Genomic DNA, 144,179 nt, shown 5'->3' on the forward strand with positions numbered 1-144,179 from the left:
AACTGAGGTAAAACAACTCAGAGGAAGGAAGGTGTGAACTCGGTTTCCAAGTTAGGTGGGCCGACCATGGGGACATTGTCCACGGGGACATTGGCCTCAGCACAGATGGGCTTTGATGAGGCAGAATATCGTGGATGGCAGCTAGTGTTCTAGAATGAACTGACCCACTTCATGACAGCTGAAAAGGAGAGAGGGAGAGTGGGAAAGAGAGGCTGGGTTGGGGACAAGATTAACCTCCAAGGACCTATTTCTTCAGCTAGTGAGTCCAAATAAACCTCTTGTCTTTATAACTAGAACGTGGATTTATTGCAGTCACATGAAGCTTACACACTATAATAAGATGTTAACACTTTTGAAAAGCTCATCATGGACCACATACAGAGCCAACCCATGACTCACAATTTTCAACACCATCCCCACCAACCTAACTAATTTACCATAAAAACCAGGCTTCTCAATTAGCATGTAATTAATACATTAGTAACTTGCCCACTTGTTTTCTCAATGGCCTGGTCAGTGGTTGCTTGTATTTTAAGTAAAATTCCTCTTGTAAAGAGGATGTGAATTTTATACCAGTACTAATTCTTACTAAAAATATTTTTTTGAGTAATTATCTCTGATAATTCCAGCATGAGCTTGCTTTTTTAGGATAAAGTCAACCATTTCAGAATATTTCCCCAGGGACTTGTGCAACAGACATCAATTTTCTATTTAGACAGAAAAAAAGATGTTTGTTGGAATCTTCTGAGGCATACCGAATTCTGCCTTCACTATGACAGTGCCGAAAAGTAGATATCCGAATAATGTCAGACTCTGATGTCATCAATTCTGCGTTTATGCCTTATTTGAAATATTACTGGCAATTTTAAAGCTAATTGCCATGTATACATTTGATGCAGCCTCCCTTTCCACCCCAATGCTTCATGGGCTTACCCTTCAATATCATGATGTATATAGTCTTTCTAGTTTCCTAAGACAACAAGCGTGAGGCACCTGATGCCCTGTGGGGTAGGAGAGCTTATAATTGGAAATCAGCACTTGGTAGAGTTGAGTGAAGCTGGGCTTAGGAAAGTCTTGCACAGTTCTTATGCCAACTACATTAGAACAACACAAATAATAGATCTGAGTTGTTGTTGGGTCATATAGCTCCTCTATGCAAAATTTGGAAGTTATCTCTTTCTTTGAGCTGGCATAATTCCTACTGGGCATGCTCCCTACCCCCAGGTAGGGTCTTACCTTGTAACTCTGGCTCGAATTCACTATATAAACCAGGCTGTCCTCAAACTCACAGATATCCTCCTGCCTTAGCCACCTAAGGCCTAGTATTAAAGACGTGGGCCACTGCTCTTGGTTGGGTGTGTTAGCCACGCATGGCTTTGCAATGGTTCCAATAGCATTAAAAATGAAATTCACATATAATAATTGTACTTATGTGTGAGCACATGGTGATATTTTGATGCATAAATACAATGTGCGATGTATCAAACAAATAAGGGTAGTCAGGATATCTTTCTCAATCATGCTTACTGTATGCTGTGAACACTCAAAATCCTCTTTGATTGCTATCTTGAAATATACATTAAATCATGATTAGCTACAATTCCCCTGTAGTAGTGTAAAGCATCAAAATGATTTTTCCTGGCTTAAGTGTGTTTCCATACCTGATCATCTCTTTTAGGGTCCCTCACCCCTTCACTCCCTCCCGACTCTGGCCACTCTTCTACTCTTGGCTTCTATGAGGCCAACTTATTGGACCTCCATGGATGAGTGAAAACTTGTGGGATTTGTCTTTCCATGTCGGAAGTCATTGTAGATTTGTATTTGGTTGTAAAAAAAAAAATCATAGAGAGGTTCCATGTTACCAAGCTCCCTGCAGTGGCAACACCTTGCACAATGACATTGTAATGTCAGAACCAGGACACTGACACCGATGCAGCCAAGGTTCAGAACATTGACCACTGTGAGTTCCTTTAGTTGCCATTTGATAGCCACACCCACCTTTCTCTGCTTTTATTTAGAGTTTAGTACCTGACCTTTAGGAGTGTTCACTGCTGTTGAGGAGAACTGCCTTTAGTAAATTGGTGATCTCTCTCAATATGTGTGTATATATATGTGTGTGTGTGTATACTGTATATACAATATGAATATATGTATATAAATCACACTAATCACCCTATCTGTGTCTACTTATTGACAACTCTGATTTCCATAGCAATTCCTCCAAGTCTAGCCCAACATTAGGCTCACTCGTTCCTTTCCACATCTGTACATCTCTGTTACCTGTTTGGTAAACACTTACCAATAGAGAAGTTGAGGGTCAGTGTGGACAAGGATGACACTCAAAATCTCACAGTTAGTAAATGACAAAGCTTCTGTTCAGCCCTCAACCTGTTTGGCTTCAAAGTGCATTAATTCATCCCATCACTTGGTCCCCATAAGCTTCCCTACGCTCAGACAGTCAAGTCCATGGCCTGCTGGGCACTCTGCAGAACTCTACCCATAAATTAATATCAACAAAGGCTCAAGCCATAAATTTGCTTACATTTCTGAAGTTTTCTAGTCTTTCTCATATAAGGTACTACAAAAGATGATATTTTAAAGTGAGAGACAATGCTTAAATACGTATTTTTTGTTATAACACAATTACTAATTCATTTTAAACTGTGCAAACAGATTTGCCCAGCTCCATATTATTCCAGTCTGACCAACTTCATGGGAGTTTTCACCCAGAGATATGAAATGTTGACAGAACATTTTATTCTAAATGAGTTACTATTAAAGAAAAATTCTTTAAATTTATGACCTTGGAAGTTAAGGATAATTATATTTTATTTCAGATGAAACTTAAATATTGCAGAAAGGTTTCTGTGAAGCTCGTCTTTATAAACTAAATACATTAACTGGTGGTTCTGTTAACTCATCTTTCCTAGTCAGTGTTCTATTGCTGTGAAGAGACACTCTGACCATAGCAATTCTTATAAAAGAAAGTATTTAGTTTGGGGTTGCTTACAGTTTCAGAGGTTTAGTTCATTATCAATATGGCGGGGAGCGTAGCAGCTTGCAGGCAGATGTGGTAGCTGAGAGATCTACATTTAGATTCGCAGGCAGCAGGAAAAGGGAAACTCTGGGCTTGGCACATGGTTCTGAAAACTCAAAGCTCACCCCTCAGTAATACACTTCCTCCAAGGTCACACCTAATTCTTTCAGACAGTGCCATTCCCTGTAACCAAGCATTCAAATCTATGAGCCTGTGGGGGCATTCTTATTCAAACTAACACGTAATCCAATCAGAATCATCTTGGTATTGGAATGAATATATTTAAGGTTGCTTTTTCCCCCCTAAGGATGATATAAGAGTTATTCTCTGAAATATTCCTGGTACTATAAACAGACTTTTCTGTCCCGCCTGGTCCCATAGCCATTCTGTCCCAAAGAAACTATTAGCTCAGGCTTATTATTAACTAACATGATCAGAATATACTGTTTGAAACAATATTACAAAAGTTTTTAAAAATAGTTTTCATTGTTATACTATGAATGGGCACCTCTATTAGTCTATAATATGTTGGTTAAAAAATAAAAAAAAACAGTGGAGTTTCTTCTAGAAACAATGAAAATTTTAGCTTTTTTACAGAATTCCTACTTTTATATCACACAAGAAAGTATTTATTTATTTTTTTAACAAAGTCTTTCTTTTCAATTGTAGGTTTTCTGTTTCAGTTTAGTAGATGCTACAGTCCTTCATCTAACCCAGCCTTAAAGTTTAGAATTATATTTGAATTAATTTACAAAGTCAATTCATGAGATGTCTGATTTTGTTGAGTTCATCTTTTTAGATAAAGCAAAACTTTTCCTAAGCCTTCACAACTATTTTAATTAAGAAAAAAACAGTTCTCCCAAATGTGCACTTACTCATAAGAGTCGCTAGAGAATGATTAGGTGTTGATTGTTATTAGTGAGTTTATCTCTCTCTATATATATATACATATATCACGTATCTTACAACTGAAAGGGTTATTTGAATGCGGGTATGTACCATGAAGTCAATTTATGTGGTTTTTCATACCGTTTGACAGTGAAGATAAGTCATTTTACATACAAATGTGTTAGTGGAAATAAAACACAAATGGATATACTTACAGAATCAGGAGGTTTCAAGTATTTAACAGAGACTGGCAAGAGCTGAGAAGGTGTGTTTCCTTTGTAACTGATGATATGCAGAACACCAGGGCATAGAATTTTTACAGCAGCCATGTGTCTAGGAACGTATAGCTCTAAATGGTTCTAATATCCTTCAGAGGGTTCCCCTTAAGAGGCTCCACACTGGTGAACCCTCCTTGTGAATGTTTCTTATTTGCACCAATGGTTCTAAGTCGATCTGAAAAATGGAATATAAGCATGTTGTAAACTGTCGGGGTGACCATTTCCTGACTGAGTCTTGCCGAGAATTTTTAAGGCCCTGATTTGCTTTTGTGTTTCCAGTTTGACATCAAGTAATACTATTCTAATTATCAGGGGCCAATAAGTAAAGGGGAGAGAGGTTGGTGAGAAGAAAAACAAAATTGAACTAAATAATGACCTGGCCCTGAAATTAGCAAGGCTCCAAGTAGATGGGGTAAGCAGGTGGGCAAATGGAGGCATCCCTGCACACAACGGCACAGTGAAGCCCAGCTCCCCAATACTTGTGGTGTTGCTGTCCATGCACCTCGATGGAAGCCCCTCACCTGTCACGTCAAGCTTATGCGAGCAATTTGAGTGAAAGTTTTTGTCACTTAGCTTGAATTGCATCTTAAAATTTATTGTGGCTTTAAATTTTATGTGTTATAAATCCAAGATAATTTCCCACCTGGTTGCACATTTATACACACTAAAATACCAGAGCAGTAAAAGGTAATTTAAGACAATACTAGATGTCTGTGAGAGTTTTTCCTTTAGATTTATTTACTTTTCCATTTATGAAGGGCTCTGTAAATTTTGGGCCACTTCTTTAGGATCGTCTCTATAGTGCATTCCTTTGAATGCTTTTCGTAGTATAAACTTGGCTTCTTAGATCATGGACACATTAAAGCAACTACACCAGACATTTGGGTTTGTGTGCCCAGCACTCATAAAACCTCTTGGTTTTTAATCCCCCTGTTTTCCTTTATGGAAAGCAGTCTCGGTGACCTGTCAATCACAAACACCTCCACCCCCACCCCAGGTCCTGTCCAAGGGTAAGAGCTGGACAGGCATCCAAATGGTGTCAGTCAGACTCTCATCGGAATGTGAGGCTCGAAGGAGTGACATAAGAACTGAAAATAGTTGACGCTGATTCCTTCCAGTGGCGGCTCAGAGCTCTGCTGGGCAGCTCTTGCTACAGTGTTTTCTGGTTTTGCATGGATTCTATTCTTTTCGAGGCATGCTGACCAACTGTTGCTTTAGGTCTATGAGCCCCTTTTTATCTTTTAGCAAATGTTTTATTTCTTATTATTTTAGCCAGGGTTGATTGATATTGCACACCACTATTGACTGAATCAGAAAGAGAAGACATCTTACAGGAAGGGTTAGTGATGATACTGTGGAACTTTGAGCCAATAAAACAGTTTGGAAAAAGGTCATAAGAACTTAAGAAACTATGTAGCCCTTTGAAGGGCTTCTCATCTCACCAGTCTCCATAACAACATTGAAAGAAGCTTCAGAACCCACAGCCTAAGAATCAAACAGAGTGACTGAATATAACTTTGAACATGAAACATCAGCTCCTGAAATCCCAGTTGCTGTTGCTTTCCTCATAATATTTGGGAGAAAAAGAGTTCAAGTGGCCATTTATGTTATTGGGTTTTGTGTTCTTGGGTTCAGGCAACTTCAGATTGAAAATATTTGGATAAAGAATGACACTGATATTCAACATGTGTAGACTTTTTTCTTGTCATCATTTTTTAAATGATAACAATTATTCACATAAAAATGATTTTGTATTAGGTGACATAGTGATATAGAGACGATTTAATATATCCAGGAAGATGAGTATAGGTGTATCAGTCAGTTTTCTTTCTTTTTTTTAAGATTTATTTATTATGTATACAACATTCTGCCTCAATGTATGCTGACACACCAGAAGAGGGCGGCAGATCTCATTACAGATGGTTGTGACCCACCATGTGGTTGCTGGGAATTGAACTCACGACCTGTTGAAGAACAGCCAGTCCTCTTAACCACTGAGCTATCTCTCCAGCTCCTCAGTTTTCTTTTAGTATAATAAATGCACCATGGGACCTTGAATAGGACATCTGTACAGACATGGACAAGGCTGAGGATGTTGGGGCTACACATGCTCAACTTTCTTGTCAGCAGGGGAACAAACTCCTCCTTCAGAAGACCTCTAAATAAGGACACTTGGCATTTGCCTCGTTGCTGTTGGTACCACTCACCACCTCTACGTAATAGCGAGTCCCTGATGATGGTGCTATTACTCAGCTCTCTGCTCATGATAAGAGCTCAGATGGCTCAGGTATCAGTTGTAATGCCCAGTCTGGGAGGAGAATGCTGATCCTCAGTTTACAAGAAGTCCCTGATCAACGTGGGCAAGAGTCAAGGATGGACAATGACCTTGTTAAGGAACAAGTGGAGATGGAAGGAAAAGTGATCTTGCCAAGTAGAATGTCGTCCTAAGGGAGCAGGTCTATTACGCCTTCCTCCCCACTTTTTAGTGGGTAGTAGAGGAGGAGGAGGAGAACGATGACATTCCATCTACCATTGATCTTTATAATAATGTAAAAGTTCCAAAGTTAGTTTCCCTTCTGGTATTTAGGTGATTCATCCAGTGAGCCCACTTACCAATACCTCCTGTCTCATACAGACCCACACACAACATGAATCACTGATGCAAACTTCCCCCTGTGTTTTTTGTAAGGTTTAACAAATCAAATGATAGTTTCACTGTGAGGTTTTGTTTTTGGTTAATCTTGCCTAAGAACACTTCTTTGATAGTTGTGTTAATAATGTTTATTGTATTTACCGCGTTTCACTCCGGTATTTTTCAGCATTTAGAAAATGATTCTCAGGCCGCTATAACAACACTACCATCTTTAGCTATGCACAAGAGGAAGTCTTGTGTGTTGCCTGCATGGCACCACTGTCTTCTGTCAGCTGACAGGTGGGAAAGCAGGGCCAACAGAGAATGTTCCTCTGGAAGTAGGCATCACTAAGGGCACCCGGATCAAGACGAGTAGGAAACCATCCCAATAAACACATTTTTGATATATTTACCTCTGCCTATCTGTCTGTCTACCTACCTGCCTATTCTTCAGGCTGGCTTTCTTCACCGTTCCTTCAGCTTCTCGTTGGTTTGATGCTTCACTATGGGGGCCTGCATGGTGCGGCATGTCTCTTTTTCTTGGGAAATGTAGGTAAAGAATTCTTTCAGACATGTTTGTCTTTGAATCTAAGCAAATCCCAGGGACATTTTATAGCATTGTGCTTTTCTCCTTAAGCGTAAACACGAAGACTTCTGAAGGCCTCGCAGCCCTCTGCCAGTTCTTTTCGTGGTCTCCCAGTGTGCAGCCATAACCACTCTGGGCTGGTATGCATCTGAGGTCTTTGATGGACCCCAGCCTGTGGTTCTGTGCACTGTGTTTTCTTCCATAATATAGACCATCCTTGGAGTATTGTGATTTATCTTTGTTTTGGTTGGCTGTTCACTGGGTCTGTATAATGTTGCTTTGTTCAAAAGAAGAAAACAATGTATCGTTTTGCCTCATTATCTCTGAACGACTGCCTGAAATGAGAGGTCCTCGGGATTTGAAATGATGAAACTATGTCGGCAGCCACCCGCATGTAAATTACACATGGTGTGGGCCATTACTGGATGTGTAAGAGATGTGTAAGATAATGCCTCTCTGATCCTCACACTTTGGCAGTTCAGAAATAACTCCCACCAAGAAACAGAAGAGTGTCTGCTCCAAGAGCCGTTCCTCAGACAGTGAGCGATTTACCAGCGAAAGGTACCCCAAACATCAGAGTCTAAGGGACTAAGTGTTACAAAACTGTTTTCCTGAGAACTCTTTTTAGTAGATTGTCGAGGCTGACTTGCTTGATAAAATGCTGAGCTTAGGAGATTTGCTTTCTTTGTTGTCAAACGTCTATACACTTGAGACACAAAACAAAAGTTCCTGAGGTTCTTAAAAATGTAATGAGTGGCCGGGCGGTGGTGGCGCACGCCTTTAATCCCAGCACTCCGGAGGCAGAGGCAGGCGGATCTCTATGAGTTCGAGACCAGCCAGGTCTACAAGAGCTAGTGCCAAGACAGGCTCCAAAACCACAGAGAAACCCTGTCTCGAAAAATAAAAAAAAAAAAAAATGTAATGAGTGATAACTCTGTGAGCTGCATATGTTGAAGTGTGATGGCCCACGGAGCCTTGGTTCTTGGCCTATCTGTGTTTGGTGTCAGAGAGTGTCTGTTTAACTATGCAGGTCCCTCTTCATTTGTGAATAGATTGGACTGCTTAATTCTCCCCATTCTAAATTGTGAATAGTGTATTTGGGATTCCTCATATAACCCCTTCGATGACTCCCTTTTGAAAACAAATAGAAAACCCCACTGACTGAGACCTTTGTTGTTTATTTTGGTCTGCCAGGGTCTCAAGTCCAAGGCCTGGTGCCTGCTAGGCAAGCACCCTACCACTGAGCTACACTCCCAGACAATGTTCTTAGCAGTTTTAATAAATATAGAGCCAAGTATTTGTTTTTTTTTTGTAATATAAGTGAAAAGCTCCTTGACAATGGTTTTCCAAACCACAGAAGAAGAACACCCCCTTGAGCAGTAATGAGCAAGGGAGAGCGTTGTTTGGCAGGCAGATGGAGGCGTGAATTGCTCTCCAGTGCGGGAGTGACAGTTGATGCGGGAGAATTCTGTTCTAGTTTCTATTGAATTGACCCTCCTCCTCCAACCCTGTGGACCATTTTCTTAGGTAATTGGCTTTAGAGTTGGACAAGGTCCAGATCCCATCCCTGCCACACACTGCTTGGGTGGTTACAGATAAATTATTCAGGTTGTGGAATGTTTGGCTACAGTATCTCTGGACTGGAGTTGATAGTAACGCTTGTTTCAGAAAGCAACTGTAACAACTGAATGATAATGGATACAGACTATCTCACAGGGCCTTCTGCCTAGTAAAGGAATATCTAAGAAGTAGCAGGGGCTGGAGGTATAGTTCAAGGGTAGAGAGCCTGCCTAGCACAGACAAGTTTCAGTACCAAGAAGTTTTAGGTACTCTGAAGATGCAAATTAGTTCCTTAGAGCTCAGCTTTCTGTTCTGATAATCTTGCAGGATTAGGAAAAAACTCAAGAAAATGTAAAGTCTGTTTGATAAATAAGGGAACTTGAGTGAAAGAAAAGCAAGATCCAATAAAGAGGAAAGCTGAGCTGTTCTGCAAATGGAGAAAACAGATCATGGCGGGGTTTACAAAGGGAGATGGAGTGTCGGCTTACAAAAACGGACATAAACCACTGTCATATTGAGAAAGAACACGGCATTTTTATTCCCTTGAAGCTTTAAACCACAGATACCTTGCTAAGCTCAGGATAGAGTTGTGAGAATCATTTTGCTGGCGTCGACAGAAAGGAGCCAGATGGCTTCATTATCCTCTTGATGATGACGAAGGTTCTTGGCATGGATGGATTTTAGTTGGGCTTCTGGAGCCTCTAGGTGCCCATCTGTGCGCTCTCTTGTATAATCCAGTTTTAGCAAAGAGCCCGGGTAAGTCAGAGACTCCCCTTTATGCTGATCCCTCAGGCCCCTTATGATCTAGTTCCTAACCCCCACCCCCCAGGAAATGTCTGATCACCTAGACCCATTTTCAGCAAGATGACCGTTAGGCCAGTTTAGCCAGACTCTCCTTCTCCTGAGGTACTTCCTGTCTGTCTACACATCCCTACTCTAATCTCTGTCTGGTCTTGCATTCCTGTACCCTCTGCAATGTCTTGCATATAATTTGCCTTTCTCTACTTTAACAAGGGCCAGTGACTATTTCTTCTATATCCACATCTAAATACTAAGGCACTAATTACATTATTTTCTGCTTGGGTATGTGCTATTTTTCTTTCATGCAGGAGTCCAACTCTTCTTTGTAACAGCTCTCAGCTGACACCCCAAGTGTTCCCTAGTGCACGGTCTTGGTGGGATATGGTATCCAGCAATCCCCTGGCAGCCAAGAGGGTCATTTTCTCTCTTCCAGTTGCACGCACATCCCGAGGCAGGCTGTGGCTTGGACTCTGCCCCTGGACATGCTGCTCAGATGCTTTTCTGTGAGGCCACTGACCCACGGGCTGAGCTCTTCCAGCATCTCTCCAGGCTTGCCTTTCCGAGTGTTTGTGGATGGCCTGTTTTCCTCAAGCTCTTGTTACTCTCAGCATCTGAGCCACCGGTGTCCTCCCATTTTCTCAAAGAGAACATAGTGAGTTTGGTTCCTCCCAGAGAAAAATCATTTGAAGTTTATTTTGGGGTCTCTGAGAGCAGAGAAATGAGATGGTGATGAGGAGGGTAGGAAGGGTCTGATCGCGGCTCTCACTGTGGCCTTTGCAGTTAGTCTTGAAGAGAGACGCTGTAGGGACCCATAGCTTGGAGACCCATATTGCTGGAGTTGAACAGCACCAGACATGTCTGCAGTGGCTTCTGTATGTGTTGGGCTGAGGCCTGCTCCTTGGCTTGCCTACTGTTCAGCCTGTGTGACCTCCAGTAGCGTATGTGGGCAGCCTCCTGATTTGAGCAAAGATTCCATTCAGCGAAGACGCAGGTTCTGGCAGTTGATTGTTGCCTGGCAACAGAGATCCGTGGGCCCGGATGACATGGTTGGGAGGGGAAAGTGCCATCCACATGGCCTGAGCTGCTTTGAGGTCCTGGAGAGCCAGAACTATAAGACATATCATAGCAGAAATACAGGCAGGCCCACCAGGTCCGTGACACCACACGGGGACTGCCTCTTGGCATCTCCACATTTTCCCAATGGTTTTGTTCACTTAGGCATCCCTTTTTCTAGGCTCCTGGTTGCGAGTAAGAACAGACCATGTAGCTTGTGTGCTGGCTGCCAGGGCAAAGGACAGGGAAGGTTGTCTCTGATGGATGTACATAGTGGGAAGGGGGCACCGAATCTCTCTGGCGTCGTTCTGAAGCTGGACAAGAAGAGTTTGGACACAGTAGGAGAAGCCTTGACTGTTACAGCAGTCATATTGACAGCTCATTTTTCGCTTACATTTATACTTTACAGCCAGATAAAAGGTCACATGTCCAAGATGGCTCATTCCTCCATCACTAGAAACAAATTATCCATTTCTCCTAAAGGAGGACATCCAAAGCTAAACATTTGTAAACAGTTTCTGGGTCAGTATTTCTTCGTAAGGTCATTATTTCTCTATTTTTTCTAGTGATTCTATTTCATAATTCATGAACTATATCATGAAGTTATCAATGAGAAACCAACCTGATGGAGGAAGGTCACTGGTTAAATAAAAAGAAACTGCTTGGCCCTCATTGGTTAGAAGATAGGTGGGAGGAGTAAACAGAAGAGAACGCTGGGAGGAAGAGGAAGTGAGCTCAGACTCCACAGCTCTCTTCTCGGGAGCAGACGCATCAGAGAGACGCCATGCTTCCAGCTCCTAGGCAGACGCACGCGATGAAGCTCCAACCCAGGATGGACTTAGGCTAGAATCTTCCCAGTAAGCGCACCTAGCTGTGCTACATAGAATATTAGAAATGGGCTAAATTAATAGGTGAGAATTAGCCTAGAAGAGGCTAGATAGAAATGGGCCAAGCAGTGATTAAATGAATACAGTTTGTGTGTTGTTATTTCGGGCATAAGCTAGCCAGGCAGCCGGGGTGCTGGGGATGCAGCCCCGCCGCCCTTATTACTACACCAACCTTAACTACATGTATAGCTCTGTTTATTGTTGCTCTGTTCACAATAACAAGAAATTGGAAATAGCCTCGATGCCCATCAGTGGATGAGTGGGGAGTGAAAATGTGGCATGTTTGTACAATAGAATTTATTAACTAGTAAAGAAAAAAAATTTCAGGAAGACAGAGGGCCTGGACATTATTACAGTGAGCAAGGTGATCCAGACTCAGAAAGACAGAAGCCATGCGCTCCCCCTGACACTTGGCTCTTAGCTCTTACTGTTTATATATACACATGGATGTGGGTGTGAGTAAGGACAGAGGTCAGAACACTTGCAGCTCAGGTGGCTGGTGTGAACTTTTGGCTTACTGAAAAGAAAAAGGGAGGATATAGATAAGATAAAAAGGGAGATTATTGAGTCTATTTTTAAAAAGCAACTATTAGTTTTAAGTGTTTTATATTAGCTTTACTTTTGTATATTGATACAAATTTGAGGTTGATTTTGTTAAAACATGCTGCACATACGTTTCTAATCTTGTTCAAGGTATTGTAACTGTACAGCTCGTTTAGCAATGTAGTGCAAATTCCTAGTCCTTGAAAATTATTATTACCAACTGTTTAGGATAATAAAGAAATATGGGCCAAAAGCTGAGCTATTTCTCTAGTCCCTCCAATATTACTGCTTTTTTTTTAAGTTGGGGTAGAAATAATTTCTTTTAAACAATACAACCACTTATAATTTAAAGGGCATCAAAGTGGGCACACTAATTCTAAGTAGCTAAATGTAGCACAGGCCGGAAAATGCAGCTAAAGTTTGTCTGTTTTGCGAGGGCTGGGACAGCATCAGCCTAGAAATCTGACTTTTGCTTGCTCTAATTTACTGGTGTGGAGAGTTTTTGGCCCAATGCCAGATGCAAATCAAGGGCTCCATAGGTAAGCACTGAGCAACAGAATACGGGCAAAAGTTAGAACAGACACATGACTCTAAGAAGTGGAAAAATGTTGGTGGGACGTTGAGGAGGTTTAATACTCAAATATAAAATAATTTCTGACAGTCTTAAAAGTACATAAATCCTTATAGAAGTCCATTGTGTTTAAAATACCTGTGGTGTTTCCATTTTCTGCAGCAAAACATAACCAGGGCATGGAGGAAAATCAATCTTAAAGAGGGGAAGGTTGGAAAGAAGATACATTTATTAGTTTTTATAGCTTCCAGTTTAATTAACACCCCAGAGGGCCCATGCAGTAATTGCAGTAGCCTTGGCTGTGCGTTCCGGACACCTGCAGGGGTAGAATGTGGGAAATACCATAGCTTTGTTTTCCATTTTCGGTAGAGATGAGGAGAAACTTGGCTTGAGGACCTATACATCCTAAGCTCAGTTTCTCTTTGGGAATTGGGTGGGTGGAGACCTTGGGAAAGAATCAGGAGGTCAATTTTTATATTCGTCTCAGAAACCGGATGAACGTAGCACCTCAGGCTGCAGTAGAGACGGGAAAACGAATGCGAAACGGACGAAGAAGTCATTGCAGAGAGGAAGAGGGATTCTAGGGGAATATTTTCCTTCTTTGTGCCAAGATAGCATCTCACCTCTGTCACAAGACGACCTGGAACTCACTATATAGTTAAGACAAAGAAATGGAAACTTAAAGCCCATGGTGGGGGATGGGGTGGCCAGAAACACCTCAAACTAGGGTTTTCATCTTCCTGCTTCCATCCTAGAGTCCCGTAGTCTCAATTCCAAGGTTTTGGGTCCGAAGAAGAAATCTTTAGCGTAAGTCTAACTGATATTCTCTCTTATATCTACCAACTCTAAGAAATGGCCAGCCAATGCCTCCACTCTTTCTTCCCCATTTCTGGCCTTGCCTGCCAAATCAGAGGCTAGCAAAGATGAACATGTATCTCCACTGCAGAAACTTCCATGTTTCAAAGGAGGGGCTAGCGGGTATTTTGTTTCAGGCTTATTAGAGAGGAAATTGTTTTCCAACAATGAAATCTTTCTCCAGACCCTGCCTTGGCCAGAGGATTTACAGGTTTCCTTAGTCATATGCATCCAACTTTATTATCCCTAGTTATTGATTTTGGAGACACTCTTTCGACTTGATGCTTTAGGGTTATATCTTTTCCTTAATTTTGAGTAATCAATCAATTAATTAATTACTTTTGTGTATGAATATGCCTGTGTGTGTGTCCATTTGTATATGGAGGCCAGAGGGCAATCTCAGGTGTTGTTCCTCAGGTTCCCATTTACCCGCATTTCCTCCAAGTAGCTAACACGATTGGCTAGGAAACCCTCAGGATATCTGCCTGTCTCTGTCTCTCAGTATTGGGATTATCTGTTAGTGCTGTTTCTATGTGGATTCTGGGAATCCAATTCGGATCTTTATCCACTGAGTCATCTCTCCTGGGTTGTATCTTTGATGACTTAGGAGGCGTTCTAGTTTGTTTTTTATTGAAGTGTTAGAAAGCAACTGGGGGAGGAATGAGTTTATTTCATCTTACTGCGTCTAGTCCATCCTGAGAGGGAGTCAGGGCAGGAACCACAGCAGAGGCCATGGTGGAATGTTACCTACTGGCGTGGTTTCCATGGCTTGCTCAGATGCTTTTTTATAGAACCCAGGATTACCTGACCAGGAGTGGCACCATCCACAATGGTCTGGCTCCTCACCCATCAATCATTAATCAAGAAAATGCCCCACAGATTTGCCCACAGGCAATCTTATGCAGCCATTTCCAAGTTGAGGTTCTTCTTTCCAGATAACCTTAACTTGTATAAAGTTGTCAAAAACAAAACACTAACCAGGACAGAAGGTAATTCAAAGATTATCCAGTACAACCCTCACAAAGTTGACTGACATTTGCTTTCCGACACTGCAGGCTGTGCTCTTGTGAATTGTGCATAAAAATGCACGTATTGATTAGGAGCTATAATTGCATTTGCTAAATTCCTAGGATGCAGAGAAAGAGTTAAGTTTCCTCCAGAGAAACCTGGCAGACTGTCTTAGCTTCCCAAGCTGAGTCATGTTGGTTGATTGCACACCTGAAAACAACTTTGCAGCTTTCTTCAGAAACCCACAACTCCAATAGAGACACGAGAACATCAGGAAACTAGAAGCTGAGGAGAACTCTACAAAACACTCGACCAGTATGTCTTGAAACTGTCATGGTCGTCAAAATAAGGAAATGAGACTTGGTGACAGATAAGGGCAGCCTAAGCAGACAGGGGTGCAAAGGCCTTGTGGCACCCTGAACGGGTTCTTAGAACAGCAAAATAATCATTAGGTAGAAAATAAGGAACTCTAAGTAAGGCATGGACTTAGATTAATAATGTTGTATAGATACAGGTTCATTCTTTGGTGAATAGTAATGTCTTCATATAGATCCATTTCTTGTACCATGTGCCAAACCTGTGTAAGATGTTACGGTAGGAGAAATGGTGTGGGTGTTGTAAGAACATTCTGTAATATACTTGTAGCTTCTCTGTAAATATGTGAAGATGCTAGAATAGAGTTTATGAAAAATGAAAGTGACCATTTAAACAGCTGGTTTATAAGAGTCACATTCCAGTAGTGTCCCCCTGATATATTAAGTTGCCACCCTTGAGTCATTGTTGACCAGGACTTTGGTCGCGCTAACACCCTAAGAAGCGAAGCTGAGTGCCACTGAAAACCACCACACGTGACATGCCAGCCATTTCCCCTGAAGGAGGCCTGTGCCACCATTGCTCCTTTGTGCTGTTTTAAGGCTCAGGAAAAACATAATGCTTACTTATCTGACTGACTGATCAGAACACGGATCAATTATCTTGTAGAATGTTCCTCAGTCTCTAGTTTTCTTATGTTCTCACTTGTGATTATGTTGGGGTTGTGGATTTATGAAGAAAGTACAAAGGTACTTTCAGGTGTGTCTTCAATGGATGCGACTGACCTTGGTAAGCTCTGATTGACTCCAAGGGCCCTGATCTTTAAAGCCTGGGTGTGGTGAGTTCAAGGCCAGCTTGGTTTATACAGCTTCACAAGGAGGCCCTATCTCAAAAAAACAAAACACAAAAATCTAAAACTGAACTAACCAGTCAATCAAACAACTCTCATCTATACAAATCCCCACCTTTCTAGTTTTAGAATAGTTCCAAGAGTAATTCAGGGAGCACTTGTATCCAGTTTTCTGAATACTAAAATTTTGTCTGACGGTGGTCCATTTGCTGAAGCTGTGAGGCTGGCTATTAACTCATCCCCGGACTTTACTTGTTTTTCAACAGTTTTCCCACCTTTCTCATCTTGGGACCCAATTCAAGATAATACATTTAGCTTAGCAGGGCTTACAGTTTTCACTTTTCTTGGTTTGTTCCATAGAACAGCTTCTATACCAATAAAACAGTGTCAGACATGGGCGACACAGGGATTTTCAGGTTAAATCTCTTTCACTGAGAAAAGCTTTCAGATACGTGTTGTGGTATGTAAACGGAGGCAGAGTTTCTCTTCTGTCTGACCACTTGGAGGTCAACTCAGAGCCTGCATATGAATTATAAATGCTTGGCTGACAGCTCAGGCTTACTACTAACCAGCTCTTACAACTTAGCTCGTTTCTATTAATCCGTGTGCTGCCCCAGGCCCATGGTCTTTACCTCTATCCCATCTTGTACGTCCCATCCGTTCTCTGTCTGACTGATGACTCCTCCGACTCTGCCCTTCGTCTTCCCACCATTCTCAGTTTGGCTTTCCTCCCTGACTTCCTACTGTCAGCGTTTTATTAAATCAATCACAGCGACAAATCTTCACAGCGTACAAAAGGATTTTCCACAGCAATAGTTCCTGATGTAAACACTCAGATTTAGTAATGACTTTCATAGTATCTTTTTAGTTCCTTTTAAAATAAATAAATAAATAAATAAATAAATAAATAAATGTATGTTCCATATAGTCACAGCAGGGTCAAAATTACTGGGTTGTTTGAAGCCCCTGATGCCCCTTCTCCTTTCCATCGTCACTCTGTCCTGGTGACTTTTCTTTTTTGTGTTTCTCCCTTGTTCACCATTGCTGTTGCCATCACTTTAGTCCATCTAGGAAAATATTATTTCATATTCTGAATATTCTAAAAAGCAAGCTTTTCCTTATGGTCAGGCTCCTTCAGCTATCAACTCACTAGTATCAGGCTGATGTTTAAAAATCATTGGTTTCATCGTTCTACCTTTTTGTTCAGAAATTGTCAGGCTCTGCTCTGTAATTTCAGAGAGAGTCAAGCTCTAAAATACTACCGAGTGCTTTCTCTATTTCCTTTAAGTTCTTTTACACAAACCAACATCTCATGACTTCCCAACAGGAACTTTTTCTCCGAGTTCCATTCTTCAGTGTCCAACTAACACACCACCCCAATACAAAGCTCAATGTTATGCTAATGTTATGCTAAAAACCATATTTGGAGCATGTTTTGTTCCCTAGTTTTTGTGCTTTCTCATTTTAAGCTTTGTCTGTCTTTTGAAAAATGGCTCGAGGCTTATCTGATGACTCCCTAGAGTTCATAAAGAGCATTTATGTCTAGTAATTCAGATGTCCAGTGTTTGTCCCACAGAGCCTTCAAGTGAAAAGAAAAGTTCACTCTGTGGTCTTGTTATGTTCCCTCCAATGTCTTCTCATTTTGCTATTGCCACCGCCATTCCCACCCCTCCACTGACCCCTTGACAAGCTATGCTCTTTGTGGAGGCAAAGTTGTCTCCCCTTGCCTTCCCTGGGTACCACGAAACAATTGAAGAATTTCAAAAGACATTTCTATGTAACAAGAAAGAACAAAAGAAAGTAAACACCAAGTTTCAAGAAGCCACAAACAACCCAGTTTGTACAAGTAACATCCTGTCTTCATGCATCAGTTAGGGTTAGGTTCAGATGTGTTGACTTCCAACTCAAAGAATAGCATAAAGATCTACGAATTTATTCATCCTTGTAAAAGAAGACTGTAGATCAATCAATATGGGATCAAAACACTTGCTTTTCTTCTGTCTGACCCTGAGCAGAAGGTCTGTAATCCCACCAGGTGAGAATAAGACCACTATCATGATTTTTGAGCCAAATTTGAAGCAAATTATATTAAATTCTGGCCAAGTCTATGGATACTGACCAGGTCCATACCTGGGACTCCCAGAGTATGGTGCTGAATTTTATCAGTCAGGGCCTTATAAAGGCAAAACTCACAAGGCTATATACTTCCTGTCTTCGTCGAATCAGAGGTGAGCACACATCCTGACGTACTTCCTGCCTATGTATGGTCAAGTACATCCCGTGCAGTTGAGGCAGCTAAGTCTTTATACAGAAGTGAGACCTCATGGTTTATTATCTTACATTAACTACAGCCCCCTCCCTCCAGCATTCCAGGAAGTCTTCTGTCCTCGGGCAAATGATTACACAGAAGAGGAATTTCTGCTTCATAGATCTCTTAAGCACAGTAATTTCAATTTAAAATATAACTTTAGCCACCATGGGGCAAAAGCTTCAAGGTCATTTCAGGATATAATGTGACTGCTATGGTTCCGGCAATCACATACACATTCCAGGAAGGAAGAAGGTAAAAAAAATTACTTCTCCCAAGGCAGCTTGGAAAAAACTATGCCCATATTCCCAAATAATGTTTATAAATATTCTTTTACATTTAAAGGGGGATATGCTATATAGAGATTTGCATTGGTAAAATTATGATTTATTGACATAAACTTAAGGTCAATTTTGTTATATGTTTATTTTTGCTCTTGATTAAGGTATTGTGTTTATGCAGCTCATTTAAAAATGTAATGTATAATTAATAAATATAGGTTAATAGGTAATCATCTATAATAGTCAAGCTTGTAGTCATGTTATAGGGGAACAGAGCTAGGCAGGGAAAACTAAGCTGAATGCTGGGAGAAAGGGGATGGAGTCAGAAAGAAGCCATGGAGTCGCCGGAGACAGACATGCTAAAACTTTGCAGGTAGGCCATGACCTCGTGGTGATACACAGATAAATGGAGATGAGTTAAATTAAGATGTAAGAATCAACCAACAAGAAGCTAGAGCTAATAGGACAAGCAGTGATTTAAATAATAGAGTTTCTGTGTATTATTTCGGGGCTAAGTGCTGGGAACTAACTAGCAGTTTCCCTACAATAATTTCAGGATATAATATGACTGCTATCACATGCACATTCCAGGAAGGGCCAAAAGGCCTCGGTGACTGTAGGCCTTTCCTGATGAACATTCATTGGTTTGATTAGTCATACTTAGTATCAAGAGGGCATGTTGCTGAAGTTTGTAAGCAGAGCATATTGTTGCCCCAAGAAAAGTGGAATTGTCTTCTAGAAATGACAAGGAAGCTACACACATGATATAGCAACAATATGGCTGCCTAAATAAGACCTGAAGAGTGATTTCACTAATAGACACACTAACATGAAAGGTGGTGATCTCATGGTGCCCTAACCCTGCACAAAGACCTATCAGCAGTTATTGGCTGCTGAGAGAGAAAATTAGTCTTTGCCTGGGATGAGCCCCCTAATTGGTTATTCAATACCTAGTGGTCAGCCCTGAAATCATATGGATACAAGCTATGCCAAATGGACTCAGCAGGCCGTGTTTATGTACCCATGTGTTCATATGTATGCAACAATAATAATCAAAGGAAAAGCTGTGAATTTGAGAGGGAGTAAGGGGGGCATGGGGAGTGTCAGAAGGAGGAGATATGGGAGGATAATGGAGGAAGGGAAGGGAAAGGAGGAAATGATGTAATTGTTTTTAATTAATTAAAAAAGTGGGATTCTGTTCAACAAGAATAAAGGGGAGAATGGATATCACCTGGATGTACAATCAGCCGTTTCATGTCTACAAGAAGCCTTGCTAAACAGATGTCTCCAGCTCTAAAACTCAGGTCCAAACTAAAACACCCACTGTCTTTTGCATTTTGAACTTTTTTGCCAGTAGCTATGTGGCTACATCACCTTAGAAACCATTACCTTGGTGACTCCCTTTTCATACCGTGTGTTGTCTCAGAACAGGAAGGCCACATGTCTTTCTGGGATTGCCACCTCTGTCTTCAGTTATTGGCTTCAAACCCATGCAGTATCACTGGTGACTTATGTTAATCATGTGTTTCATTGTCATGACAAAACGTGCACAGAAGTGGCTCCAGGAAAGAAGGGAGGGTTTATTGTGATGTACAGTAAGCTGGAGCCGGAGAGCATGGTGGCAGGAGGAGGCAGTGGCTAGTCACATGGTGTCCACAATCAGGAAGAAGAGAGCAAAGGATTCTGGTACTAAACTAACCCTCTTATGTACATGCAGTTGGGACCCCGGCCCATGGAATGGTGCTCACTACATTTAGGGTTGATCTTCCTAGATTAATCTAATACTAATAACCCTTGGTAGACACACCCAGAGGCCTATTTCCTTGGTAATTCTAGATCCTGCCAAGTTAATAATCAAGATTTACTATCACAGTGGGACTTGCCATTCAGTGCAGGGGGCTGTGGAACTGTCCCACCATGTGGCATATTGTTATGATAACGTTCTCCCCTGGATCAAGTTCCTGACATGTTGACTGAAGTTTCTGTTCTGCCCAGTTCCTGCAGTTGTTAAGTCCCAAAGAAATCACACAGAGGTCTACATTAGTTATAAACTGATTGGCCTAGTAGCTCAGACTTTTTATTAACTCTTATAACTTATATTAGCCCATTATAATGGCTCGGTACCTGTTGGAGCCCGTGTGGGTCCAACAAAGATAATTATCTTTCCTAACTGGACTAGTACGGAGTCTTGAGGAATAATCAGACACAACTTACATGGTCACAATGGAGGGCAAGATCTCCCGAAAATCCCCCTCATTTTTTATCAAAACAGCTTATATAACATCACATCAATTGAGTGGGAAATACATTAGACTCGTATCCCAGGTAATCAGGTGAATGACCTTCTGTCACGTTCGTCCGCATCTGTTCGTCCACATCTGTCCGTCCGCATCTACTTGTTTGCTGAGTATGCTAGCTGTCACGTAGGCCTGAATTAGCATCTCTCTAAGATAACCTCCAAACATCCTGACCATTAAGTCATCAGCTTCAGCCAACACCTCTCCTCAGGTGATCTACAGAGGAGTAGCACATCCTGGCTATTGTTAAGCAGAGACAGCTTGTCTGCAGAGCTACGTGACCAGCTCAGATCTGGCTTATGGCTTTTGTGCCATACAGAAATATAGGCCTACAATCCACTCTCTCTTATTAAATTTTAATAACCCCCGTGCTTCTGCAACAGGACAGATGGGTCATGCCTGGCTTGGGCAAAGTCCTCTTCATTTACCCAAATTTTCCCGTCATTGGAAAGTGGCTTTCGCAAGATTTCCTGTCTTAGGCATTTGGGGAGAAGAAGCTTCAAACCCATCATTGACTGCTGACCTCTGTAAAGAGAAAAGATTAGTGGAGAGAAATATACTTTTCAGGCCCTGTGTATTAGCCATATCTTTTGTCAGGATATATCATAATGCTTTATGAATAATTATGCTCCCAAAGGCTATATTCTCCTATCTTAAAGGAGAGTAGAATCACTTGAGTTGAAAATGTTTCTTTTGCTGGTACAGAACATCACTCAGAGCTAACATTCTCAGCATACGTATCAACTCTCAACATTCATCACCACAATCTCTCTTTCAGCAACTGTCAATAGCAATAATTTACAATCACGATTTTTTCAGCTCTCCGATTATTTATAATTTTATATTTAGCTGGTTTAAACCAGCTCTCCAATTCTTCATGATTTCATATTTAGCTGGTCAATACCAGCTTTCCAATTATTAATAATTTTATATTTTTTCTTTACCATTATTTCATATTCTTTTTGGTCATTACCGATGTATTTAGTACCATTGGTCACTACCAGATTTTTCACCTTATATGCAGCTGTAAATATCAGGTCATTACCGTTAAGAATATAATACCATTTGCTGTTATTAAATCCCATTTTCAGTCTCTGTGTAGCTGTTAAACCCTTAGTCTGCCCCCTTGTTAAGTGAAGAGGGGTTTTAGTCATTTTTTATTTTGCATCTTTCTTTCCCTGAGGGGGAAGCTTAGGTCTTAGTTCTTAAGTTTAATATTTTATTCAAAATGAGTTCTGTGTCCCATAAACTGAGAACACTCAAATGTTCAGTTTGTATCTTAGTTCTGAAGCAACAGGTTTCACACCACAGCCAGCTGCAGACACTGCGGTCAGCTCATTTCAGCAGGATCTCTTTGTCTGAAATCTCCCTGCAGCCATGCGAGTTGCAGGTCCAGGTCAGGCTCCTCTCTGTGGGCTGGATTACCAGATTCCTCCTGGAGCTCTTCTCTTTTCATTCCTTCTGTTGGGCGGTTGTCAGCTAAGTTGTCCTCAGGTCCGTTGTCCTTCTGCTGGGTGCATCGAATTAGTTGCTCTGGAAGCCATCTGGCTTGATTTTCATCCTGTGAGGAAACACAGACATGTCCTCAACCCCATATTAGGATGGGATTGGGTCCTTTCCAAACTCCAGAGCAAGGATCCTTCCACCTTGCTTTAGCAAATGTGGTTTTTGTACCATTATGCCACAATCTGTCTGCAGCTGATCGCTCATGGACATCTGTATTTAGAAAATTTAGCATAAACAATGCATGATTTAAGGCATTGTGTGGCGTCTGAGGATACAACTCCCCTGTCTTTATTTTTTGGAGTTGTGTTTTTAAGGAGCTATGTGGATGCTCCACAATTCCTTGTCCTTGAGGATTATATGGAATACCAGTCTTATGAACAATATTTCATTGAGTACAAAATCTTTGAAAAGCTTTGTTAACATATCCGGATCCATTGTCCGTCTTTATTACCTTTGGGGTTCCCATGTATGAGAAGCATTTTAAGCAATGAGTTATTACATGCTTAATACCTTTCCCAGTTTGTGCTGTGGCCATTATGAATCCTGAGTAGGTATCAATTGTCACATGCACATATCTCAATTTTCCAAACTCAGTAATGTGAGTTTGACATCCATTTGTCGTATATGGTTAGGAAGCAGTCCTCGGGGATTTACCCCCAAATGAGGCACAGGTAGATATTTTGGGCATCTTTCACATTGTTTAACAATTTGCCGAGCAGCTTCTCTGGTCAGCTTAAATTGTTTTCTTAAACTTAAGCTGTTTTGATGGTGCAAAGCATGTGACTGCTGTGCAAGTTCAACCTGAGATAGAGCAATTACTTTTGTAAGTTCGTCAGCTAGAGCGTTACCTTCAGCTAACGGACCAGGAAGACTTGAGTGCGCTCTGATATGTCCCACAAAACATGATAACTTTCTACATTGTATGGCTTTCTGAATCTGTTGAAACAATATTTTAACTAGTTCATTGCTAGTTCCTATATATGACACTGTTTCCAAGATTTACAATGCCTCATAAATATACTGGCTATCAGTATATAGATTAAAAGCCTTATTATCAAAATTCTTAAATATCAGAGCTACAGCCCGCAGCTCAACTATTTGAGCTGAAGCTGGTTCTGTCTGTACCACGTGTCCTTTGCCATTGACTACATAAGCAGCTTTTCCATTAGATGAGCCATCAGTGAAAATCAACAAAGCATCCTTTAAGGGATTCTTTGGTACTATTTTAGGAAAAAATGAATGAATGCTGTTGAGTAAACTGCAGTAACTGGTCAGATGGGAAAAGATTATTAATCTGACCTTGAAACTGAGCAAATGCAATTGCCCATGAGTCACTATTTTGAAATAACCATTCAATTAGGTGCTTAGTGTAAGGAACATTGATTACAGCTGGTTCTTTGCCAAAATATTTTCTAGATTTCATTTTGTTCTTCTGTGCCAAGCATGTTACTGCTTCAAAATAAGGATTTAATACTTTTGCTGGTGGCACAGGCAGATGCAGCCATAAAAGTGGTTCATTCTGCCATAAGACTGCTGTAGGAGCCAGTCTTGTAGGTAAAATACATGCTTGCCATGTCTGGCTATAATCAGTATAGCACACCTGCTGTTCCTGTATAGCCTGCTCTATCAGTGAGAGAGTCTGTCTGGCAGCTTCTGAAAGCTGCCTGTTAGAATTTAGATCACTGTCTCCTTTAAGTATTTTATTTAAAGGCTCAAGGTCTCCTGTAGGAAACCTCAAATAAGGTCTTAGCCATTGTATATTTCCTAAAAGCCTTTGAAAGTCATTAAGAGTCTTTAAGTCATCCTTTTTTATTTTTATCTCCTTGTATAGCTTGAGCTACAAATTTCTGGCATAAAGTAGCACAAAACATTCCATTGATATCTCATCATTGGCTCTCTGAAATTAACTGAAGGAATACTAAAAGTAAACCTTTGACAATCCTGTGGCACTAAAGGAATTGTATAAAAACAATCTTTCAAGTCTAAGATAACCTTATGCGTGCCTTTTAGTATGGCTACTGGAGACGGCAGCCCTGGTTGCAATGCTCCCATTGGCTGCATGGTTGCATTGACCTCTCTAAATCCTGAATTAACCTCCATTTTTCCAATTTCTTTTTAATAATATATGGCTTAAAAGTTCCTTCATGGCCTTCTTCATCTTTCCAGTGCAGTTCAACACTACCCTGTCCAGGATTTCTAGTCTGACCAATTCCTTGTAACTGTGTAATAGTCACCATTATGGACCACTTAGAAGGCCACTGGCTGGCGGCTGCGCCAGTATCCAGGAGGCCAGAAAATCTTTTTCCATTTATAAGCAAAGTGAGTTCTGGTTTCTGAGGACCTATGATCTGTACCCAAAATGCATCAGATGAACCAAATCCATCTTCTCCTTTCTTTTCTTTTTAAGACCTCAACATAAAACCAACAATACTTAACCTCATTCAAGAAAAATTTTAAATTAACAGTTAAATGGACTGGTAAAACTCTAACACAGCCTCAATGGCATATACATTGAGAGAAACAATTAATCAGATCCCTTGAACTGAGAAGCTTTTGTATAGCAAAGGACATAGTCAACATGACATAATAGCCTATACAATTGGAAAATATCTTTACTAATCACTAATCCATTCCAAAAACATACAAAGAACTCAGGAAATTAGTCATCAAAAGAACAATTAATCCACTAAAAATATATATAACGGACTTAAACTGAAGACTCTCAATAGATGAACTTAAAATGACTGAAAGACATTTAAAAATGCTCAAATATAACATCCTTAACCATTGGAAAAATGCAAATCAAAACGAATTTGAGACTCCATCTTATCTTTTTAACATGACCAAGATTAAAAACACTGCTCATAACTTATGCTTAAGAGAAGCTCCCCCACTGTTGTCAAATTCTCAGAAAATTAGGCAACAAACTACTTTAAAACTCAGCTATACCTCTTTTGTGCCTATATACAAAAGATGCTCAACCATATCACAAGGGCACATGCTCAACCATGTTCACAGCAGAATTACTTTATCATACACAGAATCTGAAAACAACTCAAATGAATGTCCCCCTCATTTATTCTCTAAACAGCTTATATATCATCACATCAATTGAGCAAGAAATAGATTAGACTCGTATCCTAGGTAACCAGGTGAATGGCCTTCTGTCACGTCCGTCTGCATCTGTCCATCCGCATCTACCTGTTTGCTGAGTATGCTAGCTGTCACGTAGGCCTGAATTAGCATCTCTCTAAGATAACCTCCAAACATCCTGACCATTAAGTCATCAGCTTCAGCCAACACCTCTCCTCAGGTGATCTACAGAGGAGTAGCACATCCTGGCTATTGTTAAGCAGAGACAGCTTGTCTGCAGAGCTACGTGACCAGCTCAGATCTGGCTTATGGCTTTTGTGCCATACAGAAATATGGGCCTACAGGTACCTTATTCGGCGAGGCAGTCACATCTTGCTTCCTCTGAGGCTGGGTCATGACTGCAGAATGCTTTCCTCTTCCCAGAATTCTCCTGTTCTCATCACCCCACCTCTACTTCCTGCCTGGTTGTCCTGCCTATACTTTCTGTATGGCTACTGGCCAATCAGCATTTATGAAAATACAATTGTCAGGGTACAGACCATTGTCCCACAGCTCTGACACCTTTCCATTTTGGCCATGTGATATATTGTGGTCAATGAGACACCAGCAAGTGTCATCCCAGAGGCTTGAGAAGCACTGTACGTGGCCTTACTAGAGAGGTGCCACCTCTCTGTAAGAAACCAGGGGTAACCAGATGGATCAGCTGCCTGGCTGAGAGCTGAAACACTTCAGTTATTAGTCCTAGTAGCTTCCAGGCAGTTATATGAAGCTCTCTTGAATTTTGGCTTTAGCAATCTTAGAGGAGACTCCAGAAGAATTGGACAGCTGAACTTCTTCTCCACTGAAGGCTTATAAGTAGATATAATAGATTGTTGCTATTTTAAGGTGCTACATGTTGAGGTGGTTTGTTATGCATAAATAGGAAATGGAGACATCTTGGATCTTGTTCAGAGAAGTTATGGTTTGGATTAGGTTCTGGGCTAGTCATATGCCTGAGCACAAACTATGGTTTGTTGGTACAAACAGACAGTTGGCACTCTCTACTGCTGCTTCTGTACCTGTGGATTCAACCAATGACAGATAAATACATTCAGGAAAATACCGCATCCAGGTTGAATGAGTACCTACTTTTTCCTTGTCGTTATCTCCTAAATAGTGCATTGTAAAACTCTTTGCACAGCATTTACATTTTATATGCTACAAGGAATCAAGAGATGATTTAAAGTGTATGGATGTGTGGGTTAGGTGACAGTACTAGACCACTTGCTATGGAGTTTGAGAAGTCCCAGAAGCCCTAATAGTGGCTATTGAGGGACCATTGTACTTAACAGCTAGCCTTTGGTTTTTCATCATTGATTTCTTTGGTTTTTTCTTTTTAACTATTTAGGGCAATCAATTATTTAATTAGTATATGGAATTCCTTTGGCCACAGTGTATGAACAGAAAGAGGAAGCTGACCTAGTTCAGAACAATTAAAGATCAGGTCCAGGACTCAGGTTCAAATTCTCTTTTCATTGGAGCCTCAATGGTGTAGTCAGTTAGCATGTGGTGCTTAAACAAAGTCTCTTTTCATCAGGATACAGACACTGGAGTTAGGAAGGATCTCAGGAGAAGGGTTCCTTCCTTTCCTTTGGTCCTGGAGACACTCTCAAATGAGAGAGACCCTGAATTCAACATGTGGCAAATGGTCACGGAGAGCTCGGGGTGTGCAAAACCGCTGTGCTTGTCTGCAGAGGAACCTGTCTGTGCTCAGTAAGACAAAGACAGATGCCCCTGGAGGAAGCAGCCAGTTTCTGATTGGAATGAAGGCTGCTCCACAGGAGGGAGAGGGAGTTCACATCTGGGACCTTACACCTGGTTAAAAGTCAATGAGGTCATAGAGCCTAGGGAGGAAGCTCCAGCTGTTGCTTTGCTAAATGGACATGTTGTGTCCATCAAATTGCTGTCGAAACAATGATGTTAATTCCAGTAGATAGGTGTGGTTGTCAACTTTGGTAAGAGAAATTTCCTTGTCCAGGGGACAGAGGTAGCTGCAGAGACCCATATCTGGTTCTATGAATAAGTGACTGTTGAATACTCAGCCATGAATGAGGCATCCATATTGTCCTCTTCACGGCCCAGGGAATATTGTGGAAGAGAAAATGAAAATGATGCGAAGACCCAAGGATGGGGTGGGCTGTTGTGGATCATGATCTTCTGGGCACGATGTGGCCTCTGCACTCTTGACAGTGGCCGTGATGATCTACACAATATAAGATTAGGCCCTGCAACACCCCATCATAGAGTTGGGAGAGGTTCTGAGATTCCATTCTTCCCTAAAGACTTACAGGCAGTTAACAGTAGACAGAGGGAGTAAGAGACCTCTCTTTTTTAGTGGTGTAACCACTGGTAAGGTGAACATGTCCTTTGGTAAATAATAACCTCTACTATACTTCTGTAATCAACCCTAATGAAACTCACATAGGTTCATTAAACAGAAAGACATGAAAATAGAAAGGGACTAGTTGGAAAAAGAGAGGGGATTGGCAGGAGTAGGAGGGGGACAAGAGAGGGTTATTGGAGCTCGAGGTGGTGGTGATGGTGATGGTGGTGGTACACCTTTGCTCCAGAAAAATGTTCCAGGGAAGTCTTCATCAGGGCAGTTTTTGGTAGCAAAAAATTAATGTGGCTGTCATCTGCTGGAGAATGGATGAGTAACCTATGATAGAATGTTATGTGCTTTCCAAATAAAGATGTAGATTTTACATTGAACATTAGTGTGAAATTAAGAAATACTGCAATATAATTTTCATATCAGAATGATGCATGCAAACTGGAAGCACACCCTCTCAAGAATATTGATTGATTTGTGGCACATATTAAGCATGTTTAAAAGGGAAAGGGATATAAGGAAACCATGAATGGGAACAACAATGAAGGGAAGAAGTCAAAATAAGGTGTGAACTGTGAACCGTGGTAACAGAGGACGCTGGTAATTGCAGGTGTGGTTGATTAGGAAGTTTGTAGCTGAAATTCAAGAAGAGCCCCAAAGGGTTCTCAAGAACACAAATGGTTTGTGAACTATTTGCAATTTGAGGCAATTTGTGCCATTACATTCACTTGATCATGAGTAACTTCCCAAGCAGAGAGCGATTTACATGTCAGACTTCAAGGTAACCAAGAGTGTGCAAGGCAACAGGATTCATGTTGAACTGAATAGAAAGCAGGGCCGCTGGGTGAAGCAATTCTCTCTACTAACTCGAGGGCGAAATTTGATGTTACAACATGATTACCAAAAATATGAGAGGGCAAAGGTCAAGAATTTTCCTGATGTTTTCCTCATGGCATTCTGTTCTATTTTAGTTTCATGTATCAGCTATCCGTGGGGTGATGCCAAGTGGAATGTACTTGCTGGAAAGAAATAAAAAAAAAAAAGAATCTGAGAATATTACACATTATAGTAACAGATGGTTTCCATATCACCCCTAATTCCTGATCAGAGCATGATAAAAGATAGTGCATAGATGAAAAAATATGCCTGCTAACTTTTCTCATTAGTGAAGAGAGGTCAAGAGCTAAATATGAGTGATGAGGTGTTGATGGCTCCGCACACTAAGACCACTTACAGGTGATGTTTAAAATCTTTGACTTCTTATGTTGTCTGCCAAATCTGAAATCCAACAGGATACTGACACAATGGTTTGAAAACTTTAATTTTAGAACTCTATGTAGTTTGTGGTATGGGAGGTAAATTCTCTCCAAATTGTCTTCTTTTCTTTAATTGCTTCATTGTTTCTCCCCAAAATCTTCTGTGTAGCGGCCTTTGGAGTCTTCAGGTTTATCATTGTTAAAATGAAAATTTAAGGGCCCCCAAATTGTTCTTGAGTGGTTCAAGATGCAGGATTGAAGAAAAAAATTCCTATCCCTATGGAGTTTATATATTGTTGTCTTAATTCTGGTTAGTCTTGAGTATAAAATGTTTACTATTATGATACAATAATATCAGAAAAATTATTTTTATAAGGTACTTTTGAAATTTGGTAAAATTTTTGTTCTGATATTGTTAGTCTGGACCTTGGAGCATTTGACTGTTGTGATATGACTGCTTATCGTACAGAATTAAATATAATTTGGGTCAAATAATATCTCTAAAAAAAGCAAAACTATCTGGAAAAATAGAGTAAAGCTATAGAATGCTACAGTTTTTGACATTTATTATTATTTATTTTAATAATAATTTTATATTTTTTGAAATTCTAGTATAATTATATCATTTCTCCTCTTCGCTTTCCTTCTTCCAACCTCCCCCATATGTTCCACTTGCTCTCTCTCAAACTAACGGCCTTTTATTCTTTAGTCATTTTCACACACACACACAACCTGCTCAGTCTGTATAATATTACTTGTGTGTGTGTGAGTGCGTATGTGTGCGTGTGTGTGCCTATGGTTCCGGGGCTGGTTACTTGGTATGGGATAGCAAGTTGGAGGAATTTCCCTGGGGAATACTGTTTTTCCTGCTTTCTTTAGTTACCCGGAGTTTTTGGTCTAGGGTTCTTTGGATTTTGATGGACTGTGGTTTTCTGTTGCAAGTAGAAGTTCCTTTGATGAGGGGTGAGGATACCAGTTATCTGTGGGAATAAGGCTAAATATTTGGAATGTAGCTAAAGATGGCGCTGCTTCAGTAAAGTGGTGGCTGTAGGTTCTCTTCCAAGCCCCGGGGAGTTGGCTAGGCTTTCACTCTTGCTGGGCCTTATCCAGCTAGGAAGCTGTTGGTTACTGCCAGGGTGTGCAGCCACCACCGCACCCTTGGAGTTACTATGCTGTGCAGGCAATTGTTGTGGTTCATGTGCCTCTTTATTCTTTAAATCAATTTCCCGAGAATATTCACGTATGAGTATTATATTTAGATCAGTTCCAACACCCATCCAACTCCACCCATGTCCCCTCCCACTTCTTAAATTACTGACGTCATCTTCTTTAATTATTATTATTACACACACACACACTTTACTCAGTGGGTTTTTTTTAGTATTGCTTTTATAGCGTATTTGTTTCAGGCTGACCATTGAGCCATCCATGGGGGTCTCATCCCTGGAGAAGACTGAGTCTCCTTCTCTTAGAAGTCATTAATTATCACTGGGAGTGGATCCACACGAAATTTCCCCCATGCACATTGGCAGCTTTTGTTTTATGTCCGTAAGATGTGTGAAGGGGTACATTTCGCTGAATAAGTGCAAAAAGCTTGGTGCCCTAAATTTTTATAGCTTGGACATTAATACATTGAAATACATTCCAATCTTCTCTCATTATTGTTACTTAAAAATTTAAATGCATTCATTTATTTTATGTGTGTGTGTGTGTGTGTGTGTGTATTCATGTGCCTGCATGCACAGGAATGCCTTGGCATGTGTGTAGGTCTGTGGACAATTTGTGGGAGTTGTTTCCCTCCGCCATGTGTGTGCTGGGCATTGGAATCAGGTTTTCAGGCTTCAGCAGCAAATGTCTTTCTCCACTGGGATCTCGCATTATTAATGGCAATGTCTATGATGTACAAAGTAAATCCTCCCAATACAATCTTGTTTGCATCCCGTGTAATCTTCTTTCTGAACTCTTTTCCATCCTCAAAATCCTGGGCCTTGTACCCGCCCCTCCCCCGACGTTTATTGCTCTTGGTTAGTCCCTGTTTTCTCTAGTCCTCTGAATTTCTGAGGAGAGTTGCATCAATTATAGAAAGCTGCACGGTGGAGGGCAGATGAGCTCCTGTAGCAGGGATATTGAGCAAAGCTCCTGTCAAGCTTACCAGGGAATATCCGAGGTTGGGAATCCCAGGCCAATGTCAAAGTGATATTGCCAAACAGTTCTGTCCATTATAAATTAGGTCATTGGTAGCCGTGGATTATTTTAAACAAGTTACACACAGACTAGATATTTTAGAGTTTTGAACTGATTTCTTAATTTCTTCCCAAATCACCAATTAAGGCATTAAAATAGATTCATAACAAGAATGAAGGTTTAATAATTTCCAAGTGTACATCAAGACTTAATTTCTCCTTTTCCCCAATCTTACTTATACGACATCAGAATAACACCTGCATTTTAAAAGCAAGAAAATTACTGTGCATTGTGGTGCAACAGCTGATCTTGAGAGGCAGAAACAGGGGAATCGAGAATCCAAGGTCATCTTTGGCTGCATAGGGAATTCACGGTCAGGCTGGGTTACACGAGATCCCATCTCAAAGAAACAAACAAGTCAAAAGCAAATGAGCAAACTGATTTAACCTGTAGGATGACAGTGTACAGGTCTGCTTGTGAGGTTTCTGAGGGCATGCTCCTCTCACAGACGATAACTATCCCGGAGAGAATCCCAGCCTCTACCTAAATAAATAGGTAGGTAGATAGCAATACAGACTAGTGTGGTCACAGACCTGTTGAGTGCTGTGGAACTCAGATAAAAGAGCTAACATCTCTAAGGGCTTAAGGAGAAGGAGGCCCTTAATCCCATTTCATATATTTACTCACTTTCTCAGAATCTTTCCCAAAGAGCACAGCATATAGCTAAAAAAGGGAAGCAACAACAAAACCCAAACCAAACCAAAAACAACAGAAACCCCAACCAAATAGTCAGTGTTGCTATCTAAGAATGTAAATCAAGATACTTTCCACGTTTTTTACATTTATGTATTTTGTGTGTATGTGTGTAGGAGGGTATTGTGTGCCGTGGAACATGCGTGGAGATCATGGGGACACTTAAGAGAGACCACGCTATCCTTCCTTCCACTATGTGTGTTCGAGGGAAGTAAACTCAGCCCATCAGGTTTGGTGGCATGTACCTTTATCTGCATCTCCCTGGTCCACATACCTGTTTTTACTACATTAGACTAGTTGTCTATAAATTAATAACACTATATTGTTTGTATTTTTAATGTCAGTACTCAGGGCAAGCCACAGATGGGGGATACGGATTTCAGAAATCTTTCTACTGTCATCATGGCTCAGAACGTCTTCAGAGAAATGAAAACAATATTGTAATAGACAGAAAGGCCTGCACTTTCAAAGAAGCCCTTGGAGCCACATTTAACTATAGCTTCTAAATAAATTGAGTCATAAATTTAAATAAAAACACATACTATTATTCGTTATATTGGCAAAAAATCACAGATTTGTACAATAGAAGAAAGGGGTCAATTAATGGAGACCCCCCCCAGGAGAGCAGAGACCCAGAGGCAGATTTCGATTTAAGCATTTCTGTGTCCACTGATTTCTCTCTCACTTCTTGAATAGCTTTCTATAAAACACCAACTGTCTGTTAAAAAGACGAAAATCTCAGTACTTGTTAAACTACAGAAAGGTTCTCGGATTATGTGTGGTGTCCTTTCATCTTTCCTGCCTCTAGGGGGAAGTGTGTTTTCAACAATTCTGCCTCCAGAAGTATGTTCTTGTGGGTTAAGGCTTCCCTGTGGTAGTCTTTAGTGGGACTTCAGGACTGGTTGGACAAGAAGGAGGGACCTTTGAAACTCTGCAAGGACCCTCACTTTACAGGTCTTAGCCAGGGTTCTGAGGCAGGGGGATTATAGAGAAAAAGCCCCAGGCATTTTTTTTAAAGCTACATTTCCAAGAATTGTGGTAACTTCTCCACCTGGTAGTCTTTCTTGGCGATAGCTGCAAAACATCTGGACAAAAATTTCACTCAACAGAACTAGAAACAAAACAGCTCTCGGATATTGAGGAAAGCATTTCTAAATTCTATAAAAGCCTCCGAGTTTCCGAAATACTACATTCAACACCGACATGTTTGGGCTTATAACTGGCCAATCTTTTTCTTTGTTTGTTTTCTTTGACAATTGAAGTAGATAATTGAATTCTGAATGTGGAAAGCTATGGCCTCCTCCCTGAAAGGAACAATATTTAAAACCTGAGTTCAAGGCTCTTTCTGTTTTTTCTCACTTCCTTCCTTTCTCCCTTTCTCTTTTCCTTGTTTTGCTAGTATTTCTGTTAAAATATTACAAAGGTTATATCAAGTGCTATTATTTTCAGTTTTGCTTTTCTGGAAAGCCTGAAAATTTGTTTTTATATAAGAGTATGTGTATGAGTGTGTGTCTGTGTTTCTGTGTGTATGTGTGAATGTGTATGTGAATCTGTGTATGTGTGTGAGAGACTGTGTGTGTGAGTATGTGTATGAAAGTGTGTGTGTGCGTGAACTGTGTGTGTGTGTGTTACTAGGCACTGAATTTATCATAGACAAATTCCACTGAGTTGTAGCCCCAGCCCTCTTTTCTTGTCTTTTTCTTAAAACCTTTTATTTGGTGACAGTACCTTATAAAATTAAATTCTCTAGGTTGGCCCTGAATCACTCTATAGCCCAGGCAGCCTTAGAATTCGATATCCTTTCCAGGAGCTGGCCTTTCAGGCCTGGGTCACCAGGTCCAGTTATCAGTGTGATACAAAGAATATCACTTCCTGTGGGAATCAGCTTGGTTACCGATCCTGTTCTACATAGCATTACAGGTGATCTTTCCCAATAAAAAATGTCCGCAGGGGACAAAGAGGTATTTGAACATCATGTATGCTCTTTGGGCCATGGTTCTTCAACTGTAGAAGCAGAGATGCCTTTTCCGGCTTAAGATGGCAAAACTACGTGGTAGTTTCAGCTGGCTGCCTAAAGAACCCTTCGATGGACAGCCAACAAAATCGTCCTAACGCAAACCCATAGACTTGTGTTACTGTTTATAGTCTCGTTCTTGTTTGTGTTTGAAGGCTTATTTATTTATTTTAACTCCCAACTTCTGTTCATTTGAAACCTGCATGGATTTGTTAAGCACAAGGGCAGCAACATTGTGACCCCCTCCCCGCTGTTTCTGGGCAGTTCCACAGCTTCCTCCTGGCTGGAAGCTGAGCACTCCTACCCAAAGACCACAAGGAGGCCATGGTACTAGCCATGACGTAATCCTACTGCCCTGCTGCTGACCCAAGGGCGAGGCCTGAGATGCGAGAGGCACTCACACTGGGTGCCACTGAAACCTCAGACTATCCTAGTGAGCCCACACCACACACTGCAGAATCATATCGCCATTGGCCCGCGTTCCCCAGACACAGGGCATACCGTTTGGTAACAGGAAACCTTGGTTCTTCATGTCTCCTGGCAACCAGTTGAAATCCACTAAGACCCTTGGAATCCAGGATTTAGCTGTTGTCTTTTTTTTTTTCTTAAATAACTATGAGCCTATAAACAAATGTTTGCTTTCCCAAGAGTTCAGGAAGGATTTAATTGTTGTGAAGCGCTAAATATCAGTTTCCAATGTGCGTAGATAATTCTTCAGAATTAAATTTTATATAGAAGCCTCTTTTACTACTGGTTAGCAGCTCTAATTAAATTAACAAAACTTCACCCAGGATTTAGAAAGTCATACTTAGAGCAAAGTTTTAGGGACCACAGTGCAGAACTAATATCTCAATGGCTCTGGGCATGAAAAGTATTCCAGAATTACATTTTCACTTCTAGGAAGGACGGTGGAGAGAGTTTTGATGCCAGGAGTTGCCATGTCCCCGAACGCCTCAATTTGCCATTTCGTGGTCACAGACGAGAGCAAAGACTTTTTGGAGTCTCAGAATAAAAAAAAAACAAAAAAAACAAAACAAACAAAACAAAAAAAAAAAAAAAAAAACGTCCTGGGCAGTGAAGAATCGCGTGCAAGTTTCTGCCGAAAGAGGGCGTACGTTTTAGACTAATAGAATTCCTGCACGCACGGACGCCCAGCTAAATGAAAGAACATTTTAAACATTTTAAAATTAACTTTCATTTGCGGGATTTTAGTGTCAGAACTACCTTGTGCAACAGCCTGTTCCCATTGCAAATGTCTTTGCTGCGTGACCATGAAAAAAGGGTTCAGGCCCTTTGGACCTGCGCAGCTGCGCGGTCCTGCGCGCAGCGCCTCGGGTCTCGGACACCCCACAAGCGTTTCCACTCTGTCTGCATTGCTGTGGTAGTTGTGACTAGTGGGAAAACTGGGTCTCTCAGGCAGGACCTTTCTGGCCATCCCAGAATCTCAGAAATTCTGGAGCAGAAGCGGCTGGATCTCCCAGCACTGGGGTTGGAGCAGACTGCTGTTCGCACTTAGGGATTCTCTGGGGAAGATTTTCTTTTCTTCTTCTTCTTCTTCTTCTTCTTCTTCTTCTTCTTCTTCTTCTTCTTCTTCTTCTCCTTCTCCTTCTCCTTCTCCTTCTCCTTCTCCTTCTCCTTCTCCTTCTCCTTCTCCTTCTCCTTCTCCTTCTTCTTCTTCTTCTTCTTCTTCTTCTTCTTCTTTTTTCCCCGTGGGGCTTAGTAAACAGAACTTTTGGGGGATGCTTTTCAAGCTCCGTGACACTTCCTGGAATGGAATCATTTACCTACCATTGGAAGCAACAAGTTTCGCTTTCCTGGCCTCGGTGACCCTGCAGAGGGGTCTGTGCCCCGAGACAAGGCGACGACTGCAGCCGCTGTGATTCTAGCATGCCCCAGCAGCCCGGAGGAAGGGGAGCCACGCCGGGTGGGGGAAGGACGGGTTCGGAAACCGCCCAGGCCAGATGGGCATACTAGGTCCGCAAATGAATCTTCTGGCACTGGGACCTTGTTCCTTGTTCTCCGACCTTGCTCCGGGAATCTGGAAGGTCAGGTGCGGGACAGGACTGGCCGCGTCCAGACAGAACGAGGCGGAAGCGAGAAAAGAGGTGAGAGCGAGTGAGACCTATGGAAATTTGCGCCGAAGCCACCAATTTGGAGACACCCCCACCCCCTTTTGCAGCGTGTGTGTCTGCGTGTGCGTTTGTGCATGTGTGCGCGCGCATTTCTTTCAAATATCTATCTATACTTTTTTTTTTTTTTTAATGGGGGCTAGAGAGAGTGGAGCCAGAGAGAGGCGGGGACCTTAGAGTCGCGCCGCGCCGCGCCGCGAAGGCTCCCGCGGGTGTAGACGTGGGCGGCTGCGGCTTTGGGCCAAAGCTGAGCACCGGCAAGGAGTGGGGCTTAGGGACCGGGCAACCGCGAGTAGGCCAGGGGTGCGGGGAGGAGCCCTGATGTAAGAATGTTAATGAGAGGCTCTCCCAGCCCAACCCCCACCCCACCCCACCCCCACCCACCCCACCCGCTGCAGAGACAAGCCCGGCCTCGGCTCGCCATGTGTGGTAACGCGCTCCGCCGCTGCCACGCTATTTAAACACCGGCTATGGATCCAGGAACCCGCGCGAATCAATGGGATCAAACGCGAAGGAGGTGCACCGTCAATTACAAGCACCTGGACAAGTCTAACTTTTTTTTTCTTTTACAAATAACGCCTTCAAACGCAACCTTAGCAACGCCCAAATAGAAAGCCACCTCTAAGTCTATGTGCAAAGGGAGGGAGAATCTATATATTTATAATAACTCTATATGTATATTACAGACGCACAGGTTTACATTTGGTGAACTTTTCTTTTTCTTTCTTTGCTTTTTTTTTTTTTTTGAAAACCTAGGGACACTGAAGAGGAGTCTTCCTCTTTCTTTTGGCGCTTTACTCAAGGGGATATTCTGTTTTCTCGGAGCGCCCAAGGGGGCGCAGGGACAGAGAAGAGAGAAGAGTGGGGAGGAAAGAGGCAGGGTGGGCGGGGGGCAGAGCGCGAGCGGGCAGCCTAGGCGAGGGCTTGCTGGCAACACGATGCAGTCCCTGCTGCTGCTTACTTTCTCGGCGTGCGTGCTGCTGGCTCGGGCGAGGCTGGCTGGCGGCGCGAGTGGTGGCGGTAGGGACAACGGGCCAGGCAGCGGGCGCCGGCAGAGAGAGGCGCTGGCGGCTCAAAAGATCGAGGTGCTTGTGCTGTTGCCCCGGGACGATTCGTACTTGTTCTCCCTGGCCCGGGTGAAGCCGGCCATCGAGTACGCTCTGCGTAGCGTGGAGGGCAACGGCACCGGGAGGAGGCTATTGCCTCCCGGCACTCGCTTCCAGGTGGCCTACGAAGATTCGGACTGTGGCAATCGTGCGCTCTTCAGCCTGGTGGATCGCGTGGCGGCGGCGCGCGGAGCCAAGCCGGACCTCATCCTGGGGCCGGTGTGCGAGTACGCGGCAGCGCCGGTGGCCCGGCTGGCGTCGCACTGGGACCTGCCGATGTTGTCTGCAGGAGCTCTGGCTGCCGGCTTCCAGCACAAGGACACGGAGTACTCGCACCTCACGCGCGTGGCGCCTGCCTATGCCAAGATGGGCGAGATGATGCTCGCCCTGTTCCGCCACCACCACTGGAGCCGAGCTGCCCTGGTCTACAGCGACGACAAACTCGAGAGGAATTGCTACTTTACCCTAGAGGGGGTCCACGAGGTTTTCCAGGAGGAGGGTTTGCACACGTCTGCCTACAATTTCGACGAGACCAAAGACTTGGACCTGGACGACATCGTGCGCTACATTCAGAGCAGTGAGCGAGGTGAGCAGGAGCGCCACCCGGGTCCTTGGCTATGTCCCAGTGGTTCTAGGTGGTTTTCCCCAAACCCCATCAACTCAGCCTTCTGCAGATCTCACCCTCCCCCGAAACCCGAGGACCAGAGGAGGTTGTACGCGGGGACTTGTTCAGGTGTGAGCTGCCTGACCCAGGGGCGGGTTGATGGTAGCCCTTCGCGGTGGAAGGGGTGTGCCTAGAGAGTCCTGGGGAAGTGGATCTGGCCGAGGGAACGTTCGAGCCTACTGCTAGCGCTGTCCGAAGTATGACAGGTGTTGTCAAACACCAAGGATTTTCCCTCTTCGACCGTTCCGGGGTCCCAAGCGTTCAAGGAACTTGTTACTCTGTCCATTGCTGTCGCGCGCCCCCCTTATAGGGCGACGCCTAGCAGTGGCGCGCAGCTCATTGACTACCTGGGGGTCCCCTGGCTTCCCTGGCTGGTCTTTCCCCAGACCCCAGATCGCCTTTAAAGGCTCTTTGTGTTACTCTTCCAAGCCCCCTCTAGTCTCATATAAACAAGCTTCTGTGGTTTCCACCAAAGTGCGTCGCTGTGTCTGGACTCCGGCGACACTCACTTCCCCCGGGCGCGTTGGCTTCCCAGACTCTGAAAGAGCGCAGAGCTGGGCTTGACCCGAGCATGCGCAGGATCCTGTGCGGAGCCTCCTTCCCACGGGTCTTCTCTCGGGGTTTTTCTCCCCGAGTAACAGAGGGCTTGGAACAATAGCCAAATGAGAGAGAGAGAGAGAGAGAGAGAGAGAGAGAGAGAGAGAGAGAGAGAGAGAGAGAGAGAGAGAGAGACAGAGAGAGAGAGAGACAGAGAGAGAGAGAGAGAGACAGAGAGAGAGTTCAGTATGGGGGTTGCGACCATGGCTACTGGGTGCGTGTGAAGCTACTGCCCACCTTTCTGTTGTGTAGATAGCTGAAGGAGGCGGAATCTCCACATAGGGCAGTGAGTCGGGGTGTCCTGTTTGGGGTTCACAACATTCTGGAAATCCCGCCTCTGCTTTCCCTTGGTGCGCAGGCGCTCGGAATATCCGCGGCATTTCCCCTTTCCCCCCTCCCCGCAAAGCTTCGGATGTCCCGGGTTGCTGTCCGGGTGAGACCCAGGGGGACCCGAGCCAGCAAGGCATCAGGCTTGTCCGCAGTTCGGACGCCGGGGACCTGTGCCTGCCTGTTGCGGAACAGCGCAGCATGAAGCTTTGGGACTCAGAACAGGTGAGGTGGGCAGGAAAAGCTTCCTGAGTGGCGCCACAGCGGCCTCTCTCTCCTACTTGGCCACTCTGAACTCGAGTGAGCATGCCCTGTAAAGTGAAGAGGTGTTGTAGATAGTGTGGACAGGACAAGTTTGACCATAAGAACTCCAGGCTTCTGCACAGAATCACTGTTAAGTGCCCCGGCAGAGGACTGGTTATGTAAAAGGAAAGAAAGTTCTGTCCCATGGTGGCAGATTTGTCCCTTCTGGGCGAGAAACCCACATCTGCTTTCCTTCCACTCTCAGTCCTCAGGCTACTGCAGCCTCTTGCGGTGCTGGCACTAAAAACCTGGAGACGACCCAGGGCAGGCGGGGAATGGGGGTGTGTCCCCCTCCTGGCTAGATCCCAGGTTTGCAAACCCTGTCATTGCCTTGTTGAACCGAGTGAGGTGGTGACCTTGGCACAGTGGCCTCCTGGGATGAGAAGCCTGGCAGATCCGTCTGTCTGCTGTGTGGCCCCGGAGCTGCACTGGGCTCTAGGAGCCATGGTGCTGGAAGGGCTAGAGAGAGAGCGCGTGCTCAGGAACTGGTGTGTCCTGGTTTAAAGGCAGCTTGTATGCTGCCCCTGTTACTGTTTTTAAATACACTCAGATCTCTTCCCTCTCCGCCATCCAGTTTAGCGGTGAAAGTTTGCTAGACAGGTGTGTGCCATCTTACAGGTGATAAGGTTATGATCTTACGGAGGATTCTTTCTCTAAAACCTGTCTCCAACAGTGATATGGCAGACTTTCCAAAATATAAAGAAAAATATTTTTTAGGCTGCTCTCCTTTCAATTTCCTACTCTTTGTAGAGAAAGTTAAGGCTGTCAGGATGTTTCCTGTGGATCTGAAGCTTTACTTCACTGGGATAGCCAAGGTGTTAAGTAGAGCTTTAGTGTATGCTGTCAGTAGAGTTTGGGGCTCAGCCACATGCTAGCTGGCAGGATCCTGGGCTGTTAATCTGTATCCCAGGCTCGCTCTTGAGGTAAAGCAGGCTTCTGTAACAGCCACATCTTGGGGATGCTGGGAAGGTTTAAGGAGCTAAGCCCCCAGAATGCACTGAAACAACACCGATCTGGGCAATAAATGGTGGCTTCACTGTAGTGGGTGCTGTTTTCTGTATGATAACAATCGCCTTCACCCGAAGGGGAAGCCACGTCCTGGGGTCCTGGGAAGCACTCCTGGCTGAGAAGCACAATCCTCAGGATGCAGCTCCTCCACTTTGCAAGGCACTGAATTCGGAACTTGTTTCTTCTGTGAAGCGAGGAGCTGGATGAGAATCAGGGCTTTTCCAGTTGATGTCTGAGGTCTGGAGTGTATTTACCCAAATGTAAAAACGAAGCCGATAGCATTCTGCCACAGAGCATCTTCTGTCCTTGGGAACCCTTCCCACCTCCTCTTTTGGAAAGAACATTTTAACTTTAAAATCAAATTATGGATATCTGAGTATCTTCACTGTTAAAAAGTGACCTGTGACCATTTCAGTAATATTGCAATTAGTTTTTTTCTGGCTACATGATGCCCTTTAGAAAGGAAAATGAAAAACCAACCAACCAACCAACCAAACATACCCTCCCCCAATTCAAATAATTCTTATCTCCTAGGGTGTACCACCTAAGTCAATAATTGAAAAACTTTAAAAAGTCTAATATACTTAAAATAGATATACCTGGGCAAGTGTGATTTAGTGTTCTTATAGCATTCACTTATACTAGTGGCTAAGGTAATGACACAGAGTTAATCTCAGCTCCCAGGCTTGAGACAATAGAAAGTTTATCAATGCTAGCTGCAGGCAGCTTCGAGAAGTAGGGAGCGGGAGATGAGATTTTACAAGGAGCTGTTTGATTATGTATTGCATTTATTACAAGATAGTGGCCAATTTTTGATATACATGGGGGTGGCAGAGAACAATGGACAGTAAATTTTGAATATCCAAGTCTTTTTGTAAAGTTTCTGTGTTTAATTCCAGATAAAAATTTGAGTGGAAAGGAGACATTATTGTTTTTTTTTTTCCACCAGAAATTCCAACAGAGACTGGACAAGATGATACATTGGGCAGGAGGCTAAGTCTTGTTAGCCTTTTCCACTCAGGATTTGTCTGTTCCAGCTACTAAGAATATTCTAAAAAACACTTTAGGAAATAGATGTTTGTGGCATATACACACACAGAGACACACACACACATTCACATACACAAACGAGATTTTAGATGGGTGTGCAGTACGTGTCTGTAATCCCAGCATTCAGAAAACTGAGTCAAAAGGATTCTGAGTTCAAGGTCAACCAGGGTTATAGAATGTGCCCTGCTGTCCCAAAGTATAAACAAACAACAGACATGCTTTTTATTTATTACTGGATTCATTTATGCAGCTGACTTCTGACCTCGATATATCAGATGAAATGATACACTTACTATAAAAAGGACAGAGAGAAATACATTGTTTCAAGCAATGAAAGGTTATAGTTCTTTTGTTTATGTTGTTCGGAGATGCAGAACTTGAAGTGATCTACACACTGTGGTTTTGCATGAAAACTAGTCTTAGTCTTTTAGTTATGGCTATGTTATTTATTTGGGCCTGGATAGTGAGTACAGAGGTAGAAATAGTTAATGAATACAAGAATAACTTATTTTTAGTAGTCTGGTGTAAATGACCAAATAATTTGTCAGCAGAATTTTTAAGCCAAGAACCCATCATAAAGCTACCTAGCACACAGTAGCAGGATAGAAAAGTACCGCAGTCCACAGTGCAGAAAACACAAGAGCCCCTGGGTGGCTACAGCTTCGCAAACAGGAGAAATAAGGGTGTGGTCTGTCTTTTGTAAACAGCATCCCTTGCTTTGTAATGTAGAAGCAGAAAAACCTGCCTTAGGAAGAAATTAGATTTTTATTTTCATCCAAATTAGGTACATATCTATGTAAGACCAGAAAATGACTTGTCTTATCAGGAGAAAGTCTCTTGTCACTCCTCCCTGTCTCGGACTTACCAGAGGCCTCATTTCTGACTCTTGTGGATGTTCATAGCAATTTGACTTTGGAACTCCTAATAATAAGCTACTTTTGATTTTTTTCTTTGGTTTTAGGTTTTGTCTCTTGGAATGCCAGTGGAGAACGGCGGAGTTCTCTGCTAGCATCTACTATCTGCTAACTACACATGCAAGAGTCTCCCTTGTTCATTCTTCTGATGCATCTTGTCAGCATTTTTTGCGGAGCTCTGTAGTCAGAACTGATATTTATATTACCTTCTAAATGTTGTTCACAGTTGATCCACTTGGGGCCATGTTAAAAAAAAAAGCCCCTTTGTTTGTTTCGTCTCCTATGGACTGAGGCTGACATCGTCTGTAAATTCTCCACTCCAGGCTCCTGACCTCTTTCAGCTTAGTCATTTTCCTGGCATCCTGTGCTATTATCCTTCTGAGCTCTCTATTTAGTGTCTTCCCAAGGCTTCTGTCACCTATCATTTTGAGCCTGGTCCCTGTGTGCCCTCCTTTCTTGATTGATGCTCTTGTTTTGGTGGACCACGTCTTCCAGGGCATTTCTGACCAAGGATGGATGAGAGATGCATTTTGAAATGTTTCACGGTTGAAATTTTATTCATTTTTGCCCTCATAGATAATGGTAAAATCCATGCTATACATAACCTTCCTCCTCAAAATTTGATAGAATGACCCCATTGTCTTCTGGGTTCTGAAGTTGCTGTTCGTTTGAATTGATTTACACTCCAGACTTAGTGTTTATAATTCCCCACCCAGGAAAATCTTAGAACCTCCTTGCTCCTTGGTCTAGAATTTCACCACCGCACACATTGCTGTCAGTATTTTGCCTTGGGGCTTGGGAGGCCCCCTTTCCTCAGAAACTCATGTCTTTTAATCCTAAGAAAATTTCTTAAGCTATTTCTTTGATGATTTTATCCCTTTCATTTTTACTGTGCATTTTTAACTTGATGTTAAATCAGCATCTGGCTGATTCTCTATGCATCTTGTCCCCCACTTTTTGCCCCAAAATGCCTTTTGTCTGGGGATTTCTTTTGGCTGCTCTCCAAAATTACTATCACATTTAATTTTTTTTTAGATTTATTCCTATTATTTTATGTGTATGCATTTTGGCCTGCATGTATATTGTGCATCTCATGCGTGCCTGGTGCCTTAGTGCCGAGGAGATGATGAGCCTTCATGTGGGTGCTGGGAGTCAAACCTGGGTCCTTTACAGTAATAAGCGCTCTTACCCACTGAGCCAACTCTTCAGCCCGTACCATTGCCTTTTTCAATTCTAGGATCACACTCTCAGTGAGCAGCTCATGGTGTACTCTGCCCTGCCTGCATGCGGCAGTTCCTTTCTCCTGTGTCTAAGTAGAGGTCTCCATGGAACACAGGTGTAAGAGTCAGGTGGGAATGTGGGAAATGCCCTTTTTACTGCTCCTTTAGACTAGTTGGAGAGCACGCATTTAAGATGCTGCCGAAAGGGTCTGCTCACCCTCAGCTGTAGGTAGGGACAGCCGCAAATCATAAAGAGCATCGCTCACTTGATAGTCCTCTGCCAGGAGCTGCCAACTCTTTGCCCATGTGTCTACTGTAGCCCACAGTGTGTTGTGTGCGAGTGGAGATATCTCAGAGGAGGAGAAAGAGCCCAGCACATCTCTCCATTTCTCCTGCTCTTCCCGACTCACCAATAAGACAATTCCAGCAAGAGAGATGGGAGTGCTAATTCATTGTAGTTGTCTAAACGGAAACCCAAGAGTGGGGAAAGGAGATTCCCCTAATGTGTGTGTGGATACCCCTTGTCTTTCTGAATTAACATTTGAAGCCACTCCTGTACACTTAACCCCTTTGATTATAAGAACATGCTGTAATAATGAGAAACCATTTATGGGGGACAGTGTGGCCCCCAGAAGGGAAAGGATGACACCTAATGTCACAAGTTAAAGTGGGGATAGGTTGAAAAATATGGCTACTGAGAACACTTAGCATCATATCATTATCCCCTTTTTTCTGGTTTAATATTTTATTCTCAAATAAATATCTATGCATTAAAGCGAGGCTTGGTGGCACACCTTTAATCCCAGCCCTCAGAAGGCAGAGGCAGGTGGACGTCTGTGGTTTTCAGGCCAGCCTGTGCTATACAGCAAGTTCTGGGACAGGACAGGGTCACACAGAGAGACCCTGTCTAAAACAAACAGAAAGCCAGTTAATGTTTATGTATTGAAATGCACGTTGATATCACAAAAGCTGTCTGCATTGACGTCCATTTGTGTAGGAGGATCGGCAGACCCTGTTTCTCTGTAAACCTTACCTGTTGTTGGGAGGTCCGGGGAGCTGGCAAGTTTTCCTGAGGATGACACATGCTTCCGTACATTCCCACAGCTGTACTGAATCTGCGCATGTCACTTGTGCTTATTAACTGTGTAATTTGATTACTGTATAAAACAATGGAATATGAGTGAAAACAGGAAACTATCTCAGGAAAGAGAAACATTTCAAGTCTTTGATAAATCATACAAAGGAAAGTTTGCTAAACGTGCCCACAGCTCAGTTAGGCATGAGTGAGATAACCCTAAAAGATCGTGGAACACCCTGAAAAGCTAGGGTTCTTTATTCTAAGTGCTTTGTTGGTGGTATTAAATTCTTGCTTCGGCTTAAACTAGAACTAGATGACAACATGTGTTGTGGGTTTGGATTATCTGAGAGAAATAATGCCCTGCACCTGACCTTGGGCAAGAGGATTCCTTTTGGGAGTAAACCGTATACTCGACACAAAATGGTCAGGACTGAAAAGAACCAAAGTCTAAACAGGTGGATGAGTGTTGCTCTCTGACACACTTGCTCAGCCACAGTCAGAAAAATTAATCAGAAGCAGTGGTAGAAATAGGGGGAGAAGCAAGATAAAGAGGCAAAGCAGGAATGTAAAAGCATAAGGACCGTGAAAACCAGGTCATCCGGGACTTTGGGGTGCTAATTTTTTGGCCTCAGGGTGCAGTCTCTTTTATCCTAGGGCAGGGATGGCTCTAAAAAGGATGCTTTGGGTCAACATCCAGTACCTTTGGATGCTTGAATCCCCCCACCCCCGCTTCTCCGATTCTTATTACCTCCTTTGTAGCATCCGATTGCTTATAATTTGGCTTCCCAGTTAGCATGCCTAGATGCAGGAGATATCCACACAAGTGTATTCGTGACCATTCTGGTCCCCTATGGAACTTAAGCAAACCACAGATCTGACAATCTGTTTATAACAACTTGTAGGCTAGGTGCCCAATGTGCTAGCAGAATCCAGTTGCTACATATGGCTATTGAGATACACTGAACTCTAAACACTGGATACAGATTGATAAGGGATCCTTAGTAGACAGCCAATCAGAGCTCCATGGACCCCCCTGGAGATACCCATTCTTGGAATCCAGGCTCTTCAAACTTGCCCAGCCTTCGCCTCTTGTTGGCTATTTTACGAGATACTCGGCCTGTGATTTTTCCCATTGAAGGGGCTTGATCTACAATGAGGGCTCAAGTTAGTAATTAGGAGTTTCTTTGAGAGCTTCTTTATTGAGACATCTTGGGATTTTTCTAAAATCCCAAATGTATAATTATTTCCAAAAGAAGCAACGCCTACTGTTATGGGGTTCAGGAATTTTGCTGTGTCCCCAAACCATGTTTCCTAAGGTGCTGCTACCCTGTGCACGAAGCCTTTCTGTAGTTAGAAATGTCCATCATAGCCTGACACCCTGAGCTAACGCGCCTAGTGAACGGCGTATCAACAGGAGTCCAGGCTGCCATGCAGAATGGCAAGGCTGTTTGTGCACAGCCTGCAGCTTGTTTTATGTCTTTTAGCACCTCAGCTTTTACAAAGAGCACACATATCTCAGAGGGCTGGCACGCATCACGAGAAGGCGGTTTTTTACAGTGCCCAGGCTTCTGAGGTTCTCCTCGCAGTCTGTGTAAGAGGCAAATACAGTTCTCCTGGTCAGGGGGAGGATTGGCTGGGCAGTGGCCAAGTCCCCATTCCACTGTAGCCCGTGTCACCCTTAGGTCACAGGCAACCATCTCTTAAAGCTGTGTAAAGCCGCTTATATTCGACAGCGTGAGTGCAAACTGTACGACCATGAAAAGCGAATGTGTGTGTGCGCTGGGATCTTAGTCTCTGTTCCCCTGTGTGTTGGGCCTCCTTCAAAATAATGTTTGTAAATGAACACAGAAGAAGGTGTGTACTCATGGATGATTTGCCAGAGGAATGTTCTCTCTGATCCCATCCACTGCTTTTCCCGGAGAAGGTGTTTACTGTGTTATTAAGAAAGAGAAGCAGTCATCATTGTCCCCTGTCTGTTTTCATTTGTCTGTTTTTTAGGCAGGGTTTCACAATGCAGCTCAGGTGGCCTAGAGCTCACTATGTAGCCCAGGCTGCCCTGAAACTTATGGCAATCCTCCTGCCTCAGTCTCCCATGCACTGGACTTATAGGCACAAACCACCATGCCCAGCTCTTCCTGCTGTATAGCCTTTACTTAGATTTCACCAATTGTTGATACGTTGTCTTTTTCTCTTAACATTTCATATACTTCCCCTCTCTTTCCTATCTCTTCTGATTTCCAATGTATGTATGTACATATGCATGTATTAATAATCAATAAACCATCCTTCTACCCATCCATCCCTTGTCGATCTATATCTATTTGATTTTCAGATAAGGTCCTCTTATATAGCCCAAGGTAGACTTGATTCTTCGACCTTTGAGTGTCTGGGATTGAACACTATTGAGATGTGTTTGTGTAAACATACATACGTACAAAATTACAAAGGCAATACAAAGATTATGTTATGAAACATTTGAGAACAATTTAACAGACCATGCTCTGTATCACTAAACTCATTTCTTTTTTTTGAGACAAAGTCTCATTGAACACAGTCTGGACTCAGATTTCGAGGATGGCCCACACAGTGCTGAGCTTACCGGTGTACACGCTGTACCCAGTTTTGTGTGGAGCTGAGGAGCAAAGCAATGGCTGTGGGCACGCTAGGCAAAGACTCTACAGACAGACTCATATCCCCAGCTTCCTCAAAACATTTAAGAACAAGGGTGTTTACATAAACAACTGCAGTAGTAGACAAGAGTCTTAATGCAAACACATCCTGCTATCTAACTACAGACCTGAAGTGAAATGTCACCTTACAGAAGAGTTGTATTTTAAGGAGCGTGGGTGGGTCACGCATCCCACCATCACCTGGGTTGGATCTGTCGCTGCTTCCTCCTGACCACATGCACTTTACCCGTTTGTATATTTCTGGCCTTCTGTGTGTTCCATCAGGAGGCTGCTGTGTCTATGTCCTCAAAGTGATTCTGCTTCCTATCGCTTGGTTGGGGTGTTGTTTGCTAAGTTTCGCTAAGTTAAAATTATTGTGCCTTTCCCTTTTACCCACGGTTTCATCTTGGAATTTAGCTACCCATAGCCATGTGGTTTGAAAACTTTAAATGAAAATTTCTGCAAGCAAACAGTTCTTAAGTTTTTTTTTTAATATTTATTTATTTATTTATTTATTATGTATACAATATTCCGTCTGTGTGTATGTCTGCAGGCCAGAAGAGGGCACCAGACCTCATTACAGATGGTTGTGAGCCACCATGTGGTTGCTGGGAATTGAACTCAGGAACTCTGGAAGAGCAGGCAATGCTCTTACCCTCAGAGCCATCTCTCCAGCCCCCAGTTCTTAAGTTTTAAGTTACTTTTGTTGTAGTATATTGTTATAATTGTTCTGTTTTATTATTATTACTATTGTCCATCTGTCACAGTGTCTAACTTAGAAGTTAAGTTTTATCATAAGTTTGTATATTTAGGAAAAAAAAACATGGTATGTTTTTCTACCCAACTTTTGGGAATGCTTTGGGATCTGGGATGTAACTCCTGTGGATAAGTGGTGACCATGAATTAGGTAGTTTACAAGGAGATATTCAAGACTATATAGACCGCCCAGTCTGCATCTGCGGTCGCCTGGTTGTCTTGGCCTGTTGTCAGCCTGTTGTGTTTGGGTGACTCACACATTGTTTCTCTGCCCAGTGGTTATCATGTGTGCCAGCGGCGACACCATCCGGAGTATCATGTTGGCGGTGCACAGACACGGCATGACGAGCGGAGATTACGCCTTCTTCAACATCGAGCTCTTCAACAGTTCTTCCTACGGTAACCGCTTCTCGCTTCTCCAGCTCTGCTCAAGTGACAGAAAGAGGAGTGAGGAAGAGTCAAAAGCTTTAGTGAGGTCCGTAGATGTGATTTCAGTTACCATGGGAACCGTATTTGATTTTGAAACTTCATGATCCTGAGCACTTCCACAGTGCCTCATAGTTTCTCAAGCTTTTCATATTTTTCCAAGAACCCAGTGGGAGCAAAAGTCACCTTGTACCGAGGGTGTCAAGGAAATTTTGTGTGGGTCAGCATAGTCCATTCCTAACTCCACAGGAACATACATGCCGGCACCAGATGTTCTTGTCAGGACAGATTGCCAGAATAATTTAGGTGTGATTTGGGATAGAATTTTAGGTAGCAGGAACAGATTAGACCTATAGGATATGAATTCTATCCTATAGGCTATAGACTAGAATATGCCAAGGTGTGCTATAGTTAGCACATAGCACATAGTTATTGCGTCATAAAATTTTAGTAATAAAATAATATGTAAATATATTGTTTATTCATATTATGTGTGTGTTTCTTATAGGCTACAATAGGAAATAGAATAATGAAATCTGCAAGTTGAGACAAAAGCATTTGGAAGTCTTTGTTCCTAACCCTCCCTTCTTGTAGCTTACTGCATGTTAATCCTTTCTTAAGTAGAATTTCATGAGTCACTGACATATAGGGTGAAGATATCTTCGATTCCTTATAATGGATTTAGGGAAACTCCCAAGGGCTGTGTAATAGAGGATTAATTTTTTTAAATAAAGTGTTTATCTGTATCTTGGTGTTTTGCCTGCATGCAGTCTGTGCATCACATGTGTGCAGTACTCAAAGAGGCCAACAGAGGGCATTGGATACCCTGGGAACTAGCGTTACAAACCCTTGTAAGTCACGCGGATGCTGGGTTTTGAATCTGGCTCCTCTGGAAGAGCAGCCAGGGCTCTTAACCACTGAGTCATGTCCCCAGCCCCCACGTAATGGAAGGAAGCTTAAGGGGCCCATTATGAGCACAAATACAAAGCCCTTTCCTCCCACTGTAGTTAGGACAGTCTCGGAAGTTGACACTTGAGGATTTTTTTTTTTTTACAAACATATACACTGACTTCTCAAGGCCACACAGCTCTTCTGAGAGCTTGCTGATGATGTATAGTTATTTAGATAGGATCCAAGCCTTTAAACATTCACTGTGGTTTCCTGCCCCCATTTCCTGGCTTACTTAAGCAGTGATCATTGTGTATATACAGATAATATAACACACTTCTGGGGAATAAAGAAAAGTTGATAGAAACAGAACTATCTGCTGCTTCCTGTAATGAATAGCCCCGGCCATGTGGTGTTTGCCGGATAAATGCAGTATTTCATGCTACACGCTACCGTTATAGTCTTTCCGTCCCTCTTTTCTGTTAAGCAGGATGTTGTTCTCACTTACTGACTTAAGTCTAGAATGTCATAATACCAGGGACTGCAACATTGAGTTCTTTAACACAGGGGTCAAAACAGGTTAAAGGGAAAACATCTACTCTGTCTTACAAGATGAAAAATGGAATTTAAGGTGATGTGTAAGAATGCATGCTATAAACAGACAAGCACATTTACATGCATTATGCACACAGTTCTAATAATAAAAGCTACTACTAGGATTCCTTTATCTACGGATAAAACTTTGCTGCTTTCCTCTGTTATTATAATAAGTGAGCATTGCTGAAACTTTGGAAAATCTATAAAAACAACTGGAAGAAAATAAGCTAAAATTCTACCACTCAGATAAAAAGTTAAATTGCAATTTCTTAGAAAGAAAAAGAAAATACATATTTTTGTCTATTATATGTATGTATATTTCGCAAGAATATTTTTCAATAAAATGATCATATTATGGTACAACTACCTAGTATATCTTCAATTAATCTCTATTTCTTAACACTACCCCAGCCTCTTGTTATTAAGAACAGCACATTGAACAGTCTGATACGTATATACACTAATAGTCACACAGTTAGACATATATATTATATAGTATAAATTCCTAGAAGTGCAAATGCTGGCTCAGTTGTTATATGTAAACATTGATAGGAATTGGCAAATTTCCTCATACAGAGGTTTTATCAATTTATATATAGTTTTGGATTATGATGAAATTTTCTGTACTGGTATATCCTTTATCAATTTTGCAAGAATATCTTCATCAGAATTTATATTTTTGTTCATAAGCAAAGTTTCTGTAGTTTAATTTTTAATCTATTATTCTAAGTGTGTGTGTGTGTACACATGCTGTTGTATGTGTGTGTATACACTTGCTGTGGTGTGTGTGTGTACACGTGCTGTGGTGTGTGTGTGTGCACGTGCTGTGGTGTGTGTGTGTGTACACGTGCTGTGGTGTGTGTGTACACGTGCTGTGGTGTGTGTACACGTGCTGTGGTGTGTGTGTACACGTGCTGTGGTGTGTGTGTGCACTTGCTGTGGGGTGTGTGTGTACACGTGCTGTGGTGTGTGTGTACACGTGCTGTGGTGTGTGTGTACACGTGCTGTGGTATGTGTGCATGTGCTGTGGTGTGTGTGTACACGTGCTGTGGTGTGTGTGTACACGTGCTATGGTGTGTGTGTACACGTGCTGTGGTGTGTGTGTGTGTACACGTGCTGTGGTGTGTGTGTACACGTGCTGTGGTGTGTGTGTGTGCATGTGCTGTGGGGTGTGTGTGTACACGTGCTGTGGTGTGTGTGTGCACTTGCTGTGGGGTGTGTGTGTACACGTGCTGTGGTGTGTGTGTACACGTGCTGTGGTGTGTGCGTGTACACGTGCTGTGGTGTGTGTGTATACACTTGCTGTGGTGTGTGTGTACACGTGCTGTGGTGTGTGTGTGCACTTGCTGTGGGGTGTGTGTATACACGTGCTGTGGGGTGTGTGTGTACACGTGCTGTGGTGTGTGTGTACACGTGCTGTGGTGTGTGTGTACACGTGCTGTGGTGTGTGTGTGTACACGTGCTGTGGTGTGTGTACACGTGCTGTGGTGTGTGTGTGTGTACACGTGCTGTGGTGTGTGTGTACACGTGCTGTGGTGTGTGTGTGTACACGTGCTGTGGTGTGTGTGTGTACACGTGCTGTGGTGTGTGTGTGTACACGTGCTGAGGTGTGTGTGTACACGTGCTGTGGTGTGTGTGTACACGTGCTGTGGTGTGTGTGTGTACACGTGCTGTGGTGTGTGTGTACACGTGCTGTGGTGTGTGTGTGTGTACACGTGCTGTGGTGTGTGTGTACACGTGCTGTGGTGTGTGTGTGTGCATGTGCTGTGGGGTGTGTGTGTACACGTGCTGTGGTGTGTGTGTGTGTGTGCACGTGCTGTGGTGTGCATGTGGAGCTCAGAAGACAGTTTTATGGAGTTGTTTCTCCTTGTGTGTGTTCTGGGGACTTATTTTTTTGAGACAGAGTCTCTCAAGTATCCCTGGTTATCCTGGAACTCTCTATGTAGAGCAGGCTGGCCTTGAACCCACAGAGATCCGCTGACTCTCTCCCAGGTGCTGCATTAAAGTGTATGATACTATGCCTGGGCAAACTGACTGCTTTAGCTTGAGCAACTAGTGACTTTTAGACTTAGAGAAAACTTGCAAAAATCATAGACGTCATGCATATCTTTATATTTAAATTACATATTTATACATTAAAACCTTAGTCTGTGGATTCAAGTTTTTGTTATCTCTTTAATTTTTTTTGTTTCAGATTCACGTCTTTAATGTTATGTGTGCGGGTGTGTGCCTGGTACGTGTGCAGGTGCCCACAGAGGGCAGAAGGCATCTGGTTGTGAGCCACCCTGTGGTGCTGCGAGCCAAGCTCAGGTCCTCCGCAAGAGCAGCCAGTGCTCTTCACTGCCATCTCTTTACCTCCAGTTTTGCCTTCTTTAATTGCAAAATGATTTCACACAAATCACAATGAATTCTCGATGTTTCTGATTAAATCTGCATTATTTTACATTTTACCGTACATTTGCTCAGACTTTGAGTTCTGATCTCAGTCAGCCTGAGAGACTGACCCCTATACTGTCTTTCTACTAAGACTTAAGAGTCAACAGCTTAACTTGATCTTTGAACAGTGAGTTAACCTGCCCTCCCTTGCAGCCTTAGTCTGTTCGAATGATACACCAGGCTGAGGAACAAGTCAACACAGGAGAGAATATATGTTAAATGTCCCCCATCTTGGAAGCATAATGACTATTAAACAAATATTTGCCACTCTGATTGTTAGTCTTAGTTCGCTTGGACCACTGCGCATGGGACTTTAAAAACTGTACAGCTTTTGAACTTTTCTCTGATGCTAGTTTTATTTCATGTGATACATTCTGCTGCTGCGGCCACCCACTCTCAGTTCATCCACCCTACGGGGCTGCATGCATTATGAATCACACCTGCGAGCGATTAGTCCCTCAACTGGAGTGGCACAGATGTAGAGGATTCTTTGACCTGAAAGAGCTCTGGAGGAGGGAGGTTCATGCTAGGGATCTGTCAAGAAGGTCATTACTGTTAAAAGCTTCTTACGTTTCCTGTGTCCCTTTTCAATTATGGAAGATTGTGGCCGGGGCTGCAGGGGCGTGGCTTAATGCTAGTCAAGCTAGGTCAAGGACAGCAGATGTGAGATCCTTCCAGGTGACTCTGCTCTCTTTGTTGGTTTTTTATCCAGGGGTAGCCAATCCCAAACAACCGGAATAGCTTCCTGTTGTTTGAGAATAGCTACCCCTGGATAAAAAACCAGGTCAAAAACTGCGTTTTCAGTTGGACTCCCCAATATCAAAACCAGTGTGAGATTCTGGAAGTGGGGAGGGATGGTGGGTGTTGTGTGGCGCCTTTCTGTGTCTTCCACAGACCCTGAAGTGTCTTCTACCTCAGAGCATGAGCGACCAATGGAAACATACAGTGGACAGACTCACCTGAACCAGCATTCCAGAGTATCATTATGAGGGTCTTCTTTGATAATTTAACCCCCCATAATCAGAGTTGTAATTCCAAAAGTTTCTACCATCCGGCTTTACAGACATCCCCTCACACAGACTGTATAACAGTTCTAGAAAAGGGGTTCTGCATCTTCCTCAGCAGCAACCCTTTAATACTGTTCCTCATGCTGTGGGGGACCTCCAACCATAACATTGTTTCATCGCTACTTTGTAACTGTAAATTTGCTACTCTTATGAATCGTAATGCAAGTATCTAATTTGCAGATAGCTATCTAATATGTGACTGGCAGAGGGGTTGAGACACACATGTTGAGAACCTCTAGAGGCCCAGCATCCCTGGCATCTGTTTTCACTGGTACTTTTAGAAAACATAGTTGACAGCGTGTCTCTTCTCTTATTAAAAGTCTCAGTCTCGCTGAGCCCTCAGAATTATCCCCAGTCTTGCCCAAATTTTATGGCCACAAGAGTTCAGCGCATAATACAACATGGGGGAATGAAAGTATTTGAAGGGATTTTTTAAAACTGAACTTCAAAAAAAACCCTAGAGAGTAAGCAGTTGTACTGCCCTACAGATGTTTTCATGGCATCTACTGGCATTTCTCTCTAGTCCTATTACCCTCTTCACCACCGTCTCCAAAGGGGTAGAGTGGGAAGCTACTTGCACAATCCCATCCGCAACTGTGGCCGCACTCACCTCGCCTTCCTGAGAACTCAGACAGCAGGAATTCAGGTGAGGCGGAGAGTCAAACACAGACATAAGAGGAGGGATTGAATTTATAACGCTTTGCCACAAACATGATATATGCACACGAAAGTGAACTTGGAGCAGAGGGAAAAGACAGGGATTCTCATATAATCCCTTGGCTGGAGTGGTTGCCTGGCAGCATCTCAGGACGTCTTCTCTTTTTCCTGGGCTACCATTTTCCTTTGAACCCATGTGTTGTGCACTACAGATGCAGTCTTAAATCTTGGAGTGCCTCAGCTTTGAGGAGCCGAGCCTAGATGGGACAGGGATCTGGGCCTGGTTTGCATTTGCTCCTGCTTCTGTGATTGATCTCCTAGTTCCTTGGTTTCCTCATCTGGAAGGGATCACCACTCAAGGTTTTCCATAGGGTTGCTGTGAGAATAGGAGAGCGCAATGCTACAGGCAACGCAGCTGTACCGGATGTGGACCATGCAGTTGGCGGTGTCTGGGAGCCTAGCCTCTGGCACTGTGGGACACTGGGCCTGTGTAGACTGGGTAAGGTGAGGCATGATGGGTGCTTTGCTTTCACTTACGGTCACTGGAGCTGAAGAGCTACAGCGGTTGGCAGGCAGGGTAGATGAATGACAGGCAAGGGTTTCTTGGACAGATTATGGTTCCCAGATATTCCTTCATGTCAGATGACATACGTTGAAGGCCTACTGTGTGCTCAGTCCTTGGAGGTGCTGGGAGCTGCAGGATGTCACAGACTTGCTAAACACAGACTGTCTTCCCTTTCATACATGTTCTGGATTTTCTTCACTCAGTGCAAGCTTGAGTTTCTGTAATATCAAAATCTGTCCTTCTTCCCTTCCTCTCCCTTCCCTCCCCTCCCATCCCTTTTCCTCCCCTCCCTCTGTTCTTTTCTTCTTCTCTTCCCCTCTTTCCTTTCCTGTCATGTCCCAATCCCCCTCTTTGGTACACGGTGTTGCTTAGTTGCCCAGAATGGCCTGAGACCTGCCATCTTCTAGCGCCTGTCTGAGTCCCAGCAGACAGAAGAGGTATATAGGTATGCACCTCCACATGGGCTTGCGATGTTGTTTTGTGTGGCCTGGGTAGTCGCTGGTCACATGCCACACCTGGCTGACTATTGAACACTTGAAATGGGGCACATGCTATGAAGGAATTGACTTTTCAGTTAATTTGGGTTTAAATGGTAACACGCACAGCCGGTGGCTGCTCCGTGGGATGATGTAGCTCTAGCACAGCCTCGGGTGGTTTCTAACTACTCCTTTCTGGAAATCTTATGCTCCCGGCTTTGAGACCACTGTTTACTTTCTGGTTCTGTTAGTGCCTCTTTATCCCTAACTATTTCTGTTCACTAACAACAGGTTGTGCTCAGCCCTCTCCTTTTCCTCCTACACTTCTTCTTTAGGGTAGACAGCCCCTGGGCTCCAACCCTGATCTGGGGAGACATGACACCCAATGCTTTTTCTAGCCTGTACTCCCTCTGGCTTCAGACTTGTTTCTAGCCTTAGCCTGGCAGTATCCCGTAGGCATTCTGCAGTCAGCTTGGATCTGCAGTGACATTAACACCGTCGTTTCTTCCCATGCTTCTCTTCTAAGGACTGTCACTGTCTCTCTTCTTCCCTTGGCATCCTTTGAGATACAGTTTCCTCTCTGTTGACCTCCCCTCCCTCACCACTGTAGAGTTTGGGATTCCTCTAGTACAGTTGTCTTCTTTTCATTCTCCTGGGTTCTATTTCTTTTTGTGATTATAAAAGCAGAAAAATATTTATTTTTGGAAAAAATTTACTATTTTATCAAAAATGCCAGAAAGTTAATAAAATAAAATAAAAAGATATAAGAAAAGGAAACTTCTTGTGAGCTTGACCTCCTGGAGGCATGTTTTGTGTTTCTAGCATGTGACCTGCCACACACGACCTCTCTTACCCTTTTGCTTGGTCTACTGTGGCTGCGAAAGCTGTGTCTCCCCACTCTAATCCGCTGCTATTTCCTAAGGCACGGTCCTCATCCTGTCCTTCTCTGTTCCGCTCGTAAATCTCCAGAGGCACCTAGTTGTCTGCTGAATCAAATTTGTTCCCACTGATGGAACAGCACACCACATCGATCTTTGCTTTACTCAGGGTGTGGGAGAAGAACTCACTCGAGAAGTTAACGGTTGTGAGCAGATACCTACTTAGGTTGGTTTGAATTTATTCAGCATTGTAATTTCTATTGCTTTATTTTAGAAAACGAAACTCTAAAGTTATTAATTTTAGATCCTGTTTGATGGCATTATTAGACTGTGTGAAACATGTTCTTCCTGTTTCATTTGCTGTGATAATTGTTGTTATAGTTTACATATCTTTTCTATCATAGCATAAGGCCCCACAAGGTTAATGATTTCCCTTCTTAAGTCCCTAGAGAAAATTGAACTCTTATCCATTGATGAAAAACTCTAATTCTCTTTGCCTAGAAAAATCAGTTCTTATAAGCACTCCTACTTAGCCCTCTTAAACCTAGTGTGGGGGTCAAATTCAGGCACTAAGGTATGGTAGGGAAGTAGCATTAGCAGTTAAGACTGTGTCCTACTCTTGCGGAGGATCTGAGTTAGGGTCCCAGCATCCATATTTGGCAGTTCAACAATCCCCTGTCGCTCCAGTTTGAGGAGACCAGTGCCTTCTTTTGGTGTCTTCAGGCATGGGTGTATGTACACATGCCCATAATTAAAAGGAAATAAAACTGAAAACAAGAAAATTGTTTAATAAATGCTACTTGTATGTCTGTAGGAAGCAAGTTTCTCCACGGGGACTCTTGGACTTGAGGGTCTTCCATGGCTGGCGACTGCTGTGCTCTCTGGGTCTTGGGGACTGAGAACCTGTCTGGGTTCCCCAGCATTTGACAGAAGCACAGGTCACTGGCTCTAGAGCCAGGCCTGACTTCTCTTAGGCTATGGTCACCTAAGGATTTGAGAGGTCACAGAAGAGGAAGAGGAGGAGGAAGTAGAGGAGGAAGAGGAGGATGACTTTTGTCAAATTTTGTTTGGTAGTTTGAAATTTTAATTTTGTGGTCATTGAGCATAGATTTGGTCTTTGACAAACTATGTTCTCAGCTCTGTTTTATTTATCTTTAGTAGCTCCCTGGGCATAGTAAGCAATTAATAATGGCTGCTATTATTAGGATTCTGATGAAACAGATGGCTTCCACAAACACATTCTCCACTTCTGCCTTTCCTCATCTTCCAGACTGAGATCCATCTTCCTGCTGGATACTATACACGTTTGCACCTTTGCCCAGTGGTGTGAGTTCTGCCAGATCCGCCTTTCCACCTTCTTCTCCACCTATTAAAATCCTATTTACACATTTAGGACCAGACTAATACCTTGTCTCCACATGTGATGGCTTCTGATTGGAGTTCGTTGCCTCTTTCCTCTGCTTTGTTTTTCTGTACTCCATCCCTATGGGTGTTTACATGGTTTAAATCTCTTTCTCAAATTTGGTCTAGACTGTTGAAGACATTTCCAGTGTTCTCTATGGCTATTGTAGAGTTGTGCATGTACCGTGCACATAGTTCAGATGCAAGGTTAATAATGAGGATTCCTTTGAAATGCAGCTTATTATCATAAGACAGAGGCCCACTTCATCTTCAAGCTGTAAAGATGAAATCAATAAAAGACAATGATACCTTCCTAGATGATTGACATTTACTATGTGAGGCAGGGGCTGTGAAGCAGAAGGCTGCTCAGTGTCTCTGTGCCTCCGTTTCCTTACCGGTCAAATAGAAAGGATAATATGATGATTGAGTTTATAAATAACAAGTGTTTAAGATATCTATTATCCATCCATCATCTATGTATGTATGTATGTATGTATGTATGTATATATCATCTATTTTTTGTTATTTATACTCAAAATACTCATTACACTTTACATACTGATTTAGCATTGTTTTAAATGAGTAATTTTGATGATGCTGCCAATACAACACAGATATAAGCCCTCAAGTCCATGTAAACCACTTTCATCCTGGAGACAGGAAGGAAGGATCAGTAGCCTTCAACTTTTAACCATGCTAACTTAGTCTGCATGGAGTCCATCCCCATGCCTTACTGCAACCTGCCATTTTAGGCCTGAGTAGCATAACAAATAGACTTGGCTCACCCCCATAGTGGAGGGTGGGGATTGAATGTAAGTATGCATGGAAAGGAACAAGAACTTCCCTTTGCTTCTGCAGGGCCACAGTTCCGGGGGCACGGTGACAATTGCAGTTCCATGGTTATTCTAAGACAATTGCATCAACTGAGCTCGTCTGTCTCTCTCACATTTCAAAGGAACATGTGTCCAAAGGGACTTCTTCTCCTTTAATGATTTCGACGTTGTCACATTAGACCTAAGTGCGAAACTATGACAATGCCTCTTGCCTCAGCTGTCCAAAGTACCACATAGGGACACATCGCAGTAGAAGAGAGAGAATGGTCTCTTTATGGTGACTGGCTTGGAATTATAAATATTTTCATTTCCCCCGTAGGAGATGGCTCGTGGAGGCGAGGAGACAAACACGACTTTGAAGCTAAGCAGGCGTACTCATCCCTCCAGACAGTCACCCTACTGAGGACCGTGAAACCTGAGTTTGAGAAGTTTTCCATGGAGGTGAAAAGTTCTGTTGAGAAACAAGGGCTCAATGAGGAGGATTACGTAAGTGCTTGATTATGAGCCTCGCCCTTCAGCATCCTGAAAACAGGCTTCCAATTAAACCAGAGGCGACAAAGTATCCCATTCTGAGCCATTCAGAAATTCCAAGTTCAAGTCTGAATGTCACTGTTGCCTCATGTGTGTGTGTGTGTGTGTGTTTTCCTGGCCGCTTCTCCTCTCCCCCACCCCCATCCCATCATCATTCCTGCCATTCACTTACACTTCTTCTTTGCAACAGCTGCAGGATGGAAAACTGCCTTTTCCTGGGAACCTGTAACGCAGAGCGGGGTGTCTGTAGACTCCCGGCATTTACTAAGCAAGGAGGGTATTGGGAGGAGGCAGTTGAAGGCATGCCCAAGTTTTGCACGCCTAATTTGTCCAAACCTTGGTGGTAGAGATATTTTAGGTTTTGGAGGCTCTTTCTTTTGACAATCCATGTCCTCTTCTTGGTTGGTCTGCTCCTGTCTCTTTCAGGGCACTGGGGTTTTTCGTCTGTGGCAAGCTGTTTCCTACTTGGGAGTTCTAGGTCTTCCCACTCCAGTAGGGCTCATGTTGCTAATTCATTTTAAAGAAGCCAAGTCCTAGGCTAAGGGTCAAGCCCCTCTCTGGGTGCTATTGTTCAGGCAGCCTTTGGCACTTTTAACTATGTTTCTGAGCTGTCCACAGTGTCGTAATGGCGAACCCTTCCTTTCTTGGGACAAAATGAATAGCAGGTTTTCGAGTTAGTGGGCTAGGGTGTGTGTGCTGGTCTGTCTTCCCTGCCAATAATGAAAACATAAAGGTATTTTATGTTCGCCTCTGTGTTATTTTACCTAATGGTCCATATTAGCTTTACGATTTGAAAACTCAGTGACAGTGTCGTTTTGTCTGGATTTCTCCCTGAAGTTGTTAAAGTTCAATTATTTCATCATATGCCATCTGACAATAATGAGACTCATTGGACAACGGTTGGCTTCTCAATACTCCTCTTGGATATTCTGGATTGTCACTTACGCTTGGTCAGAAAACTAAACCTCATTTCAATTATAGTCCAAGCAAAATCTCATTAAGGAGACATTGGTACCGCAGCAATCCTTCATATTTTCAAGCCTGATTCTAGGGTTTTCTAAAGCGTTTGCATCTGTGAATTATAGTACTGCCTCTCCATGCTGTATTTAACTTTTAAAATAAATACAATTTATAATTAAGTAGAAATTGAGATAATTATAATAGTTTATTCTAACTTTGAAGATACATTTTCCTTTTCTTTTTTTTTTCTGAGTCAAACCCAGGGTTTGTATGCGTGTGTGTGTGTGTGTGTGTATGTGTGTGCGTGTGTGGTGTGTGTGTGTGTATGCGTGTGTGGTGTGTGTGTGTGTGTGCGTGTGTGCGTGTGTGTGTTCCACCACCCACCCCTCCACTTTCCTTTTTCATGTAGTGCTTTTGAGCACTAGTTGCTTCTAAGATTAAGTTGTGGGAGAGAGCAAAAGAAGCAGAGTTAGGAGCCTGGGCCCTCAAGGACTCTAGACCAGTGCCGTGGGAGACGCCTCATCTGTCTGAAGGCATCAGGCAGACCCAGCTTTCCTTCAGCTTCTCATATTTGCATTCGTGGGCTATGCTATCTGTGTGTTCAGAGCCTCACTTCACAGAGCCTAGCATGGGCTCTGCAGCTCTGTCTTTATCTCTTACCTAGCAAGTTTGGTGGCCCCATTAGCTCTCTTCTGAGCTATGCTTACCCCCACAATCACGTGGCTTGGTGAACCCATTAGTTCTCATCTGCGCCATGCATTCCCCCCACCCCCAACCGACAATCACGTGTTCTCTGAGCAGGGTCTGATTTGTTTCCTTTCAGTGCTTCCATTACTTAATGTTTATGCTAATGTGTCCACGGCTGAATTAAAATTGTATTTAGTCGAATTAAATTATTAAATTAAGCATGGTGAATGAAAATAAAATATATTAAATTATAAGTTCTATGGCACTGGCGAGGATCCCAACATGGTCCTAAGTTGTCTGAACAGCTATAATGAAAGAGCACGCAACAGATTTTTATCTGTGTTGCTACAAATGGCATCTCTTTGTCCGGCGGATGCGCAAAGCAAGGTGCTTACTATTGGGGGTTGAGAAGGTATCTAGACCGAGAAATTCTCTTTCATTTTTCTTTTGTAGCAATTTTCTGCTTTTCTTAAATGACACACTTTCTTAGGACAACTGAGGCAGAAAATGGCACTAGCGTTAAGGATTGCACTGTCCGGCGTGAGGAAAGGACTTGTGCCTTTGAAGTTTTGTCTCAGCATTGGAAGCTGAATAAAATCCCTGATCCAATTTTGTGTTTATTAGAGTCACATTCATATTATCATGTTGCCAGAGCCCCTGTAAAAGTTATGCTCTTTTCAAAAATGGAAATGTATGAGATTAAATTTTTTTTTAGACAAGCTGTACTTCAACATTGGAAGGACAGAATAACAATGATCTTTTAACAGTAAAATGATTGGACTATTTTAATGGTACAATGATTTATATTTTTGTTTACTAAACTTAGGTGGGTAAGTTCATTTTTTTATGTGTATGTGTGGACATATGTGTGTTCAAGCATGTGTGCCTGTATGTATACATGTATGTTGAGGTCAGTGGTTAATGTGGGATGTGTTCCTTACTTTCCATCTTATGTCATCGAGACAGCATTTATCACGGAACCTGTTGCTTGTTGATTCAACTAGACTGGCTGGTCAGTAACTCCCAGGGGTCTTTCTGTCTCTGCCTTCTGTAATCTGGGATTATAGGTACCTGTGGCTGGATTTTTACATGGGGGCTGGAGGATGGACTTAGGTCCTAAAGCTTTTGCAGTAAGAATTCCATCAAATGAGTCATCTCCATAGCTCCAACTAATACAACTTTGTTTTTGTAAAATTGGTCTTCATCTCTATTGCTTGCTCCCTCTTAAAAATATTAACAGTCTAAGTAAGAAAAACAGGGGAAAGAGAGTTATTTCCTGTTGAGGATGTGGCCCAAAGTAGGTTTCCCATGATCCATTGGAGGGCATATATGTGCAGGCAGCCATAACTGGATGCAGTGGGTTATAAAAAAAGACATACAGTTGAGAAGAAGCATGCTTGGATTCCATTTCCCAAATAGTGTGTGTGTGTGTTTGTTTGTTTTAGGGGTTAAGGGCACTGCTTGCTCTTCCAAGTTCAATTCCCAACAACCACATTTTTTGGCCCACAACCATCTGTAATGAGATCTGGTGCCCTCTTGAGGAAGAGATCTGGTCAGTCATCCTCATCAACTTAGACCATGAAACCCAACATGGACAAGTTCAACAGAATTGCCATATATGGGCTGCCCATGCAAAAATATATCTATTTACCAAAACTGAAAAAAAAAACCCACTGAAACTCCAAATACTTATGGTCCTAAACATTTTAGGTAAAAGATACTCAACCTGTATAATGCTTGCCATTTTTATTATTACTGAACTTGGAAGACATCAACCCCAATCTCTTCTCATTCAAATGGCTGATACCAAGTCTCAGGGAGGTGCGTTAGCCTTTCCCACTATATATATTAGAACAGCAGTGCTCATCAGCAATGGTTCTGTGTATTGACCTCCTTAGGAATACAAAGCTTCACTAATACTGCAGGAGATGGTGTCAGGGTGGTAAAAGGGTCCACCAAAGGCGTTCTGAAGACTCCTTGGGTTCATTGGTAACCCAGAATGACAAGTAACGTCCCATTGGAGAAGCCTTTGTGGCTCAAGGCCTTGCTCAGACAAGGTTTTTCCAAGCTCCTGCCTGGCCTTTCCATTGGTTTGTGTTGGGTCACCTATGTGTGCAGTGGCTCTCACTCAAGGGCATTTTAATGGAGCTGCCTGGTCTCTGCTCTAGGAGTGGTTCCAATTCCAGAGTGCTGGTATTTGGTTTTAGAATGCGCTGTGTGGTGGCCAAGCAGAGATTAGTTGTGTCCCCTGCCTCCTGGGCCAGTGACTTTCTTTTTCCACTACATCAGTCTGATCCTTTTAACAACGCTGTGCCCAATAAGGAGGCAAACTTATGACTCAAAGATTAAGTGTATCAGGCCCTCTGTGAGAGCCTGCCCGGGCCCACAGGCTGAAGCATTGCCTTCTTCTCTCTGCACCCACAATCCAAAGCACACACTTTTAACCTATCAATTTTCTTTACTCTTTCACGTTTGACAAAGTGTGGCTACCATTCGGTACCCTCTTCAGCTGCAGTCACCCCCCCCCCCCACTTTTTTTTTCTGAAATGTAAACCATCATTTTCTCGATCATCAGAGGCTGTTTATTGAGTTCTCTGGGGAGCACAACCGTGACCCTGATCCTGAAAAATGAGTGCTCCCAGATGGAATCCCGACCCTCTAACAATTCATGAGCGAGAATAAAATATCCAGAGCCTTGAGCTCTGGAGTTCCCAGAAGAGATACCGCCTTGTGTCAGTACACAACAAATGTCATGCACCGTAGCACTGGGACATACTGATGTAACTTGCAGCGGGCTGGACAGCCTTTCCCAGAAGAACAACTGTAACCGTGCGCCCTGTCACAGGCTCTCAGGTTTCCATACGCACATTAAAGAGATGACGGTTTCCTGCCTTCCTGTGTTTTAACCTTTGGCAGTTGCGTATCTGACTTTGGAAGTGAACAGGGTATACATTCGGAGAGAGGAGTCAGTGTTACATCAATGGGATCCGGGTAGAAAAAAGGTGAAAAATGACTGGGCCAGATGGTGGCTATGGCTGGTCAGTATACCATTTGTCCTGAGCCCTGTTTATTCAAATGGATAATAAGAAGAATGTTTGTGCAGGGTTACACTGAAATAAAAGTCATTTTCCCAGAAGAAAAGTGGAGAAAATGCTCAAGCACTATTCTATTGGAGAAATCCCTGGTTTTGTTTCTGAGATGAGATGCTCACTCATTCCTCACTTACTCTTCATTCATTCTGGACTCCTGAGTCAGCTGCCTTCCAAGACAGCCGCTCTCACTACTGTTTCTTAGGATGGTGTGAGCCAGAGCTGCAGACGCTTCTTTGGCCCTGGCAGCGTCCCTGGGTTCTCCTTCCTGTAAATCCCACTCCTGGCCTCAATCCATTCTTCCTATTGTGTTTGGCACTTTTGAGACCTATTCACCCGCTGGCCCTTTAACAGTTGGCTTTCTCCTTGGGTGAACTTCCCCTTCTTTCCCTGATGCTGCTGTTTAAATAAAAATGACATGTAGCTTTCCAGATTGGTAGGACATGATACAACAAATGAAAAAAGTAGTGCATTTAATTAAAGATAATTTATAATACCTTAAGAATTACAGACATACAAAAATTCCCCCCATTGTTCCTCCCTTCTGTGCTTTTGATTACACAGAGATGATTATTGTTAATGTTTTTGTAATGTTGCCTGCATGCTTTTAAAATAGATTATGTTGTTCTTGACGTTAAATTTTTCTTCTTATATTTTGATTCCTGAAATGGAGAAAAGATTAAGTTATTTGACATACTCTTTCTCTGCTAGTATTTCCTTTTCCTTCTATACTCCCAATATTTTATGATTCAGTTTCTTGTTAAAGAGGTTTTCACAAAATAAAGTTTGAAGAAAAGCTAAAAAAACGTTATTCAGAGGCTTTTTTTCATTAAGTCCATATAAATACTTACAACATAATCATATGTGTTTATGAGCACCTGCTGCTTCTCCAGTACCTTCCCCGGAGTTTAATGACAGTTTTCTTTTTCTTTTTTTCTTTTTTTTGGTTTTTCGAGACAGGGTTTCTCCGTAGCTTTTTGGTTCCTGTCCTGGAACTAGCTTTTCTAGACCAGGCTGGCCTCGAACTCACAGAGATCCGCCTGCCTCTGCCTCCCGAGTGCTGGGATTAAAGGCGTGCGCCACTACGCCTAATGACAGTTTTCTTATTTGTTCTCATAGAGTTCTCACTATTTTATTTTTATTGCTTCAGTAAGAGATTTTATGTAATGATATTAAACTTTTAACCTTATTTTTCTGTTCCAGTTTGTAATAATTTTTTTAAATGTCAGTTTGGAGCTGTTCTTCAGTTCTCTCTTGCATTGTGTGATCGTTTTCTTAGATATCACATCTTCTTTCTTGTTCTTAAGATTCTTTTTTGTTTTGAAGAAAGAGGGCATTAATGGTAAAAAATTTTGATACATTTCACATCACAAAACGTTTTGTGTTATAATAACAATAATAATGCATCATTTAATTGACAGTTTAGCTGGGTATAAAATAATAGTTTGAAGATTATTTTTCCCACAAGACTTTGATGCAATCATTCTGTTGTTTTCTAGCTCTTATTGTTACCGTTCTGATTCTTTTTTTTTCAATGCTATTTTCTTCTTCTCCTTAGAGGCTTTTAGTATTTTCTCTGAGTGATTGATTGTATCAGTGAGGATCTAGTTAGGAAAACAGAGCCTATGTCAGGCAATTTAGCAGGAGTTGAATAGAAGGAACAGAGTTTAAGGCATTAGAAGAGCTGATATTCCAAATGGAATAGAAAAGCAAGTCAGAGATTAGAAATAGGAAAAGTCACTAGAATCCCTAGTGACTAGAAGGACCAAGGAAGAGAGACTTTTAGTAGGTTCTCAAAGTTAGGACTGCCTACAAAAGCTAGGATGGAATAAATGCAGTCTTTGACAGAGGTATTACTCCAGGCAAAGAAAGAGTGAGGGAGACATGTCCCGGCTTTCTTCTTCCTCCTGGTTCTGTTCTCCTGCCTGTGTTCCATGTTGACTGAGGTAACTGGAGCCATATGACAGTGAAATGCAGCCGTAAGGAGTCATCTCTCTATGGTGTAGAGCAAAGTCAAGCAGAGGGAGGAAGGGAAGTGAATTTGAGAACAGACAAACAGAAAACCGGACTGATGGGTGATCTGGAAATTTACAATGATAAATTTTGGGGTGAGCTTGTTTGTTTATCTATTGCTGTTTTATATTTTGTTGTTTGGGGACAGAGTCTGGCATTATATCCTCAACTGGGCTGGAACTCTCTATGAAGCTTAGACTGGTTTGGAATTTGTAGCAAGCTTACCATCTTATCCCTCTGAGTTCTGGGGTTAGAGGTGTGAGCCACCATGCTGGGCTTGGTGTGGGTATTTTAAAATCTTGCTTCTGTGTCTTTAGCTCCCTCCTCTGTACCTCATAGAACCAAGTGTTAGCCATCTTTAGCTGGTTCTGTATTCTCTCTCATCTTCTAGTACATAAACTGTCAAAGCAAGTGTTATTTTCCAATTCTTCCTTTTCCTTTCTGAGGGGTTACCTAAATTTTATCTGCCAAACTACTGGATTCTAAAATGTCTGCTATATTTTTGATTTTCAAGGGTATTCTAGGTGGGTATGGTGGTGCAGTTCCATGATCCTAGGATTTGAGAAACCAAACAGGAGGATCACTATAAGTTCCAGGTCAGCCTGGATAACGTAGTGAGTTCTGGGCCAACCAAGACTGTGGTAAAAGACACTGTCTTCAAGAAGAAGAAGAAAAAAATTAGAAAAAAGAAAGACAAACTGTTAAATTGAATCTCTGGCTATTGGGAATCTGCCACTGCTAATGTAACAAGCCAATCAAATCGAATTAATAAATCCAGGTTTAATCTGAACAAAGCATTCCAGGGGAAGATGAGAGAACCATGAGGGGAACCCACAAGGTGGGGGCTTTTAATACCCTCTAAGGTGGAGCCACTGATGGTGGGCTTTTTCAGGGGCAGAGTCTGGACTGAGGCAACTTCTGGGAGGGGCCCACTGCTTAGCACCCTGAGGGTGGGATCCATAACGGGTCATGCTGGAGATCCCACACATCCCAACGTTTTTGGTCAGATATGGATGCCAATAGAACTTCCACCTAAACATCCCAGACTCCTAGGGTATAGGGGTGTGGGTTCAAGTTTGACTTCTTCCTGCTGACAAGGGATTATGTGGGGAGGGGGAGACAGGAGTCAGTGGGCTCACACTCAGCAGGAAGTGAGGGTGGAGAAGCATTCAGTTAACTGTCACCATAGAGACTCAGGCATCTGTTTCTTGAGGGAGCTGAGAAGGCAGGTTGCTAGGAGAAAACATGGATGGCTAACATCTGTCCTAGTTGTACTGGCAAAAGCATCCATTCTTTTCTCTTGTCTTCTGAGTGACTCTCGGATTCAAAACAGCGCCTTGACTTTGATTCTTGGATAGCCAAGCTCATCTCCCTAGAATCCCTATCCCTTCCATTGATTCTAGAGCATGTGTTTTATTTATTTAGTTGTCTAAAGATGGGACTTATTTTGTAATTGATGGTCTGTCATAATTTAGTAGGTAATCTAGATAAACATATTAAATGACATTCTTGCTTTTGGTTTTTTGAAACAGGGTTTCTCTATGTAGATCTGGCTTTTCTGGAACTCACTCTCTAGACCAGGCTGGCCCAGAACTCACAGAGATCCACCGGCCTCTGCCTCCCTGAGTACTATGACATTCTTTCTGATAACTGATAGTGTTTTACATTTGTTGAGATGGGATTCTTCCCGTTCTTTTCATTGTTTTAGTAACCTTATATTGCCTATTTCTTTTAGGTTCTAATCTGTTGTCATCATATTAAACATTTATCTTTTTGTCTTCCATATCAGAAGCATTTCTTAGATGCTGTTCTGCTTCTATTTCTGAGTACCTCCTTCATCACTCCCCAGGATGTGATGTAAATATCTATCAACCTGTATAACAGTGGACTGTATTGTAGTTCCCTGGAATAGCTTAGCTAGTCCAAAAAATTATCCCAAATGTTACCACTCTGGGTACATTTTCTCTCAGGTCAGTCAATTTCATTAAAAGAATTCTCTTCTGAGCCCCTTTGGAAAGTCATTGGGCCATATTACCTTCTGGGAGCCAGGAAGGAGTGTCACCTAAGATCCCATACTGAACAACTTTTAACATCATTCTCAGCTTTGTCCTTCCCCAGCCTCCATCTGCTCCAGCACACTCTCCCACGCCTGTGTCTTCATCAGTGACACACCTGTCTTCTGCCAGGATGGGGAGGAACAGTTTCTTCCCTGTGTAAACTTGGGGAAGGATCTGACTCTGTGTGTGTGTGTGTGTGTGTGTGTGTGCGCGCGCGCGCGCGCGCGCAGATGCAGTATATGTGCACAGCTGCATGTAAAGCCAGAGGCAAACCTGTGATATCATTCTTTAGGTACCATCCACCTGGTATTTGGAGGCAGGGTCCCTCACTGGCCTGGAACTGGCCAAGTGGGCTAGACCTGCTAGCCAGAAAGCCCTAGGGATTTGTCTTCTGGGTCATGCTTGGCTCTTTTAAGTGGATTCTTGGGATTAAACCCAAGTCCGTATGCTTGCAAGGCAAGTGATGCACTTATTTAAAAGTTGAAAATTTGGCTAACTAAACAAACACTGCAAGCAAGTCTGATGCTTGGCAGTGTTTTGGGTTGGGGTGGAGTGGGGTGGGGTGTACTGGAGCATGCTTCCTACCCCAGGTCTCCCTCTGGTGCTCACAAATGCATTGTGGGGCTGGAGAATGGGAAGCTTATCTAGCCACAGGGTTTGAAAGAGGCAGAACTTAATAAATAATTGTTTAAAGAGGCTAGGTATGACATATTGGGACTTCCAGGATGTTGAAAAAAGTTCCACAATTTCTCTGAGGGGAAGGCCTAGCCACTGTAGTATTTGACCTAAGTTGTGTTTTGACATTGATTTCACACAGAAGCTGTGCAGGAAGGGACCTTAGCTGAAAATTTATCAGAACGTTAAAAAATCTTGACGAGACATTTCAAACTGGCCTCTTGTCTCACATCACTTAATTAGATTGAAGATTTAAAAAGTTAGGTCCTCAGCCAAACGCATGAAAGAGAAAAAAATGCAGCCGATGCAAGATATATCTGCCCCACTTCTGGCAGTGCTCTGCGCACTCAAGCCTATCTGCAAGGTTGCATTGGACTAGACGGGGTGCCCTAGTAGGGGGTGCCCTCTTCCCTTGCTCTCACCCCTTTCTCCACAGTCAGCCAGGTAATAGTTTGTCCCAGTGAAAAGGCCTTTTCAGACACAAGAGGGCCTTGCTAATTTTATTTGTGAGAATAAAATCAAACCTCAAGTTTTTTTTTTTTAACAGTATAAGAATGATGAGTCTGCATGCCACCATTTTAATAAGATTAATCTTATTAGGGAAATGTAATCAGGAGGGTGGAGGCATTGTGAGGGGTTCTCTCTAGCTAAAGAAATATTGGTTGGCCTTCAAAGCCTTTAAATGAAGATATATTGAACTTTAAAAAAATCACTTTCATTTTCTTAAAAAATTGCTTTAAATTATCTGGTCAGCTTTGAAATATCATTGAATAACACTAATAGACTATTTGAAGAAATTGGAATATCTGGATTGTAGTGTTTTTGAGTATAAATAAGAATTCATTTTATTGTGATTATTACACATCGGTGGCTTTCTAACTGTAAAAGGCTATTGATCTAGCATACTCTGAAAATGTTTAGCAAAGAGGCATGGGGCTTATGCAAAAGGACTTCCAAGCCAAAATCCCATTTCATCCCTTTGAAGGGCAATCTCTGTTTTGTGTTGTTGTTAGTATGTGTGGTGATTCAACTAACTTCAGCCTCAAAGACATCTTGTAGCAATGGTGACACCACCCTCAAATATTCAGAAATGGATTAGCATCAAGGTGTGCGAAACCACTTGCAACTGAAAGGCTCAAGTGAAATAACATTGTGGTGTACAAAACTATTCACGCCTGAATAGGGCTAAGGAGTTTCTTCTTTTAGAAGTGTATGCCAGCTCATCTGGACAACTTCCTCACAGCTGAAATACAATGTTAATTCTTTTTAAAGAAGTCTGATCACCTCAAACCCATTCTGTGGACCCAAGACGAGTTGACCTGTAGGAAGAAGTGTGTCAACCTGAGGAACTGAGTGTGGGAAGACTTGGAGAGAAATATTAGAGGATGAAGCTCAGCTTGTTTCTTTTTTCCTGCATTTCCCATCTTTTCTAAAGACTTTTGTGTACTTCAGGGTCTTTAACCCTTCTTCACTTGGTGAGGATTCCTTTACACCAGATGTCAGGGCTGTAGATTAGCTTCTCCAGGAGACTGCCTTTAAAGGGGGGGGGGTCTGGAAAAGGAAGGTCTGAGGCGAATGAATTCAGAGGTGGTATCGTGATGTTCTTTGAATGTCAGGGCTTCTCCCTTATGGGAGTGAACTACTTGTAGAGCTACCCAATGGCAAGAGGAATGTGGCATTTTCTACTCAGTGTCACAGCAAAAATAACTCTGCACCTCAAATTATCTGGCAGGAGCTAGCAGGGAATGCGGAATGCCATACGTTCAGACTTTCAATTTGACAGGCCACATCCAACTTCTTTGGCCACTTGCCTAACAGAAGACTCTGATATTGGATGCTGACAGCATTCACAGGGTTTGTAGCGATAGGCCAAAGAGCTGGCTCATGAGGCCTAACCATTGATGCTGGTGTCTGCATGGATACATGTAGTGGGGGAGCCCACGGTTGTGGTTCCATAATGTTGGTTGACCTTGTTCAACTCCTGTTTAGATCATCATGTTTGTGAGACTTTATGCGAGTAGCTCCTAGGAGACACAGTCTCGCAGCAAACTCCCAGTGTCTCTGGCTCTTACAATCTCTCTGCCCCTTCTTCCACGATGATCCCTGAACCATGTTGACATGGAAGAGGTTGGGGGAAATCTAGGAATCTCAACCCTATACAAAGGGTTATAGGCTACTAAGGAATGGGGAGAGTGGGAGAAATAGTCTTCCCTAGGGAAGAGCAAACCAATTGGCTTTTCAATACCAAATGGTCAGACCTAAAAACATGCATACAAGTAACATTATACACACCAATTGGGTTGTAATTATGTATTTAGGAATACATACATACATATATGTGTAACAACAATTAATACAAACTGAAGCCCTGGAATTGAAAAAGAGCAGGGGGTACATGGGATGATGGAATATATTATAATCTCAAAAAACAAAAGAAATAACTTTGAGAAGTTAGTTGATGGGCGTGATGGCCATTTTTAATTGCTATTTTGACACAAGGTAGACCTACTTGAGAAGGGAGATCCAGTGAGGAATTGTCTAGGTTGGATTGGCCTATGGGCATGCCTCTGAGGGATTGTCTTAACTGTGTCATTTGATGTGGGAAGAGCCAGCCTGAAAGTGGGCAGCACCATCCCCTAGATCCTGACTGTCTAGCTAAGGGAGGAAGCTGAGCTGAGCTGAGCACAACCGTGCATGTATCCATTGCTCTCTTTTGACTATGGACGGAACATGACCAGTTTTCTTAAGCTCCAGCCACTGTGACATCCCTGAATCTGATGAACCATTGGATCCTGGTGGACCACAATCTGGAATTCTGCATTTAACAGTCCCCCCCCCCCCCCATTTTGCTTTTGTTAGGATATTTTTTTTCTATTGTCATTTGCCTTCTTCTTTTTCTTTTTTTATTGATTTTATTGAGCTATACATTTTTCTCTGCTCCCCTCCCTTTCTCTCCCCTCCTCTTCTACCCTCTCCCAAGGTCCCCATGCTCCCAATTTACTTGGGAGATCTTGTCTTCTTCTACTTCCCATGTAGATTAGATCCATGTATTTTTTTTTATTACAGTAACAGAAATGAAATTAAGACAATGGCATGAACACAGCCAATGACATAAGGGCACCTGTGTGCCAGAGACTTTAATCTGTTAAATGGATAAAATCATAATAAATTACTCTCGGAAGTTATGGAACATGATTGGAAAGGGATTTTATAACTTTAAGTGCACTGAGTGAGGGTGTCCAAAGGAAACAGCCTAGCAGCTGCAAGGAGAACATCCTGGGCCCTGCAAGCAGCATGTAGGGGCTGTTTTAAGTGACATCTTTCCTGAGATCCAGCAAATTGTTAAACAGGAAGAAAAGAACACCATACTACTGAAGAGTCAACCCTCTTAACCAGCTTGCCATTAGACACCGGGTTGAGCCATAGGATTACTATGAGTTAGTCTGTATGTCCTCGTCCCCCCATCAAAGTAAGCTCGTTTCATTTGATCATGTTCTAAAAATGTTGGTCCCATGGCTGTGATTTAGAGGTAGGGATTTTTATTTTTGGTATAGTAATTTGACTTTGGCTTTAATTTGAGAACTTTATCAATTACCTCTTCCACTTTGCCATCTCTGTGGGAAGTGAAGTCAGATATCTGTGCTTCTATTCTTGCCTGAAGATCTTAGAGAGACTGGAATTATTTATTTAGAAGTCCTGGATCATATCAACATTTTAATTTAAGCCGTTTACTAGTATAGACCTCATTCATCTTAATCTTTGGGCATTTCTCCTTTTCTGTACTCAGAGGTGACATATATTTTGACAGCCATCTGCCCCCTCCTTGAATTGGCCAGACTGAGGGCTGTCTTATTTACTGGGCGCCCTCTGAGTGCGTGTACCTTTGCACTGACTGACCGCTTGACCTGTGTGCCACCAGGCGTATGGAGTTGAGATGTTTGTTGACTGAGCCTCCGTGAACACCCTCAAGCACTTACTTAACTCCTCCTTGAGACACAGTATTGTTCTAGATCCTCTGAGGACAGCCCAGCACCTGTGCAGGTGGCTTTTCATGGGTGAGGACCCATGAGCCTTTTAACTGAGACAAAAGGAACACAAAGTTGGAGGCAGAGATGCATTAGCCATGGCCAGGGACAATGACAACTGTTCTAGTGGAGGGCGTCCTCAGAAGAGTCATTGGGAAAGATAGCTCTCTCGTTTGGGAATTTTCTTCTGCCCTGGCTGCCCAAACTGTACGGTGTGCAAGTTTTCTAAGAAGATCTGTGTGTCAAGTCTTCTTGATGATTTTTTTTATTATTATTTGCTCCACTAATATTGCTACTTTGCAAGTTTCTTCTTTGGGGTCTTTTCTCTCTAAACACATTGTGTGCATGATGGCAGGAAGTCTCCCTTAGTCGCTCCCTACTTTATTCTCTGAGGCAGAGTTTCTCCATTAAACCCAGAGCTTGCCTCAACAGTGAGGGCAGCCGACTGGCCAGGGTTCCTGCTTCCGTCTTCTGAGCACTGGGATTGCAGGGGAGCCACCATGCTTGCTCAGCATTCCTGTGGGGTCTGCAGATCCAGACTCCAGTCCTCATGTCTCACAGCACACACTTTATCCCCTGAGTCATCTTCTCAGCCCTAGGTAATTCATTTTTGAAATGCAAAGTGTAGATAAAGTAAAACGGAGTGATGTATGTATTAAGTGTTTCTCAAATGTAGAATTATCTTTGGCCTTTGAGCTACACACGTAGCATTCCCAAGCCACTCCCGATGTCTGCCGTATCAGTGGTACGTGGGCATTGGACAAGATCCACTTTCAGGGCCTTCCTAGAATTTACTTTCGACTAGGTGGTGCTGTCCTTGCTATAGATAAGGGGGAAGAACAGTCCATGGCTGACCTCTTACTTGTTCTCCTTCCAAATTCCACTTTCCCCCATGTGATCTTCAGCGACTGAGAGGTGAGAAGGCATCTCTTTTTCCAGAGAAATTAGCACCCATGGCTTTCCTCATTTGCATTGGGAACCAATGGTTTGTGGTAAGGAAGACAGAACCACCGTGTGGCACGCTTGAGTTCAGGCGAATGCCACAAGCCAAACCCCAGGACAGTCTAGCTTGCGCTCCCCTTTGGGAGCCTTCTTCCAGCTGTCTCCACCTGAGAGCTTTACGGGCTTGCTTCATGTCCAGACACTTTTTTTTTCTTCTGAGACAGGGTTTATCCGTGTGTAGCACCCTTGGCTGTCCTGGAACTCTCACTGTAGACTAGGCTGGTCTCAAACTCACAGAGATCCACATGCTTCTGCCTCCTGAGTGCTGAGATTAAAGGTGTGCGGCACTACCGCCTGGCTCAGGCACTCTGTTTTCACAGACCTCTCTCAGTGTTTGAGGCAGAGGGCATGCTTTACTTACTTGTAAGCATCCAGGAGTTCACCTGTCCACGAATTTGCCTCCCCAGAGAGAAACAGGGAAGATGGTATGCCTTATAACAGAGGGGGTCGTGTTATGAATGCCAAGTCTATCTATGCTCATCTGAAAACAGACAAACATGATCACTTCCATTCAGCTTTCTCCATGAGGGAATGTGGCTAGCAGCGCTGGCAGAGAGGAGGCCCTGTCTTGACTTCCATGCGTACAGCCTCTCTGCGGGGGACCGTGATTCTGTCTGGTGGAGATGGTGAACGGTCATGTTTTCTTAATCCAACTTGTTCATTATCTAGCCCGGGAGTGGCTGCATTTAGGAATTTAAGACCTCAGCAAGTGATGTTAAGGGAGGGTTTTCTGGCTAAAAGGACGCCATGATGTTGGGTTTTGATTGTCAGCTTGAGTGGAGCTGGAATCTCCCAAAAGACAAGCTTCGGGGCACACCCGGGAGAGATGATTTAGATTAGGCCAGTCTCTGGACATGCCCGTGAAGGATTATCTCATCGAGGTGGGCAAAGCCACACTAAAGGAGAGTGTCAGCCTCCCCGGACTTGGGCTCTGGGTTACATCCAAAGGAAGAAGCTAGCTAAACACAAGCACCCATTGCTTTCTGCTTCCTGGGGATCTGTAATGTGACTAACAGCCTCAAGTTGCTGCTACCAGGACTTGGCCTCCATGATAAACTAACTGATTTTTTTCAATTCTGAAACAAAATAAAAACTTCCTCCCCTCAGTTGCTTTTGTCAGGGAATTTAAGTAACTAAAACAGATGATGAACACCCAAACGGGTTGCTTAGGCAAGGGAGTCCCACTTCCTGTGATTGATAACAACAGTGTGATGTGTCACAACCAGGGCCTGGAGGTCCAAGGGTTGTTCTGTCCAGAGACAGAAAGGCAGAACAAGTGAGCTGGCTCCTTCTTTCTGGAGGTCCAAAGAAAACTGTTCCTGATACAACTTAATACTGTTCTCCCCCCTCTCCTTTTTTTTCTCCTTACTTTGCACTTCCAATTTACAGCGGTTGTAATGTCCTAACGGGCTTCCCTCCCATTAAAAAAAGACAGGTGCGAGAGTGAGAATGTTCTCTCGAGAAAAGACACTCTCTGGGGTTTTGCCTATGAGGTAGGTGCAATGAAACCTCCTCCGAAACCTCCTCCGCAGCAGGCCAGGGTGCCGCAGCTTCAGCCGGGTCGGCATCCTCCTCCAGAGGGAGAGGGAGATACTCAGCCACTCTGACAGGGCAGGAGGTAACTGTTGTGATTCACTTGCAAATTGAGATAGTAGGAGATTTCAGACCAGAGTTTATGTCCAGAGCCTGTCTGACCTGTTTTGGCACCAAACTTGTAGGACAAAAGCAATCCAAGTTCATCCTCTTGGGTAGACAATTGTTCTTCCTGTTGTGGGCAAGAGAGGATGCATCAAGAAGGAAGGAATGGGAAGGGCCAGTTAAGGCATGGTGCCTGGTAGCATGACCAGTACTCTGAATGGCTACATCAGTATGGGGTCCCTGGGTGAGGATTTAGAGAGGAGGACGATGAAAGAGCAGGAGGAAGATGATGACATACACAAAGTAAGAAGGATGAGGCCCAGGGGCTCATGTCGTATTTTAAGCAGATGCTCTAGGAAGCATGCATTTACAGAGCATGGCATGCACGAACAAAATTCAGGAAGACTGAGCAAAAAAAATGGTCTCCCCTTTTCAGGGTTTATCAGTCCAACAATTTTATGCATATATTTAATGTATTTTGGCCACTTTCAACTACATTGTTACCCCCTCTTATTTCTCTCCCATGGATGCTAAACTCCCGTTTTACCCAATAAGTTCCTTTTCTAATTCCACATCTTTTAAAGCTTGTAAGCCATTACATTTCATTAGGGTTATTTCATGAGCATGAGAAGGACATTATTTACTGGAACATGGGTAACTGGACAGTGGTTATGCCATTGGAGAAAATGACTCCTTCTCCTGAAGCCAACAAATTTGTAGCCTCAGGGAAATATGGGTACCCTAGTGCTTCCTGAAGTCACCCACATCCTCCACATGTCACAGCTCTGATTCCATGACTTTCCACTGTAGTGGAGACCAAGATGGTTTCTATAAAGTTATGAAAGAGAAGATAAACTTGTGGGGGAAAATGATCATGTATTGAGAATTAAACCTAACAGCTAAAGTATACTTATTAAAATTCATCAGCATGCATGCTTTCTCGAATCATGATGACTTCATCGGTCTAAGTGAAAAATTTGTATTCCTTTGGAAAATTAAATTAGCATATTCAAGGCAGGCGAAAATTATCTTTGACTGGTAGATGTTATTTCTATAGCATCCTTTGCCTAAGAAAACAGTGTTTTTGAGACTTAAGTTTAACAGCTAAAAGTAAGAACCAAGGCTTTCACGGTTTAATGTTTTAATTCATTTAAACCCCAGAAAAATCTCTGTGAGGTGGCCCAGTGCTGTGGCGAGTCTTTACAAATGAAGACTTGGAAGGCTAAGAGACTGAGGTATCTGGGTTAGGTGTGGACTATGGATCGAACTAGGTGCTAAGTACAAGATCTCTGTGAACTTGAATCTATCCTATAGTCTGCCTTTCCCTGAGGGTTAGTGGGATAGCCCAGTCTGGACAGTGCTAGTCTACTAGGCGTTGTTAGGACCGTGATGGTGTAAGAGATCTGCCTGGGGCATCAGAGTGTGAACGAGGAGCTCTGCTTTCCATCAGGTATAAAATGGGTCAATAAGATAGCTCGCTTGTTGGATGTTGCTATTCAGAATTAGAAGCTATGCAGAACTGCTGGGTTTGTAACCCCTCATCTCTGGAAAGTTGTGACAACAACAGCTGTCAAGGGATGATGGTGGCAGAAGCTGTGTGAAGTCCTTTACACTTCTCAATTCAGAGAAAACCCGATAGCAACCTGAGGAGGAAGACACTGTCATTTCCTTCACTTTCTAGATGAGGAATCCAAGGGCCAGAAGGAGGTAGGAGCACAGCTAGAGAAAGCAGAACTGGAGCCACCCAGATTCCAGTTTTGGCAAATCTGAAATACTTGTTCCCATAATGCAAAACAGGACTCAGCGAGGGTTGGGACTGGGACAAATGAAGCTGGTGTTGCCGCCCTCTGTGAGTGTTCCCTTGAAACACGTGATGCTATTTGTGTGTGTGTCTTTGAACTGGGAGACACCATTTGTGACACCATACGCCCTTGATTAGGGCCATACAGAAGATCAGTGGAGGCACTCTTTCTCGGTAGAGGGACAGGGCAGGCAGTCTGCACACAAGCACTGGCCGGCATCCTCCCAGGAATCCCCAGTTGTAGTAATAAGAGCGGCGGGCTGTGTCCCTGGAACCCCGCCGCCTGCACGGCTAGCTTTACCCGAAATAACAACACACAAACTGTATTCATTTAAACACTGCTTGGCCCATTTCTATCTAGCCTCTTCTCGGCTAACTCTAGCACCTGGACTAGCCCATTTCTAATCATCTATGTAGCACTGGTCTTACCGGGAAGATTCTAGCCTATGTCCATCCTGGGTCGGAGCTTCATCGTGCATCTTCCCGGGAGCGGGGAGCATGGTGTCTCTCTGAGGCGTCTGCTCCGGAGAGGAGAGCTGTCGAGTCTGAGCTCACTTCCTCTTCCTCCCAGCATTCTGTTCTGTTTACTCCCCCCACCTATGTTTTAACCTATGAGGGCCAGCCAAGCAGTTTCTTTACTACTTAACCAATGAAATCAACAGATTGATATATGACACTCCTACATCACTTCCCCTTTTTCTGTTTAAACAAAAAAAGGAAGGCTTTAACTTTAACATAGCAAAATTACAAATAACAAAACAGTTATCAAGCTAGCCGAGCAGGCGGCCGGGGTGCTGGGGATGCAGCCCTGCTGCGCCTATTACTACACCCAGTTCTTCCTGTTGCCTTGGCTTTCTGCCATTGACTCAGACTCTTGAAAAAAAAATGAGAAAATGCCATTTTGGAACACTGGGTAATTTACAAACTCTGTATTGAAGGCACAAAATATTTCCCAAGTTTCTGCTGGTTGTCCATGCTGCCGTGTTTCTCTCGCTTCAGCTGAGCAGAAGTGTTATTTTTAATGCAGTAGTGGTCAGGGTATGTCTTTGCCGCGTTATTCTACCCAGAGTGCTTTCTCCAGACTTCCTTCCTTCCACACATCTGTTCAATTTCAGAATTCAGGTCAACTTTTGCCACCACTCTTGAGCTTCTCTTTATTATTCTCCCCCAGTCTATAACACTAACTGCTCTATTTACTGTATCTGAATAAGACTCCAGGACAGTACCAAGAGCATCCTATGGCCCATAAAACAAGTTGCTGAATACTTGATACTCACTAGACACTTTATGCTGTGTTGCTATGTGATTCTTGCAATCACCCTTAAAGAAGGTTCTACACCACCTACATGGGTACAGATGAAAGAACAAAACTCAACACGATGAAATAACTTCCCTAAGTTTAGTGGCCAGTGTGTGCATTTGTGAAACCTTTCCTGAGCCAGAGATCAAATAAAATGTATAAGCTGTCAAGACTGAATCAATTTCTGTCCCTGGAGCTTGGCAGGGGATGGAAAGAGAGACAGATGTTTGTTGTCAGTGCAGGAGCAAACACTGCTGCCCCCTCCCAAGGCAGGAAGAAAGTCCTGTGTCCATTCTTTGTATCTTTGTTATGTGTCTGCAGTTGGTAACAGTTTTGTTGAGCTCGAACAAATGGATACCTACATTTTTGTTTCATCTTGATCTTTTGAGATGAGGTCTTGCCATGTAGTGTAGGCTGGCCTCAAGCCCTTCACTTCTCTGCCCCAGCTTGCCCAGTTACTACTGTTCCATTTGTGTGCCCTACACTCAGAATGTAAAGGGATTACATGGGTAGTGGAATCTGGAGCAGACTTCACTGGAGTGTTGGACTCATGCTGCATTGAGGCTGATGGAAGATGTGGGCAGAAGGGTAATTGCATGAAAAGAGGGTCAAAGTTCCGGGAATAATTAGCCTGAACAACAGAATGGTTTCTTTGACTTCTGCAATGTCTTGTTTGCTCTGTAAATTCTCAGGAAGTGTTTTTCCTACTTAGTGCCAGGAACACATGATAAGACTCTTGGTAGTTACTTTTGATAATTCTGCCCACTTCCTCCCTTGATCTCACATCTACAGACCCAGGTTGGACCGTTTTGTTTGCTTGCATCATGGAGGAACATCAATCATCAGGTTCTCAGGCTCACTCAGTGGGTTTTCTTTGCAGGTGAACATGTTTGTTGAAGGGTTCCATGATGCCATCCTCCTCTACGTTCTGGCTTTACATGAAGTTCTCAGAGCTGGCTACAGCAAGAAGGACGGGGGGAGAATCATCCAGCAGACCTGGAACAGGACTTTTGAAGGTAGGGATTCAGTTTCCATGGCAGCGGCACTGCAGCCAAGTGAGTCACTGCTTCTGTAGTTGCTATCTACTGCAACAATAGACTTGATTTTATTTCAGTTTGAAAGTATGGAGAATAAGCCAACTCACCTCACTGGCTTATAAAAATAAGATCGAACAATGCAATGCATGCGAACATGGCGTTGAGCAGATTCTACTTCATTAAGAACCATCCTGCTCCTTGCTTATTTATATAACACTTTATATATATATATATGTATATATATGTATACATATGTGTGTGTGTGTGTGTGTGTGTGTGTGTGTGTAAGCTAGGGTTTCAGGTCAGGTTTTATTGTTCCTCAACTTAGTTCTTGAGGTGGTCTCTCATCGATTCTGGAGCTCACTGTTTTGACTAGATTGGCTGGGCAGCGAGCCCCTGAGACCTGCCTGTTTCGGCCTCTGTCAGTACATGGATTACAGATCTGAGTGACTGCTCAGCTTTCCACAGGGGGCTGAGAGTCAGAACTGGGGTCATCGTGCCTGTACAGTCAGCAGTTTATCCACAAACCCACCTCCCTAGCCCTGTGTACTTACACACACACACACACACACACACACACACACACACACACACACTAAACACAAGCTATATTCACCACAGAACAACCAGTGTGGAAGATCTGCAGGCAGGCTTAAAGGTGTGTTAATCCAGCTGTACATCCCCACACCCACACCAGGTTGGTTTCAGTGAAATGCAGATGTTAGCCATCATATCCAACCTGGTGGTTAGAGCTGCTTAGCAGGTCCACACCCTCTGTTTTTATTTGACTTTCAAAGTAGTGAATATTAGTTGCTTAAAAAAAAAAACAAGAAAACAAGACAAAACAAACAGAAAAGTCAACAAAAAACATATTATGTCATCATCCCAGCAACTGACATTGACATTTAAAAATGAGACTATTCTTGGCTTGAAAGCTTAAATGGTATAAAGATGTACAAAATAAAAAGTGAAGCCTTTGTTCTCACTGCCGTCGCCATTCCCCAATGCAATCACTGTCAGCAATTTTCCAGATGACTCCAGAGTGTGCTATGCTTTCTGATAGCACACAAAACAAAGCAAACAATGTAAAACGTTTAGAAAGCCGGATTCATTGCAAACACCATTTTTCATTTTAGTTCCATTTATAGATTTCACTTTTTTGTATGCCAGAAAATTCCATATGAGTAGATCTAACATATTTTGAAATGAGAGTTAAGTGTGATTCTGTTGTATAATAATTTCCTTAATTTTTTAAAATTATTTTCCATAATTTTGTTTATTTGTTTTGAGGAAGGGACTTACTATGTAGTCCTGACTGGCCTGAAACTTGCTTATACAGACCAGACCAGACCAGACTTAAACATGAGATGCTCCTGTCTCTGCCTCCTGAGTACTTGGAATGCAGGTTCTACCATCCCCAGCTTCTAATCTACCTTTGATTGGTGGAGGCTTCAGTTAGTTACAGTTTTTGTTATTCTGCAACACCGTGTCACAGGCCAGAGACTGTTTTTCACAGAGAACATTTGCAATGGTGAGGGATTTAGGTCTCTAGGTATGTGGATGCTTTATACAATGCATGGAATATCACCAGTCTTTTTTCTTTTGATAGGTTGTGCTGGTTCATTTACCACCAAAATGGTTTCTTTTAAAATTTTTTGGGAATTTAATTCCATTTCTCCTTTTTCTTTCTTCCTTTCCTTCAAACCCTCATATATTCTTCTTTCTGCTCTCCTTCATATTCATAGCCTCTTTTATTTCCCACCAATTATTAATTATATCTATGTACCTATATGTATACACTCATGTATATTTCTGTTCAGTCGGTATAATGTTAGTTGTAAGTATGTTTTCAGGGCTATTTGCCAAACATCTCATAAAAAATTCTGTGAATCTATATTTTTGTCAGTAGTGTATGTAAGAGCCGTGGCTTCCTCACCAGGACGCCAAGCTGGCATGGCTGGTTCCTAGAGCAGGCATCAGCGCTTCTGTTCACTCATCCAGTGCATTCACCAGGCTTCCGTGATAGACCAGGTACTGTCCAAGGAGCCGAGGATGAAGCCAAGAACAAAAGATGCTGTCCATAATCAGTTTCTCTTATGTGCAGATGTGAGTAGGCAATAAACACCCCTCTCCCACGCCAGGAGGTGTCAAATAAAACAGGGTAGGAAGATAGAAAGCGGTGGGAGAGAACTGCTGGGTTAGAGCAGTCAAGAAAAGGCCTCTGGACATGGCAGCTGACTGGGACCTGACGGCGACAGAAGACATTGTATATGGGTGACTATGCCACAGAGATGGCAGCCACTGCAGTGAAGTCTGGGTGTATGCAGTAGGAGATTGTTCCCTGAGGAGGTGGGGGGTCTATGTGGCTGGCGACTGAATATAAGGGACAGTGTGATAGGGCCCAAAGCTCAAGATGCAGTGGGACCAGACCCATGGGCCTGGAAACTGCTGACATAGTTTCCGTGGAGACGGTGTGCCTTACGGCTGCTCTGTAGCACATAACCTGTAGCGTGCTGGCGAGCATCTTCTGAGAACCATTAACACAGCGTGCAGACTGGGGATGTGGGAAGCAGGAGCCCGCAACCTTTAGTACCCAATTTGCTGTGTAAGGAGACTGGGTAAGCTAACTGAAAAGGGCCTTTCCAGTTCTTCATTGTGCCAACTTGTCCTGTGAGCTCTTCTGCGGATTGGAGTATGCCTGTACTTGTGTTTACATGAGTGAGACTTCTTAATGCCAAGAGCAAAGCCGAGTCAAGCTTTGAGAGAGGAGTATGGGATGGTTCCCTCTACGTTTCATGGCCTCAGCTTGTCCTCAGATATTAAAAGGGAAGGACAGAAGGGAGGAGTGGTGCTCCAGCTAGGGTTGTCTGGGTAGCAGATATGGCAGCCCAGGTCAGTTTCTTTTCTCTACAGTGGTTTCAGTGAACACCATGTTTTACCTTAGACAAAAGTGACAGCTTCCATTTTAGACAAGTAGTTGTTTGGGGGTAAACAAGCTCCCTGGATGAACTTGTTTTGGCTCTTCCTGCTTCAGCTAAGGGGCAGGAATCAAATAGGGTAATTCAGGGGGCATATTAGGACAAAGTCAAATTTCCCAGAATCTGTGCACAATGCACCGAGAAACTGGTGTGTGGGGACACAACCTTGGTCAGGCACATCCCTTTCTTAGCTATTACTCACCGCACGGTGTGGTCATTTGTTCTTGGTCTTCTGACAGCGGGACAGGAGCCAGAGTTGGGGATGCTCAAAGGCAGCTCTGAGAGAGGTTGGCGAGCGAAGGGCAGGTGTCCACAATGGCTGGGACACAGCTTGATTTAGAGCTGAGACAGGCACTAACTATTCTCAGACGCCATTTTCATGGTTCCATTTTAGGGTCAGGTCTACGCGGTCAGTATGTACCAAGAGTATAAAGAATAGTATAGTTGAGTCTAAAATTAGGATCTTATGTGTCTGAAATGTAAAGACCGATGCCCAGGTGAGTTTGAATGGTTCAGAGAGCCCATGTTATTTCCTAAGCAGCAGTCCATTTGAAGGCAGCCCCTCAAAGAGCTGAAGAAAAACTCAAATCTCCCTCACATTAAAAACAATTTTAATTTTAGTGGTTGCTGTAAGTGACCATTAAGTTGTCAGGAGAAAAAAATACCCTGGATGTTATTTGACAAAATTGGATTTTACTGCCGTGAAACCTATGATCAACTCTCAAGACTTCCAATAAACGGTCCAAGGAGAGGCCGTGTTTCCTCTGTGTGAGAGGTTAGAGGGGCAAGGTAAACAGGACTGTGTGTGGCTCAGGCCTGGGCAAATAGAAACGGGGTTAGAAGGACTCATTGCTGATACACAGGAAAATTCTGCTGTCACCCTAACAAGTTCACCTTCTGCTCGATACTCTCAGGTGAAGTCTCACTTTGCAAAGCAGCCACCCTGAGAGTTCTCACCCCACTTCTTGGCAGAATTGCAATCGCTTAAAGGTGTAATGAGGTGCAGGATTCCCAGGACCACTGCATCAGATAAAATACAGTGTAAATCACTCAGGGCACACTTCCCTAACGCCGCTGGACAGATTGACAAGTGACCTCAGATAGCCACAGTGTTTGGAGAGTGAATATGTATATGTACACACACATGTATATGTATATATACACATATATGCATATGCACATTTACACATATATACACACTATATGTATATAATTTAAAGTTTTATAGCCTCTCAAGGATGCACAAGTTCATGATAGGCGCATCCTTTGTAACCTGCCTGTATTAAGAAGACAAAAAAAAAAAAAAAAACAAACAAACCCCAAGATGAATGGTAACTCCATTCTGTTTCCAGCAAAGTAACCCAAAGTCTGGAAAAATCAGTGGGCCTTCAAACCACAGCCCAAAGGACAGTAAACCCAAATGCCTGCCCTCTCCAAACCACACGAGAGGATGGAACTTTCCCTTGGGATGCTCCTCAGGGGACATTTCCCTGAGGCGGTCACTCTGTCTGCGGAGAGGCAAATGGATAGCAACACCAAGGAAGAACAGCACAGAATTCTCCCGTGAAGGAAACGAATGGCTTGTGCTGATTAGAACAGGGCTGGTGCACACATCCTGCTACTTAGTGAACCAAGATGCAAATACAGGCTGTTCAGCACCAGCCTCTGTTCTCTGGTGGCCTTTGGGGATTAGCTGCAGGGAGCACCCATCACTGCTTGTCAAAGTGGCTGGGTCCTCTGTGCCTTGGCTGCTCTGTTCCAGCCTCCCATCTCACTGGCTCTGTTCATAAACACTTCATCGGAAACTTCACGGTTCTCTGGTTCTTTCTGGCCTTAGGGTCTTTGTAAATTAAACCAGGTCAGTAACTTACACTCTTGATTGTGTTTTGAATCACAGATTTCCTCCTGTGTATGGGATTTTATAATCCCATAATCCCTGCTTTTTCTTTCTTTTTGGCTGCATTTTAACTTGTGCTGAGTCGTGCTTTGAATGGTAGATCGTGGTCAAGTACGCTCTGTGATACTACAGGCACAGTAATGATAAGGAGAACTTTATAATAGCATCCTCCAGCCCCAGATCTCAAGCTCAAAATGCTCCCACATTGGAACATTTTACATGTCAAAATGACACCATAGATGAAAACACCTGAAATCTGAAACACATCTGGCCCTACATCCTTTGGCTAAGGGCTACTCAACCTGTAGGAATAATAACAGCAGTAGCGACAGATAGAGGAAAACAGCTGGCGTTGCTTAAACATCTGTTGGTGATGCCCCACGTGTTTTATCTCAGCTCTGCTGCTTCTTGGTAGGAATATGATCTTATGCTTGTTTACGCTGGTTGTAGAGGCTGAGATTCAGGGGACCAATGCTTTGGCCACGGTGGCAGAGGTGGGAAAAGACAAAATGGCAATTCAGTATTCTTCAATAAAAAAAGAAAAGAAAAACAACACAAAATCGCACTTTAAAATTCCATTTATTTATTTATTTAGTGCATGTGTGCTTGCGTGCATGTGTGTGTGTGTGTGTGTTAGTCGGAGGATAACTTCTGGGAATCAGTTTGCTCCTTCTACTGTGTGGGTCCCAGAGTTCAAACCTACATGACCTATGTTCAGCTTGGTGTCAAGCACACTCACCTACTTCTCTGGCCCCAACCTGTTTGTCTGATTCTACTAGGAAAAGCTGACTCCACAGTGCAGGCCCCTCCTTGAGTCCAGGCCCCTCCTGAGCTACTCTAACTCAGCCTTCCCTGCAGTGCTAACTCAGCACCCAGGAATCTTCCGGATAGTGTTTGCATAAGCAATGAATGAAGACACATCATTGGGCAATGAAGACTTGCTCTTTAGACACTGGCCCCAGGGACCCAGCAATCAGACCCCCAGCGCTCTTGCAGCCTGTATGGAGCATACTACTGAATCCTGGGTCGGAGTGATTTTCCTTATGAGAATTGTCCAATGAGGACCCAGACCTATGTGTGATAAGACATCTTTACCTTTTTGCTACTTTTTAGAAAATAAAAAATCAAAACTCTAGAGTAAGCACATGGCCTTCAGCATTAACCTTCTTCTGTTCTTTTTTTTTCCAGAAGTATTCTCCAAAGATCATTTCTTTTTCTTTTTTAAATGGAGAAATGTTAAGAATTTAGGAATGCAGACACAGATGAAATTACAATGTCTTTCCAAATGCCAACAAAAATGCTTCCAGTCTGATGTGATTCCCTGTGGCATGAATTTGTTTTAAAAAATCCCATCAATTCATTTTCTTGGCAGGCAGAGGTACCGTAAGTTACTAATGTAGAGTTCTTTGCCTCTCCTGCAGGTATCGCTGGGCAGGTGTCCATAGATGCCAACGGGGACCGGTATGGGGACTTCTCCGTGGTTGCCATGACAGACATTGAAGCCGGCACCCAAGAGGTGAGGAAAGGACACTTCTACATTGGTCACTCTGGCAAGTGGGGACTCTGAGGGTGTATTTGTCCTGGTGTCCAATGCACCCTTCAAACACAAATGAGCCTTCTGGGTAGGCAAAGCTCACTATTCACTGAGGTGGAAGGCAGAACACACCACCGTGTGAATTCTAATATTTTTCTTGCTGGCCTCATGACATCATTAGAACCATATGAGGTGAAACCTAGAAAAATAACACATGTTCTACTGAAAAATAGTTTTTCAACAGATGATGATTGCCCTTTTTCCTTGCAAGGTCAAGGCCATCACTCTTTTTTTTTTTTTTAAAAAAAACCTTTTTATTTATCCTTTGTGTTTTTCACATCATGCATCTCAATTTCATTCATCTCCTTTTCCCTTTCTATCTACCCTCTGCCCTTTTACTCCCCCCAGTAAAATAAAATGAAACGTAATAAAGTTTGAGAGAGAGAGAGAGAGAGAGAGAGAGAGAGAGAGAGAGAGAACAATCTTGTCATGGGAGCTGCAGTGTGGCACAGTGAGTCACACAGTAAATCCTTTGTCCATATATCTTTACTTGCAAGTGTTCATTGAAAAGAGTCATTGGTCTGGTTTGAGGTCTCTGGTCATTGCTGGGACCTCACTGGGGCTCCTCTTGGCTATCCTGTTGCTGCCCTGTGTCACGGAGGTCCTGCGGCTTTGAATCTGCAGGATGTGGCCCTTCATGTGCTCCAGCAGATCATAGATGGGGTGGTTGTTGGGGTTGGTCAACTCATAGCTCTGGTTCTGGGTTTGGATGCTTGCAGGTTTGTTCAGCCCGCCAACTCCCCCTCCCATTTCATCACCAGGGTTAGCTCTCAGACTTGCTCTATCTAGTTCACCCTATGCGGCAATGAACAAGGGGTGGAGCCGGTTCTCCTGCTTTCATGCTCTCAGGGTAGACCAGTAGGCTTACCCACACCTACACCACAGTGCTCTACTGTGCTGCCCAGGCAAGATGCATGGGCCACTCCCCTGAGTGCTGCAGCTGCTGAGTAGCAGACACAGCTCTCCCACTCTGAAGATCAGCATCACTCCTGTTGCTTTCGTGGGCGCTGGCATACGATACCTCTCCTCTCTGTGGGGTACACCTAGTCTTTGTATGGGACGTGAGGGAGCAGGAGCCCTCTGGCTGTGTTCACCAAATGATTTTCATATCGCCCCAGACCTAGAGCTTGTCTGCAGTCTGACTTCCTCCTCTGGAGAGTTGGGGAGTGATGGTTCATCCCATCTCTTTGTGAGGCTGCACATGCAAAGCACTTGGGATAGACTCGACACAGCAGCCACTGTCATATTTCATGAGGACCTAGAACTGGTTTTGACCCTGAGCTGATATAGCCTGGGAGAGGCTGCTGTCCCTCAGTGAGGAGGGATGAGAAATATCACAGGCCACCCAGGAGGCACAAGTCTGTGCCCAGGCAAAAGTGGAGAACCCCTAGGAGCTGTGTGAGGAGGCACTGCCAGATTGGCTCATGTGACTGATATAAGTCATTTAACTGGAGTGTGACCCTGCAATTATATCATCCAGTGGTCTAAGGTGACAGCTGAAACAGAGTTCAGTCTGATAATGGGAGAGCACAAGAAGTGAGTTCATCAGAGATGAATGTGACCCCTAAGGACATAGCACTGGCCAAAAGGTCAACCAAAAAGTTCTTCAAAGATACAATTTTTTAAATTACATCTATCTGTCTGTCTGTCACTATCAATCTATATCTATCTATCTATCTATCTATCTATCTATCTATCTATCTATCTATCATCTATCTATTGTGTATGTGTAGGTCAGAGGACAATGGGTATTGGTTATTTCATTCCAACATGTGGGTCCTGGGTATCCAATTTAGGTCTTAAGGCTTGTTGGCAAGGGCCTTTACCTCTGAAGCCATCTTTCTATCACTCTAAATTATATTCTTTAGTATTATAATTGTATGTCGATCTGACTGGAGGGTGAGGGGGACTGTGTATCTGTCACATGCTTAACCTGAGCAGGTATGCAGTGACATTGGTTTCTGTCGCACATCCCCAAGGGAAAAGGCCTCACACATGACTGACAGTGTGGACTCCTTAGTGGCTGAAGCCCAGATAGGGGCCCTGTGGAATGAGCCAGGGAAAAGGTGTGAATCTGTAGACTATTGTTTCATAGGGAAGTGAAAAGAATCCACCCTTCCCACTATGCAGTAGCAGCTGCTGGATACCTGCAGGGACAGCATTGGTAGGGTGCAGCCTCCAGTGTAGACAGGCCTCACCAGGCACTGTCTCTGTCGTGTCCATACCTTTTCAAGTCTACGTGACCCTGATTCCTTTGCTGCCTTGAGGAGCCACTGTGATAGTCCGCGTGCACAACAGGAGAGCCCCTGACCCCTCCCGTTTCTCATGCTTTTCTGAAGCTCTTGCTGTCACTTCCTGCTGGTGATGATGTGTAGAGGTAGCCTGTGTAGATCAGGCTGTGTTTTGGGGAGCTCATGCAAGACTACGAGCTTTGTGCCTCCTTTGGGAACTGATGTGGAATGAATAAAGCTGCTTTGGCCTATGGCAGGGAAGAATATAGCCAGGCTGGAAGGGATATATATATATATGGAGTAGGTGGAGTCAGAGAGATGCCATGTAGCTGCCAAAGGAGACAGACACCTGGAACTCTACCTGGTAAGCCTCAGCACTGTGGCCATACACAATGGAGCTAGCTAGAAATATGCTTGAGCCATTGGCCAGAGTGCTGTAATTGATATAATTTTCCAGGTCTGAGCAGCCAGAAAACAAACGAGCAGCCTCTGCTTACAGGGAACAGGTAACTTTGGCTTTTCCCTTTTTATGTCTGACTTTTGCCTCTCTGTAGGTTATTGGTGATTACTTTGGAAAAGAAGGCCGGTTCAAAATGCGATCCAATGTCAAGTACCCCTGGGGCCCTTTGAAACTGAGAATAGATGAAACCAGAATTGTGGAGCATACCAATAGCTCGCCTTGCAAATCATGTAAGTTCAGAGACTTAATTCACTTTTCCTCCTCTTCTCCAGTCACATGGGGCCAGCACATGTTGCTCTCAAGGACTCGTGTTCAGAAAGCTCCCATGTCTTTTTCTGATGTCTTCAAACCCATGGGAACAACTCAAAAATAGCCATCCCTCTTCCCTTACCAGAAGTGTCCATCTTTCTTCCCTTTATTCTTTTCTTCCAGATGATAGTATATTCTATCTGGATTTATATCTCTTTCTACAATCTCTTAGTTATTAGAGGTTTCTACTTTGAGGAAAAATAATATTATTAACTGTCTCTTATTCATCTACTGTAACAAATCTCATTATTGATTTTAAAGTTTACAGTTGACCTCCAGATCTTCAAGATGGGACAGATAATGTTCTTAAATACCTGGCAACTTACAAAGAGGCAAATAAGCATTGAACATATTATTTATAGCCCATTTCTGGATGGAGAAAGAGAAGCAGGTGTATCTTCCTCAGAGACAGGAACATTTTTTTTAAGTGATTGTCTCTGAGGGGCTTCTGAAGAGGAAGAACAAGTGGTATCAATCTTGCAGGCCAGTTGGTGATTCTAGGTGACTATATATGGTCATTGTGTCTCAGGACCATCTTTTAATGTTGAGGAATTTATACTATACACTAGTTATGAGAAAGAATTAATGGAGAAGTGTATTGACCACATAGCCTCTGGGCATGGATCCAAAGTCTTACTTTGCTTCTTGCTTTTTTGGGCTAGGAGAGTTCCTTCAACTCACCAAGCCTCCCTTTCCCCACATGTAAAGTAAAATATACCCAGCTTTGGTCTGAGGAGCCCATGAGGCCGTGACCTGCAGGCTTACTATAAACTCTGCAAGGACAGGAGAGGCTGATTTTTCTAGAACTGAGTCCTTAATGGAGTGATCCAAACGGTTTGCTTTTTCACAAAGCTATGTAGGCCATTTGGAGAAGGGACTCTGGCTTTGGTGAGAGAACATCTAAAAACAGAATACTGACCCAGTACAATTCCCCAGACCTTCTAGCACTTAGGAGTGTCACCATCCCCCGTGAGAAACAGAAGAGCTGAAACAGAAGCCTTTGTCCATCCACGCTGCTTTCCTTGACTTTCAGCTCAAGCAGAGTGTGGATGTGTTTGAAATCTCCAGCTTCCAGCCTCATCAAATCCTGCTCGAATCTGTGCTTCTTTCTTTGTCTGTGATTCTTTCTAACCTTCCTTTCCTCCCTCTTCTTCTTCCTCTTCCTTTCCTGTTATAGATCTTGCTGTGTAGTTCAGGCTGCCTCAAACTTGTGATCCTCCTGCTCATCTTCCCAAATGCCAGGATGACGCCATTTGTCCCAGTCTCAAATTAAAACTTGTTTTGCTGCTGTTCTCTTCACTGTCACGTGACAATGCATTTGTCTAGTGCTTTCTGAAAAGCATGCATATATATATGTATGTATTTCACAGAGGAAAAAAAATGTTTCAACTGGGAGATGAACACAAATCAAAGTATTTCTACTTATTTTCCCAAATGAGCTCTGACCAGTGATGTCTCTTTTTCAAGCAGGTGGCCTAGAAGAATCAGCAGTGACAGGAATTGTGGTGGGGGCCCTACTTGGTGCTGGTTTGCTAATGGCCTTCTACTTCTTCAGGTAGGGACCATTCAAGATGCTAAAATTCACTCTGCATTTTTGGCTTTTGTCTCCTGTCTTTGCATAATACTCCCTGTGATTTGCCCACACCCTTCTCTGAGAGAAGGATGGTGGTTAAAATATCAAAGCCATTCTTTGGTGCGATCTTGGGTCTGGTGGTCATCTTGGGTTATGGATTTCTACTGTACTCTGGCCACCATGGGCCAGAGAGTTGCTGGGATCTCTGGACCACAGATCCATTCATGAGAATCCCTTCTACCTACCAAATGTAAACACGAAGAGGAAATCTGGACAAAGAATGAACCTATTCTCAAACTTCCTTCAATTCAGAAATAAGTGGCCATGTTCACCTTGAAGGGCTGGAGGGAGCGCCCAGTGACCTCCCATTCAGGCTGCTGAATGTGTTCTGTATTTGAAGAAGTCACGTGCTTGCTTAGCTGTTGCTATGGCTCAACCTCCAGGCTCATAAGCTGGTGCTATGTACATGTGCTCAAGGTTTTGGTCGTTTGTTGCAGTGGTGGTCCATTCTTTAGTAATCTTCAAAGGCTGAATTCAGGGCTTATTTCTAAGGTTTCTTCATTTTCACATGGAGATGTAAGTCTGGGTGTGTGTAGCTCTCTGTGGGAACAATTGTGTCCCTGTCCCTTTGGTCACAGTACACTTAATCTGATCTTTATCTGGGGGCATATCCTGGGAGTCAAGCAGAGCTTCTGGGGCAGAAGAGATAAGACTGAACCCACACGGTTCCAGGGAAGAAGGGGAAGGCTTGTTCTACAGTACATCGGAAAGCTTGCCAATTTTCCTCCTTGAATAAGGACACGATGCCTCGGGGCACACTACTTTAATCTCTGACCACGGTTTCATATTGTGTCACTTCTAATTTATCAGACCTAACCCAGATGTCCCTGGAAGGCATTTTTTGTAAGAGGAACTGTAGTATTTTGCCATCAAGTGAGGTTTTATTGTTGCATTTATTCTGCTTTTACATAGGAAGAAATACAGAATAACCATTGAGAGGCGAAATCAGCAAGAAGAGAGGAACATTGGGAAACATCGAGAGTTACGCGAAGACTCCATCAGATCTCACTTTTCGGTGGCTTAGAAGATCCCCCACTTTCGTCTGCTTGAGAGATAGATGGAAGGAAAGACATCAGGGGAGCAGAAAGGACGCTCGTGGAGAAGTCTTTGTTTTAGGCCGTAGTCATTCACTCTCCATTTCCTTTAGAAGCTCAGGAATGATTATTAATCACTATCTGCCTCCCGGCCTTTCATCTCATGGCAAACAAATCTGAGGATATAACGCCATTCTATTAGGTGTTCTGACCGCTGGAAGGGCATAGGATTAAATTTATGTTTCGAAAAATCCAGCGTTTCCGTATCTTGATGGCTTTGGGAGCCTTTCACACAAGGAAAGATGTGGTTTTTCTGAAATTAAATGTTTTGTAGCTAGAATAAAACACTTTTTACAAGTAGAATATTCCTGGAAAGAATTTAACACCCAATAAGAGGACAATAGAATGAAAAAAATCTCAAGCCTCGGAATGCAGGGCTGCTCTCTGGAGCCAGTGGACAGGTTTGTGGTAGACAAGGGCTGCGATCGGTGTCCACGGTCAGGTCTGACCTTGTGTCTCCAGAATGATCCTCCCTGTCCCTTTCAGTGTCTCAGAAAAACTACTCTGGAAATTGTAAATATTAGTGAGTTAGGAGGATTTATATAAGAAAAGCGAGTCTAAATGTTTCTTTTATGATGTAAAAAAAAGCCCTACTTCCTGCTAACATTTTATTTTTAAGTATTTTAATCTTATATTTTGGTATTAGAAATGTGTCTATTTTTTCATTTTGAAGATTAAATTTCACTTGTACTCTAAAAGCACGGAGAAAGTGTGTGACAAACCCATGGTGGCAAAGGGATGGCCTCTTTCTCTGCTGTCCTCTTTCCCACGGCTGTGGTCAAACACTAACTGCTAATGGCCGCTTTGACTGCAGACGTCTAGGAATACGTTCAGCTTGCAAACTCTAAAGGGACACATTGATTTTTAAGCCGTTTTTCATTGTGAATGGTTTTAAATTCTGGAGGGCTGCACCCCTTCTAAATTGTGGCCAACTGATTGCCCTTCAAAATCCAGGGAGGGAAGGCAGTGGAGTATAGCGGAGGATACCCAGACATGCCAATCTTTCCCTCCAGAAGAAACCGAGGGCGAGAATTTGACAGCGAAACACAGAAATGATAAATTAAAAGGAGTGCAGTTTATCGAAACGTGGTTGGAAGAGGGAGTGTTGATATCCGCTCTGTTCCCTGAACCCAGAGAGTTTTGCAGCCACCACAAATTACCCACAGCGCGGTAGGACAGACAAGTGCATTCTGGGAACGACCGAGCGAGCCAGCTTTTGCTGGGTATCCGATTCGCACTCAGTCCTGTCTGCTGAGGATTAAATGTGGGTTCCCACTTTACCGTTTGAGGAGAGAGCAAGGGTACCATCTGGTAATCATGCCTCTCTTGGTAACATTTTGAGTTCCTCAAACACCGTTTAGAGGGGAGAAATAGCATAATTCCTTGGAGGCCACATTCGCTCAGGTCTGCTGAAGAGGAAAGCTGAGTGGGGGCAAAGTTCTGGAAGCTGCTCCTGCTTGCTTCCCCGGGAAGGACGGTGTCATAGCTGGTTGCATTCCACGTCAAAGTGAACCGGCTTTTTCTGTGTGAGGCTCACTTCTTTCTTATGGCTCAGGAAACGGGATACAAACCACGTGACGAAAAGAATCAGCTGTGAACAACAGGAGCAGCTCCGTTGTGGTTCTGCATTTAGGCGGCTAAAGGAAAATTGCCGACTTCAAAAAGAGTGGAAATAGTAGGCAAGAAAGGTAGATCTCAAAATTCTAATGCAGGACTAGAGTTTGTGAGGTAGAACGCAGGAAAGCGGTGGCCGATGGTTGGGAACTCACATGACGGAAACTGAGTGCACAGACTACAACTGCTTCAGTTATCTGAACCTGAGAGCTCGATTCCCTCTCTTACTTTCTCAATAATCTTTTCCATATATTTCAGAGATATTCATTTTCTAAGGTTTATTTTTTGAACCTGCGTGTTAGTTACAGGAGAGGGGGTGTTGGGGAAAGTCCTCTACATGGCTATATTCTATTTGGTGTAAATATTTCTGACCGTTCTTGACATTTATATAGTGGTGCATTAATGGCAGTGTTGTTACAGAAAATACCTTTTCTTTCTACTTCAGCTGGAGGAATTGTTCCAAGTTTAATAGCGTTTCCCCAGGTAGGATGTTAAAGATGAGGAGGGAGTTAGCCTTTGAAAAATGGGTGACTTTTGTCTTCTCCAGAAGATGGTGTCATTTCTTATCATGATAAAGCAATTCTAGTATGATTAAGGTCATTTACATGTCTGCTATGTAGTTTTCCTTCCTTAAACATCTTCACATGGCTAGGCAAGGTGTTCTCAATCCCAGCACTTGGGAGGCAGGGTAGGTAGATGTTTGTGGTTTCGGGCCAGCATGGTCTATATAGTGAGTTTTAGATCAGCTGTGTTTACACAGTGAGACCCTGTGCCAGAAAAAAAAAATCTTCATATGAGTTGCCCAAATGACATTAAGTTTTGAAAATACCACTGAGCTGGTAAACCTCTGCTGAATGTATAGATGTTAGTTCTGTGGTGGCCCTGGGGTAAGCACTCTCCGTATTGTATTGTGGGACTTAAATTCCTAACTACTAAGCCACAGCTTTGACATTTGGTCATTTTTAATCTGCCAGGAGCCAACTATTACATAATAAGTTCAATGGGACTTTAGTTCTTAAGCCATTCTATACATTTTTACTCCTAAATCTAATGATTAAGATTTCAAAGAGGATATCTTATTAGTATTTTTCTCATCTAGTCAAAATGTGAGTTCATAACAAGCTAAAATAAGCATATAGTTATGTTATTGGAAATAAACACAATTTTTTTTTAGTCGATATTATTGTCTTAGAGTTGGGAGAGAAGACGGAGTCCATTCTGTGTGGAGTCATGCCCCTTCCTCGCAAACAGAGGTTTCACAGGGAATCCCTTCAATGTTATATTGTTTTTATGAGCCACCAGCACGGCTTTTCCTGAACCACAGATATAGTTAGTTCCACAGACCTTAAAATAGTTCTTTACCCCTCAGAACTAACTCGTGGAGGAAAGGGAGAATCCTAAGGAAGGAGAGCAGGTGGCCTTGTTTCCTCTCTCCCTTGAGAGAAAAGCTCTGGAATGCCAAGTAACTTCCTGCTCTGCTTACCAGCTTCCTGTGCTGTGCCCGAAGGCACATGCACCCTTTCTGTCCCTAGCTTACCTCTTTTCTTCTGATTGGGACTGGCTGGGTGTAGGGATGGAAGGCAGGCGGTGGGTGTAAAAGGGGAGGCCTTGTATACCTGAGACAGACAGTGAGTGGGCTCAGAAGCCAATTCTAGTGACACCATTGCTTTCTTGAAGCTGAGTGACTTGTGCAGTTCTTACACACACACACACACACACACACACACACACACACACACAAAGAGAAAGAATAGTGTTTATAAATTGGAATATACTAGTGCCTATGTTTCTTTGAGACACAAAGGACTCAGATCCCTACTGGATGCAGCTAGGAAGGCAAATGGCGATAGAAATTTGGCCCCTCTACCTACATGTCACAGGTTTTGTTTAGTTACACCCTGTGGTTCAGGACTTCAGAAGGAAGCTGGTAATGAGCTGAGTTTCTCATTCAGTGGAATAAAAAAAATGGTCTAGAAACCCAGGATACTTAGGGGCAGCATAGAAATAGGGAGAATGAGTTGGTGGCACCAGAGGGACCTGTCTCTCATCCAGTTGGTCTTTAGAACTGAAGAATAATGAACAGTTTAGACCTTCTGCAGTAGCCAGTCTCAACAAGAAATGATGGGCATGCCCAGTGAAAAGAACCAGGAGCTTATTTCTCCCAAGGCGACTATGGGAAGAACTTCCCTGCTGTCTCTACTACCTTTCTTCCCTGAGCCCCACCTACTGTCAGTCATGGCTCCACAGGTGTGTGGGCATCTTTCCCCTGCAGGTTGGAATTGGTGAGGGAGCCTCCACACCTACTCAGAGAAAGAGACAAAATAGCCCTGGCTGTAAGGAGGTAGCTGGCTTCTAATCAGAAAGTCTTACAGTAACTTGGCCATGGTGCCCTTGGACAGTTCAAGCCTTGCACACTAACAAGCCTGGCTTTGGTTCTCAGCATACAGATTTTTCAGATGCATCCTGCAGGCCTGTGGGATGAAAGTCATTCAAAAGGTGCTGGGTTGGAGGTTGTTCAAATCTCTCATTAACCACGAATGTTAATTCATGTGAAACCTAGAGCATTCAGAACCAGCTGATGTTGGTGTTTATGTTTTAAACCACTTTAAACACAATGAAAAGGATTTCACTGAGAGCTGTATCTCAGAGGTTAAAAATCCATATGTTATAAAAATTCTTGGTGTATCAGGTGTGAGATGGCTCTTAGTGGAGAGATTTGAACACGTAGACTTCAGAGTTAATAAAAACATGTTACATTTATTCATAGTTAAAGACATAAATTTATATGCACAGGAACAAAGAGGTCTATTTACCAAGCATGAATCATAACAGCCTACCAAATTCATTTCTTTATTTTCTAGAACAAAGCTGTCATAGTATACAGCAAATATCAGGTAGAGAAAGTTATTTCTGCAAAGAAACAAGCAAATGTGGATTTTGACATGAAGTATCTTATTCAGGATTTGGTGCTTGTGTCTGAAAATGTTCAGTGTGGTGTGCATAAGTTAGCAATGAAGTGCCCGCAACAGGCCGGAGGTGCTGTGTTTCTGAGAATAAGAGCTTTGGGCCCTGTGCATAGTTGAAACCAGGGGGTCACGAGCCAGGCATTGCAGAAGGTTAATCCCGGAGCCCGTGTCTTTTATGCCATGTCAGTCATGGCTAATTTAAATACAGGACCACCAAACAATACAAACCTACCATGAGTCTGGTAGATAGCTGCACTAGTCACATACAGCTTACTATCTAATGTAAGTAGGACTATCTGCATATAATGTGATTTAATTTATTGTTGTTTTGTGTAGAAAATGAGAATTAATGACTGTGGACATAGCCCTGTTTTGTATAATATATTTTATTTCTGGTGCAGAACTGGTCATTTAAACAATCTACTTCATTTGGGGTTTGGATATAAATGTGTATGTGTTCTTGTAAATGTTTCTACTGAGCAAGAATACCACATATTCCAAATATAATAATATGTTCTCATTAAAAATATACTCTACAGAAACAGTTGCCTGTCTATAATTTGACTAACATATATTGCATATATACAAGTTTTCTGAGAATTTCCTGTTTTCTTGAATGAGCTGAAGTAAAAGACCAACTAATGGCTATGATGGATTATAATGTTTGAATGACATTCATGAAAGGGCTCAAGAATTTCTGCCCCACAAAAGGAAACTCACAGAGATAGCATGGCATCAGAGTGCCAAACCCTGAATACATAGACTCCGTAGGTACAGGAAGAAGGTGGCATGGAGAATAACCATGCTCATCGTGAGACATCATGTGTTCCAACTGATGTCACGGGTTCATGTTATATGCCCATCACCCACAGAGACCTTCAATTCTGTTGTCCAAAGGGCTCTTAGGTCCAGTGTACCAGGCAGAGTGACCACCCTTTGGTGTCTCTAGCTTCATCTGGGCTGAAAAAGGGCTATCTCAGCCTCTGGGAAGTCACCATAGTGATTGGCATGACTGGAACAGTGTCTCTTTGGTTCTGATACCATGGCCAGTGAGGTCCCCGAATGGTACCACAGACGCTACTCACACTGGCAGTGCATTTGAGGTAATGCTGTAGCAGGATGTTGGTTGGAGTGAGGTAGTGTGGAAAGACGTGGTAGGAGTGAAGTGCAAGCCTGGAGAAGTTCTCTAGGAAGCAGGGATTATTCCTGTTACTTTGGGGCCCTGGATTCTTGGACTCTTTCCCTGTATTCCTACCACTCACTCCTCTCTAAACATCATACGCAGACAGCAACTCTAGATAGACCAAGCATGCCTTCTTGGGACCATGGAGTTATGTCTTATTAAGGAGCCCCAAGGGGAGCTAAACACCACTGTTTTAGGACTGTGACCCAACCCTAAACCACGAGCATCTAGTGTTGACTTAAGTAGCAACTATTAATGTGACAAGTACCAAGGGTGGCACACCTTTAAGAAGGAGCGTCTTTCCGAATCATCTCTTAGCATCAGAATAGAGCCAAGGAAAAGAATCGCCTTTTCAGGCCTACTGTAACTCTCCCAGTCACCAGAGGTGGAAACTCCTAAGCATCAGAGAAGAGGAAGACCAGAAGTGGGTGTGAGCAAAGACCTGTGTACAACGCGCTCTGTGCTAGAGCTGTTGTTGGCTTCTGGGTCACTCATGTCCTTCCTGCTTCACAGCCTGGCTCAGATCTCTGAGCTGTGTGATCTTGTGGGAAAAATGAGAACAATGCTGACACCAGGTAGGTGACTTTGGACTAAGACACCTGCCTGGCATCCTGTAAGACATTCAGCAAAATTATTATATCTGTCTGTTTCCATGACATTAGGTGAAGCAGCAGTAATCTGGAAGGCTTTCAAGGCCAGGAGGGTCCTTTCTGGTAAAAGTCACCGTCAGTTTCCCTTCTTTTCAGTCTGGTTTGGTGACAAGTGGCCTCTGGGTCTTGATGGATGCGATGAACCTCTGAAGGAGGCATGGGAAAGAACTGAAAGGGGAGACTGTGATAACGAGACACTTTGAGAGGGATAGAACGCTTTCATCCAAACATGGGTTCTCCCATCAGCGTGAAAGAGCCAATGTTGAACGCGTCATCTCACCAGCCTCTCCCCACCTCCTTCTTTTCTGAGGCAGAGTCTCTTATTGAACCCAGAGCTTACCGACTTGGCGAGAACAGTTGACCAGTGAGCCCCGGGGAATCCTTCTGTCTCTGTTGTCCCTGGGCTAGGATTATATATGCCACCATGCTTGGCTTTTTGTGTGTTCTAGGGATCCGAACTTAGGTCCCTGTGCTTTCAAAGCAGCTCCTCATTAACTGAACCATCTCACCAGCCCAAACACTGACATTTTAGCCAGAACTTCTAAGCAGATTCTGTAACAGAACTGATCATGAATGAGCTCATTTGAATGATAGCACTAAGTAAGATACATCAGCCATCTCTACTTTGCAGGTTTTTTCAAACCACAGAACAGATGGACACATTTCTAAACTTGGCTCCTTGGCTTAAGAGTCAAAAAGAAAGTCCCTGATTCTAATTCCCTGCATATCGGAGTGGATGCTTTTTGCGTTTTCTCCTCATTTCTACCCATCCAACCTTCTCACATCCAAGAAAGTTGTGTTTCCAAGTTATTTTTTCAGAATTTCTTTGAGAATTTGTTGGTTTGGATCATACTGCCTTATGAGTACAAATGATTATAATCTTAGGAATTTTGTGAGCTGGTTAGTATTGAAATAATACCTATAATTAAATAAGTTTTGTGAAAAACTAAGGTAATAAAAATTCAAAACACATTGCCTTCTAATTTCCATTTTTCTATTACATTTGCTGTATGAAAGAGTCCCATCTACCAATATCTACGGTAGGAATACTAAATGACAGTACATCTCCTCCCAACTCCATGCCAGCAGTATCACCTTGTTATCTCTAAAATGGCCATCATATCACTATTTATACCACAGGAATCCGCATTGAAAATCATGGCATTCCCTTCACACCTGATCATGGGGGGATTAGCATTACTTCCGTCCATCCTCCTCCTCCTGTTACCAGCTTGACTCTGCATGCCAATGACATCCATCTTTCAGAGACGAGGAAAGCTGTGGACTTTGATGTTGAGTGATTTGTTCATAGGCTTTCATCTGGGAAGCAGTAAATCAGGTCTCCGCCACAGAGCTTCAAAGTCCGTCTTCTGCTCAGTGAGCTGAGGAATGAGAGGTTCTTCCAACTCGGAAAAGAATCTTCAAAGTCAGAAGGAATGTCCTCGTTCTGCAATCGCTCTAAAGGGAGTTTTGTTATAGGGCTTTGCCAAGACATCCGAAATTTTGATTCTCTAAACAGATATCTTTAAACACCCAAATGCTTTTATGGCCTCAGTTAAGAGTCCCAAACTTTTGTCTTGGCAGAAGCCCTTGTTGGATAAGAAGGAGAGTAACCCGAGCTTACCTGGAAAATGACAATTGGAATGCCACTGTGGAATCATTTAGATCTCCTACCTCTTCCTCAATCTAATGATTCCCATCTGATAGCCAACACCCCACATATAAAGTATGGTTGTAAATGTGATAAAAATATAGGAAAATAAAGATTCAGAATGATTGAAGCATAGTAGGCCTTCCAAGTAAAGCCTTAGTCCTTACCACTTGAGCATTACTGTTGGATATTTTAAATATTATGTTTATAATATATCATGAATATAAGTGCATTGTTGAGCAGAGACTTCTTTTTACAGGCTTCCCTGAAATTAAGGGTAATGATTTCTTTAAAACAAAACACTTCAGCATTAGCTTCCATCTGGAAACTTGTGAATTAACCAGCCACTATCAACCTTTCTCAAAGAGCAGAAATATTTTAAGATACTTACTTTTATTTCTATTAGATTAGTAAAATGAATATAATTGTTAACAAATTAATGATTTACCTCATATTTTTAGGTTATTATTTTGTAGTGTAACTAATGTCCTCAAAACCTTGGCATTTTTGTTAGTATTATTAAAGAGATGTAGGCTAATGGTCCTTCCACACCTTTTCAGTGAGCAAAATAGTGCTGTCGTGTCTCTCTTCATACACATGCTCCACTGCCTTCTGTAGATGGTTGATCCTCCCTACTCATCACAGATACTGTTCTGCATATATGCCTCCATGATGGTATTTCTGACTCAGTACACTGTATTTAAAACCCAGCTTCTCACCGCTCAAACCCTATCTTCTCTGCTTGAGCAACTCGGGCACACTGTAAATCTTTCTTTCGACAACCTTGGCATGGCTTTGGTGTTTGTCTAGATACTGTGTTACACTGCATTTAAAAAAGGACTGAGATTGTGCTGTTTGCCAAGCCATAGACTTAGGCGTTCAAATTTCAATGATTCCCCAAATTATAAAGTATGAAAATGCTTTTCGGTACACACATGCAAGTCCAGGATTAGTTAAGAAAGTGAGAAGACTCCACCCTGGATCTCACTAACCATCAGGCACTTTGGCTTGCCATTCACATGTTCACACGCTTCTCCTAGCCTTACATATACACCTTACTGGACAGTATAGGAAGCTTAGCTTGTTACACTTAGTACGGAGCTTGCCTTTAAGAGAAGGCCGATACAGATAACATACGGAGGGTTTTACACAGCTGTGCTCGTCCGTCCTTTAGAAGATAAAGAGCACATGCCTGTGTCTCGAAACAATCACTTTGTTCGATGAGGCAGGTTCCACATATGACCTGGAGCTCTCTCCCGTTTAGCTTGGAGGTTCATTCTTTAAGTCCCCCTTGGGCATGTTTGGAGGGCATTCCTGCGCCTGGGCGTGTTTGGGGAGTATTCCCGCAACCATGCATGTTCAGGGGGTGTTTCTGCAGCCAAGCATATCCGGGGGGGGGGACATTCCTGCAGCCGGGCATTTTTGGAAGGGGGTATTCCTGCAGCTAGGCATGTTCTGTGGGGCATTCCTGCAGCCAGTCATGTTCGGGGTACATTCCTGCAGCCGGGCATGTTTGGGGGGCATTCCCACAGCCAGGCATGTTCATTCGGGGGGTAATCCTGCAGCCAAGCATATCCGGGGGGCATTCCTGCAGCTGGGCATGTTGGGGGGCATTCCTGCAGCCAGTCATGTTTGGGGGGCATTCCTGCAGCCGGGCATGTTCGGGGGGGCATTCCTGCAGCCTCCTTAGGAAACTATTTCTTGAGGAATAGTCATCACATTTCTGAAAAATTACGGTGGCAGCTGGTCCAAAATCTTGGCCTTGAACTCCAGCCAATGTTTTCTTGACTCCAAAGTGTCCTGCCAAAGCAAAGGAATTGCACAGCTGACAGACCCTCTCTTGTTACCTTTGAGGAATGACCATAATTCACAGCCACGAATGTCAGCGAGGGTCTCCCGGTGAACTCAGAGGAGCCTCTGAGGGCATTGCGGTGAGTCACCTCGGTCTAACTGCCCTTCTCCTCTTTACCCTCTCAGGGAAACATGGAATTCTTTGCTTCAGGAGGATGAATGCCACCGATAAGGAACTCTGTTTTGCACTTAGCATGGGCTCTTTTCCCCTTGCATGTGTACCAGTTCCCTGACTTAGCAATGGTTTGCTGTCATTTCATGAGACTTCCAATTCTTCCAGCTTGCTGGCCCCAGGCTTGACACAACCATGACCCAAACTACCACTCTTGAGATTTCTTGGAGGAAAGAAATTATAGTTTGTTTCAATAAAAGCCCAACTCCTTCCTTCTAAAAGGAAGAATTAAGTGATATTTCAGAAGGAACATCCAAGACTTGACAGGAAGCTTCTTTTAATTGCAAAGTAGATTCTAGACTATGGATTCTAGAATCTAGAATAATTTGGTATCGGCAAGGAGAGCAGAAGATTTACTTCTAAACTTTCTGGGTCTGGACCAGTTGAGGAGATTTGAATATTTGTAGGTCACCAGACGCTGCCAGTGCTGGAGGGCACCAGGGCTCTCTAGAAAGTGTCACTGGGGCTTAAAGGAGCCACACTTTCCAAAAGATAAAAGTGGCTAGGAGAAGCATCAAGGTAATCCCTCTGTATTTCCCCCATCAGGGATAGAAATCTGGGGCTGGTTCCCAGCAGGGAGCAAGATGTCATCCATAAGAGATATCCTGGCCGATTTTCTCTCGTTTCAATATCTATCTAAGTGGAATCAGGCTGCACATGTCCTTTTATGCCTGACTTTAACTGCCACAATGCTCAAAAAATTAATCCACGGGGCAGTAACTGACAGACTGTCTTCTTTCCAAAGTGATTAATCTTCATATATATACAAATACATATATGTACACATATAAACCCCCAATTCTTCTCACTCTTATCTTTTGCTTGGTATCTGAGCTAGTCCATCTCTGGGTTGGCATGAACGATGCAACTGTGAACACAGGTGCACTTACAGCTCCCAGACTCTTTCACTTCAGTTCTCGGGATGTATTCTCAACAATAGGATCGCTATAAGGTCGCTATAGGGTCACGGAGCAGTTCTACGTCAGACATTTTCAGGACAACTCCTCTCTGTGGTCTCTAGAGGCTGAACCTTCTCCGTCTCTCAGACAACACACAAAAACGCCAGGCTTTCCACGTTCTTACGGCTCGTTGCTTCTATTATTGTTTCGAAGGTGGGCATCTGAGTGAGTGGGAGGTAGTGAGAGTATTCTCACATGTCTCCATATGATCCCTGGCTGTGTACAAGTAATCCAATTAGTCACCCGTGGGACCCCTGTTCTACTTTCAAAGGCAGTGTGAGGTTCAAGTCGTACTCAGGTTGCAAAGGCATTTTGACAAATTAAAATTTTTCTGCTCAGGAGCAGAAAGCATGCAGAATATTCGAGCTTGGTTCTCCCCCAACACTGCCACTCAGCTAACATTCATCACCGAATTCCGCCTGGTTTCATTGCATAAGCCGCTGAGCCGTCCTTACACGCCTCTTATTAGCATCCCCAGCGAGGGGAAGCCCACTTCATCTCCACGTCCTTTGGAGAATCATATGCCACGGTTTTCATCTCCCCAGGTTAGACCCTGAGCTCATCACTCCTGCTGGGGTAGCTAGCTTAGTTTGGGGTACACAAAGGCCATTTTTAGGGTCTTTAAGGAATGACTACAAACATTTTCATATCAAATAACTTTTTTGCTTATCTGATTTTGTTTGCATTTGACATCAAATCAAAATGTGGTATGTTTAGTTTGGCGACTTCATGTTCCCGTCAGCAACATAGAATTCCTAAGGAAGAGCCGGGCGGTGGTGGCGCACGCCTTTAATCCCAGCACTCGGGAGGCAGAGGCAGGCGGATCTCTGTGAGTTCGAGATCAGCCTGGTCTACAAGAACTAGTTCCAGGACAGGCTCCAAAACTACAGAGAAACCCTGTCTCGAAAAACCAAAAAAAAAAAAAAAAAAAAAAAAGGAATTCCTAAGGAAGGAGAGAGAGGCATGCCTCTGGTTGTCTGGCGTTTCCAGTCAGTTCTGTGTGCTTTTCCTCTGTGTAGCTCTAAACCACGACAATCATACTTTTAGTACATTCCTCTATTTCCTCAGTACCTGCTGGTCAACACAGAAAGTACAGGGTGAGTGTAGACTCATGATCGATGGTAATTTTATTTTATTGGGAGAGAGCTTTTAGGCATCACAGTGGGTCACACACGCTTGACTAAAACAAGCAAATAGTTCAGTCAAATACAGCCAAATGCTCCTGATCTTGAAACTTGTTGTCTTCTGAAAATAAATTAGTATGAGCCTGTGACACTATTTGGTCACGTGAGGAGGGAAGCTGTTCTCAAAATTATGCACCCCACTGAGGCAGCTGAACCTGTGAATGTTATGTGCTCGCATTTGAGAATTGCTTGAAAAAATATCCCACCATCATTAAAGCACAAAACAAAGGCACGTTAGATGACAGTTCAGTATAGTGTTGATAGGGAAAATATTTTTCACTGTGACCAAAACTATAATGAACCCAATCCTGACCTTTTTAAAGGTGATGGAAGCTAAGTTTTGCTATTGTGTTTTGACATGTTAAACCTAAACAATGCATTCAGCATTTAACTGAGTTAATTACAAAATCCAAGAGTTGGCAAAGAGTTGACACAATCTTCCTATGTGTCACTTGAATGAAGAAGAGAGTGGGAGATTAAATTAAAGGTACATTTAGTAAACCCTCTTATTGAGTGGCCTTTTGACAGTTTTTTTTTCATTTGACGAGAGGGGAAAAGGCATATATATATATTTATATTTATATATCTTTTATATTTCTAAGTAATTAATAATTTGGATATTTATAGAGTAGTTGCAAATAATTATAAATTTCAGATGAGGAGAAATTCGGTTCAATAATTTTTAAATCCCAGGGTTTTAAGAACTCAAGATTGCCTTTTCTGTTTCTTCATTTCCAGCAGTCTCTTAAAATTCCCTTTTCTTAAGCCATCAGCCATCAAGTTACTCTTAAATCCACCCTAAGTGCTATTTAACACAGGGAACAGAAAGCCAGATTTGGTATCAGTAGACTCTTTGTTGTGGAGAGATGTCAGATCCCAAACTCACTCTGCACTGTACAGACCTGTGTACCCCAGGCGGCTTTATAGGTCAAATTCTGCTCCTCAGGGACTTATAGCAACTTGTAAATCCATGAGGAATTTTTCAGCAGAGTTCTATTTCTTAGTTTATTCATGGATTAGGCTTGTAAGAGTAGATTCATTCTGAGGACCTAATGAGCAGGTTTTTTTTTCCCTCTCACACTGCAAAGAACACGTCTCTATTTCCAACATTCAGTGCACTATGGTTTGAGAATTTATGCTGTCATTTATGTCCCCCACCAACTTTGAAATCTTACAACCCTCTTACCACAGCTCCATTGAAAGCCTTTCTTTATGCAGCATCAGGAAAAGGAGACCCACAAAACTATTTCGCAGGAGTGTGCTGCTCCGGCTTACTTCTAAGAACATTGGTTCTGCTCTTCCTGCCAGCCAGAAGGCAGGACAGCGGTCTAATAATGAAGCCATGCCTGTCATTAGGGAAGGGGTGTGTGTGTGAAGTGGGATTCCACGCTCATTTTCTCAGAATTGGACTGAGGGCAGCTTTTTAAAAATTTCGCTAGAAAAAAAAAAAAAACCCAAACCCCAAAACTTGAGTTAGACGTCCTCCAACAAAAGGTTTCTTGAGAATGTTGTCTACAAAAGAAGCTTGGAAGTGCTGGCACCCCCTCTGACCACTTGGATGATAGGCTAATATGGGCCTGTGGCTGTTTCCCTGGTTTCTAAGGGCTGCCCCTGTGTGCGTCCTCTGACTGTCTCTCCAGAACAGACATTTGTGTGAATCTTCGGTTCTCATTCATTTCTCTTCCATCACTTTCAGGCTAATTCCCTGCTAGCTATCAAGGGTCTCATTTTCCTTTGGAAGCAGAGAACCCTCTTGACCTGACAAGTTCCTTGGTATTTCCAGTCACAAACCCCTCATTTAACAGGTGAGGAAATTTAGGTGCAGAGAAGCAAAGGGCATCACTGGACATGAAACTGCTCCATGGGATTTGCCCGGATCTCAGCTCAGCTGAGACGTGATCCAGCATACTATGTCACAGGGGTAAGAACACACACATGTCTGGACAGTGTGTTCTTTTACGACATGCCCCTGTATTAGTACTCATTACTATGCAATAATTGCCACAAACACGGTATCTTAAAACAATATATGTTTGTATCTTGTGATTTCTGAGGTTTAGAAGTCTGCTCAAAACTTGTCCATGGTCTCTGGATTCAAGATGCAGCAATCAGAGTAGCAGCTGGGCTGTATTTTCATCTTGATGGTAGAGGATCCTCTTCCAGGCTTACTCACGTTGTTGGCAGAGAGTATTTCCTAGTGGCTGTAAAACTGAGTGCCCTTAGTTTCCTCCTTGCTGTTGGCTAGAGGTCACCTTCACATCCTTGCCATCTAGATTTCATAACATGCCACTTCCTTCTTCAGAGTCAGAGAAGGAGCAAGCCCTTGGGGAGACGGAGTCTTTCCCAACTTAACTATGGGAGAGACACAGCAACGCTCCATAGAAGCCAGATTTAGGCAACACCAAAACCCAAGGAGAGAAGACGATGCGAGGATCCAGATGCTAAAAGACGAGGCTCATGGGCAATTGCTTTAGGATCTGTCCATGGGGCCCCGACAAAGGACTGAATTCTCTCACCGGAGTTAAGTTCCAGCAGGTGATATTTTCACTGTGGGTCACCGTTAGGTTGAAAGTATATTCCTAGTGCTGCCTCTCAGAACTCTGTCTTCCATCCTTAGTCAGCCATCCTATGACGAGGATTCAATAGGCAAATAGTTCAAATTTTTGAATAAATGTAATCAGAGTATTAGCAAGTCATTTGGGTGCTCAGTTAGCCCGAGTTTTATTTCACTACTAATGTGAAGGATATAGAAATTCTGAAATACAGCAAGGTGACTTTGGAGTTGAACTTCTCTCTGTGTGAGTACTTCTGTTGAGCCAAAAGCATTCATTCGTTTTTAGAGGAAAGCAGAACTATTAGACTAGACGTGCAAAAAGACAATGGCTGACTTTTATATTCTAAATGGAAATTTTTGCAAAAGATAGAGTTTGGTGAGAGAATTGATTCTCTAACCTTTCAGCCCCTGCTTGCCTCCCTCCGCTAGTCCAAACTGGCCTTGACCGCCTTTGTAGTGGAGGATGATCTTGAACTTCCAGTATTTCTGCCTCTCCTTCCCATGTGCTGGGATTCCAGGCATAGCCCTCACTCCTAGCTCAGAAACCCGTCCACCAGCTGAGCTTCATCCTCAGCCCTTCAGAACCGTTCTTTGTTTGGTTTTTTGTTTGTTTGTCTTTACTTTTGTGTCACACTTTGTTGCTTCTGAGAGGTTTTTTCTTCTGTTCTTTAGGCTTTTGCGCATAAATATGTTTTAGCTGAATAGAAATTGCTTCCTTGTTTTTATGTGTTTAACTCTAGAAGAAGAACTAAAGGCACTTAAAAGGAATGCTAGAGAAATAATCTTCCCTAGGGAAGAACCCGCCAGTTAGCTATTCAATACCAGTGGTTGGCCCTGAAAACCTAGACATACAGGTGATGGAGGAAGGTCATTGGTTAAATAAAAAGAAACTGCTTGGCCCTCATTGGTTAGAAGATAGGTGGGAGGAGTAAACAGAACAGAATGCTGGGAGGAAGTGAGCTCAGACTCCACAGCTCTCCTCTCGGGAGCAGACGCCTCAGAGAGATGCCATGCTCCCAGCTCCCAGGCAGACGCACGCGATGAAGCTCTGACCCAGGATGGACATAGGCTAGAATCTTCCTGGTAAAACCGTGCTCACAGATTATTAGAGATGGGTTGATCCGGATATCAGAATTAGCCAGTAAGGGCTAGAGCTAAAGGGCCAAGCAGTGTTTAAAAGACTACAGTGTCCGCGTAATTATTTCGAGTAAAGCTAGCTGTGGGGGCGGCCCGGTGCCGGGGATGCAGCCCGCTGCTATTACTACATACAGGTAACGTTATATGGACTGAGAAGGTCATATTTATGTATTTGGGAATATATGTACACATAACATGTACATAACAACAATGAAAGAAAAAGATGTCATAAATCATACATTTCAAAGACATTTGGGTGGAGGCACATGGGAAGATCTGGAGGGAGGAAAAGAAAAAGGGGAGTGATGTAATTATTATGATTTCAAAATTTAAAAAAATTAAAATATCCTATTTTTTCAAAGCTTTATGTAGTTATATAATGCATTTTGATTATTCCCAGCTATCCTTTTTTTTTTATCTTACTGCCACCCTTGTGATCTCTCTTCCTTTCTACAACTCCCTTTTCTATGTATGTTCATGGCTTTGTGTGTGTGTCTGTGTGTCTGTGTGTAAGTTTAACCAGGATAGTCTATATGACCAGGGTGTGGAACTATTTCCTGGAGTCTAGTAGACTCTTCAGTGCATCGATAGCCGACAGTTCCCATAGGGAGGGGCACGGCCCTTTGAGCCCCTCCCCGATCCATCACTGATTATTGAGAGGAGGTCCTCTGCAGGGCAGGTGCAGCCAATTGCAGCTGCTGGGAGCTATGAACGAGGAGGCTGTGCCGTGCAGAAGATAGTGGTTCATGGTCTTTCTCCCTGTCGTCTGTTCCAAAATGTTCCCTAAGCCTTAGAGGAGATGATATGAGTACCTGTTTATCAATATAATTTAAATTACAGAGTTTCAGTATAAGTAACAAGGAAAAGAGAACTTGGTTATGATACACAGAAACCTGTGTCAAGGAGGGGAAGCTTACCACTGAAATGCCAATGGGCAGTGGAAAGGAGGAAGAAGTCGGAGCAGGATATGGGAGTGAGATTTAGAGACCCAACTGAGATAAAATTTTAGGGCTGTAGCTCTATCTAGATGGCTGCACTTGGACTGGTGGACTTGTTTCTTCGCATGGAGCTGGGAGTAACTAGCAAATGTCACAGATGCGTTTCGACACTGGTCACATCTGCAGTTTCCAACATGGCGCATCACTTCCAGGGAGGCAGATCAAGAGTACCAGGTGCCACTCCTACCATCCCTGTGACCTCACGGATCTCCAAACCTGGGAATTCCCATGTGATCCAGGGGAGGCACACAGATGCAGACAGCTCCTGGAGTCAGAAGCGAGGTTTGGAGAGTCCTGTGATTTCAGAAAACAAGGTTGTTTTACAAGTCTGCCCCTCTTCTGTACTGTGAAGAAGTTCTTGGGTAAGGAGCACCCTGCCCCTTATGGCTCAGGTTAAGAGTCGTGCACACTGTCTGTTCACTGAGCACAGGGCCACAGACAGACTCTCCAAGCTCCTCTTTGGCCATAATGAGCCAACCTGTGTGTCCTCTGATGAATTAGAGCATGACACTTGATAATCCTACTGAGGGTTCTTTCCTAGCCCTAGGTTTCTGAACTTTGACCTGCGTCTGTCAGAAGAAGCATTAAAAGTCATCCCCCTCCCCCCACAATCATCTGGCTGTGGGGTGAGTGTGCTCTGATTGTCTTGGCTACCACCCGACTCGACCCCCACCACACATCCACATCCCCAGGTCTTTTCAGCCTTGTTCACTTCTCTTTATAGAAGAAAACCCTTGGCCTAAGTTCTGAACTGTGCAGGAGGACTAATGCCAGCATTCTGATCATTGGCATGTCTCTTTCCTCTTTTACAAGAATATTTTGAATAGTTACTAAGGCCGGATTTGTTTTGGTTTCCTGACAGCGTGTAGTGAGTTTGTGCTGAGGCAAATGGCTGGATTCTTGAGTCCAGCCGTGGCTGACAGTGCGAAGCCTGCGTGCTTCCAGAAGAGGCGTCTAGGGCCGCGTGGACATCAGGGACATAGCCCCAGGGAATAGGCCAGCATTAACCAGACAAGGTCACTTAGATTTGGAGCTCTCTTTTGCTCTTCCTGAGGTCTCAATCAGCCCACACTTTTAGCCAGTTAATATTCAGGAGAAGAAGGCCTGAAGTTCTCCAAAGGATTGGTAATTTACTCAAAAGAATGTGAGTCAGTTTCTTAAAATTTAAAAATCAGGTTTTTTTTTTCTGAATGAGATCTGGTCACTGCAATTCTCTTCCTTGCCATGGAGAAACTAGCTGTTTCCAAAAATTGACTAAAGTCATGTTTTCTCCCCACGACTGACAACGGTGTATGCAAATCGGTGATCAGGCATTCCAGAACCAGGAGTTAGGTTAAACAAGACCTATTCCCCAGCAGCAAATGGAAGACCCCACCTTTGAGTTATAAAACAAAACATGCAAATTTATAGGACATGACTATCTGGTTTAGGAACAATTAAGGGTTGTATTAGTCAGGAGTTTTTTTTTTTTTTTTTTTTTTTTTTTTTTTTTTTTTTCCAATTTACAGAAACCCAGCTGGAATTAGGCAAAAGGCAAAGGGGAACTATTTACTGGCTCTCTGAATGCAAGAACGACTAGTCTGAGGGAAGGGAAGGGAATCCACTGAGGTTTAGGGATAAGTGGGACAAAAGACACAACAGCCTTGCCTAGGGTTTCTCTACTCCGTCCCAAGTCTCACCAGTGTCTCTTTGGGTGGTCCTTCTCTCTGGGGGGTTTTAATCTCTTACTCCAGACTATTGTCTGCACAGCTCATGGTCACGGTCCTCAGCTGCTTAAGTCTCCCCTGCTCTGTGATGTGTGCTTCCGGCTGGAGAGAGGCTGTCTATACAACCGGAAAGATCTATGTGAGAATTCTAATAGGAGCCCTGGTAAGGTTTCTATAGTCCTTCTCTTCTATAGTCCTGGGGAGAGGGGGGAGAGAGCTCAAAATGGGAGAGTTCTTAAAGTAGAATTTAAAATATAAATGGCCAAGTAGAGGGAAAGCAGAAGTAAGAGAAATCTGAGGAACATTCCAGCATGTGGAGCAGGGTCACAGAAGGAAGGAGGTGGGACTGCATCCACATAGGCCACCCCGAGGTTCTCCCTTGTCCAGGGCAATTTCTGTTCCTGCCTTGGCTACAAGGAATGGGAAGGGACAGCTTGGATCCCTGGGTGGGCTGAGGAAACCTTCAGCCTGAATGTGCCCCACTTCCATATGGGAACGGGACCAAAGCCTCAGACTCGGAGCACCGACCACCCTTTCCTGAGAGCTTTAGCTCATCACCCCTTCCCGCATCCACTGTCATCCACTCTCCTCGCCTCTCTGCACTGGGTGGAATACACGACATGCCAGATGCAACGTCACACACCATGCTGGCACTCATAAATATTTATCTCATAGATAGAGTTTATTTAATGAGAATGTTTTTTGACAAAAACGACATCCTTAGCTGTATTTGATGTCCCAGAAGTGGGAGGTTTGTAGGATTTGTGTTTTACATGTACCCTTTCCCCCTTCCAGAGTGTTTTTCATATGTTAGGTCGTGGATAAGAACATCAATTCTGTGGGTCACAAGCTGTGGCTTTTGTTGTGGTTGTTCTGGCTGAATCCAGGGCCTGGCACGTGCCAGACAGGCTCTCAACCACCAAACCACACACCCCCCAACTCAACACTGGTGCTTTTATAGGACAGGAATATGATTTAATAGAATGGAATAGGATAAATAAAGCAAAATTAATAGCATGTAGTAAGGGTGAATTGTTTCAGGCAAATACTTGTGCTTGGGTTATGTATGCAATATATATTATAACTATATAGTTTATATTATATGTGTGTGTCTTATTTTATATATAAGAATTTTTTGGTGTGCATTAGCCAGACAAATACCTGAAAAGTGTTATAGAATGATTTGGCCTCAGGCTTTTTTTTTTTTTATTAAAAGAATCAAGGTAGTCCTCACTAGTCCAGCTTGCTGGAGGGCTCTGCTTGAGAGGAGTGGAAGCTGTTCCTATTTTCCAAGTCATCTCAGGAAACAAAACACCAACACTCGTTACTGACCCGAGGGAATCAAGTTGCTAGCGATACTCCCCCTCTATGAAAACTTGGCTCAGGCTTCATAAGCAGCCTTGAGAATTAGAGTCATCTAGTCCCTATCTGCCCTCCCCAACAGCAAATGCGGATTTCCTACTGAACTTTTCCCTTTGCTGAGGGCAGAAGGCTTGTTTAAGTTAAACAAGGTTACTGTTTGAAGATGTTATCTTCCGGAAGAGAAGCAGGAGGCCCCGATGTCACTGTTGGACTCCTGAGTCCAGGGTGGGAGGGGAGACCTCAGAGGAATGCACCCGCGCTCGCTCACTGACCAACGATTACAGTTTGGGCACAAGGTGCTCATGAAAAATCTGCTCACCACAGCCACCTTATGAGTTCTGAAGAGAGGTATAGAGGATTCTTTTTCAACCAACTGAGAGGCTGGTTACAAAGGCCAACTGATTAAGTTTGAGATGAAACAGACTTTACTGGAAGTTTGCACGGACAGGTTGGAGAGTTTCTGCTCCAGAGAAACCACCCAGGATTGCAAACTGGTTGCTGGTGTCATGAGATTTGTGGAGCCTGTGCCCACCCAGATACAAACCAAACAAAACAGAAAACACTCCTCTAGCCCACAGCCGTGCTTTGGCCAAGCTGACAAGGAGTAATGATTCACAGAATGTTCTTCGCCTTGGCTCAATGCCTAAGAGAAAGACTGTATCTTGGAGGTGGCTTCCAGGGCCTTTGTAATACCTTCTCACTCCAAAAGAGACGAGAGCTACTCATTTCCTTTCCTCCCGGGGCAACACCCTGTGTTAGGTGTTCCCACAGGTGCGACTACATCCTGGTTACATTCCCATCATTTCCAAAGCGAAACTCTAGGAAGCAGTGAGCCAGTGAACAATTCCTCAGGATTCTGAGAGTGGTCGGACTCACAATTGTTAGCAGATGTCGTAATATTATGAGACAAGAGCATTCAAACATTGCCTTGATGCTCCCTTCATGAAATTCCACACTCAGCACCAAGTAAACGCCAAGGCTGGGGAGACAGCATGGTTCGTAAAGCAGTTAGTTGTCTTGCAAGCATACAACCTAAGTTTGGTTTTACAACCCCCACAAAAGCCTGGATACAGTGGCCTGCACATATAATACCAGCAATGGCAAGATCGGGGTACAAGCAGCAGAAGCAGGACCAACATTTGAGGGTGTACTTTGATCTTCACACTCACTGTGTGTGCATACAGGTTCGCACGCGCGCGCGCATGCGCGCGCACACACACACACACACACACACACACACACACGAAGTTATTGCTAAGTCTAGTAAGCGCCAGAGGAACTTTGAGTTAGCTGTGACATTGTGTCTCTTAGAAGCTACACCCATGAAGTCCCACCGACATGGCTGCCTAAACATGGGCTGAACAAAGTTGTTGCCAAAAGCAGGCTTGCATGGACTGGACAAGCTCAAGGGGCCCCAGCTCTATATGAAGAGCTACAGGCAACTAAGGAATGCTGAGAATAAGAGACATAATCTTCTCTAGGGGAGAGCAATCGGTTATCCAATACCAAATAGTCAGCCTTGAAAACACACATAAAAGTACCATTATACAAACTGAGCAGGTTGTATTTATATATTTAGGGAGATACACACACACACATACGCACACACACACGTGTGTAACAACATAAATGTAACACACAAATGTTACACACAAATGTAACAACATAAAGAGGCCACAAATATGCAAGATCACGATGGGGAGGGGGAAGGGCCATGGAAGGATTTAGAGGGAGAAAAGGGAAGATTGAAATGGTGTGATTATATCATAATTTTCCAAACAATATTAAAAAAGAAAAAAAAACAAATAAAGCATTATTAAAAAGAATAGTCAGGGAAGGCGGGGACTCTCCACTGTTACTAGCCTTCATCTCAGATTCGGCTGTAGGAGATTCATGTTGGCTTGTTCAATGAACAAGGGTTTATTAAGGAGTAATGAAACCAAGTAGCCACAAGCAGGGTCTCAGCAGCTGCTATTTTTGGAAGATGCAGGCCACCATGATTAGCAGAGGGCACCAGGGTGCTATGATTGAGAACCCTGACAGAGACTTGGCATAGGAAGGTTTTCAAATAGAAAGGGTTGCTTCGAAATGAATGGTTGTCTCAGATTCTCGCAGTTACAGGAATCAAATCAAATGTCATCCAAGTTTCACCGAAACAGTTTATGGACTAGAGAAGTATGTTTGGAGACACAGTTGAAGGAAATTCAGGAAAAACTATGAAATGTAAACGGAGCTTAAGAGGCCGGGGCCGGAGCTGGAGCCGGAACCATTCACCACTGTCTGTAAGGATTCCTTCCCAAGCAGTATGCTGGGAATGCCAGACTGCAGTTTTCAGTGTCTGCAAGCTTAGAGTATGCGACCCTCTGCATGCTGGAATTGCTACATATAGTGTCCCTCTCTGACTTGCTTGAGAGAATGCACACGATTTTCAGACATTTTTGAAAAAGGAAAGGAAGGAAAACTGAGAAGAAAGGAAAGCAAAAGATGGAAGAAGGAAAAAGAAAAGAAAGGACAGATGAAAGCGAGGGAGGGAGGAGGGGCAGAGGGAGGACAGAAGGACGGAGGGAGGGGGATAGAGGGAAGATGGAGGGAGGGAAGGAAGGAGGAGGGAAGGAGGAACGGAAGGAGGGAGGGAAGCAATTTGAATTAGAATCCCTCCCCCTCTCTTTCCCTCCCTCTCTCTCATCTTCCCTTTTCTTCTCTCTCTGGAAGTCAGAAGTCAGTCAGGGACAGGCATCTCAGTCCTGTTCTCAGTCTGGGGCTGAGACTGGCATGGTGTCCTGGGGCAGGAGAGATCTCTGCCTGGCTTGGGGGTGAGGATGAGAGGGGGATTCTGAGAGCTCAGCACCCAGGAGCTCCTTCTGAGGACTGATCAGCTGAAGCACATCTCAGCTAGGTTGGATGAGTAGGAGGAAAGCGAGCTCCCAGAGGCTCCACGTGGGGGAACAAGTTTTTTTCTGATCCACACCATTCATGATCTGTGGGTTGCACCAATATCACACACCTAAGTTTGGGCATGGCATAAAGTAAGAGCTGGTCAAACAGTTGCTAGTTGTGGTCTAGTTAGAGTCTAGGGTTGGCAGAGCATCAGGTACTAGACTCGGGTGGTTTTCAAACATGGTGCCATCTTTTAGGTCTCAGATTGATGTACAGATTATCTCAGTTTCTTTGGTGAAACTGATCCTGTAAGGATTTGCTGGCCACATGTTATTTGTCTCTTTGTTTCATTGTGATTATGACATGGGAAATGTGCTCTTTTCCCTCCCTTCCCCTCCCCTCCCCCTCCTTTCCTGTTCCCTTCTCTACCCCTCCCCTTCTTCTCTCCTTTCCTCTCCTTTCCTTTCCTCCTCTCCCTTCTTTTCCTGTTTCCTCTCTTCCTCTCCTCTTCCCTTCCCTTCTCCTCTCCCCTCCTCCTTTCTCCTCCTCTCCTCTCTTCCATCTTCTCCCCTTTCCTTCCCTCCTCTCTTTTCATCTCCTCCTCTTTCCTTCCCTCTTTTTTTCTCTTCTCTTCTTTTTCCTCTTTCCTTTTCCGAATCCACAATAGAAGCAGAGGGAATTTCTTTTTTTATTATTTATTTATTTATTAAATATTTCTGTCTCTTCCCCGCCACCGCCTCCCATATCCCTCTCCCTCCCCCAATCAACTCCCCCTCCCTCATCTGCCCGAAGAGCAATCAGGGTTCCCTGCCCTGTGGGAAGTCCAAGGACCACCCACCTCCATCCAGGTCTAGTAAGGTGAGCATCCAAACAGCCTAGGCTCCCACAAAGCCAGTACATGCAGTAGGATCAAAAACCCATTGCCATTGTTCTTGACTTCTCAGCAGTCCTCATTGTCTGCTATGTTCAGAGAGTCCGGTTTTATCCCATGCTTTTTCAGACCCAGGCCAGCTGGCCTTGGTGAGTTCCCGAAAGAACATCCCCATTGTCTCAGTGTGTGGGTGCACCCAGAGGGAATTTCTTAATGAAGAATTTACTTCCAAGGGAGTCCTGAGCTCCTAGTAGGGCTAGAACCCCAGCTGCCCCTTTCCCACCTGCTATTTCAAGACTCTCAAGTTTTTTTTTCTTTCCTTTTGGTGGATCGTGACCAAGTCAGAGGCTTTGGTCATCACGGCTTCTGAAGGCAGACCACCTTTATTTCCTCCTGTCTCCTCACCCTGTCCTTATCCACCATTGTCATCCAGCAGGGACTGGAACCATCACGGAATGTGTGAGCACCTGTCATTGTTTCCCACAGTCACCGAAGACCTGGCTTTCTGTCATTCCCTCACTTGCCATCTCCCCTAGAGTCTCCATGCTACCTCTGGTAACCCCCCTTTTTTGTTGGGAGTCCTGCCAATGCCCACCACAGCTGGATGAGAATCAATGAACAGAAACCCGAGCCACTGCACTCTGAAGGTCTGATCTGTAACTTGGGTGACTTTGTTCTAAAGCAAAGTTGAAAAACTGAGAGGTTTCCTGTTGTTCTTGGTGTAGTCCTATCCTCCAGGCACAGCAGGAGTTGAAAAGGCATCAGGCGACAGGCTCACAATATGACCACAATGTTTCTATGGCAAATTGGATATTAGCAACCAACCTATAGAAGATCTATTAGAACAAGATACATTTTGAGTGAAATTTAGTGTATCCTAACAATTTAGTATTTTGTACAAAACTCGGCTGCTCTAACTTGCCTGAATCAGTGCCTTCCAATAAAATTTATTGAATGCATCCTATTTTGTCGGCTTTGCCCTCCCAGGTGGCTCCGTGAAGAGGGAGAGAAGCAATAAAGACTGGTACTCTGGTGGTACCAACACTTTCACGGTGTTTGTAGTGGGAATGACCTTGGGCCAACTGAACAAAACAAGAGGAAGTTCCCCAACCACTTCCAAGGGCTTGAGGCTGAAGAGCAGATGTCTTCAGGCTGCTCAGACGTCTGCCACATGGCCCAGCCATGTTACCACTGCCGAAACCCCAAGTCTACAGCTCAGGGTGGTCTGGAAGGAAAGGATTATTTTCCTGAGAGCGGTTTCAAGAATGTAACTCCTCACCTAATAAAAGGAATGTGTGATGATTAACCGGGCCTAATATTAGTATCTGCAAAATAAAGAGCAATTGGGCCTGGTATGAGAGGACACGTCCTGCCTGCACTTACTGCCAGGTAAAATCTGCTCTGTTTCAGTAATAAATCTTTCTTGGACGCCAGAGAAGAATTTCACTTCCGTTAGAAACACCGAAAGAACCAGAGAAAAAGAACATGTTGTTTGGGAGATGAAAGCAGAGTGAGTTTAGAGATGATGTCTTTTCTGTGTGCTTTGCTGGCTTCTTTCTAACAGGGGCGCACTTGTCTTGGCTGTGACTTGCACTGTTTTGCAGAGGATGGGAGGGCAGTGAAGCCAGGTCAGAATGAGCCACTTGCTGCTGACTTCTGCTTCGGTTAGAGAACATGCCTTTGACACTGAACCTCCCTGTTCTCCTCGTGGCTCATTGGTTAAGTCTCTTCGAACAACAAACCCTTGATAACTAATCAGGATACATTGACAGATTTCAGGTAGCTTATACTTGGGAATACCACTGACTACAATGTACAAACGGAATAGACTCCATCATGAAATAAAGTTCCCGAACTGAGACTCAAATTCCTAGTAATCACTTTAGTTATATTATCTAATGAGCCAGTGGCTTCTGTGAACATCTGCCCCTCCCACGGAATCCATCAATGGTTTGCATTTTAGTAGGAAGGAGTAGGGGCAACTGGGCTGCTCCTTGATCTATGATTGGCTATCAACAGGACCAGTCTTGTGCAGGTGCTGCTGGCAGTCACTGTTATCATGACACCATGATTGCCCTGGTTACGTCATGCCAAAGGATAGCACCTCACAGCTCTTCTTTCTTATCTGCAGGCTCATCCATTCTTTCCACCCCATCCTGCTCATTGTCCCTGGAGCCTTAGGGACAGTGGTATGAAGATACTACTGGGCACGTGACTGTCACTTCTTCTCCGTATCTAGAGCGGCCATGCCTCTCTGCCTTTGCTGGCTTTAACTGCAAAGAGATTAAATCTGATTAAGACTGAACGTACAGAGGGATGGAGAACACCAAGGAGGCAAGCTTCTAAGCACAACAGGGCCAGTGCCCAGTGAACTCACACAGACTGGGGCAGCATGCACAGGGCCTCACTAGATCCAGTCCTAGAGCAGAGAAGAGAAGTGGACACATGCTCCCATCCCTAACCCAGAAGCTGTCTCCGATTGATAACCACTCGGAATGAAAATGTAGTTAGATATCCAAAGTGGCTGTAAGAGTTTGCACTCCCAGCAGCAATGGAAGTGCATTCCCCTTACTCCATATCCGAACCAGCATGAGGTGTCACTTGTGTTATTGATCTCAGCCATTCTGAGAGGTATAAGATGGAATCTCAAAGTAGTTTTCATTCGCATCTCCCCGCCGGCTAAGAATGCTGAACATTTCTTAAGTGTTTCTCTGCCATTTGAGATTTCTCTATTGAGAATTCTGTTTATATCTGTACCTCATTTTTAAATTGGATTATTTGAAACCCAGTTTCTTGAGTTCTTTATATATATTAGATATTAGCCCCCTATCAGATGTGTAGCTGCTAAAAATCTTTTTCCATTCTGTAGGCTGCTGCTTTGTCTGAATGATGGTGTCTTTTGCTGTGCAGAAAATTCTCAGTTTCATGAGCTCCTATTCATTAATTGCTGATCTCACAGCCTGTGCTAATGGTGTTCTCTTCAGAACGCTGTCTCCTGTGCTAAGAAGTTCAAGGATATGACACAGCTGGCAAGAGGGTTTGATGGGTCATATTAAAGTCAGCCTTGGGACTAGGGTCGCGGCTTAGTTGGCAGAGTGTTTGTCTAGCATGGGCAAAGCCCTGAGTTATATTCCCAGCACTGCATAAACTGGGGAGGGTGATATTTGCCTATAATCTCAGAACTCGGGTGGTGGAGCCTGAGGGTCAGTACAAAGTCATCCTTGGTTACAGAAGGAGTTCAAAGTTAGAGACCCTGTCAAACAACAGCAACAACAACAACAACAACAACAACAACAACAACAAAAAGTAAAGTGACCTCTAAAAGAAAAAAGGAAGTAAATTGCATTCAATTAAAAAATGTAATAAGGTGTTATTAATTTTGCACTATTTCATATTTATAAACATACAATATGCTGCATACTTTAAATCTATATTTGCCAAGATGAGAACTCTCATTTTCTCTTCTTTCTTTATGAATATGGACCTTTCCATTAAGATCAACCTTAAAGGTCACATTTTAAAATACTGCCCCAGGCATGACACTATTAAACAATATACCTAACATTTTAGAAATTCTTTATAAGCTGCAAAATATTTCAGACATACTAAAAGTATATAAAGTCGTATTTTAGCCTAAAGTAAAATAACTTTTCATTTTAGATGCTTATTTTCAGATAAAATACAGAAAACTTTCTCTGTTTTTTTAAAACATTTTATACATTTTGATAATACTATTTCCTCTCTCCTGAACTCTTTCTAGATACTCTTCCAACTTCACCTCTCTCTCTCTCTCTCTCTCTCTCTCTCTCTTAAAAAGACAAGGAAACAAACAAAGCTAACCAAACAAACACCAGAAAAGCACACATTAACAAAATCTCATGGAATCTGTTTGTTGGCCATTAATTCTGAGCGTGAGGTTTCGCCCTCAAGTGTGACCGATATGCCCATTGAAGTTATTTTCCAGCAGTTACCAATTGCAAATAGCTTCTTGATTGGGGGTAGGATGAGGGGTAGGAGCGTGTGCCCACCTGCCTTTCTCCAGGCTGAGATTTTGTCTGGATTGAATTAGTGCAGGTCCTGTCCCCGCTGTCACCGTCTCTGGGAGCTCAAATGTGCACCAGCCTTGTATTTGGAAGATTCAGCTTCCCGGGAGTTGTCCAGCATCCCAGGCTCTAATCTTTCTGCCTCTTCTTTGGCATAGATCCCTGAGCCCTGGAAAGAGGTGTGATAGTCTCACTCTCTGCCCGTTATGTTGTCCTGTTGTAGATCTCTATCCTCTACTGCAAGAAGAAACTTCTCTGATGTGGGCTGAGCAATGCTCTGATCTATGGGTATAGCAATAAGCTGTGAGGAGTAGCAGCATTTACAGAGCTGTGGTCTACGTGTCTTGTTGGGATTTCCTAGTGGCTATGGAAGTCATGTCTTTGAGAAAGCATTCTGTTAGCATCCATCAAGAGTCCTGAGGATGTTTCCACCTTTGCTCCAGTAATCCTTCATCGGAACAAGGAGCCTAAAAACACAAGATCCCATTACATACAGCTAACTGTTCTTATGCATGTCCATCTGTTTCGCTAAACCTATACATGTTTTTGAGAAAACCCTTGTATTCTTAAGCATTTATTCCTTGTGTTTGTATTGTGCATGTATGCACATGTGCAGGTCAGAGCACAGCTTGTAGGAGTTGGTTCTTTCCGCCATGTGAGTCCAAGGGATCAGTTCAAATTCTCATAGCGAGCAGCAAGTATCTTTGCCAGCTGAGTCATTCAAATGTCCTGATTGTTTTATGCTCAAATAAATTCTGCAGTAGAGGCAAACAAAACTAGTGTTACACAGGGCCACCAGTGCTAGTTGTGCAAGCCTCCCCCCCACCCCCCTGTGCTCTGAGATGGGCTTCATATTGAGGTCCAATGTGCTGTGGTTGCCATTCTGGAGTTTGTGCTATGTAGTGAGTCTGGTGGGAACAGAGGCTGGGCACAAGGGTTGCAACCTTGACCCACTGTGTTCTCAATCCTGTTACTGCTCTCATGTGGGTGCGCTGCCTCCCTCTCTGCTCTTATCGTCTGCCTCTCCTGGGGGCATGGGAGTATGTGCAGGATAGTGTGAGGTCCAGACTGTGACCCTATATTGCTGGGTGAGGGCCCAGACACCTATGAGGGTTTCCATTTGGAGTTCCCCAATGCTCCCAAGATAAAACACACAACACCTTCATACACTAAAGAGGGAACCCCAGCAGGAGAAAAACCTTCGCTGTTGTTTTCGACAGGAACCCACGTGTTTATGTTCATGCTAGGACTCATAAACTATGTAGTCACTGCGAGAAAAATGCAAGTAGATAAAATTCAGAGGCCTCAGGGGAAGACACAACACAGCTTCATGAAGAAATTACTCTAGATAAAGTAGGAAGAAGGAAAACGCCTCCTTTTAGGTTTTAGCTCAGGCTGCAGGAATCCAGCCAGGAAGGGAGAGAATGTCCACAGAGGTCCCCAGGAGAGTTTATGGCTTTTCCCACACTAGAAGAAAGCAACGTCGATTCTTGGCTCTGAGAATTATTGCCCGTCTGTAGTACATTGTTGTGTGTGTGTGTTTACATGGAGGAAGGAGGAATGAAAGCCAGTGTGTGTGTGAGTGTATGTGTGTAGTAGGCTGTAGGAGGGAAGTATAGAGTCAATATATGTGAATATACACATTGTGTGTGTGTGTGTGTGTGTGTAGGGACGGGTATAGAAGAAAGTATGGAACAGTGTGTGTAACTGTTGGGGGGGGGATATCAGAGGGAGTTGTGGAAGTCAGTGTATGTGAATGTATGTGCGCGCGTGCGTGTGTGTTTGTGTGCAATGCGTGAGTACAGGAGGAGGTACGTAAGCCAGTGTGCGTGCTTTATGTGTGCATGGGTTTGTGCCTGTGTACATTATGCATGCACGCGCGCGTGAAGGTGTGGGGGTAGGAGGGAGTCAGTGTTTGTCTATACATATAAGAGTGTGCATGTGTGCTTCTGTGGAAGTGTAGGCGTGGAATCCAGTGTTGTGACTGGATGCATGTATGTGTGCTTGTGCGTGTATGAGGGCGTGAGAGAAAGGTACAGAAGTCAGTGAGTGTGTGTGTGTGAAAGTGTGTGGGTGTGCAAGCACACCAGTATACATGTGTGTACAGGCATGAGTATGTGTATGTGAGTGTAGGGGGAAGGACAGAAGCCAGAGCTTCTGAGGTACTTTATGCAGCTTTCTCGTTTTCCTTTTGGTCTCCACTTCAAAAAAAAACATCCCATCATTTGTATCAGAGTTGTGTCCGGTGAGTTTCATTTTTTTTTTTTTTAACAAAAAGGAAAAAGAAAAGAAAAGAAACCTCAAAGCTTCATGAAGGAAATTTCAGCACCCCAGGCAGAACCGTCATTCTTGTGTGTGATTGGGTCTGCCATTGGTGAGTAGCCACTGGAGAGAAAAGAGCTCACCCCGTGCAGTGAATGAGCTCTTTCAGGGTGCCAGGCCTGGGGGAGGGCTGAGCCATGGCCTCCTTCCAGGAGGCATCCTAAAAGCCTGGCATAGCCTTGGCCAGCTTCGGGCCCAGGAGCACTGTGTTCCTCTGGCCATGCAGATAAAGATCTGTTTGCTCTCCATCTTCCTGGTCAGCAGGGCTGGGGGCCCTTTAGCGAGGCACTGACATCTAAACATCGGGGGTTTCGGTGACAGGAATGGGAAATGGACTCACCAAAGGCTCAGGGCATGACGTGGGAAGAGTGGGCAACGGTAGTTTCTGACGTCAAGTTGAAGGCTGATGAGGGCATTCCTTCTTCCAGCCCATCGGTCTCTGGGGCATTGGAAGTCAACTGTTTACAACAAAATGCCAACTCCTGGAAGTTTCTCCAGAATTGTTCTCGGAGATGGGAGCTGCTTTTGTCCTCCGCAACCTTGTTGCCCAGCTGCATTAACATCTTTAGGTCTCTGCTGGGTCGCTGGAGATTACTGAATTGATAAGGAAGTAGGGTTCCTGTGTTTATGCCTTCAGACAGTTAACTGAAAGAACACCAAGCTGCCTCTCCTTCCTGTTTTCCATGAACCGTCTGTTTGGGAGGCTGGCGGTTGAGTTTACGTCTTCAGCAGTGTGTGTAAGATTCGCTGTGAAGACCTCTTGACCGGAATCCCACGAGTCTAATGTGAGATGTCTTGGTGCTTTGGAGAAATCATCCAGTAATTTTTCTGAGGTGCAGACTACGATTCAAGTCTTATTCAAGATTATGATTATAAGAGGAAGAGAATGAATACAATGAGGTAAGACGCAGGCTTTCTGGCAGTGTCCACGTGACAGGACAGAGTAAAATAGTTTCCTTGGAAAGAACTGAGCTCTGCAAAGGCAAACCACCGACATGAGTCCTTAATTCAGTGGAGGACGAAACTGCTGAAAAATGTTCTCAATGCACCGGCTTCCAAATCTCTTAGCAATAATCACCTTGGATTGTGGTTTTGAATGCGCTGGCTGATTCCACCTGTTTAAGTCCTCTAAGCTTTCGATCCGGAACAAACACAATCCTCCAAGGCTTCAGGAGCGAAGGAACAGATGAGAAGACTCGTTCCTGTAGATCGTCAGATACAGAAAGAACAGGGCGCTCAGGGTGGGGTGACGTCCTGAGCCAAGCGCTGCGTGTATTTTTTAAGGCCTCTCTCTCAAAGAAGCCGAGAAAGCATCCAAGGGCAAGAATGCCCCTCGAGGGGAAGGGAGCATGGGGAACATCCCGAGTTGCAGCTCTTGATAGATGACAGGGAATCCGGAGCATAGATGCCCCTGGGAAACCAGCCAAATGCACACTGTGGGGCCGGGTATCGTCAGTCCACAGCAACGGCTTGGACAAATTGAGTTCTTTCTCACCCCTGACCCCTCCTGGGGCCTCTCCTTGGCCAAAACTGCTCTCCCTTCCCTTCGGTGTTCTCATTTTACTCCCAAGAAGAGAGCGAACTGTTCCCATGAAGTTTTATCTTTAATTTTCTGTGGCCAGTGGGGAAAGCCCAAGGGCACGTGTCTGGGAAATAGGAGGCAGGTGTGGGGGCGAGGGCGGGCGGGTGGTTGGGGGGGTCCTGTTTTACAGCACCAAGAGCCTGACACTTTAATAGTCTAAAACAAACCCGAGGTCTTTGTCTAACTTCGGGAAAACGTCAGGTTTGGAAGAAGAATATTTCAGCTCGCCTCAAGCTTGTGCACCGGGATCAAATGCCGGCACTTTTTCCAGGCGTCATCTCAGCAGAATCTAAAGGAGACAGCAACCTACAGTAACGACTTTCCACAGCCAACCTGATGGGACAGGAATGTTTATCAAAGAACGAAATCCACATCAGGCACGGACATGCTCCCCTGTCTCCTTTGCTGCCATGATTCATTTTGTCGCAGCTCAAGGCCCTTTTTCCTACGTTAACCATTTTGACAGCTGTTACTATTGGACCCTGACATCCTTTGGATTCCTCGGTTAACCTTCCAGTTCAAGCAGCGTCCACACAAGAGTGGACTTTATTGGGCGTGGCTAGTACAGCCGAGGAGGAGACTAGGGAAGGTCAGGTTTTTTAGCGATCTTCAGAGAGACTGATTTACTGATTTATACCTGAGAAATTGAACAGAGGAAAATGGTTCCTTCTGGATGAAGCTCCCAGCTGGATGGACCCGGCCTTCTCTTCTGCTTCTTCCTCTTTTTTGGTATATTTGTGCATTAGTTTTATACATATTTACCAAATACTTATTGTATATCAAGAAGAGATACCCAGTTAAGAGACTAAGGAAAATGCTGCTTATATTCTAGTGGGAAAAGACAGACAATCCATACCACACATAAATAAAATCTACATTGTGTGCGATGTTGGCAGCTGGATAATGAACTAAGAAAAGGATGTCAGGAGAGGGGGCTTGCATCTTTTCTGAGTGGTCAGAATTGCCTATATGTCATTAGTTAGGTGGCAATAAACCAATGCAAAGAGGCTTGGGTGTTGCCCTTTAACCACAGAGACTGCATCCCCTGAGATCCCGAGTCTTCTTGCTTCTGAGTTTCTTGCTTCCTAAAGTGTGCCAGGGCAGAGAAGAGAGATGTGCTCCAATGACCTTGAAATGATCAGTCAAGGTTACAAACCCCAATTTTCTTTATTTGCCTCCCCTGCTTCTTCCTCTGTCTATCAGTAAACCGTTTTAGTTCTACATTAACGACCATCTAGAACCGGCCATGGTTTCATGTCCCCGTTCCCCAGCCCTAGTACCTTGCAGTCTTCCCTGGATTATTGCAATGAACACCGTGACTACTCAGGTGCCGCGCCCCACACATTAGCTGGGCACCTCTTTAAGATGATGTATGGATGTGCTCAAACTCTCAACACCTCACGATGCTTGCAGAATAGCAACTGGGCTTCTCTGTGGCCACTCAGATGCCCCCTCCATCTCAGTCCACATTAGCCTCTTCAGTCCTTGGCAGCAAAGGTTTTCCTGTCTTTTAGCTCTCTGCTTTATTTCATCTCTGCCTGGAGTGCTTTTCTGACACTCCCATCTCACCTTCAGCACAGGTCTCTTCTCATCAGCCTGTGTCCCTCGCCAGGCTCAGTCTCTCCTCTCCCCACTCTACTCTTCCTCCCCCTTTCCCCCTCCTGACACTGGCCTGCTCTCCCTTCTTTTTATTTCCACAGTGCTGGCTGTTTTCACACGGTCAACAACCTTCACTAAGCATCCACTGCTGTTACTGTGCTTCTGTTTGCTAGAACATCGACTTCCCAAGAGCGGTCACTTGTCTGTTTTGTGCACTGAAGTATCTATGTGCTTGCCTCAGAGTGGTGTTTAGTAAATAACTTTTGTAGGAATAATTAGTGTTTTCTTGTGTGAGTTTATATGCATACAGCCACACACATAGACAAACAGAAACACACACAGACATATTCTCTCTCTCTCTCTCTCCCTCTCTCACACGCACGCATGCACACACACTCACATGCACACTCTCTCACACACACACACAGACTTTTCTCCTCATTTTCTCTCAGAACCCCTCTCCCTCACACTCCTTGGCTATAACCCAATGTGATAAATGTTTCTTTCCCAGATTTGTATGTTGAAGCTGTGAGTCATATTGTATCTGTTTTGCACATGAGGCTCTTAAAGGAATATTTAAGGTTAAATAAAGTCATAAGAAGCAACACTGTAATAAGATTAGTGTCTCTGTTAGAAGAGATGCCAGGACAACGATCTCTCTCTCTCTCTCTCTCTCTCTCCCTCTCTCTCTCTCTCTCTCTCTCTCCTTTCTCTCTTTCTCCCTCCCCTCCCTTTCCCCCTCCTTTCTCTCTCCTCTTGATGGTAACAAGGAAAAGCCATATGAGCACAGAGTACAGGAAGGCAGTCTTCTTCTAGTTAGAAAGAGGGCCTTCACCAGGACTGGAAACAGCTGACACAATTGCTCTGGTACTTGTAGCCTCCAGAACTGTGGAGAGGATACTTTTCTGCTTTTGAGGCCATTCATCCTGTGATATTTTGTCGCAGCAGCTTGAACAGACTAATACACCTACCGGGCTTCAGACAGACTAACCTAAAATCTCTACCTTTCCCCAGGTCACTGTCAGCTGTCATCCCACAGACCCAGATTCTCTCACTCTTTACATAGTCTGGGGTGACTGCCAGCTTGCTGTCTTCCTGCTTCAGCCCCTTGACTGCTGGGATTACACGTATGTACCATGACAAAGTATTCCATTTTGTCTTTCTGCAGCACTTTTGCCTGTACAGACTTTGCCTTTAACTTGTTTAATTTGCTTGTATGTAGTCACTCCATGTAAAACATAAGCTACTGAGTGGGGGAAGAGACGGAGGCAAACGTGAGCCCACAGTGCTGGGTTCTTTTGGTGAGAGCAATAACTGCTTCATTCACAGGGAATCATCTTGCGGCCCGAGGCCACACCAAGGGAGCAATAACCAGGCCTTGAACATGAAGCTAATCAAAACGTGGTGCTGAGGAGTTCCTTCGGAAGGAAGACCTTTGTAAAGGTGTGTCTGTGACCATAGTGACTTCCTAAGGATAGCTCCCTAACACCATTAATGCAGAAAAGTCAGCAGGTTGCAGATGAGATCTGGGCTCATGGCTGTCTCATCCCTAGGTTGTCTTTCATTCTCCCACCTCCTTCATGCTATGCAATGGGGCAATGGGGCTGAGTGAGGAGGAGGAACAGGACGAGGAAGGAAGGGCTATGAAAAATGGATATAAAAATTCTATAATTGAATGAAAAGAATCTCAAAGAAAACTTGTATTTCGTGCTAATGATTAAGGGGAAAATCAGCTTGGGGGAGAAAGTAAATGCGTTGTTCTGCTGCGCTAGAATGGAATGCGGGAAGGACCGTACGCTTTGCAGAGGGCGTCTGTATGCTGCTGATTTTCACTTGGAAAAGCATGTTTATTCTCCCCTTTGACAGGAACATGCCCATTATTACCTTCCATATCTAGAACCAACAAACAGAACAATTCAGGCGTACACTGAAGAAATTTTACTTAGGTAACTGAGCAAGAAGCAGCACAGAGGAGATTCGAGGGAGCTTCACTACATATTAAAAAGAGCTGGCTTGATATCGACCCGGAGATGCACCTGAGCAGGGAGGCACACAGCTGAAGCCACAGCCTGTGCTGTAGCTGAGGCTACCATGCCGACTGCACGGAGACCCGGAGCTGCCTCCTGGCTCTTGAACCTCCAACACTTGACTCTCTTCGTTTCTTGACCTTTAGCTCAGCGGTAGTACAAATGCAGCCTTGCTATCCCGGGACTGGTGTGAGGATGAGGTGCAGAAACGAAAAAGCTGAGAGTTAGAACAACTCACTTCCGCTGCTGCCGCGAGATGGCGGACTCGGGAGTGGGAGACAGGGACAGGCAGTCATGGACTGGCTGGCTGGCTGTTGTCTGGAAGACACAAGAGGTGGAAGGTGGGATATCGTGAGAAGGTCGCTAGAAAAATGGAGGGGGTTGGCGTGTGCGTGTCTGTGCTATTCCTGCTAGACTCATGGACTGGAGGGCATCAATATCAATGCATAACGAATTTAGCAGAACTTCAACCCCTTACTCCCCCCCCACCCCCATTCTCTCCCACTGAGTTAGCAGCCCAACGTCTCTGAGCTACTTTTAATCTGAAAGAACTACTGAGTCGAGAATGTTAAAAAGAAATTAGGGTCACAACCCCAGGTCACCATCCCAGAGCAGAGCTTAATAAAGTACTGTGTTCATGGCCTCGGAGCAGAACCAGTCACAGCCAGGGTGCAGAGGGTGCAGCAAACAGCAAGATCTTCTCACATCTTCCCCAAAGAGAGCTTGCTCAGTTTGTGTCCAGTCGGGCCCACTCACAGTCTGCTGTCTCATATGGACCTTTCTTGTTTCTCTTTTGCTTCATGGTTATCAATTGGTCATTCAAGGGGAAAGACTATCAGAAACAGAGGGGCTTTTTCAATGTATAGATATATATTAAATGTCAGCCGCTGTCCAGATGTACTTCGGTACCTGGTCCCTCACTGAGATAGACCATTGATCACACTGAGGCTTTGCCTTTCCCTTCATAACTCCTGCGCACACCTCTGAATCATGTGATCCTATCTCATTTTTTGATTTGTATAGACTCTCTCTTGAGTTACCTCATGAGTGTTAGGCTTAAACTCTCCAGTCAGCCTCGCAGAGCCTGCAGGATTTAAGGAGGGTGGCTTTCATGATCGTGTATGGTCTGAGAGGTAATTTTGAGCACTTTGCCGATATCTTAAAACCTCATTGAGAATGAAGTACAGGTTTGCTCTATGACATAATTCAGTCTTCCAGTTTTCTACAGAAACTAAAATTTATGAGAGAGAGAGAGAGAGAGAGAGAGTGCATAAGAGAGACAGAGAGAGTGCTAACTTGTGAGTTAGTGTGGCCAGCACAATTCTCTGGCAAAAGGAAGTGGAAATCATGGAGGGGCCTGAAAATACTTGTCAGGCCTGGGGAATCTTTACCTAGGGCTCTAGGGGTCAGGGTATTGGTTTCGCTCACTCTGTTGTCTGTTTGGTTGTGAGCCTAGCTGATCTTTGACAGTTGAGCCATCTCTCCGGCCCCCAAAACTTGTGCTCATAGAGTCCTCGCAGCCTAAGGCATGACACAGCTATATTGTTTCCAAAGAGAGTTAAACCCTCTGGGGTGTTGAATAGAATATCCTAAGAATCTTTTAAATCAACAGCTCTGCTCTTTTGATGATGAGGAATGTGCCCTCCCTGGGGATGCCTGGAGAAGAAGGAATGTGCACCAGGAGTGGATCCTTGCCTGTCCTCCTCCTCCTCTGCTTCCCTCCTTGCATCTGCAGGGGGGACAAAGCTGAGAGGGAATGCAAACAAAGTCCTGTATCTATTCTCTTCTAGTGACCCCTCCTGCTGCCCTCCTGGTACTCAAAGTGTGTCTTAGGAAGGAGGCTCCACAGCGCCTGCAGGCAGATGGCCCATTTATAGATGATTTGTCTCTACAGTCTTGCTATTTCAATCAGAAGTGCTTGCAACCATTTCGTTTCAGGATCCCAGAATCTCTTAAAAAGAACCCAGGGCCCTAGCTTCTGCAAACACAGTTTCTCGTATCAGAAGCGTATTGCCTGTAGATGGGCCCACACCTGCTGATTTTGCTACAGCCTCCATTCCTTTCTCATGCCTTAGGTGGAACAGCTTCATTCCACGATTTTCATTCTTATTGTATATCCACAGATAATTTTTTCTCTTGTAAGGTAAGGATGGGGTTAAGCATATGGAATTTATTGTGTTTGAATTTCACTCTGTGATGGGGCACATGACACAGTTCTGGGACATCTTCTTTTTCTTATCTGTGGCATGAGGAAAATAATTCCTGTCCGTATACTTATGGCATGCAGAGTGGAACCTGACTGATAGAAATCTCTCAGGGAAGGGTCGTCTATCTTTAATACACCAAACAGGAAACCTCTTTCAAAAAGTATCTGATGTAAAAGTGTTATCCATTTTCAACTAGTACTAGCACCCTCCCAGTGCTTGGCCCAATCCCATAAAAACAAGCATGATTTCTAGTCATACATTCAAACAGTTTGGAATTGAATATCAGCTGCATCAATGCGGTAGGCACTGGAGAATGTTGGGTGTAATTACAGAGTCTTACGTCTCAAGAAGTTCATGATTGTGGTGGTTTGAATGAAGATGCCCCAGATAGGCTCATATATTTGAATGCTTGGTCCCTGGTGGGTGGAACTTTTGGGAGAAGGATGAGGAGGTATGACCTTGTTGGCGAAAGTGTCTCACTTGGGTTGGGCCTGGAAGTTTCCAAACCCATGCCAGGCCCCAGTTTCTTTCTCTCTCTTCCACATGCTCACGGATCAGATATCGGCTCTCAGCTACTGCTCCAGCCCATACCCGTCTGCTTGCCTGCCACTGCACTCCCTGCCATGATGATCATGGACGAACTCTCTGAAGCTGTAAACATGCACCAAATTAAACTCTGTGCGTTGCCTTGGTCATGGTATCTCTGCACAGCAACAGGAAAGTAACTAACACAATGAACCCATTGAAGAATAATGTTACATTTGAACTATCCACCAGCCATATGCACATGAAGGAGGACACAATAACAAGCTACAAACAATGGCTTTCATCTGTAATTGGCATTCTGTGTATAAACTAACTCTTTGTACAGAGAAGGGCACGTCTTCACTGACTTACTGATTTCTGGAGTGTAAATACTTCCGCTAAGAAAAATTTCAAGTCTCCAATGATTTAATAGCCATCTCTTATGAATTAGAAGAAATTGTTTAATAGCCACACATACTGCTTGTACATTAGTCGACCCTATTGGGCCCCTTCCTACAGCTCCTCCTGTTGGTGGTACAGTAAGCTGCTCTTGGAATTGGCTTGACTTTCCATTAGGTTGGATCCCTATCCTTGTCTTGAATCCATCCTTTTCCTTAGTAGTTCCTACACACTGATGGGGCACATCCTCTTGTAGCTTTCTTCAAAAGGTGTGTGGGCAGTATATTTTAAATTCTTGAGTGACCAGAAAAGTTTGAGAGGTGATTCACAAGGCCATATTTAGAAAGAGTGCTGACTCAAGCCAGAAGCCTGTTCTGTGGGGCCATGCTCACGTTCTCTGTGATCTTGGGAAAACCACAGCACTTCCTGGGACCGAGTTTCTCTTTATGAGTTGGATGGGCAGGCATACAACGCTGACCACTCAGAACTATAGTGTCTCTAGATATGACAAGGTCTTTGCACTTGTGAACTCACAGTAACTGTGATTGCCTGCACAAGACATATGAAAGTCAAGACGATAGGAATTCCAGCATGGACAGAGGAGCAGCTCATGGAGCCCTGTCCCTAGCTGAGAAGCTATTGGCAATTTAACGGCTGTTGACAGAAGGAGACTCCCTTCTCTTAAAGGGTTTGGCCCTGGTAGGCTGCCTGAGTTCCAGCAGATGACCCTACACACATTCATACATGGGCAGCGTTAAGTGAACTCAGTGGGTTAAAAGAAAGAGGACATAGAATTGGGAGGGAGGTGTAGTGGTAGGAGGCCTAGGAAAAGTTGGAGGCAAACTTGGGAGGGGTATACACAGTCACACTTCTCAAAGAATAAACAGAAATATATTAAAAAGGAAATGATTGAACACCAATATCTGAAAGTAGAAGATAATATTGGTAGAATCATTTTATTTTAAAATTTAAGAGTTTGAGGCAGGCTGTAGGGCAATTTATTGTCAGCAACAACAGAGGTATCCATCACAGGGTATGGTCTTTACCAGTGAAAATGGTTTCTTATTTTTAAAATAATGTTTTATTAATTCTTTGAGAATTTCACGTGATGTATTGTAAACATATCCACCCTCCCCCTTTAACTCTCCCCACCTCTCTATCCACTCAACTCCATGATTCCCCTCACCTCTTTCTCAGATCCATTGAGCCCAGTTTGTGCTGGCTGACTACTCCAGCACATGGTACCTCACCTAGAGTATGGTCAATATACCAGCTGTTAAAGCATTAAAGAACATTGACTTCCCTCTCCTGAGAGCAATCCAAGGCCAATAGCTCCTCAGCTAGGGGGTGGGACTTCATGGCCACTTCTCTTCCTCCAAGCTGAGATTCTCTGACTTGAGTTTGGACAGATCTTTTGCATGGTGTCAAGATAGTTGCTGTTGATGTGTTAACCTGGAATCTTGAATTGTGAGAAGACAAACAGACATAAAAAGATTCACTGTAGTTTTTATTAGCCACTAAGTCAGCCTCGTCTAAAGGGAATCCAAACGTAAGCAGGCCATCCAAAGGAAAACTATCACATGTCTTCATTAATCTGTGTAATCTTATTGGAAACACAAAATGCAATTTTTACTTTGGTATGAGAAAATATAAGGTCAATTATGAGCCACACAACAAAGCAGTTCATGAACGCTGAAGCAAAAAAAAGCATAAATTCTGTAATATCTTAATTACTTCAATGGTAATCAAAGAATATAATCCAATTAATAAATTTGATCAATGAAATGATAACTACAGAAAAGTCACTTTGGCTTTGAGATTTTCTTATCAATAACAGAAATTTAGGATTATAATTCACCTGCTTTTCTATCATTCCCATAAAAAAAATCTAGATTTTGAACTTTGAAGACAGATCATAATAGATTTATTTATGATGTAGCCATTCATCATCTTGGCACCCATTCGTTTGTTCCCTTATTCACCCTGTCACCCAAGAATTAAATCTAGTATTTATCATACACCAGGCCCTCTTCCAGGTCTTAAGGAGACAGTGGTGAAGAAGTCAGAAAGAACTCCTACTATGCATAGCTTAGAGCTAAGGGACAATGAGACTGGAGCAATAGAGAGGGCAAATGCTTTGGAATGGCAGAGCTGTGAAATACAGAATCATGTCCTTGGGCTTTTAAGAACACCCATGAAAGGGGATTTGTTTTGAAATCACACAGGAAGAGGGTTTAGAGTGTTGTTGGTCTCTCATAGGAGGACTGTTTCTCTAGAAGGTCGGCAAAATTGGAAGCATCATTATACTCATTTTAGAAGAAAAATAAACACGTCCATCAGTTCAGGTTGGTCTTTAATTTAAAGGAAGAGCATTGGGATGGTTGTCCACTGTTGCCATGCTGGCTCAAACCTGTGACACCGAGCCAACATCAAAGAATTTAACAGGCTAAAATTAAAGTATCCTGCCCAGAAACAGGAGGAAAATATCCCTGGGTAATACATGGATGGTTATATGTGTTTAATACCAGGCAATTAATATTTTTAAATGCATTATAAAGGAACTTGGAAAGTCTTGTTAAAATTTAACTATCAGTTACATATCTTTTTTTAAAACTTGTGACTTTTGATTATATTTAACTTGGAACAAACAGACTCTTGACTCTCTCATCTTTAAAAGAAGATGAATGTCTTAAATCTGCTTTCTTGGCCAACGGTAGTGACAAAATGCCACTACTGGCTGTCAAAACCCCAAGTGAGACCAATTTCAAAATACCGAGAAATAGAGATTGAGTAACAATGAGGGATTATATTGATTTTTATCCCCCAAACTAATTCTGCATAAAGTTTAAGACGTTTTTAAATTAAAAAAAATTTAGGCAGCAAAGCAGATATATAAGAACCATGCAAAGATAAGGGCTGTACATGATTTTCTTTAAACATGACTGCCACGGTTTTCTGATACATGTGTTGGAAATAAATCTATGTTGCATGAGAAAGTCAGAAATGTCAGGATTTATGTCCCTCATGGCACTAAAATCCTAAAGCAGTCATATTAATCTAAATCTACAAGATGCCAATAGATGGGGTTTGGAGACAGCATCACACTGCAAAGGTGGACTCTGTTGTAACCACTTATTAAAAGCAAACCAAGCCAAACTTGGGGTTTAAAAATTGAGAACAGATGAGGCTTAATAAGCGTGAAATGCTTTTGGTGTTGCAAACGAGAACCAGGTGTGTTGATAGGCAGCCTCGCGCTGAGCAGGGCCACCTACAAGCAAGACTCATCTTCCTCCCAAGCGGGGAGAACTGGTCATCGACTTCAGCCCGTCTGCACCTCTGTATTCCTGTCATGAAATGCCCACCTGAGAGGTCAGAAATGGACACTAGGAGATCGGGGGCCACGGAGGAAGGTCTGAGGATGCAGTTCAGACAAAAGAGGGCTTTTCTAACAAACGAGTGTGGTGGTGAGTGCTTTTCATTCCCTTGGGGAGGTGGAGGGAGGGAGACCAGAAATTCAACGTCATCCTCAGCTACAGATCGAGTCTGAGGCCAGTTTGATGATAACTTTAGACACACGAGACCTAATCTAAATTAAATAAATAAATAAATAAATAGAAGAGAAGAGAACAAACAAAAAGAGGGAAGACCATGGAGGCCCTCACTTAAAAATGGAAATGTGTTCTGAAATTTAAGAAGCCAGTAGAAGGGAGGGAAGAGAGGAAAGAATGACCCAACAGTAAAGCAATCAGGAGACACTCTAAGTAGAGCAGGTGCTTCCCGTTTACTCTGTCACTAATGGCCTAGTTGTGACAGGTACCCAAGCATCAGGCAGTTCTGGGTTGGACATAACAACCCTTTTTCTACCATTAATGTGAGGTAAAGCGGCTGGGTGATTCCTGGTAGATCAGCTTGCCACTCTGAAACTTGGATTTTATCATTTGTAAAATGTGTAAACAGAATGTTCGTATTGAAGGCTAATTTCAGCATTATGATCTCCAAGATGTGTATGTTCAAGGGAGTATTTGTCTACTTCACTTAGATGCCAAACTTTTGTCAAGCTCTTTAAAAAAATATTATTGACTCTGACTTCAATTGAGTAAGATAAACAAATCCATTGCCCAATGGGAAAAATTATTTTTTTTCTTTTCCCTCTCTATTCATTAAAATCCATTTTAAGAAAAATCCTCCAAATCCAAATATCCCCCATTTATCTTCGGTGGTTCTATATTAAATAGTATACACCTGGCTTGGAATCAGTACAATGCAGGAAGTAATATGGGCTCTTCTCTCAAGAGGTTGGTGATGTCATCATGTCATTATTGCCTATTTTATTCACACAATGGCATCATCTGAGAGGCTTGTTACAACACAGACGACCGAGTCCCATCTGTGCACTTGATTTAGTAAGTCAAGCATGGATCAAGGGCTTACATTTCTGAAAAGTTCCAAGATGCTGATGCCACTCCTGGTCCATGACTTTCTCTTCATGAATTAGTGGAAGTCTTTTGTGGAGGGTTGAAGGGGCAGGAGAGAGGCACGGAGGGGAGCAGAGAAAAATGTAGAGCTCAATAAAAATCAATTTTAAAAAAGAATTAGTGGAAAGTCAAGTATGGTGAAATATGCCTGCAATCCTGGCACTTGAGAAGCTGAGGCAGGTAGATTTTGAGTTCAAGTCTTGCCTGGACAACATAGATAGTTCCAGACCAGCCTGAGCTACAAAGCAAGACTTTGTGTCAAACACAATACAACACACACACACACACACACGCACACACACACACACACTGTCTTTCTGTTGCCGTCTGTCTTTCTGTCTCTCTCACACACATGTGTATATATTATCCAATTTTTAAATGATAGCCACTTACTGATATTTTGAAAAACACTGTAAAATTAGCAAAAAAAAAAAAGGTGTGTGCAACATCTGGCCTGTGGCTCACCATTTTCCACCTCCACCTAAACAGGAGGCATGAGATTGCACTACCTAGGCTAAGGTGAAACTGGAGAGGGGAATCAGGGTTCCAGAGAAGTTCAGCATCTGGGGTAACTAGACTGGTGGGTCCTGTCCATGGTGGAACTCATTGTCTTTATTTGAGCAAAGTCAGTTTTGAATCCTCCTCTTCACATACTCATCCTTTCATTTGAACAATACTTGGAAATTTCTGAGATGTGTCAGACGCTGGATAAACAGTGGGTGTATAAAATGGCTGTCTTCCTTGGTGGCTCAGGCTACCACAAAATGCCATAGACTGTGCGTCCTAAGAAAGTGAAATTCACATCTCAGCATCTCAGCTTGGTCATGTTCTAGGGAAGGACCTTTTTTTCGGGCTTTCAAATAGCTGTCTCTTCCATTTTCTCCTGTGAATCTGTGTGCATACCTGAAAAGAGAGAGAGAGAGAGAGAGAGAGAGAGAGAGAGACAGAGAGAGACACAGAGAGAGAGACAGAGTCAGGGAGAGCCAGAGGGGCAGCGGTAGTTTATCAATACCAATCCTATCTGTGGGTTCCACTCAACTGCCACCAGAGGTCCTAATTCCCAATAACAGCATACGGGGATTAATATGTCAACACACGCACTTCAGGAGGTTATACACATTTGGTCCACCACAGGCAGACACTGCTTTGGTCCATGTTCTCTTATTATTAACAGTACCACAGACAGGCTACGTTGAAAAGAAAAAAGGTTTACTTCAGCTCGAAGTTCTAATTCAAGGTAGAGAGGCCACATCTGGTGTTGTCCTTGATGGAAGAATTCCAAGGTGCTCCCAACTCTTGTCATCAAATGACAAGAGTTGGGAGCAGTTATGGAGGAAGGAAGAGGGGAGCAAGCCAAGGAAGGTCAGCCTGCCTTGTCAAAGCCCATTCTTTTAAGACACATTCCAGACCCGTAAGAGAATATCAGTCCCTCATGGAGTAGAACCCCCATGACCAGACCACTGTCCACTAGGCCCCACTTCTTCTTCTTTTTTTTTTAAGATTTATTTATTATGTATACAGTGTTTTGTCAGCATGTATATCTGCCTTCCAGAAGAGGGCACAAGATCTCATTACAGATGGTTGTGAGTCACCATGTGGTTGCTGGGAATTGAACTCAGGACCTCTGGAAGAGCAGCTAGTGCTCTTAACCTCTGAGCCAATTCTCCAGCTCCTAAGCCCCACTTCTTAAAGGTCCTGTTGCCTTTCACTATCTTTATATTGGGGACAAGGTTTCCATAGGAGGATCTCCAAAAGTGGGGAGAAAGGTGGAGAATACACTTAGATACTACCCACATCACGGCAGGTTGAGTGGGAAAGTCCAAATGGTGGGGCAGCATGAAGAAATCCATAAAAATTAGTGGGGGGATATTTACAGATAATATCGGGGTGGTTCCATTTAGCTTAACAATGGACAACCAGTAGACTAGTTACAGTAGACTGTGAAGTGATTTCAACTTTAAACTTGTTTGGTCCTTGTTTAGTGTAGCCATTGGTTCTCATCGTGTAGGATAATGGAACACAAGCTTTAAGGGATGATGCATTGGAGTGTAATACATGACATGGAGCAGAAGACATGTGAAGTGATTTCAACTTTAAACTTGTTTGGTCCTTGTTTAGTGTAGCCATTGGTTCTCATCGTGTAGGATAATGGAACACAAGCTTTAAGGGATGATGCATTGGAGTGTAATACATGACATGGAGCAGAAGACAGAGGGAAAAGAGCTATGATACCTTAAGTCTGAGTAATCTGCTTGGTGAGAAGAGCAGGAGTTTAACCAGCACAGTGGTAGAGGGAGGGGAGAAGGAAAGAGTCCCACAGGACATTCGGGGTGCCAGATGTGAAGTTAGGGCCAGCAAAGATGACTTTGAAGTCTTTCTCATAGTGGCAAGCTTTGTAGCCTTGGAAGGGTGTCCCCAGAGAGAATGAAGAGAGAGGGATAGAGAGCTGAGGTTTTGGCCATATTCATGGGGAGTGCATTTGTTCAGAATGCCAGGGTACCTGGGTGGAGGTAGGGACCGTGTGTCTGGAGTGGAGGCACAGGGTCTTCTCTGCTTTTCATAGAATCAGGAAGAAAAGCAGGCAGGACATCACGGAGGTTGAGAGCTGAGAAGTGGCCATTGCATTTGGCAGATAGGAACTGACTGGTGACCTCCGAGAGTCTCTATTAGCACAGGCTAATTAGTACAGTGGAGATTTTTCTTCTTTGATAGGAATGTCCTGATGTAGCCACTTCCCACCCCCAACGGTTATGTACTTGGGAATTAACACATGTTCAGTGCAGGCACATGGCAGAACTGGTATCAAAGCACACTTATTTTCTTCTTACTCTACTCCAAAGAGATCTATAATGCTGTTATATTCAGAGTTGAAAAGCTGGCATCAAAATCTAAGCAAAGAGCATTAAAAATCTTTCTATTCCCCGTTGTGATCCAGAAGATCTGTACACCTGAAAGAGAGACCTAAAACATTTGCCCAGGGTTCTGTAAGGAGAGCCCTTAGGTGGGATGTCACCCAGTGTCTTCTGCAAGCTGTCTGTCAGTTAGGCATGTTTACCAGCTTTTTCAAAAGCCCCACAAAGGCATGAAGACCTAGGGCATGCAGAGAGGTTGTGTGTTTACCCAGAATTGCCATCATGGAGATTCCACTCGTGTTTAGGCCTGGCATTTGCTGCCACACAGGCAAATCCACAACGCTTGACAGTTTCGACTACAAACAACCTCTGGACTTTGCAAGCCAGGTTTTGTTCCAAACACTCTGAAAAGTGTTGATGCCCTCAAGGGCTGCCAATGGCTGCCTCAACGGAGCTGAGCTTTGTGCCAGGAGAGATGGCTCAGAGGACTTTTCATGCAGTTGGTAATTATACAGCCATGGGTAGTTTATGAATTATTTGAAATGCAGAGAGGGGTGAGGAGAGGGGGCAGGCCCTTAGCGCAGGGAGAGCTCCGGTTGCATGGCTTGGCCTCATGGGCACCACCACAGTCTCTTTGGGGACAGCTTGTCGGCAGTGGCCCTGGCTGGCACCAGGTCTCCGAAGAAATGTGAGGGCAACCTGACATTTTCTTATTTGTTTATTTTAATCTCTCAGGCCCGCTGAAGACAACCGGAATCTTCTGAGTTGCTGAAAGTACATAGGCTCCTTTGACGGAGCTCTTGGCCCCTGCCACCCTGAAGCCAAAGGGGTTCATTGATTACGCTGTTGAGTGACTATGCCCTCTGTGAGTTCAGGTCAGAGCAGAGGCCACTGGCTAGCGGGCAGGCAACTGTCCCTAATGCAGTCTTCACTATAGCCTCCAAGCTTGGCGTGGGAGAGTGTCCCACTGAGATCCAGGCGGCAAAGTGGGAACTATTTGGAGCCTGGATGTCTTCCTGTGGAGATGCTGGGAAAGCAAAGGCTGGAAGGTAGAAAAAATGATTCATCATAGCTTGGGGAGACCCGAAGAGACAGCCAGGGATATGGGTCAAAGAGCAAGCCAGCCAGCCGCCATCTCCTTTTGGAATTAGAAGTAGATCAAACTGGACTTGGTGGAGTGTGAGGACTAGCTTGACATACTCAAGCTATTTTGGGTCTTTTTTTGTTTTGTTTTGGATTTTCACTTGGGATGGCCGCTCAGGACAAGCTGCTAGGCTAGTGAGCCTTCTCAAACCATATCCTGCTTGTTCCTCAACACTTTTCAAAGTAGAACCAGAGACTGTCACATACCGTGAGCATCTGTCATGTTCTAATGTCAATCATGCCACGGCACTTTCGCCGCATCATTTCAGATGATGTTGCTTCCCACTGTGATCTGGAAGCAAGTTGACTTGAGATTTTCTAAAATAATCACCAGGAATAAGAGAGAGAGAGAGAGAGAGAGAGAGAGAGAGAGAGAGAGAGAAAGAGAGAAAGAAAGAAAGGGAGAGAGAGAGAAGCGGAGAATTATGGGAGGGGAATATCATCAAAACACATTATATACATGTATAAAATATAATGAAACTCATTATTAAAATGAATTAATATATACTAATAACAAAGACAAAGTTCAAAATGAGAAGGCCAGATGAGCACTGGCATTGCTCTATAGAGATATAGGCCAGTGCCTCATGCTCCTGTCCCCACAAGCAGCAGGCTTCACCCACTGCCATGATGAACTGTACCCCCGAACTCTGAGCCAGAAGAGAACCTGCCACTCTAAAGAAATGTTCATAAGTACACACACACACACACACACACACACACACACACGAAACTCTGTTAACTGGTCCTTCTAGTCCTTTCTCCTTATTAACCTCTTTTTCCATACCCTGGGAAGGTCTATTGTCTGGTACCAAGATTCGGGACAGGCTGTATCTCAGTGTGCAATCAGCTCCCCTCTGAAGCCTGCGGAGCAGCTCACTCGGTTCAGTCTTAAGTGCTGTTGGAATGACACGAGCTAAACACTCTGTCAGCTGATGAAATAGGAAGAAGGAGAAAAGAGAACTGCAAAATGAAAAAGTAGGTGGAGATAGAGCGACAAGATAATTAGTTAAATTGTGTAGGCAAGACAGCTTCCCAAAGAGTGGAAAGTCCACACAAGATAGATGAAATCAGCATGTGAATTTTCCCTTCAAGGAAACTGAAGCTAGAAATTTCAAGTGGGTAGAACTCTAATCAGAGAATTCATACTTTCCATAATATGGAAACTAGTGCCTTAACAAGTAATTTGGACTCATAACTTTGCTTGTTTTGTGGCTTCTTAATAGCTGTTTTCTTAACAGCATTAATTGGTACAATTTTTAAAATTTTGATGAAATCCAATTTATTGTATTATTATTATTATTTTTCTCTACTTGTACTTTTATTGTCATAGTTATGAAATCATTTTGAAACTCAAGGCCATGAAGATTTATTCTTATTGTTTTCAGAACTTCACAGTTCATTTTGTTGGCCTTTGGGATGTCTGCCTGTAGTCCTCATTGCCAAGAGTTAGAGGCAGGAAGATCAGGAGGCTGAGGTCCTCTTTAGATACATATTGAGCTCATGAGCCAGCTTGGGCTCCATGAGACTTTGTCTCCAAAACAATATCAACTACCACAACAACAAACAAAAAATAATTTTATGGTTTTAGTTCTTATGTTTGGTCACTGATCCATTTTGAGTTAATGTCTATTAGTCTGCAAAGGTTACCCTAACAATATACGAGAGGCTGGCAAAAGGAATTTCTTCCTTTCTTACAATTTTGGGAGGTAGTCTAGTATCAAGGTGATAGTACAACCAGTTTCTTTTTTCTTTTTCTTTTATTTTTTAGTTTTTCAAAAGAAAACAAACTATCTTTTTTTCATTATATGTACCCAATCCAAGTTCCCACTCCCTCCCCTCCTCCCATTCTCACCACTTACCCTCCCCACCCCACCCCATCCACTCCTCAGAAATGGGTAAGGCACATTGCCTTGGGGAAGGTCCAAGGCCCTTCCTACCATACCTAGGCTGAGCAAGGTATCCATCCAAAGAGAACAGGATCCCAAAAAGCCAGTACAAGCAGTAGAGATAAATCCCTCAGTCTGCCCCAGCCAGGCAACTGTCAACCACATTCAGAGGGACTAGTTTGGTCCTATGCTTGTTCCTTCCCAGTCCGGCTGGAGTTGGTGAGTTCCCATTAGCTCAGGTAGACTGTTTCAGTGGGGTGTACCCTTCACAGTCTTGACCACTTTGTTCATATTCTCACTCCTCCCACTCTTCAACTGGACATTGGGAGCTCTGTCCAGTGCTCTGATGCAGATCTCTGCCTCTGTTTCCATCATTTGCAAGATGAAGGTTCTATGGTGACATTTAAGATATTCATCAGTCTGACTTAGGACATTAAACTCTAAGTAAGACTCTTGTTTTATGTCTGTTTCCTAGATATATAACTTTTTAGACAGTTGTATTACAACATGAGACTCTCAATTCTCAAAAAAGGAAAATGTGTTTGAAAATATCACGTGTGATTGCGGTAAGTTGCTCCAGTAAGATTTCTGAGATGTGGTTCAGAGGTTGAAAATGTATACCATATGACATGCGGGTCTCACTAAGTATAAAGGGCCTTGGGGTTTTAACAGATGGTTGGGAAAAGCAGCTCTCTTGGAGGACCCAAGCCCCCAGGTATTAGTGAGCCTGTTTGATCAGAGGAATTGGAAATGGCTTAGAGAATGCTGTGCCTAGAAGTGGTGCAATTCAAGAAGGACATTTGAAAGAAATTAAGTTTTGCTAAGCTTACTTGTCTCGCGTGGAACTCCCATTTACAATCTCCTCCTGGCAGAGGCTTCCCATAGAGCAGAGGTGGAGAAGGTTTTCTTTATTCCCGGGGTTTGCAGACAGATATGATGAGTGTGACAAGCTTAGGAGGGAGTTGGCAAAAACTACATGTAGATCGTCACAGATGGATTGAGAAGGGAAATGTAAAAGGTAAGCAAGGTCACTTCTTCCCTTGGAAGGAACTCCTTGGTTAGGAGTTGTTTGGAGTACAGAAGGGGAGTTGGTGTCTCTATGACCTGCTCCCCTTGTGAAATCCTTCCTCCAGTCAGTATGGCGGCAGTCAATGAGCAAGACATTACTCTGCCTTTAAAACTAGAAATGATGAACTGCATTCTTTCTGAACAAGAATACATGAACTTTATGTGAGTTTCTTGATTTATTAGCAAGTGGTGACAAGGCTTTGTGTCTCCTAGTGACTCAAGTTGGGAAGAGAAATGAGAACAAAGAAAATATTTGAGAAATCAAAGATCTGAAGGAATATCGATTGAATTTATATTGGAGGAGCGATCATCAGGGGATTTAAAAGTGATTTGCATGAACTGGCAGCCACTCACTTTAGAACTTATTTTTCAACAAAGAACATTTTGGAGACATATTAATCAGAGGAAGCTAGGGAGCGTTCTATGAACAGCCCAGCATCTCCGTGAGTCAGACACAAACAGTTTTGTTTCTTGAACTTGCTTTGTACTCAAGAGCCAAGGCTGAAGAAGGCTTTCAGCATCGTGACATCTGACTGTCATCTGGCCATGTAACCTTGGTTGCTATAACAGAAGAAGAGCGATTTTAAGGTCTTGCATCAACAGAGACTTCGGTCCTTGTCAGTCTCTTCATAGTCTACCATTCAATGCTGAGTCACATGACCTAATCTGCCTTCTAGGGGATAGGGAATGGAATCTGTGTGTAAGGGAAGAGCTACAAGAGTCCAGTACAAACTTCACGAAAGCAGAGAAGAAATGGAGGGGGAAAGCTGAATGTTTATCATCAGGTAAAGGACCCTGGAATGTTTCCAGTCCATCTTAGGATAAGACTAATTGCCTGGTTGATAGATATGCTTAAGCCTGGCTCCTGTCCATGTAACGTCATCCCTCATTCTTGACAACTCTTCTCACCTTTCAGATCTTTTCTGTTCTGAACAAGCACCAAGCTTGTACTCCCTTCATGATCTTCCGTTTACTGCTCATTCTGCCTAGAGTGCTCTCTCATCAAATGCATTCTGTTCACACAGGATTTGGCCACCATCTTCTTAGAGAAAATGCACTTAACTTTTCAGCCCAAATAAACCACAATTCCTAGCTCTTTCCCACCTATCCTGTATTTAAGTCTTACCTCCCTCCTTCTTCCCCTCCATTCCTTCCTTCATTGCTTTTCTTAAGGAATGGTGCTGGAGTTTGAACTTAGAGCATTGTTTATCTAGAAACGTACACTGCCACATCCTCGGTCCTCATTCTAGAACTTGTAGTGATATGACATTTCCCTATTTGTTTGTCTCTTGTGGCTGTTTTCCTTCACTGTGATCTGCTTATTTGACTAAAGATCTTCTTTGTCTACTTCATTATTGTATCCCCAGGATGCTGCAAGCATCTAAGAAATGTTTGTTCAATAAATAAATCCACCAGGGGCTAACTATAGTGCTATGACATCTATAACCTCCAAATGATGCCTTTCTGGATGTAAATATAGGCACTTACAACATCAACAGCCATAGCAATGGAAAGATCTCTAAAACCAGGAGGAAGAAAGACCTTGAGTGTTTACACAAAACTGTAGAAAATCAAATAACTTAGGTGCTATGGCAACTTTGGATTCGATGAATAACTATCTAGAAATGTAATATTGGCATCTTGTTCACCATTGAGAATGCTACTGATGTGGATCCCTTTACTCTTTGCTTCTTGCTATTCATGTGGTTCTTATAGCTCCTCACTGAATCAGAGATGGTCTGGTGTGACCAATGGAATATAGCAGAGATGATTCAAAAGTCTTGGGTCACTTGCTCTGGTGGAATCTGGCTATGATGCTCTGAGGATATTGAAGAAGGCCTGTGTAAACTTCAATATGAAGAGAAATTGGAACCAGAGGCAAAGGTCAGCACTATTTTGGCACTAAAGTGAGCAAGCTACCCATGGAAGTAGATCTTCCAGAGTTCATAAGCCTCCTGAAAGACTCTGAGCATGTATGGCCTCAGAGCTGCAGAACGTGTAAGAAATAAGAAATTGTTGTATTTTTAAGTCACTAAATTTTGGAATGATTTGTAATACAACCAGGCTAACTAGAACATTGAGATTTCTTCAAATTCTAAAAGGTTTTCTGAATTCAGGGATGCTCATTCTCATTGAGAGTAGAAGGGAGCTATATAGAGAAGGGAGAAAGGAAAATGTCATGGTCCTAGCCAGCCAGATAAAGCCAGCCAGTCACTCTGTCTGCCAATGGGGAAAGGGACGTCTGAGACAGAAGGGCCGTCGTCTACAACTATTTTGCAAAGCTACTGCAGAGCAACGTGAAAATGATTGTTCAGTCAAACAAAGCCAAATAGCATGTTAGCTGCTGTGTCCACACAAATGACTAATGACTGAATTTTTATTTTAGAGTGGATCATTGGGCTAATGCATAGCATGCTTGAAGGATTAAATTAAACGATTAAATTTAAAGCTCCAAATCACAAGACTCTCTCTCTTTCTCTCCACCCCCCCCCCCCGCCCCCGACTGGCCCAAGGACAGAATCCAAGTTTAATTGTTTCTTTCAAAGGTATATATTTTCAAAAGTATAATCTGGAAAAAGTTCTGCTAACTTTAAAGGACCTACGACAGAAAGTGTCACTGTACAATTATAAACTGGCATTTCAATTGTCTTTCAATTGAAAAGCGGACCTGCTAGCTGGGCTTGGTGGCGTCTTCCTTTAATCCCAGCACTTGGGAGGCAGAGGCAGGCACTTCTCTGTGAGCTGGAGGCCAGCCTGGTCAACAGAGTGAGTTCTAGGTCTGTTGTGCATGTCTAATCTTTGACCTTCCTGTGAAGTGATTTTCCAGTTCACAAACTCTTGCTCTCCTACAAGGCTTCAAGGAATTCAAAATATGTGCTCATGTGCTTGAAATTTTAGATCTCCTTCCCACTCTTCTGTAACATGCTTTTCTTAGCGTATTTCCAAAAGCCTTTGAGATGTCAGGATGAAGGAGGAGAGTCCTTGTTCTAGTTTATATTCTGTTGCCATGACAAACGCTCGAACAAAGCATCTTGGACAGCAAAGCGTTTCCTTCATATTTTAGGTTGTGGTCTATCTCTGAGGAAAGCCAGGGCAGGATCATGAAGGTGGGAACTGAAGGGGAGGACACAAGGATCACTGCTCACTGACTTCTCAGACTCATATTCACCTTTCTGCTTTATACAGCTCAGGTCCATCTGTATAGGGATGGTACTGCCCACCAGCTTCCTCTTATATATATCAGCATTCAAGGAGATACTCCCACAGACATGCCCATAGGCCAATTTGATGGGGGCTAATTCTTTCACTGATGTTTATTCTTCCCAGGAGACT

The 144,179-nt window shown here is 43.5% G+C and overlaps 1 protein-coding gene across 2 annotated transcripts; it reads left to right on the forward strand.

Moving 5' to 3' along the window:
- The first annotated feature begins 36,548 nt into the window (after nt 1–36,548).
- Npr3 (natriuretic peptide receptor 3) lies at nt 36,549–96,096 on the forward strand. Of its 2 annotated transcripts, none has more exons than XM_041631154.1 (8): nt 36,549–37,745; nt 48,022–48,144; nt 58,289–58,455; nt 78,628–78,763; nt 85,081–85,175; nt 88,039–88,174; nt 89,724–89,808; nt 90,799–96,096. In XM_041631154.1, exons 1-8 carry the CDS (start codon nt 36,683–36,685, stop codon nt 90,908–90,910), a joined length of 1,917 nt encoding a protein of 638 aa, XP_041487088.1. In that variant the 5' UTR covers nt 36,549–36,682; the 3' UTR covers nt 90,911–96,096. The 2 variants fall into 2 exon arrangements, with proteins under 2 accessions (XP_041487088.1, XP_041487087.1); XM_041631153.1 differs by having other exon boundaries at nt 36,550–37,745; nt 89,721–89,808.
- Nucleotides 96,097–144,179: the final 48,083 nt, after the last annotated feature.

Source organism: Microtus oregoni, unplaced genomic scaffold (genome assembly GCF_018167655.1).
Source record: "Microtus oregoni isolate MIOR12 unplaced genomic scaffold, Mior012 000036F_ref0000092, whole genome shotgun sequence".
NCBI lineage: Eukaryota > Metazoa > Chordata > Mammalia > Rodentia > Cricetidae > Microtus > Microtus oregoni.

Coding starts and splice junctions, on each gene's coding strand:
- Npr3 (XM_041631153.1), top strand. CDS start 36,683: ATGTGCAAAGGGAGGGAGAATCTATATATTTATAATAACTCTATATGT. Junction 37,746..48,021: donor CATTCAGAGCAGTGAGCGAG/GTGAGCAGGAGC, acceptor TTCTCTGCCCAG/TGGTTATCATGTGTGCCAGC. Junction 78,764..85,080: donor CTGGAACAGGACTTTTGAAG/GTAGGGATTCAG, acceptor CCTCTCCTGCAG/GTATCGCTGGGCAGGTGTCC.